Source organism: Pleurodeles waltl, chromosome 5, assembly GCF_031143425.1.
Source record: "Pleurodeles waltl isolate 20211129_DDA chromosome 5, aPleWal1.hap1.20221129, whole genome shotgun sequence".
NCBI classification, from domain to species: domain Eukaryota; kingdom Metazoa; phylum Chordata; class Amphibia; order Caudata; family Salamandridae; genus Pleurodeles; species Pleurodeles waltl.
The window spans coordinates 86,473,676-86,617,854 of NC_090444.1; the positions used below are offsets into that span (position 1 = coordinate 86,473,676).

Sequence of the window (144,179 nt, forward strand, 5' to 3'; positions counted from 1 at the left end):
ATGAAAGGCTACCTTCACAGGGGCCAAAAATCGAATCATCTGTTTTCTGCTCCAGCTGAAGCAGTTTTCACTGTGTTCCTACCAATGCCTCACAGAAAACATGCTCAGAGCCCTGGACTTGAACTTTGGGAGACCCCATGGGAAACAGTTTGGAAACTAAAGCTGCAGCATTCAGCAGTGCACTAGCACCTTTGTAAAAGTCTTGGGTGGTCATTACAACCTCGGCGGTCTTTTTACAAGACCGCCGAGGGACCGCCGTGCGGAAGACCGCCAGGGGTGGCGGTTTGCCGCTCGGCCTATTATGACCGTTGGCAGCTCTCCGTCCTTTTATGGACGGAGAGCCGCCAACAGCCATACTGGCGGGAGGCGGGGAAGTGGAGGTTGCTCCACCTCCACCGCCACGCCAACAGAACACCGCCCAGCAAATCACGTCCTGTGATTCGCCGTGGCGGTGTTCTGTTGGCGGTGTGGTGTCGGCGGAGCGGCCCCCATGGCTCCCGTCCCCTCCCGGAGGATCGACGGAACAGGTAAGTTGATCGTCCGTTAGGGGAGGGGGTGGGGGGGTGTTGTGTGTTGTGTGGGTGCATGGGGGTGTGGGTCTGTGTATGTAGAGGGGGTGTGTGAGTGCGTGTATGCTTGTGGGGGCGTTGCGTGTTTTTTTTTGGGAATGAGTGCGTGTATGTCTGTGGGTATGTCTGTATGGATGTGTGCGTGTATGTATGTGGGTGTGCGTGTCTGACTGTGTGTGTGGATGTAGGCATGTATGTCGGCGTGTGTGCGTGTATGTGTGTAGGTGGTGCCTGCGTGCGTGTCGTGTGGGTATGGGTGATGTGATGTTGGGGGTCGGGGTGGGGAGGGGGACCCTGCCACCTTTGGGGGGTGGCAGGGGTGGTGGGGGGTGTAGGGGAGGGAGTCGGGGTGGGGTGCGGGGGAGACCCCTATCAGTGCCAGGGAAGGAATTCCCTGGCACTGATAGTGCTTACCGCCATGGATTTCATGGCGGTTCAAACCGCAGGAAATCCATGGCGGTAAGCCGGGTCAAAATACCGCCGGCGGTATAGTGACGGCCGCCAGGCTGGAGACCCAGGTCTCCAGCCTGGCGGGCGGAACGGAGAACCGGCGGATGACCATGGCGGTAACCGCCATGGTCATAATACAAAAAAAAAGACCGCCAGCCTGTTGGCGGTCTTACCGCTGCTTCTCCGCCTTCTGCCAGGGTCATAATGACCCCCCTGGTCTCTTGCTAACCTGGTGGAAGACTTCCCTTTACCTACCCCTTAGCTGCACCATTGTACCTGGGGGTAGTGTTACTGATTCACTGCTGATGGAGGTTCCAGGTCTGCTGCCTGATCAACCAGATCACAGAAGCTTTAGTACCTAACCGTAACCCTTCCCCCAATATCCTTCCAAATAGTGGTACCATTGTCCCTTTGTATTCAAGCCTATTTCAGCAACACTAGTGGCATTAATTCCTGCATTGTGTGTACACATGTGGGCTAAAAATTAAGGGCCTGATTACGGTTGCGGTGGTGGTCAGACTGCCGCCAAGTGAGTGGTCTGACTGCCACATTACAACCGCGGCTATAGTGTCGCAGCTGGACCGCCAGCACCGCCAGATTTTGTTGTTCCGATGCTCTAGCGGTGCTGGTGGTCCTAATCCGCGAGGGCAGCGCTTCTCCACCGGCAATTACATGATGGTAACCCCGCCATGAAAAAGGCTGGTGGAGATGGGGTGCAGGGTGTCCCAGGGGGGCCTCTGCACTGCCCGTGCACTTGGCATCGGCATTGCAGGGGCCTTCCTGGCCAGCCCCGTCCCAGTGTTCACTCTCTGCTATACAGAGAGTGAACACTGTGGCGGGTGCTGCTGCACCCGGCGCTCTACAGCACTGCTGCCGGCTCAATTATGAGCCAGAGACAGTGCTGTAGGCCATTTCCTGCTAGGCCAGTGAGCAGAAACTGTGTTTCGTAATGGCCCCAGCAGACAGGCTGCCACACTGGTGGTAACCTGCCTGTCGGGACTGCGGCGGACAGGCTTTTCCATCCGCCGAAGTCGAAATGCGACCCTAAATGTGGAAGTGGAAACCCCTAGCCCCATCCACCACCAATCCGCCATATCACACTACCATCATTCTACTTGCTCCATAATACATGTGAAATGGATGCATAAAAACAGGCAAAGAAAAACAATTATTTGTGTATGTATTATTTAAATATTTTGTAGAGCCCTGGATTCTGAGCGGAAGACACTTCGCAGCACTATTGTGTTTACAAAAATTCAGTTCTCCTTGCTTTTTCCTTCCTAGTGAGGTGATAGCTGCAAAAAGATCTGAGCGAGGGCATTACGGTCTCCTCTGCACTGTACTTTTGGGGCTCTGTACCTTGTTGGAGATGATGGAGATCCAGTTGTGTTGGGAATGGAGGGCTATATGGAGATACTCGTCTTCAGATTTTATTTTAAAGACTGTGGACTTTCAGTGGTCCAGGCATGGAGCCTTCTCTGCATACTGGGGGATCACTGTTGAAGATCTGGTACCATGCTCCCCCTACCAAGTCCTGGTTGGGTGTTGACCTTTAGGGCAGGCAGCAACAAGACATAGGTACGTCCACAAAGAACCTAAAGAAAGAGGGTTCACTGACAGAATAGCATGACACAAAAATATCGAGACAAAAATATAGAACCCAAAAATATCGAAAAAATAGGCAAACATATTGTGATTTAAAATATATATATATATAGTTAAAATAGTAAACAATTAATATATCAACTAACAGTAATTTAGTGTACATTAAAAATATTTAAATAATAAAAAATAGATACAAATATATTTATTTAAACAAACACACATACACATATATATGTATATGTGTATGCTTATTTACACATAATTTAAAACTACTAATAAAATAATATTTTTGAATTATTTTTTTATTTTACAGTTTTATATTTTACAATTTTTTTCAATTGGGAAAACAGATCATGGTCTTGGCAACGTCCAGGATCAGGTGAGTGCTATTTTTGTACTTACAGTGGTTCACTATTTGTAAGTCAATGAGGGCAGCGGAGCACACTTTCGGATGACTGCGGGAGTGTTAGTTCTAAAGGTGAAGTGCTAAGATTGTGAGGAATCGACTGGCCTTACATAGAGTGGTTGATATTGTGAGCATAAAGTGGCAACAGCGAGACAGTCAAAACTGTGAGAAGCAGCAGAAAAGTTGTTCTTAAATCCTACCTCCCAGGATGGGGTCGCCCCCACTCAAACACATGAAGTGGGAAGTACTCTCACTAGCACCAAAAGGCAACCAAGGGATTTGTTGTGGAAGTATTCCAAACGTAAGCAATCTAAATGGTGGAAGTCAGTTACATTGCAAAAGTATATTGATTGCAGCAGGGTCCCTAGGGGGCTGAGAATATTTGTGATTCCAACATCTATGAACCCAGACATGATTGAGGAATGGGCTACAAACAATCATCAATGCAGTGTCAATATGTTAAAAATTTGAATAACATATGCATGGAAGGAACGTGAAAATCTACTTGCTGAGATTGACAAAATTGTGAATCAACTTAAAGATAAATGTACAAAGGAGGAATTCGATAAGGAGATGAATAAGATTGACAATAAAATTGATAAAGCAGAAGAGGAGTTGAAAGTGCAACATGAGTTTGTGAGGGATCAGATTGATTATGAAAGAGGCCGGATTATGACTTTTGGTAAGAAATATGATCAGATTGGAGACAATCAATCTAACACAAGCGAACGGACAATGGAAAGTCGTAATCCTGAAAAAGGACGAGCCAATAAACGAGGCCATTTGTAAGGAGATAATGACTGTTATGAGAGATGATAAAATAATAGCAGTGAAAGCGATGCTTCAATACAGTCTGATGCTGGAGAAGCAAAAAACAGAATTTTAAAGAAATGTAGGCCCTCATTATGAACACAGCAGTCCGTACTGCGCCGCCGGCGGTAAAAACCGCCAACAGAGGAGGGGTCCGGACCACCAATTAATGAACCAAACAAAACACAGGCATCCAGAAAACCACCCACCATCAGTAGAGGAGTCCCGACGACGACGGCAGAGTCAGCCCACAGGCCAACGGAAAGGCCCAACCCGCCCATCAAATAATGAACCACTAGTCCGCTGCCAGTTCCGGGGCGGGAACCACCGCCACGCAAAGCCAGGCGGAAATGAACCAAATCCAATGAAACACTCACCGGAGGCCCTCACAACGCGCCAAAGCAGACATGGATAGAGAGCTGCAGATCATTCCAGCCCTGGTCCTTGCCATATACCTCCACGACCGAGACCGCCGACGAAGACGACAACAGTAAGTACCGCAACCTACAAAACAAGGGAGGAAAGGCACAGTTACATATCCACCCACTCCACCCACCCTGCAACGCCCCCACAACCCTTCACAGCAGCACAACCCATACACCCCACAGCAAGAGGTACTTACCTGACACAAGGCAAATCCAACTTGACCATAGTACATACAAATGCCCCACACCCATAAACAATTAAACGAAAGACCAGGGTTCAACAGTGTGCCGCCCAAACACAGGCCACACAGAAAATTTGTATTAAAGCTCACAGAGCCAACTACTTCAAACAGGGCCAATGGCCAGTCCGTAGCGCTACAAGTGCCATGGGCCGCAACGGACCCAACCTGACTCCCTAAAGTGCACGGACTTCTACCTAATGGGGCAACAAAGGGGCATCCAGGCACCTCACGGGACGGGGGCAGGGGGTGGTGGGAGTAGGGATTTGCAACGGGAGTGGGTCTTGGACTTTCGTTTGGAAGGTGGAGGGGGTGTGGGTTTGTCCTTTAAGGTGGGGCGGGGGTGTTTTGAGCGGGTGGAGCCAGATGGACTTGGCTCTGCCTGGGCCTTTTTTCCTCTGGGGAAGGGGCACAGGAATGTGAAGGGCGGACAGAAGTGGGCTATGAAGTGGAAGTAGTGGAAAGGGCAAGGAGGTGAACACGCTTAGGGACAAGACGGGGTGGGCCAGTGGGTTGGAAGAGGTCAGCACAGGAGAGGAAAAGTTTCTTCAGAGCAATTGGGGTGGTCCTGGATGAGGGCGTGGGAGTGGAGGCAGAGGCAGTGGATGTATGTGTTGTAGGGGTGCGTGTAGTGGGTGCAGGTGACTGGACAGTATGCTGTGGTGTGGTGGATGTGTGATGAGTGGGTGTCTTGGTGCGTTTGTGTGTTTTTGGAGGAGGGGTGGACACAGTGGGAGAAGACAGGCAGCTAGTGTGGATGTATGTTGTGTGGGTGTCTGCAAGTCTGGTGAGTGTGCTGCATGTGTCAACTACAGTAGTTGTGGTGAGTCCAGGTGTGGTGTAAGGGGTGCATCTATGGCTGTCTGCTATTGTGGTGAGTGCAGTAAGAGGAGCAGCAACAGTGACTGAAGGTGCAGTGCATGAGGGTGTGGATGTAGAGGGGACAGACAGGGAGGCGGAAGAGGTGGGCACACTGGGGGAAGTGGATGTTGTGTGTGCATGTGTCTGTTGGCTGTGTGAATGCTTGTAGTGGGAGGTGTGGTGCTTGTGTTTAGAAGTGCGCTTCTTGTGTGTTGATGTGCTTGACTGCATGTCTGAATGTGTGCTTTAGACGGGTGAAGGGAGTGGGGTGCTGGAAGGGGTAGGGGAGGTTGGTGGGGGGACGGAATGGCCAGGGAAACTGGCTGCCGTCCAAGAGGAGACCAGTGCCTAAAAAGATCTCTGTAGGGCAGACACGGCACCGTGAATGCCATCCAGATAGGCATTTGTCTGCTGCACCTCTGATGCTAGCCCCTGGATGGCATTGACAATGGTTGTCTGCCCTACAGAGATGGTTCTCAGGAGGTCAATAGCCTCCTCTGTGAGGGCAGCAGGGCTGACTGGGGCAGGGGAGGAGGTGCCCTGGGCGAGGAGATGCCCACCTTTCTGGGTCAACGGGCACAGGCAACTCGGTGGGGAGCAGAAGGGAGGGTGGTGATGGAATTGGGGGTGGCGGAAGATGTCACTGTAGTGGTGTGGCCACTAGGGTCCGCCACCGCCGGGGAGCCCCCATCGGAGGAGGTCTCGGAGTCACTACTTCCAGTGGCAGTTGCCTCCCCCGTGGTACTCCCCTTGCCCTCCCACCCACTGGTCCCCTTGCCGTCGGATGTCTCTGCCTCATGGGATCCGTGGGCCACTGCTTCCCCACTTGCCGGTCCCTCAGCTCCCTCACCAGATGTTGCTGCTGTACCAAACCAACACAAGAGAACAGGGATGGGGAGACAAAACAGGAGAGACACTTGTAAATAGTTGCATGGAGGTACATAGTGGCCATACATACACCAACCCAGAAGACACACCCAACAGGCAGCACAATTTACTATGCCCATGGCCATGCCCCTGACCACAATACTGCTCTACCCCCATCCCCTGGACTACCTAAGGATGCGACATGTGGGAGACCTCACAGAGACACCCCTACACCCTTTGGGGACCATCATGTACATGGACACCAGTCAGAGTCCCTGCCTCTAAGCAGCATTAACCCTAATGCACACACAGACATCCTTCCAGACTGAAGTGTGTGACATGAGTACTCACCCCCTTGTGACTGCTGTGCAGCCTTCAAGTACCCATCCAGGTCTGGGTACGCCACCGCCAGGATACATTGCATGAGGGGGGGCAGTGCCTGGCAGGCACCCCTTCCACGTTAGGAGGACTTCCCCAGTGTCCTCAAAGCCAACATGGTGGCAGCCTTGTTGGTAGTATTGATGGGTCCATCTTTTCTTACATTAGTTCATATTGCCTCTTAGCAATGTGTGGTGGCTGATTGAGTGGGATGGTTGCTGTGCAGATTGTTGCTGAGTTACTTCTTGAAGGGGGCCTTGTTCTTTGCTGGGGTTCCAGTGCTATATATTGGCCTGAGGGTCTGTTTGGGCGCCTGCTGTTGATCTTGAGGGGATGACATGGTAGGCCCTTGGGTTTCCTGTGACGGAAGTTCCTGGGATGTTTCTGCTGATGGTGTAATTTCATGGTGGGTGTCCGGTGCTGTAGTGGAGGCCTCCTGTCCTGTGTGGGTCTCAGACTGGGTTTGTACCAGCTGCAGCAGTGCTCCTGCTATGCTGGCCATTGTGGTGTTGTGCTGTTTCCACTGCTCCATGGCCTGTTGGTGGTGTTCCTGCTGCATCCTCTGACTGTGCTCCAGGATGGCCACTATCTGTGCCAACCTGTCATGAGTATGCTGGTAGGCCCCCAATACCTCAAATATCACGTCCTGGGCTGCTCCATCCATCCTGTGGCCTCCCCCCTGGCCCACTGACACCCTTGCACTTGCCCTAGCCCCCTGTGCCCCCTGCACAGGTCTAGCAGTACCACTTATACTGGGGCCCTCGCCTTCTTTCATGTTGGGAGTGGGAGACTGTGGCCTCTGTACCTGTGTTCCACCAGTCTGTGGCCTGGATACACTGGTGTGGGGACGCTTGGCCTGGGCTGCTGGTCTTGACTGGGTGGTAGGGGTGACAGTGGTTTCCTGGGTGGGGCTCCTGCATGGTGACAGTTCAGGACTGTGTGAGGGGCCTACCTACTCATCAGTGTCCAAGGATCCTTCACAAGTGTCCTGTGAGGTGCCTCTGTCTCCCTGGGGGGAACTGGCACTCCTTGTCCCGTCCATTACGGTGGCATGGGTGGTGGTGCCTGTTGGGGGGCATAGACGTGTGTTACAGATGCATGAATGTTGTATCGCAGTTTTAATTAAATATATATATATATATTGTTCTATATAAATAAGTTTATCCTAATAGGAGTTTAATATTTACACCGATAGAAGTAGTATGTTCCACCTCCCCTTCCCCTTAGAATGGTAGAGTCTGACAGTTATTGGGCTGGAGTTGACAGTAGAACGTTGAGGAGCTAGAAGAGCAGCTGTGTGGAGAACTGTTGCTGAGGCAGTAGAGATGAAAGAATAAAGACTGAAGTAAAAGGAATTTGATTGAAGTGTCTTTATATCACTGGCGACGAGTTACGTGCGGAAGGGGGCACTCTCATCTCTACCCCTTTTGGATAACCCTTCAGCAACTTTAATTATCTTAAGGTACTGTTATTACTTTAAAGAATACTCTAGCTGAACATAAGCGTGCCATTTCGCCTTAGCGCTTCCTGTGCCTTACTTTAACTTTCGGAACCAGGACACTATTTACTCCAATTCAATCCATTTTTCAAATTTCTCACGTCAGCACACAGACTTAAACTGGTTCTATTTATATCTTCGATCTGAACACTTAACCTTTCTGACCTTTCCTGCGCTGACAGAGAACACTGAAATAACAAAGTGAAAACGTTTTTAGGAAAGAAATGGAAGCATTGAAATTCAATCCAGCTTTTAACCAGTATTTCATCTAAGCGTTGACACAAAACAAGAAAAGTATTCCAGGCTGTAATTTTTCAAGTGGCATTTTACAGAGGAAAGAAAATATAAAAATAATAAGCACATGCAGTGCGGTAAAGTGCAATGATCGTGTGTCTTCATGTAAGCAGCATTCTGTTCCTGGCAGCACAACAATATGATTAAATTAAAGGCTGTTTTCCTGTTGCCTTAAAGATTTTAGAACTGGCATTTAAGACGGAATTAATTACATTACAAGCTGCATTTCGAACCAGAAAGGAAAACAAATACAGACCAATATGGTAATGTGGAAGGCGCGGTAAACTGCGGAACGAGTATCCTCACATTTCTGTTGCTGGCAGTGCACCAAAACATTTACCTGAAACCCAGAAATCTGAAGTGCATTCAAAGAAAATCTGACTGGAACTTCGTTTTCAAGCGCTCACAATCACGAACCTGTAATGAAACGCTGACAGGCACAGTTCTCTTCATTTTTGAGGTGCATGGTGGGAAGTGTGTTGCTTGAGCTCTTTCCTCTAATTTTGCTACAAAACCTACTCTTTACATTTTGGTTGTTCTCTACTGTTATTTCAATAATTTCTATGTGTATTTAATTATTGATAAGGGGATTTAATGAATCTGTACTGATGATAACTGCATAACTGTTACTTCAATAATATTTTATAGTGTATTTAGTTAGTGTTAAGGTGAATTGCATTTGACTTACCCTATTTACCTGGGAATCTGTACTCATGATGGCTGCTGCAGGTATGTCCCAACCTGTTCCGTTTTTAAATGAGGTTGGAGAACCTAGTTCTCCATGGAAAGAATGGTTCAAAATATTTGAATCATATTTAATTGCCATTGGGGGTGACAGATTTAATCCAGTTAGAAAACAGCATATTTTATTACACAATTTAGGAACACATGGTAGGAAAATTTACGAATCCTTGCCTGAACCTAATATTCCAGAAGATCAGGTGCGGGATGAATATGTCACCACATACATGAAATTAGAAAAACAATTTGGAGACAGAATAAATGTTGTTTTAGAACGTCATAAATTTTTTTCTCGCAATCAAAGTAAGCAAGAAAGTATAACCAACTATATTGCTGCTTTGAGAGGATTAAGTACTTTATGCAATTTTGGGGAGCTTAATGATTCACTCATTCGAGATCAATTAGTTCGTTGCACCAGTAATATAAAAATTCAAGAGAAGCTATTACAAAAGCAACCTGACTTACATGAAGCAATTGAAATTGCTAAATCCATTGAGCATACTGCTATATGCTTACAGGAAATTAGATGTCCATCTGCTCCAGATCAGGTCACAGAAATCAAAGGTAACATAGAAGAAGACAACATTCTCAAAATTAGAGGCGTAGATAAAATACCTCAAAAAAACAAGATTGTAAATCCTAATCTAAAATGTTTTCGTTGCGGAAGCAGCAACCATTTAGCGAATTCAACTGGTTGCCAAGCAAGAACAGCCATTTGTAGGAAATGTAACAAAAAAGGGCATTTTGCTAGAGTGTGTAGGGATATGTCAAGACCAGAAAGACCATATGATGGCAAGAATATAGAAGGAAATCATCAAGAAGTTAAAAAAATTATATTACAGGTGAATGATAAAGAAGTAATTCCTTTTCAGTATCCAGAATGTGAAATTTTCATTGATGGCAACCCGGTTAAGGTCTTTGCTGACTCATGTTCCCCTTTTACGATTATTAATGCTGTGAACCTTGACAAAATTGATGATGGAATTGTGACCAGCTTAACGGAACCAGATATTAACCCCAAAGGTTACAACCAGGACCCTATTCCTCTTAAAGGAATGTTCAGAGCACTTATTTCATTCAAGGGTCGATCCACTGTGGGGAAGGTTTATGTTGTAAAAGAGGGATCGAGTCTTTTGGGCTGGCAGCATCAGAAGGAGTTGGGGATTAAGTTGGATCCAAACAATCCAGAACAAGTTTTGATCATTGACAAACCCAACTCAAAAGAACACATTTTTCAGGAATTCCCAGAAGTTTTTAGTGGAAAATTGGGTTTATTAGCAGGATTTCAGCACAAAATCAAGTTGAAACCCCAATCAAAGCCTACCGTACACAAAACCAGACCGATACCCCATTTACTGAAACAGGCGCTCAAGGAGGAACTTGACAGAATGCAATCTCAAGGCATAATTCAACCTATTGACAGCTCTGAATGGTTATCCCCCATTGTGATTGCTAGGAAAAGTAATTCAAAAGACATCAGGGTATGTATTGATTTAAGAGACCTGAATAGGAATATTTGGGTAGAAAGACACCCTCTTCCTATAATCCATGAGATTTTAAGTACCATGGGAGATGCAGTATGTTTCTCGGTGCTGGATCTTTCCAGTGCATATCATCAAGTAGAACTTCACCCAGATTCTAAGTGGCTTACGGCATTTACCACCCCTATGGGTTCCTTTATGTTCAATAGGATGCCGTTCGGGCTGGCGTCGGCTGCTGCAGTGTTTCAGAAAATCATGCAGCATATTTTAGGAGACACTCCTAAAACTTTGTGTTTCCAGGACGACATTTTAATTTATGGGGCGACAGTTGAGGAACACAACACAAACCTGAGGAGGGTTCTGAATATACTGAAAACAGCAAGCTTAACGTTAAAGAAGGAAAAATGCCAGATTGGTGTGAGTTCTGTAGATTATCTAGGGTATACAATATCGAGAGATGGTTTTAAACCTAAAACTTCCCTGGTAGAGGCAGTTAAAAAAGCAAAGGCGCCCAAAAATAAGGATGAACTCAAGTCATTTCTGGGTCTCACTGAATATATGGCCAAATATGTCAAAAACTTCTCAGATACATCATATGATCTCAGAGAGTTACTTAAGAGTCACATACCTTATAAATGGAGGGAATGTCATGATTATGCATTTGAAAAGATTAAACAGGCCATTTTATCAGCACCATATCTTTGTAATTTTAATCATGAAAGGAAAACTATTCTCACCACAGATGCCAGTAAATTGGGTTTGGGGGCTACACTATCACAAGTCATTGATGGCAAAGAGAGGATTGTGGCTTTTGCATCAAGGGCTCTAAGCCAAGCTGAATCCAATTACTCAGTCATTGAAAGAGAGGCTCTGGCATGTTTCTGGGCTGTTAAACATTTTAAATTTTTTCTTTGGGGTACACAATTTACCATACGCACAGACCACAAACCGTTAGTTTATGTATTCTCCACTAAGGGAGTTTACAACAGCACTCCAAGGATTGCGAGGTGGACCTTGGGCCTTGAAAGCTTCTGTTTCAAGGTTGAGTACCTCCCTGGCAATAGAAATTTGGCTGCGGATTTTCTATCTAGAGTTCCGTTGGATGTAGTAGAAGACTTTGATACTCCAGAATATCCTATATTGGTAGTTTCTACATCTTCTATCAATGAAGATGAATGGAATTCAGCATGTCAAAAAGATGAATCTCTATCCTTGCTAAAACTGAGAGCCAAGGAAGGATGGCCTGAATCCAGGAAGGATCTGGATGAAGTTATTAAAAGCTACTGGGAGGTGAGATATGAAATAAATGAAATAGGAAATTGTGTATTTAGGAATGATAAAATAATACCTCCTGCAAGTTTAAGACACAAAATCATTAGGCTGGCTCATGAGGGCCATCTGGGCAGAAGCCTAACAAAATCACGTATTAGGGAACGGTACTGGTTCCCTAATATGGACTCCATGACTGAAACAGAAGTCAAAGATTGCACCATATGTGCACGCAGTGATAAAACGAAATTGATTCGCAAAACCCCAATTTCTCCTGTGTCCATACCTGACAAACCTTGGTCCAAACTGGCATTAGATATCATTGGGCCAATCAACATGACAGGAGTAGTCAAACGCTTTGCCTTAGTATTAATTGACTACCACTCGCATTGGATAAATGCAAAATTAGTTAACCAAATCACAACTGAATCGGTGATAAATTTCCTCAAGGATGTGTTTGCTGTTGAGGGCATACCAGCTACCCTTATTACTGATAATGGGGTTCAGTTGACTTCTTTAGCAATGAAAGACTTCCTTGCATCTCTCAGTATAAATCACCTCACTACAGCTTTGTATTGCCCAAGGGCAAATGGTCTGATTGAGAGAACCAATCGTATGATCAAGGAATGCATACAGTTAGCTAGTGTTAATCATTTGAGTGTGGAAAATGCTATCAGAGACATGTTATGGGCATACCATACAACTCCAAATTTAATCACTAAAGTTTCCCCCTTTTCTGCGCTAAAAGGCAGAAAACCAAGCACAAAATTCTTTCCCTCATGGTTAGGTGGAGGAGAGAAGAGTGAACCTGCAACCCCTCATATCAAACTTAAATTATCTCTGCACCAAGATAAATACAGAAGAATGTATGATAAGAAACATGGTACGAAACAACAACAGTGGGTGGTAGGGGACAGAGTGTATGTTAAAAATCCATTGAAGGGAATGAGGTCAAATGTGAGAGACACCAAGTTTATGGGCCCATTCAATATTGCCAAAGTAAAAAGAAATGTAGTTGTATTAGAGAATGGACAGTGTTGGAGCATGGATAGGATCGTCAAACAGCCACCGGGTGTAGAAAAGACTGAAAGCAATCCTGAGGAAGCGGAAGGAAGTCAGGAAGTTCCACAGAATCGCAATGAAGGAGGTTATGAGAAAAGAACATATAGCCGACGAATTAAACCTCCTGTTTGGCATAAAGATTACGAGATTACTACTTGAGTATAATGAACTGTAATTAATGATAGCAGATGACTGTACTATTTCTAGTTTTGTTAGAAGGGAAGATGTGTTGTATCGCAGTTTTAATTAAATATATATATATATATTGTTCTATATAAATAAGTTTATCCTAATAGGAGTTTAATATTTACACCGATAGAAGTAGTATGTTCCACCTCCCCTTCCCCTTAGAATGGTAGAGTCTGACAGTTATTGGGCTGGAGTTGACAGTAGAACGTTGAGGAGCTAGAAGAGCAGCTGTGTGGAGAACTGTTGCTGAGGCAGTAGAGATGAAAGAATAAAGACTGAAGTAAAAGGAATTTGATTGAAGTGTCTTTATATCAATGAACATTTGGGGTGAAAAGGACTGGGCTATTTTGTGCTTGGGTTACTTTCAGTGGCCTTACAGGGTGCCTTTGTGAGGTTTACACTGCATTTTGCTTCGACTGCGGGGTTGCATTGTGGTGGGGGGTGTAGATCCATTGTGGGTACTTGCAGGGGTAGGTGGCTGTGCACAGGGGGAGGGATTTGGGCCTGTTAGTGCTTTTGTGGTCATGCGGGGGTGGATTTAGTGGCTGTTGCCTGGGTGGGGTGTTGGTCCTGGAGAGTGTGGGTGGGGTGGGGTGGTGCATGCATTACAGGTATGGTGTATATGTGGTAAATGTTGATGACTTACCCGAGTCCATTCCTCCAGTGAGTCCAGTGAGTCCCTCAAGGTGCAGGATGGCCAGTACCTTTTCCTCCCAGTCTGTGTATTCTGGCAGTGTTGGTGGCGGTCCTCCCCCAGTCTTCTGGACTGCAATGTGGTGTCTTGATGCCATGCCCCTGACCTTACCCCGCAGGTCGTTCCATCTCTCCCAGATGTCGTCCCTGGTGTGTGGATGGTGTCCCACTGCATTGACCCTGTTCACAATGGTCTGCCATAGCTCCATCTTCCTTGCGATGGGTGTGTGCTTCACCTTGGCCCTGAATATTTGTGGCTCCACCTTCAGGATCTCGTCCACCATGGTCCTTAACTCCCTTTCTGTGAAGCGTGGATGTTTGGGGGGTGACATGGTGAGTGTGGTGAGTGGTGTCGGGGCTGGGAACGCAGTGAGGGTGCTCTTCTGTGGGTCAGTGTGCGTCTCGTGTATGGTGGCGTTCGGTGTCTGCCTCTGGTGCTCTCCGTCTTCTTGGCCTGGTTTCATTGCAAAGGATTGTGGAGTATCTCTAGGGGTGTTTTATAGGGTTATGGATGTGTGTCAGGTGTGTGGGTTGCATGCTTATCCAATGTGTGCACTTCTTGCTGTTCAGTCCACTTGCTGCCCGTGGCGGTCGGCACCGCCAATGGTCGTCTGGCCTCCACTGTCCACCAAGGTGATTTGTGGATCATTATTTGGAGGGCGGGATGTGGGTGTGCTCGGCGGTGGCGGGTGGGGAGGTCCGGGATTCCCACAGACAGGGTCATGGCGGGGAGTGGTGGTCTGGTGATTTTTGGCAGGGTCGGACTTTTCGTTCATTATATGGCATGTTTCCATTCACTGCCAACGGCGGCCTTCTGTTCACCGCCGCCACGGCGGTGTTTCCTGCCGTGTTCATAACGACCGCCTTAATCCCATGGCTCAAGGAAGGCTAGCAATACAGCCAGGAAGAGAAAATCCTGGGGGTTGTGGAGGAAAAGGCGCCTACAGAAGAGGCGGAAGAAAGGATGATGGAAGAAGCCCAGATGGTGTACAAACAAGGGGCCAAGACAGTATCAAAATGAAAGGCAAACTAACAATTGCCAATCTCTGAGACATCTGTCTCACCGAGTCTGAGACTGAGGTATTATCCTTAGTGTTAAAACTGGGGTTTTTGGTTGGCAGTCAGGTTACCCTCCGTCCAAGCAAGGACCTCACTCTAGTCAGGGTAAAAGAGAATCACCCTCTGTAGGAGTAAGAGATAGTGTGCACAGAGTCCAAGGGTTCCCCTTAGAGGTAAGATAGTGGCAAAATTAGTTAATTCTAATGCTCTATTTTGAGGTAGTGTGGTCGAGCAGTAGGCTTATCAGAGGGTAGTGTTAAGCATTTGTTGTACACACACAGGCAATAAATGAGGAACACACACTCAAAGACTTACTCCAGGCCAATGGGTTTTTATATTGAAAAATATATTTTCTTAGTTTATTTTAAGAACCACAGGTTCAAGATTTACATTAAACACTTTAAATGTAAGGTACTTCCCTTAGATACTTTAGGAACTTTGAATAAAAGAAATATCATATACAGTCTTTGTAAAAATGGCAATAAGCTATTTTCAAAGTGGACACAGTGCAAAAATCAACAGTTCCTGGGGGAGGTAAGTAGAGGTTAGATTAGGAGGTACGTAAAATCCTTACAAGTCTCAGTTCTGGGGCATAGACAGCCCACCGTTGGGGGTTCAAGGCAACCCCAAAGTTACCACAGCAGCAGCTCAGGGCCGGTCAGGTGCAGAGGTCAAAGAGGTGCCCAAAACACATAGGTGCCTATGGAGAACAGGGGTGCTCCGGTTCCAGTCTGCCAGCAGGTAAGTACCTGCATTCTCGGGGGCAGACTAGGGAGGTTTTGTAGAGCACTGGAGGGGGGTACAAGTAGGCACACAAAATACACGCTCAGCGGCACAGGGGCGGCCGGGTGCAGTGCGGAAAACAGGTGTCGAGTTTCAGGTAGGAAACAATGAAGGGGCCCGGGGGTCACTCTAGCGGTGCAGGCAGGCACAGGGGGGGCTTCTCGGGACAGCCACCACCTGGGCAAGGCAGTGGGTCACCTGGGGGTCACTCCTACACTGAGGTTTGGTTCCTTCAGGTCCTCGGGGCTGCGGGTGCAGTGTTGGTTCCAGGCGTCAGGTCCCTTGTTACAGGTAGTCGCTGTCAGGGGGAGCCTCTGGATTCTCTTTGCAGGCGTCGCTGTGGAGGCTCAGGGGGGTCATCTCTGGTTACTCACGGGCTCGCAGTTGCAGGGGAGTCCTCCCTGAGGTGTTTGTTCTCTGGATCTCGAGCCGGGAATGTCGGGTGCAGAGTGTGAAGTCTCACACTTCCAGAGGGAAACGTGCAGTCTTTGAAAGTTGCTTCTTTGTTGCAAAGAAGTAGCTGGTTTTGAACAGGGCCGCTGCTCAGGGGAGTTTCTTGGTCCTTTAGTCCAGGGCAGTCCTCTGAGGCTTCAGAGGTCGCTGGTCCCTGTCGGATGCGTCGCTGGAGCAGGTTTTTGAAGTTGGGAGACAGGCCGGTAGGCCTGGGGCCAAAGCAGTTGTCGTCTTCCTCCTTCTCTGCAGACTTGTAGGTCAGCAGTCCTTCTTGTTTCTTCAGCTTGCAGGAATCTGATTTCCTGGGATCTGGGGAGCCCCTAAATACTGAATTTAGGGGGGTGTTTAGGTCTGGGAGGGCAGTAGCCAATGGCTACTGTCCTTGAGGGGGGCTATACCCTCTTTGTGCCTCCTCCCTGTGGGGAGGGGGGCACATCCCTAATCCTATTGGGGGAATCCTCCAAACTCAAGGTGGAGGATTTCTCAAGGCAGGGGCCACCTCAGGTCACGACACCTTAGGGGCTGTCCTGACTGGTGGGTGACTCCTCCTTGTTTTTCTCATTATCTCCTACAACCTTGCCGCCAAACGTGGGGGCAGTGGCCAAAGGGGCGGACATCTCCACTAGCTGGGATGCCCTGGGGTGCGGTAACAAAAGGGGTGAGCCTTTGAGGCTCACCGCCAGGTGTTATTGTTCCTGCAGGGGAAGGTGAGAAGCACTTCCACCCAGTACAGGCTTTGTTTCTTGCCACAGAGTGACAAAGGCACTCTCTCCATGTGGCCAGCAACATGTCTGGTGTGTGGCAGGCTGGCAGAAACTGGTCAGCCTAAGCTAGAAGTCCAATTGGTATTCAGGGGGCATCTCTAAGATGCCCTCTGGGTGTATGTTACATTAAATTGCACACTGGCATCAGTGTGCATTTATTGTTCTGAGAGGTTTGATACCAAACTTCCCAGTTTTCAATGTAGCCATTATGGAACTGTGGAGTTCGTGTTTGACAAACTCCCAGACCATATACTTTTATGGCTACCCTGCACTTACAATGTCTAAGGTTTTGCTTAGACACTGTAGGGGCATAGTGCTCATGCACATATGCCTTCACCTGTGGTATAGTGCACCCTGCCTTAGGGCTGTAAGGCCTGCTAGAGGGTTGACTTACCTATGCCAAAGGCAGTGTGAGGCTGGCATGGAACTCTGAGGGGAGTGCCATGTCGACTTAGTCATTTTCTCCCCACCAGCACACACCAGCTGTGAGGCAGTGTACATGTGCTGAGTGAGGGGTCCCTAGGGTGGCAAAAATGAAACCGCACATGCGAGTGTGGATCAAAAAGGGCTTGCAATGCGTCGATTTCACCCACGAGTGAGACCTTGTGTTGTTTCTCCTTTCGTCGGGTCAGGCACATCGTTTCTTCTCTCCGCAGGACAGTGATGCCTCAATCCAGTCAGCACTCTCAGGTCCGGGCAGGCCTTGCGTTGTTTTTACACGTCCAACGGTGGTTCCATCGGAAATCCGGCCGCACGATGATCCGAAAACCACACAGTGTGGGTTGCGATCTCACCAGCCTACGTCAGAGATACTGGGCGTCATTTCTCCAGCCCCGGGCATCGATCTTTGGGTCGCGTTGCAGGCGAGCGTTGATTTTCAGCTGCAGAGCTGGCGGTGCGGCGATTTTTCAGCCGCAGATCGGAGTCACGTCTATCTTTTCCCTGCTCTGCATTCTGTGCGTGGATTTCTTTCTCTTAGGCTCCTTTCAGGGTCCCAGGAACTGGATGGGCAACACTTGGCAGAGTAGGAGTCTCTGCAGAGACTCCAGGTGCTGGCAGAGAGAAGTCTTTGCTGTCCCTGAGACTTCAAACAACAGGAGACAAGCTCTAAATCAAGCCCTTGGAGATCTTAACAAGATGGAAGTCGCACAAAGTCCAGTCTTTGCCCTCTTACTCTGGCAGAAGCAGCAACTGCAGGATAGCTCCACAAAGCAAAGGCAGGGCAGCTCTTCTCCAGGCAGAGGTTCCTCTTGGTTTCCAGAAGTGTTCTACAGTCTGTGGTTTTGGGTGCCCTTCTTATACCCATTTTCTCCTTTGAAGTAGGCCTACTTCAAAGCAAAGTCTCTCTTGATTGTGAAATCCTGCCTTGCCCAGGCCAGGCCCCAGACACTCACCAGGGGGTTGGAGACTGCATTGTGTGAGGGCAGGCACAGCCCTTTCAGGTGTGAGTGACCACTCCTCCCCTCCCTCCTAGCACAGATGGCTCATCAGGAAATGCAGACAACACCCCAGCTCCCTTTGTGTCACTGTCTAGTGTGAGGTGCAACCAGCCCAACTGTCAAACTGACCCAGACAGAGAATCCACAAACATCACAGAAATGGTAATAGCAAGAAAATGCTTACTTTCTAAAACTGGCATTTTCAAACACACAGTCTTAAAATCAACTTTACTTAAAGATGTATTTTTAAATTGTGAGCTCAGAGACCCCAAACTCCACATGTCTATCCGCTCCCAAATGGAATCTACACTTTAATCATATTTAAAGGTAGCCCCCATGTTAACCTCTGAGAGGGACAGGCCTTGCAACAGTAAAAAACTAATTTAGCAGTATTTCACTGTCATGACATATAAAACAATTTACTATATGTCCTACCTTAACCACACACTGCACCCTGCCCTTGGGGCTACCTAGGGCCTACCTTATGGGTGTTTTACATGCAAGAAAAGGGAAGGTTTAGGCCTGGCAAGTGGGTACACTTGCCAAGTCGAATTTACATTTTAAAACTGTACACACAGACACTGCAGTGGCAGGTCTGAGTCATGTTTACAGAGCTACTAAGGTGGGAGGCACAACCAGTGCTACGGGCCCACTAGTAGCATTTGGTTTACAGGCCCTGGGCACCTCTAGTGCACTCTACTAGGGATTTAATAGTAAATCAAATATGCCAATCATGGATGAACCAATTACATACACATTTTGTAAAGGGGCACTTGCACTTTAGCACTGGGTAGCAGTGGTAAAGTGCCCAGAGTAAAAAAAACAGCAAAATCAGAGTCCAACATACATCAAAAACCTGGGAAACAGAGGCAAAAAGTTAAGGGAGACCATGCCAAGGATGAAAAGTCTAACATTTAGGAATATCTTTTTATCCCCACCACTTATTTTATTTATATCTAAAGCAGGATTGACTTTTTTTTTACTTTATCAGGATTCTTAGGCTGATGAAGTGGTTTGCCAGAAAACCTAGCACTATGCAGGAACTTAATGTGATCAGACCATCTAATTGATCAATTAGTGATGTCGAATTACTGCATACTTTGTGTGAGTTGGACAAAAATGTGACCGAGAACCTGATCTTTTTCTTAATTTATTAGATACAAATCGTGATATTGACCTCAGCTGTACGAGTGGCTTTAAGCCTGAATCTGTGTTTCTTCCACCTGTTGTTAACAATGCACTTAATGTGTTTGAAACAGGTGTAATCAAAGAAATGAGTAAATTAAGACATAGAGGTTTTTATGCGCTGGGATAATCATGAACCACACCACAGAGAAGCTATCAGATCACTACAAAGTACTAAGGAGATTGTGATAAGCAAATCTGATAAGGGAGGGAATGTTTACTTTTAGATATGTATCTGAATGAAGGTCTGGGACAGCTGAACGATGATACCAGCTATGAGATTTCTAATGAGTGCTATGACACAAGCAAATAGTAAATATCTTGAGCTATTGGAATGGGAAGAATATCATTTTTTGAGGATGGAATTTCCCAGGATACCAGCTGTGTATTTTTTTTAACCTAAATTACACAAAAATTCTATAAATTCTACCCCCACACCTCCCCCCCTCGTGGACTGATTGTCTCGTCCAGAGGGAGTTTACTGAAGAAAACATCTAAGTATGTAGATTTTTTTTGCAACCTTGTGTGGAAACACTCCCCTCATATATTAGATATACAAATGATTTTTTACATCTGATTAATGACATCACTTGGGCCAATGATTTGTTACCTATGACTCTGGATGTCAATAGCCTATATACATGTATACCACCTGAACTAGGAATTCAAGCCATTAGGCATTTCCTTAGAGCACGATCTCAGTCATAAATGGTGCATACAGAGATGCTTCTGTAAATTAGCTCTGTTTGCCTTACCAACAATTTCTTTATTTTCAGCAAAGTGATATATCGTCAGGCCCAGGGAAATGTGATGGGCTCTTGTTTCACCCCCTGCTCTGTGGGTCTTTACCTTGGCTGGTGGGAGGAACATGTGATCAGGAACATTGATCTGTGTGAGGAACACATGGTCCTCTGGGTCAAATATATTGACAACTTATTTTTCATCTGGAAATGAGATATTGAATCTGCATTTATCAATATATTCAATGATAATTAAATGAATTTGAAAGTTACCTGTTAGACTGATTCAAAGTGATTGAATTTCTTTATGGTAAAGTTTACATTGAAAATGGCAAACTTGAAAGTTTGCTTTACAGAAGGGAAACTGCTGGAAACAGCTTGCTGCATGCTAAAAGTAACCACTTGGAAAACTTGATACAGAGCATCACGTTTGGAGAATTATTGAGAGCCCGGCATAATTGTAGCTCAGATATCGCTTACCTAAAAGAAGCAGAAATAATGACAAGGAGGTTTCTAGAAAGGGGGTACACTAAATCTATCATTGATAAGGCTCTATTTAAGGTTATCCAAGTTAAAAGACAAGATTTGTTGATACCTAAGAGGAAATCAACAGATGGGAGGGAATCAATCAGGTTCAGTACCACTTCTCATAGTAAAACTGGGGAGATGAGAAAGATCTTTCAAAAGTTCTGACCTGTATTGAAAACTGATGAGACCTTTGCCAGGAATTTAGATGACTACCTGTAGGAAAGTACCATCTTGCCTGGCATGTTACCCCCATATTTCACTGTATATATGTTGCTTTAGTCTATGTGTCACTGGGACCCTGCCAGGCAGGGCCCCAGTGCTCATAAGTATGTGCCATGTATGTGTTCCCTGTGTGATGACTAACTGTCTCACTGAGGCTCTGCTAACCAGAACCTCAGTGTTTATGCTCTCTCTGCTTTCCAAATTTGTCACTAACAGGCTAGTGACCAATTTCACCAATTCACATTGGCATACTGGAACACCCTTATAATTCCCTAGTATATGGTACTGAGGTACCCAGGGTATTGGGGTTCCAGGAGATCCCTATGGGCTGCAGCATTTCTTCATAGGAAGATCTGACAATTCTTACACAGGCCTGCCAGTGCAGCCTGAGTGAAATAACGTCCACATTATTTCACAGCCATTTACCACTGCACATAAATAACTTATAAGTCACCTATATGTCTAACCTTCACCTGGTGAAGGTTGGATGCAAAGTTACTTAATGTGTGGGCACCCTGGCACTAGCCAAGGTGCCCCCACATCGTTCAGGGCAAATTCCCCGGACTTTGTGAGTGCGGGGGCACCATTACACGCGTGCGCTGTACATAGGTCTCTACCTATGTACAGCGTCACAATGGTAACTCCGAACATGGCCATGTAATATGTCTAAGATCATGGAATTGTCACCCCAATGCCATCCTGGCATTGGGGGGACAATTCCATGATCCCCCGGGTCTCTAGCACAGAACCCGGGTACTGCCAAACTGCCTTTCCGGGGTTTTCACTGCAGCTGCTGCCAACCCCTCGACAGGTTTCCGCCCTCCTGGGGTCCAGCCAGGCCTGGCCCAGGAAGGCAGAACAAAGAACTTCCTCTGAGAGAGGGTGTTACACCCTCTCCCTTTGGAAATAGGTGTCAGGGCTGGGGAGGAGTAGCCTCTCCCAGCCTCTGGAAATGCTTTGATGGGCACAGATGGTGCCCATCTCTGAATAAGCCAGTCTACACCGGTTCAGGGATCCCCCAGCCCTGCTCTGGCGCGAAACTGGACAAAGGAAAGGGGAGTGACCACTCCCCTGACCTGCACCTCCCAGGGGAGGTGCCCAGAGCTCCTCCAGCGTGCCCCAGACCTCTGCCATCTTGGATTCAGAGGTGTGCTGGCACACTGGACTGCTCTGAGTGGCCAGGGCCAGCAGGTGACGTCAGAGACTCTTTCTGATAGGCTCTTACCTCTCTTAGTAGCCAATCCTCCTTCCTAAGTAGCCAAACCTCCTTTTCTGGCTATTTAGGGTATCTGCTTTTGGGGATTCTTCAGATACCGAATGCAAGAGCTCACCAGAGTTCCTCTGCATCTCCCTCTTCACCTTCTGCCAAAGGATCGACCGCTGACTGCTCAGAACGCCTGCAAAACCGCAACAAAGTAGCAAAGATGACTACTGCAACCTTGTATCGCTTCATCCTGCCAGCTTTCTCGACTGTTTCCTGGTGGTGCATGCTCTGGGGGTAGCCTGCCTCCTTTCTACACCAGGAGCTCTGAAGAAATCTCCTGTGGGTCGACAGAATCTTCCCCCTGCAACCGCAGGCAACAAAAGACTGCATCACCGGTCCTCTGGGTCCCCTCTCAGCATGACGAGCGTGGTCCCTGGAACTCATCAACTCTGTCCAAGTGACTCCCACAGTCCAGTGACTCTTCAGTCCAAGCTTGGTGGAAGTAAGTCCTTGCCTCCCCACACTAGACTGCATTGCTGGGTACCGCGTGATTGGCAGCTGCTCCGGCTCCTGTGCACTCTTCCAGGATTTCCTTCGTGCACAGCCAAGCCTGGGTCCCCAACACTCTAACCTGCATTGCACGACCTTCTGAGTTGTCCTCTGGCATCGTGGGACTCCCTTTTGTGACTTCGGGTGGACTCCAGTTCACTCCTCTTCTAAGTGCCTGTTCCGGTACTTCTGCAGGTGCTGCCTGCTTCTGTGAGGGCTCCCTGACTTGCTGGGCGCCCCCTCTGTCTCCTCATCCAAGTGGCGACATCCTGGTCCCTACTGGGCCACAGCAGCATCCAAAAACCCTAACCGCGACCCTTGCAGCTAGCAAGGCTTGTTTGCGGTCTTTCTGCGTGGGAACACCTCTGCAAGCTTCTCCACGACGTGGGACATCCATCCTCCAAAGGGGAAGTTCCCAGTCCTCTTCGTTCTTGCAGAACACCAAGCTTCTTCCATCCGGTGGCAGCTCCTTGCACCCTCAACTGGCATTTCCTGGGCTCCTGCCCACTCTCGACACTGTCGCGACTCTTGGACTTGGTCCCCTAGTCTTACAGGCACTCAGGTCCGGAAATCCACTGTTGCTGGTGTTGGTTTTCCTTGCAGAATCCCCCTATCATGACTTCTGTGCTCTCTGGGGGTTGTAGGTGCACATTACACCTACCTTACAGGGTCTTGGGGTGGGCTATTTTTCTAACCCTCACTGTTTTCTTACAGTCCCAGCGACCCTCTACAAGCTCACATAGGTTTGGGGTCTATTCGTGGTTCGCATTCCACTTTTGGAGTATATGGTTTGTGTTGCCCCTATACCTATGTGCTCCTATTGCAATCTATTGTAACTTTACACTGCTTGCATTACTTCCTTTTGCTATTACTGCATATTTTTGGTATTGTGTACATATATCTTGTGTATATTTGCTATCCTCATACTGAGGGTACTCACTGAGATACTTTTGGCATATTGTCATAAAAATAAAGTACCTTTATTTTTAGTATATCTGTGTATTGTGTTTTCTTATGATATTGTGCATATGACACCAGTGGTATAGTAGAAGCTTTACATGTCTCCTAGTTCAGCCTAAGCTGCTTTTCCATGGCTACCTTTTATCAGCCTAAGCTGCTAGAAACAACTCTTTTACACTAATAAGAGATAACTGGACCTGGCACAAGGTGTAACTACCTCTGGTACCCACTACAAGCCAGGCCAGCCTCCTACACTACCCACGATTTACTTTTAGGAGGAGTGCCTTCTTGAAGGAATTTTTAAGTCATTGCCTGATACCTCAACCAGAGATGAGTAACCCTATCCTGTGGGAAATATAAGGCATGTAAACACAGTGAAAACAGTGAAAACTGTAGATCAGTCAGGTTTCCCACACTCTCTAAGCTATATGTCATTAGGAAACACCTATACTGTAATTTGGACTACAGTCTGCCGGCCAAGTAATACATTTTACATAGGTAGCACTATCCATGTGGCAAAAAAGAGAGTGATGGAACATATGAAGGGCAATTTTGCACAATGATAAGGCTTATCTTGTAGCAAGGCACTTTAAAATGTTCCATGAGCAAAAAGTCAATTTGCTGAAATTTGCAGTATTGGATAGAATTCCAGTCAAGGAAAGAGGAGGAAATAGAGTTTTGGAATTGAGGAGTGTTGAGTCGAAAATGATTATTGGCTTAAATATCTTATATCCCATTGGCCTCAATAAGGACGAGGAGTTGGCAGTACCTGTAGGAGATTGAGTTAAATGAATTTGGGGTGGCTAGATATGAGGAATTGCAGTGTATTACTGTTTAGTATGATTAGTGTGCTATATAGTTCGCCATTTTCTCTTAATGCTTGTACATACCCATTATGTGATTTTTATTTGTTTTCAACTTATAAGTGTGGTGGCACAAATGTTTCTATATTAATTGCACAGTTAAATAATTAACACTTAAATAATTAATAATCTATCAAAAGTTAATAATTAATACATTATTATTTAATAAGCTACCCACCCTATACCCCTACTAGCCCAACAACCTGCGCCTAAAATACAACTAAATAAATAGCATTTACACACTTTATAATAAAATAAATAATTAATATTAAGTAAAAAACATATAAATTAGTTATACTTTATTTACTTCCCAACCTGTACCACTACAAACCTCACAACCCGCTATAAGTTACTATTTTATAATAAAGTAAAAATATACATAAATTAAAATTACAAACTGTGTTTAAAAGCATTAACAACAAGTACACAAGCAAAATAAAACCTATAGAATTAAAATATCATTTAAACATATAAAGAAACTTAAAAAAACAATATTTCTTACCTTAAAACAATATTTCCATCAACAATATTTTTGCTTGATATTTTTGTGTCACAATATTAAAAACTAGATATTTTTGCAACTCAATATTTTTGATTCGATATTTTGTCCGAATACCAACTAGGAGTTTTGGAAGCCTAGTCTTTAGTCATCTTTATGGAGAGTGGAAGGCAGGGTTAGTCTATTGACATAGAACCACAGAGTCTAAACTGCTCTGCCCTTGGTAATGCTCTTCATGCCTCTATGTCACACTGGTCATTTGCCCAGGGTAGACGCAGATTGAAAGAGGTAGGGGGTCTCTTGCTAATGGCCCTAGACGGTTTCATGTAAGTTTTGATGCCCTCAAAAGGATTTCCTCAAGTACCTCTACTAAAGAGAGTGAGGCACAAACCTCCGGTGTGCATGCTCATGGGGCTATAAAAAGAGTTTTGTCCTAAACTGTTAAGCCTCCAGGTCGAGGTTGAAACATGTTTGTTGTCTGGGACATTGCTCACGAGGAACTCAACACTTCCGTCAACCATGCTCAGTCATGGGGTGAGAACATCTGACCCACATCACAGGTTGTGCCCAATACAGTAGCCCCTAAGGAGATGGGGAGCTACCTCTACCCTTTAACATTCATTCCACTTAAGGGGCCTGGGTGACAAAAGGGGCTTTACTAGCAAGGGAATTTTTGGGGCTCAACACCCCTCTCCCATAGTCTGTACATACCTGGTGCGAATGATCCTTCGGCTCCTCTAGTAAGTGTCTGCCATTCTTGACGCATCCATCCAGGGAGTAGAAAAGACTAGATCACAAAGTAAGTTTTTATTGGGAAGGAGTGGATATAAATTAAACGGGTTGAAGCCACAAAAGGAGAAATGGAATTAAGAATTTATGAATCTGCCACTTTAAATGTCTTGTCAGAACACAACACCAAAACATTTGTAATTCTTGTTCTTATTTTTAATGATTCACTAGTGACACCAATTAATGATTTTTATCCAAATTAAAACAAAGCTAATTATTGTGGTCAGGCTTAGGCAGGTGATTCTGAAGAGAGAAACAGTAAAGAGTCCTTGACGGGAGAATAACTGTACAGGAAGAAGGATGAGGGTGTTTGACCAGTCGTTCCCACGGTCTGTCTTTCAGGTTACTGACATGGTCTGTGCAGTCTCTCCAAGTGACCTGTGGAGTGAAAAAGTAGAACAACAACATCACTTAAACTGGTGAATCATTACCTGCCCATTCAATAAAGTGTGGAAGATGGTCCTATTGCAATTAATCTGATTTGATACGAAGGAATGGGAAAAACTGTGAGCGCTATGTCAAGATCTATATCAAAACCAGATTCTGCATGAGGTCTGTGAATACAGCCCAGGCTCAGCTATTGCATGAACACTTCTCATTTTGCTGTGATGTCCCCGTGACAGACATGATGTCTACGCTCTCTTTTCTTAATCTCTCTGATGCTTTCAACAGCATAGACCATAAAGTCAAAAGGAACAACCACAGCTTCTGGCCGGTTGGTTAAAAGTGGCTTTCCATTCACAGAGAGGTAACCACTCTCAAGCAGGATCTTTTCACTTTCCACTGCCCTCTAAAGAGGTTCCCCATCATGTTTGCCCATTCACTCTTATAGTCCACAATTTCCTCCAGTCTCTATTCATTCTTAGGTGAAGAACCCTGGCTACACTCTCACTTCATGGGCCTCTGGATCTCATATCTACAGCCAACGAGTATTAAAGCATTAAAGTCTGACTGGCCAATAATTAATAACGATGACAACAATAATTTGCTTATTATATAGTACTTCATACATCACTTTTGCTGGTTTCAAACACTGTACATTTCAAGGTGCTCAATAATTGGTCCACCATATTACGATTTCCATAGGATATAATGGAATTGTAATACTGTGGATGGGATATCCGCTACATTTGTGATGGAGAATTCCCCCGCCAAGATCTAAACCAGGCCCTAAGATGAGCTCCTCTGGTTGGCTCCTAGATGCAGGACTGAAATGATTCTGCTCTTCTTTTACAATCTGTTCTTTTCAACCAGCTCTACTCGTAACCAGAACCCAGAAGAACATCTTGTGGTGCTATTTAATCCTATTTTCACCATTGCGCAATAAATTGAGAGGTACATCTATATTGTACAACTGCTCCTACTATCTGACATGCGCTCCGTTGCATAACACTTTCACTGATCCAGTAGCAGTTTTTAGCAGAATAATGAAATTCTGCATCAGCGCTGTTATCCTGTTGTACTTTGGAATTCAAGCATATCTTTCTCTCATTTGTTATTTATAACACACGAGCGAGCCATACGTTTGACTGTTGTACAGTGCACATACACATGCAGAGAAAGACATGAAATATTGATGTAAGTCTTACTGTCATACGTATACATAGGCAGTCAAACTCACTGGCTCCTGGAAATAACAAATCTCAATGTACCCAGTCACTAAAGTACCCCAGTGACCCCAGGCAGTAATGTTCATTAATGGCCCAAGGCGGTGATGTGCATAACTGGGCCGAGACAATAATGATCATCAGTGGACCCAAGACTCAATGAACATCAATGGCCCAGAGCAGTAATGACACTCATTGGCCATAAGTATTAATGCTCAATAATGGTTCTAGCAACTAAAGATCGGCAATAGCACTGGGCTGCAAAGATCACGAATGACCCACTACATTTATGATCCTTAATATTAGTAGCATAGCTGTAGAGCACACAGCTACCCGTACGCGTCCCAGCACTAAGTACACAGCTGAAAGGCCAAGCATAGTTGTGAAGAGCATTCAAAACAACCAGGTTTTCAACTGTTTACGGAAAATTAACTGGGAATCAGTAGCCCGGATAAAAAGGGTAGGGAATTCCAGAGTTGCCTTGTTGACTCTAGGCAATAATAGGCCTTAGTGGCCCCAGGCAGTGATAAACCTCAATGGTGCTACACAGTAATGTATCTAATGGTCCTAGACAGTAATATTCATCAGTGGCCCCAGGCAGTATTGTGCATCAATGGAATATGGCGGTAATGATCATCAGTGGCCCCAGGCAGTATTGTGCATCAATGGAATATGGCGGTAATGATCATCAGTGGCCCCAGGCAGTATTGTGCATCAATGGAATATGGCAGTAATGATCATCAGTGGCCCCAGGCAGTATTGTGCATCAAAGGAATATGGCAGAAATGATTATCAGTGGACCCAAGATATACAATCATCAAGGGCCAAAAGTAGTAATGAACCTTAATGACCACAAGCGTTAACGATCATTCTTTTTTCCAGGCACTAATGAACATAAATTACACTAGGCAGCAATGATCACCAACAGTTCCAGGTAATAATAAGCCTCAATGGTCCCAGGCAGCAGTGGCAACCAATGGCCCAATAAAGCAGTAGAGCGTCATATTTTAGGAGACTGTAAATGGAGCCCGTCTGACTATTGTACAAATTAGTCTTGGCCTGGCAACACAAGTAACCTGCAAAGTGATACACAATTGACTGAGAGCTCTGGCTTGCTTTAGCACAGCAGTGCACTAGCTCAGCATGTGGGACTGCTGGACGGGTGGTACCATGGGGCAGCTCCTATGGCCTCCCACCCCACGGTCAATGGTTGAAGTTTTGTTTGGGTAGGCCTGGCGCTTGTCGGGTTGGACATGAGACAAAGGGGTTGTCATTAGTGAGCCCCTACAAGGTAACAATCCATTGGTCCTGACCATGACGTCAGGACCAGTAAATAAAGGAGGGGAACGTTCCGCCAGGAGGTTCAGTTTGGACTACCATTAATTACGTGTCTGGTGTCCATTTGTATCTAGCTCTGCTGTGACCTGCACCTGTGCGCGCCGCGCTGTCTGGCAAGAGCGGGGTTACACCCCATACCAGGTACCACTCACTGCTTGTGTGTGTTCAGGGCTAGCAGTAGGGAGCAGTGACAGCTGGGAGCCCACAAACAGCCACCAGCTGGTGTCAGAGTGCGCATGTGCCAGACAGTCACTGTATCTCTCTCCGACAGTGTGCCCGAGAAGACGTGGCGGAGGCAGGGTGCTCCACTTCTACAGTGCCATGATGCTCACTGGGGTACCACTCTGTCTGCAGCCCTGGGGTGGGGGTCCATTCCTAGTGGTGGTTTAGATCAACTGATTTGTCTTAAGGTGATCACCCCTCTGTAATAGACCCCGGTAGTAAAGATGGAATACGTATGGCTGACAATCAAAATAGCCAATGGTTGATGATGTGGGGATGATCAATCTGTGACTGACATTTACTGTAACCAATGGCCATCTCAGTGTAGATAGCTTCATTTTACGACGTGTGGTGCAAACACCATTAAGTAAAACATCAATACAAAATCATGCTAAAGAGAAACCTTACTCTGCAACACAGAAGAGAATGGGATGAATCTTAAGATGGTCACCATTGATTAGTGAGTATTAAAAGTGTCGGACTAGGGCATAGAATAGTTCTAGGCATCAACAAAGAAGTGTCCCCACACTAAAAAAAGGGCCCCCATTGGTAGATGGCGCTGCTCTGTAAGATATCCTCTTTATGGCCTTTTTGGGGTGGGAGAACACACGTTCCAGGCTGCTGTTGGCATAGTTTACAATATTGGGGAACTACATGAGTGAACTGTATTATGTTCCCAAAAATAGAACAACATATTCTTGTTCTTCTAATCACACGTTGTGCCCAGGGGCATAGCTTTGGTGGTGGAGGGGGAGGAGTTGGGGGACACGTAGTGCCCAGGAGCGTAACTTCACGGGGATTCGCACCCCTCAGGTAATTACATTTTTGGCTCAGTATTTGGTTCTGGGGCCCTGAGTCGCGTTTGTTATGTCTGTGTCAGATTTTCTTGTCATCTTGATTTCACTAAGAGGTTTTACCTTGCCCATTTTTTGGATCAGGGGCGCAAATATATTTAGGCCCAGATTTACAAGGACGTTGCACGTGGGTCACTTTTCTGAAGAATCCCAGACACCATTGACAAAATCATGAAAATGTTGATTTGAACGAATTTGTAAGAAAAAGTAATCCAATTACTTTGCGTCAGGTAGGCATTTCATGGATGGTGCAGGGTGTTCCCATGTATCTACCCATGGGTTTTGACTCAAAACCATATTTACTAAGAGTTGTAGGCATGAGTTTGTGACAATAAGGAGCATCTCCCTGAGGCTGGCGTAATGAGGGAAATTATCTTTATTAATTCTTGTTATTTCCTCTTTGCATGTGTACTGCATCCCATAGCACACATACAGACAGGGAGAAGCCTCCTAGGATAGCTTTTGTGCAGGAAGATGCCCCTTCCTGTACAACTATCCTGACCATAACGCAGACACCCTTGCCGCATGGCACAAGGATGCCTCTGTTGGTCTTAGGCAGCTCAAAGTGCACCAGTGCAGGGACAGACCACATACACCATTTATTTGATGATATGGCACAGTTCTGCTGTCTTCAGGTGACATAGGCAACTTTGCTTGCTGCTCTGTGTTGCACCATTACTTTGTAAATAGGCCCTTTATTGACCAGTTCAACAAAAAAGTAGCAATCTGCACCCACAGAAATACTCCTTGAATAGATGTAAATTTACTTCTTTCTAGAACATTGGAACATTGGCAGTAGTAGTTTTTATAAAGCAGCGCCAGTCCCAGGTTCCCAGTCATACTACTAGCAATCAAACACCCAAAAGGTGATGGGATGAATGCCTGCAAACAGTCTATCCACTGGCAATATCTCGGTTAGGATTGCTACCATTGTTTTCACCTACTGTCCCACTCTAGACAAATCACCTGATTTAGGATTTAGCAGTCGGAATAAAGGAGAAATACAAGGCAGCGCAATTCGCTGTTTTGTGTTCCTCTGCACACCATATTCTACACTGCTGCTAAATTTCACATACATGCATATGCCACACCACAGTAACTACTTAACTATATGCTATCCCACTCTACGCCTCTCCGCTCTATGCCTCTACACTATACAAGACTCCAATCTAAGCCACTCCACTCTATGCTCTTACACTGTACGTAAGGCCACTGTACACCACTCCAGTCTATGACACTCCACTGTACGCCACTCCACTGGACGCTACTCCATCATGTGCTATTTCACTCTACACCATTCTACTGTACCCCGCTCCACTTTACTTCATACCACTGTATGCCGCTCTACTTTACAACACTCCACTCTACATTCCAAAGTATGCCACTACACTGTACACTACTCCACACCACACCAGTGTATGGCACTCCACTCTACACCACTTCTTTTACGCTATTCGATTGGACCCCAGTCCACTGTACAGCATTCCACTGTATGCTGTAACACTGTTACACTCTACCCTATGCCACTGTATGCCACTACAGTCTTCATCACTCCATTACATGCCACTCCACGCTACTTCACTATACACTATTACACGCCACTCCACTGTACAACACTCCACGCCACTCCACTCTATGCTATTACACTGTACAAAGCTCCACTGTACACCAATCCACTCTAGTCTTTTACACTGTATGCAGCTCCACTATATGCCTACTCAGCGTACGTCACTTCATTGTATGCTACTCCGCTATACGCTAGTCCAGTATATGTTTTTCACTCTATGCTATTCCACCGCATGTCACTCCACTTTATGCTGCTCCACTCTACACCACTCCAGTGCATGCACTCCACTCTACTCCACTCCATTGAACCCTATCCCATTGAACTCCACTCCACTGTATGCCATTCCACTGTATGCTATTACACTCTGTCATTTCACTTCACGGTACACCACCGCACTGTACGCTACTCCACTATACGCTATTCCAGTCCACACCACTCTACTGTACAGCACTCCACGCTATGCTATTCCACTGTATGCCACTCCACTATACGCAACTCTACTCTACGCCACTCCAGTGTACACCACTCCACTCCACGGCACTCCATTCTACGCTAGTCCATGGGATGGCACTCCACTATATGCTGTTTCACTTTACCCCACTCCACTGTACACTACTTCAGTCTACACACTACACTGCATGCCACTCCACTTTATTCTACTCCCACATAGGGATTTTAAACAGGACTACAGTCCGAACCGCTGGACGGAATTACACCAAATTTGGCAGAAAACTAGCTTTTCGTTCTGAAAATGTTTTTTTGTGATCTGGTGTAAACGCATTCAGTAGTTTTAGAGCTACTAAAGGAAAATGAAAAAGAAATATAGATGTCTAGGGATGCGGAGGCTCCACGGATCCCAGAGATCTCGTGCTGATCTGACTGGCTGGCAACACTTGAACCAGGAAGTGTTGGCAGACATTTTGGGACTCTGCTTCAGAGGTGTGGAGTTGGGTGGTTATAGGGGATTGGCCGGAGGGCCTGGCGGTGGTGGGTGGATTAAATTAATTAAAATTATTTAACGTTAAAAGTACCGTAGAAGTTCACTGGAAAAACAAAGGTTACAGGGACGTTATAGTTAGGAAATAGAATTTTAAAAAACATCGAAATTCACTTAAAAACCAAACGTTATAAGTACATTACAGTTAGGCTCACATTTCAAACTTACAAAACCATGGAAATTCAGTAGGTATAGTTAGCGTTATTTCAAGTAACTATAACTCGTACCCTAAGGTAACTATAACTCGCTCCTTTGCCATGCACTGCTAATTACCCCATATATTACATCACTCATGGCATGTTCTATGGCATGATTGAAATTATCACCTCAACATCTGCAATAAAATTATGGATGAGAAAACTGCGTTTGACAGGGATCATGCACAGGCAGCAGTCGGATCGATTACTCCCTCCTTCAGTCAGTTGTCTATTACCCTTCCAACTTCCTTATGGATTGAAAGGGGTACATTGTGTACTTTCTGTTTGACTGCATGGTGGCCCTCTAGTTTGATGAAATGTTGAAATCACTTCAGCTAGCCCACGTTTTCTGCAAATACAGCCTGACATTCCTGTAGGATACTATCAATGTTGATTTGGCAGAGACTGAACGCATAGGGTGCCTTGTATGGATTGATAAACATAGATTCTTCTTACAGGCCATCCCTAGATGTTGCCTATTCAGTTAATGATGTATACATTGGCTACCACTGTTCTTTATTCAGTTAGTTTGTCTTCATCTAGACCTTCAAGGTTAATTTTATATGCTCCATAGACGCCGGATGCGATACAGGTGGGCCTTTCCTGGCAAATAGTTGTACTCTTCCTAAGAAATCATCACAATTTGTTAACTGGTACCCACCAATGCAGTGATACTTTAATGATGTACTTGCATGGAAAATTTAGGACGGTCACTGGACTTGCATTTAGCAAGGATGGCTACAATCAGAACCAGGCCTTCCATGTGTTCGTCAAGGTCGGTTTCATCATCGCCTTGCTTATTTTTGGCGTGCACTTGCAGCATTCTTTCCTAAACACAGAGCAATATATATAAGATGCTACATAGCTGCTAGATCTGAAACTGAGCCATTCATTGTGACTGGAGACGTCCTGCTTGAATTTAGGGACACTCATTCTACCCCTGGGTATTAAATTGTCATGTCTGGATGGTGTATTGGTTCCACAAGATTCGCCTTAGTAGAATGCTCCTCTGACTTTTGAGCATTTTTGCACCCTTATGAGAATGTTTGCTGTTTGCTGTTTTTAATGGTGCTGCTGACTTTCTCAAGCCTTGGCTTCTTGTGTATAATTCTTAGTCGCTCTAGGTATTATAGAAAGAATGTTCTTTGTGATTATTTGAATTGTGTGGTAATAGCTATGAAAGACGTAGGAGTTTTGAGTGAGCCTAGATATTATCAAGACTAGGACCAATAGTGGCTCTGGATTTTAGTGAGACTAATTCTGCAGTATTATTGAATAAATAGAACAAGAGCACACCGTACGCTCACAATCCAAAAATGCCCATTTTCTCCAATCCTATGTAAAATAAGCAGCATCTAAAAGTTATAAAATAATGTCAAAGAATATGCCATACTTAATTAAATTCCATGAGGCAATAAGTATGGTCTGATGAGATTCATGTTGTAGGAATGTCTTTATGTGATATAACAATTATGAAGAGGGTGAAACTGTCTGAAAGGCCAGAATGCCATCACTCAAAGTGAAGCTAACCCACTGCAGAAGTGGGCTGAACCTTTGCCAAATAGTGGGTGCTCTACAGGGTGGAAGAAAACAGTGAATGACACAATGACCAGTGGATGATGAGGACTAGCTAGATGCCACTATAGGCAAGTATAATATAAATGTAATTTTAGTAAAATCAAAAGGTCTTGGCTGACTCGAGACCTACAAATCACAGGGAAAACAATGGACCCAAATTGCCATTTGGTGTTTATCCGTCCAGCACTTTCTCTGTAGCCTTATTTTGAATTTCACTTTTTGAATTAGAATGGAAAAGTGCTCTTTGATATGCCCTCTAGGTCTCTCCCCCTGTCAAACAATTTTTTATATTTTCCATGATTGATTAAAAGAGTGCTCAATTGACAATATTTGTCCAGCTTGGTTAAATGTTGTCTTTGTTATTAGCAAAACAGGAGACTTTTTTCTGTGAACCAACCACCAGAACAATAACTACAGAGAACCTATAACCACCTCTGTAATATACATTTTAGCAGGCCGTGCCAATGGATTCTTTATAAAGAATTGTAAATATTGTAACTCATACATACCATGAGAACAGGAGCTATATTTGAGTTATGCTGCTGGCTGTAAGAGTCTGCAAAGAAATAACACCAGGCATGTAAGGGAGTGACTCATAAGGAAAGGACAAGGAGCCTAAAACTTTGACATCACATTAAACACATTTTTACATGGTCATACATTCAGGGGCATATTTATACTCTGTTTGCACCGAATTAGTGTCATTTTTTTTTACTCTAATTCGGTGCAAAACTAACTCCATATTTATACTTTGGTGCTAGACCCCTCTAGCGCCAAATTTATGGAGTTAAAGTCATTTTTTGAAAGTGGAGACCTACCTTGCCTTAATGAGATGCAAGGTAGGCGTTCCTGTGCAAAAAATGACTCTATGGCTTTAATGCCATATTTAGGGGCATATCTATACTCTGCGGCATATTTATACTCTGTTTGCACTGAATTAGCGTCATTTTTTTGACTCTAATTCGGTGCAAATCTAACTCCATATTTATACTTTGGCGTTAGACCCGTCTAGCACCAAGGCCCTGATTTATACTTTTTTTGCACCACATTAACGTCATTTTTTTATGCAAAAGTGGCGCAAACTTACAAAATATTGGCCCTTATTTATACTTTTTGCTGCAAAACTGCGCTAACTCAGTTTTGCACCAAAAAGTTTAGCACCGGCTTGCACCATTTCTGTGCACCAGCCGGGCACCATATTTATGGAATGGTGCAAGCCGGTGCAAAGGGTAGGCTAGAATAAAAAAAAAAGACTTTAGTCGGGTGGGGCTGGCAGTATAGAAGAAGAGGGTTTAGCACCAAAAAATGACTTTAGGCAGGTTAGAGTAAAAAAAAATGACTCTAACCAGATTACCGTCATTGTATGGTGCTAAACCTACCATGCCACATGACTCCTGCCTTAGAAAAGGCAGGAGTCATGCCCACCACCCCAATGGCCAGCACAGAGGACATGGGTCCCCTGGGCATGGCCATTGCACCCTGTGCCATGTATGGGGGCCCATTTCAGGGCCCCCTATGGCACTTTCAAAAATAAAATGCAATCTTACCTGTACTTACCTGGGATGGGGTCCCCCATCCTCCGCAGTCCCTCTGGTGTGGGTGCCCCTGGGCCTTGGGAGGGCAACTGTGGGCTTATTCCATGGTGCTCCACCATGGAAATAGGCCCACAGGTCCCTTAACACCTGCCCTGACCCAGGCTTTAAAAAATGGGGCAAAGCAAGCTTTGCCCCATTTTTTTACCCCTCCTCCCTCCCACCATTTTTGCATGGGAGTATCATAGAGTTATTTTTTGCAAGGGAACGCCTACCTTGCATCTCATTAAGGCAAGGTAGGTTTCCACTTCGAAAAAATGACTTTAACTCCATAAATTTGGCGCTAGACGGGTCTAGTACCAAAGTTTAAATATGGAGTTAGTTTTGCATTGAATTAGAGTAAAAAAAAAATGACGCTATAGCATCACACTAGCAGTAGCAGAAATTATTTAACAAAGGACAGGATTATATACACACTAGTAAAAATCTGTCTGCTTGCTCTGTGACTGACATATGTTCATAACATTCCTGGTTCCTTCACATGGCGCTCGGAGTGATGTGTAATGTATACTCTTGATGCCTGCTTAGAAGGCCTCAGTCCAAAAGCAGGTATTGTGCACACATACATTCAGAATTCATTCCACACCTGTGTATCCTTTATATCCTTTTTAGGGAAAGTGCGCTGCATGTGTAATATGGCCCCTGGGTTGCAAAGTTAGTCTATACCACTTCTCTTGGGAATATGGCCAGGTAAAAACAAGAGAATGCCTTAGTCACTGCGTCTGTGTAACATTACAGAAGCAATAGCACAGGGAAAAGTGTTTTGGAGGAATGTGGTGATTGTTTGTCACCTAGAAGGTGGTGCAGGTTTAGTGTGCCTGACGTGGTATGCTATGGGAGGGTCCCTCGAAGGTATAAGGCACCCTTCAAAGATACATCCAGACACTTCTTCTGGGGGGCAGTCACTCTAGCAGGCTGCCTTCAGTAGACACAATGAAAGTGTTCCACTTTTTGTGGCGCACTTTTAGTCCGCCTCCTAATACGGTGCAGGCGAAGAGGCAAAGTGATTCCCTCATTTGCATGGGGCCACACCCCTATGCAAATGAGGGAATGGCCTTTCATGATATCGCTGGTGCTACATGTGTCAGCGCTGTCAGCATCACAGAAGGGGCTGCACAACCGTCTGCAGCCCCATCTGTAATACCAAAGTGCCCTGGGGGCGCACAAAATCACTGGATATACCCGTTCAACCCCCCCGGGGTACTTGTGTAATACGGCTGCATAATGTAAGGACTGAATGCACCCCAGGGCACTAGCAACTACTACAACCATTTTTTTTTTTTTTTATTATACAAAAGTGATGTTCTACTGAGCCACTACAGGCCAAGGAATGGTGAAACTGATTCAGACTTACCGAGACGCTCTGCGGTGAGTAGCCAAAGAACTTCTTGAGAAGATTGATGACCTGCGGTTCAACAGGCAGCTGTTAAGATAACATCTCAACACACGTAATAACATGATAAATGTAGATGGTGTCCATATCAAGGCATGATTAAACAGTGGGTCAAAAGAATAGGTTAATAAATTATATTTATTCAATTACTGTACAATAGGAAGGTATTGCGGGCTGGAAGCAGCCTATTAAATATAGGGAGTAAATACCTACATTACGTATGCTAGCACTCTACCACCCATAACTTTCCTGTTTATATGCTTCAGGAATTATTCCATAGAAGGATCTCACATTGATAAATAGATTTGTTCTATGCTAATGTTGAGGTGCATTTGGGTGTATGTGGTGGATTAAATGACCTCTTTAATGTGGACTTGCGAGAATAGTGTTCTGTAGTACAACTTGATGAACATTCCCCATAACCTTCCTATGAAACACTAATTTCATCATCACCAGCACCCTTAAGAACAATACATGTAAGTATATGTATCTATGTGGTATGTATATAAGGCAAACCTATCCAAAAGGCAGCGTAGTGCTGTACATGATCAAAGACAAGCATAAAGTCAACAAGTAGGGGAGAGGAAACTGGGTTGTGGACACACACAAACCCACTATAGCATCACACTAGAAGTAGCAGAAATTATTTAACAAAGGACAGGATTATATACACACTAGTAAAAATCTGTCTGCTTGCTCTGTGACTGACATATGTTCATAACATTCCTGGTTCCTTCACATGGCGCTTGGAGTGATGTCTAATTTATACTCTTGATGCCTGCTTAGAAGGCCTCAGTCCAAAAGCATGTATTGTGCACACATACATTCAGAATTCATTCCACACCTGTATATCCTTTTTATCCTTTTCATCTACACCCGCGTCCTTCTCCTGCCCTCACAAGCTCAACACAGCCTCAGCCAGACTAAACAATCCAACACCACCTTCAGATTCAGGATCTTCTCCATCCTGGAACCCCATTGCTGGAGCACCCCCACTTCATCGGAGACCGGTCCAGCAAGCTCACAATCTCTGGTGGCTCTCGATACACCCTGAGCCAGGACACAATCAGGTCAGAGACCAGGAAGTGTAAAAATGAAACTACAGGGCAGCAGGCATTTTCAGTCTACGAAACCAGAATCTGGAACACCATCCCCGTATCCACCACGACCACCTCAAATCTGCTCCAACTTACAACTTAGGAACAGCACATCACAATGCAGAAACAGGTCACTTCTGCTCCCAGAAACCAGATACCTTTCCAATCACTTGTTGACTTTTATGCTTGGCTTTGTCCCTGTTCAGCACTAAGCTGCCTTTTAACTATGGTCGATCTATGTCAATAACATACATACCAGCCAACACACAAGGGGCCTCCTTTACTAATTTTTGGTGCAGGGCAGTGCCGCAAGCCTTTTTGCTGCACTGCAGTGCATCAACACTATAGGGTAGGAATGCGTCGTCGTCTATGAGGTACAGCGTGTTCCCGTCCTTGTCCCCTGTGCTGGTGCATAAATTGCTGCGTAAGGCAAACGCAGGCACCCTTACACCACGGTGTAAGGGTGCCTGCATTGCAGTGATGATTGGTTATGTGCAGGAAGGCACGCCTTCCTGCACATAAACAATCATTAATGGTGTTTTCCAATTACTATGGGGGTCATTCCTACTTTGGCGGGCGGCGGGCGCCGCCCGCCAAGCGGGAACCACCACTTGGCCGCTCCGCGGTCAAAAGACCGCGGAGGCCATTCAGACTTTCCCGAGGGAGCGCCCGCCGGCCCAGCGGGAAAGGCCCTGCAACATTGAAGCCGGCTCCGGATGGAGCCGGCGGTGTTGCAGGGGTGCGACGTGTGCAGTTGCACCCGTCGCGATTTTCACTGTCTGCTATGCAGACAGTGAAAATCATGCTGGGGCCCTGTTAGGGGACCCCTGCACTGCCTATGCCAGTGGCATGGGCAGTGCAGGGGCCCCCAGGGGCCCCACGACACCCGTTCCCGCCATCCTGTTTCTGGCGGTGAAAACCGCCAGAAACAGGCTGGCGGGAATGGAGGATTCTCCCAGCCGGGGGTAATCCGGCGGGAAACCGCCGGACCCGGCTGGGCGACCGCGGCTGTAACCGCCAGCCTGTTGGCGGTGCTTCCGGCGACCTCCACCCTGGCGGTCATAGACCGCCAGGGTTGGAATGAGGGCCTATGTGTGCTGTAGAATGCAGCACAGATAAGAGAGGAAAAATTGGGAGACTTTGGGGGTTATTACAACTTTGGAGGAGGTGTTAATCCGTCCCAAAAGTGACGGTAAAGTGACAGATATACCACCAGCCGTATTACGAGTCCATTATATCCTATGGAACTCGTAATACGGCTGGTGGTATATCCGTCACTTTACCGTCACTTTTGGGACGGATTAACACCTCCTCCAAAGTTGTAATAACCCCCATAATGTTATTTCTCTTCCTTGTGCCACTTTAATGCCACCCCTGAGGTGACATAGGAATCTGGCGCAGTCCCAGACTTATAAATCTGAGAATGCGTCATATTCCATAGGTGTTACGTGGTAACACCCATGGAGTGCCCCTTTCATGCAGTGTTATTCATGAGACGGGTCCATATTTACAAGGCCATGAAAAGCCATGCAAGGTGGCTTTGCGTGGCCTTGTAAATATGGGCCGGTACGCTGCACCACTGAAGCGTAAAAAAAGAATTACGCTCCCGAGGCTCAGTGTGCTGCTAGGGCCTCATTAATGAGGCCCTAGGTGCCTTCTGAGGGACCTCAAGATCCAAACCATCTAAATCGAGAAACTTCTGACATCACTCAAAACATCATCTAACCTGAATGGCCCAGGAAGATGATAATATGGTCTGTTCCTCTCCCTCTTCTCCTCAGGGGGACGTTAAGGAGCAGAATAGCTAATAGTACACTGGAGTAGACTATCTGTGCACAATAACACATTCATTCAAGTGCAGATTTTAGGTCAAATTTGTTTAATGAGTAAACTATCCCAGCTTAACTCTTCCTCCCAAAGAAAGCACAGCATTGCACAAGGTAATTGTTTTATAAGTAATGCAGTGGAAGCCAAAGACAAATTGTCTTTTATTAAGCTGAGAAGAAAGGTCGAATGCCATGTTAGTCCTGTTTAAAAGGACAAATGTCCCAAATGTTGATATCCTTATAGTCCTCTCACCATCTTTAAGTTGTTTTAGCATCGACTTATAAAAGACTTAGGGTCAGATTTAGCGCCACTTTTTTTGTGTTGCTTAGCGGCCCCCAAACGGCACCATGTGTGCACTGTATTTAATATAGCCAGCACCATGGCGGTAGTTAGGGAACTAGTGTCCGAATTATTTATGCTAGTTTGGTGCTTTGCAGGATTAGCATCAAACGTTTTGACGCTAACCCTGCAAAGCACCCAGAGGCCCATTGAAACCAATAGGAGCCTCCTTTTAACGCCTGCTCTGAGCAGGCATTAAGGCCCTGATTTATACTTTTTTGCTCCACATTTGCGTCATTTTTTTACACAAAAGAGGCGTAAACTTACAAAAAACAATTGTATTTTGTACGTTTACACTGCTTTTGCGTAAAAAAACAACGCAAATGCGGCACAAAAAAGTATAAATCAAGACGTAAAAGTGCAGAAAAAAATAACACAAAGAAATCTCTTAGATTTCTTTGCGCCATTTTTTCAGCCCCCCCCCACGGGGAATGCCCCCTTTCCATACAGATGCCTGGTGCAGGCAAAATGTAGCACAAAAGGTTACAAAGTTCCACAGCAATTTTGGCCTAGTTGGGCCACATTAGCGCAAAAACAATGACAGTAATGTGGCGCAAGGACCTGCGAGGGACTGTTAAATCTGCCCCACAGGCCCTGTTTACAAGGTCAGGTCCCAATTCTAATCAGTGTGCAAACAGAATATAGGGGGAAAGGCCCTGACAAAGTTAAAACATAGGGAGTTTCTTGTGTTAAATATCAAAACTAAAGGTTAGGTCTTATCTTCTTTTTTATGTTTGATCATTTTATTTAAAGTTTAAGAACACACAATTAAAGTAGCAACATCAATTAATAAATAATGATCAATTTAAGTACTTCCTAATAAGTGGTTTCTCATAAAAAAAGATTCATCATCTGCATCGTTTTCAATTTGAAAACATAGAATAGGAAGAACTTACAATAGCTCGTAAATACCTCACCTTGGCTTAATGGTATTTAGCAGGTATGGTACATACCTCACCTTACTCAGAACAACCTGTAATCAGGACATAAGCCTGTGAATTACTACATGATGATAGCAGTAACTGCTGAATTATTGCCAATGATCTCTGTTCTAGGGTATGTGTGTTTTTAATTAACTCTATTTTTGAGTTATATAGCACATATGTATTGCATTTCGCACATTTGTTTTTATAGATAATTTCTACTTGAAACAAAGGAATACCCTGAGATTGACACCTCTTAAGAGACAGTCTGAAAGTAAAATGAGAAGGTGGTGTATGGCATTGATTCTCAAGGTAAAGTCCCTCTTCAGATCACAAACCAAAATCGTTTTGTAGTTGAATAGCAGAGCATGTTTTGAGATCTGTAACATCAAGTTTGCATTTGGACCATTCAAAGGGGAGAGACATGTTATGTACCTGTCAGTGACAGACATGCATTTAACATACAAGCTCTCTAGTCTAAAAGCCTTAAATCCCAGCTGCCGCCTGGTGAATTAAACTGTGTTTATAACAAGTTACAAACATAGCAAATGAAGATGTTGGAATGCCTTTGTAAACTGATCCAACTTCTAGATGGATTAAGGCTAAGGTATCTCTTCAACGGATGCCAATAGGGAGCGCCTTGTAACTTCTGAATGAAACTGTCTCAAAGCTCCAGCCAGGTGGCATCTGATATCCTTGATAGTGAGTAGATTTAGAAATGCACAACTGCTTTGAAATGAATGTCCAAAGACCCAGTTCTGCAAATTGACGTTATTTAAAAAGATTTGGAGGGATATTTACGTACATCGGATTTGGATTCAATCCGTAGTGCGCAGGGATTTAAAATAATATGCCTTCATGTTTACATTTTAACAGCCCTGATGAAGGTCCATGTGGGAACGAAACATGTTGGCTGGGGCGATTCCTGTCTTTAAACATTTTGTTATCAAGCGTAAAAATATTCAATAACTGGACGAACACAGATTCAGCGTGATTTGTGAACTTCCTTAGTATCTTGTTTGGGCTTACACTCTCCCTCCCTTGTGCTTATCCTATAGCTTCCTGTGTATACCATGGACCTCGTCCTGAGAACATTATTCGGACTGGCGAGTGGAAATGTTACTCAGTGCAGCCTATTTCTCCTTGATTGATGGGTGCCATTCTTTTCACTCTCTTTAGTATTTGTGGTATTGTGAGCTTTATACTATGATTCTTTTACAACACTACCCTTCTAGCGTCCCTTTTCACCAGTTCAAATCCTTTTTTCCCCTATTTTCCATATGACCCTTTGGCTTGGTGCTATATAGATTCCAGTCCTGAAGATTTAAGGGCACATCGGAAGCTGTGGGTGAGCAGCAGTATTAGTCACTAAGGGCTATGTGTACAAATTTAAAGAAGAAAATTAGTTACTTACCTGTAACTGCAGTTCTCCAGTATTGGTATCTTTCATAGATTCACATGCTTGAATCATCCCCGTCGTCGAGGTGGGAGCCTCACAGTAAATTTAAATACATAAAGCAGTAAGTCAGTAAAAGTAAAACCAGTAGGCTCATTTTACAGTCTATCCACTTTGTTTTGTGAAAAGACCCAAACTTCCGTATCAACCAATCAGGATTCAGCCCCTCCCAAACACTCCCAACAGAGGCTGAATTCCCTCAGATTTTCTAGTAGGAGTGTGAAGTTTAATATCTGTATAATAGGGGAGCCTCTGAGGGGAGGTGGGTGGGTCGCATGTGAATCTATGAAAGATACCAATACTGGAGAACTGCAGTTACAGGTAAGTAACTAATTTTCTTCTCCAGTATTGGATCTTTCATAGATTCACATGCTTGAATCAGAATAATGAGCAGTAATGTCTTCTTAATTAGTAAATTACATTGACTGTAATTTTATCGTAACTTTATAAGTGATGTGACTCACATTAGTTCAGCTTTATACATCCACGTAAATATCTATATATAAACACATATATATATATATATATATACATATATATATGTATATATATATCCATAGATATCTGAATAGAAGAGCAATAAAAGCTGTGTGGCAGAAAGTCCTGACACAATCTGTTTTGTTATTATTTTGAAGTCTACGACAAGTTAACGCAATATAATAAGCGAATAATCTGAAGCACATAATTAGAGTAAAACACACTGTGATATAAAATTAGATATTAACGAGACTAAGAACCAATATCAAACATACCTCGAGTGTGGTGGTGGGATGTGTAAGAGGCTCACCTTAACGAAATAGATGCCTCAGCACTGCCTGTCCCACTGCTGTATCGACGTTGTTAGTTTCCTCGAGACAGTAATGCCTCGTAAATGTATGCTGGCTGGACCATGTTGCTGCTCTACAGATGCTATGTAGTGGTACACCTGCAAAGAGTGCAGCTGAAGTGGCTACCAATCTTGTAGAGTGGGCTCTCACCTTGGTGTGGAGCGGTTTTCCTGCTTTTGAATGGCAGAATTGAATTGCCAGGCCAATCCATCTTGCTATGGTCTGTTAGGACACCGCGTGCCCCTTTCTTGTTCCGCCAAATGCTACAAATAATTGATCAGACTGGCGGATGGCTTGAGTTTTCTGTAGATAGAACTTTAAACATCTTTTAATATCAAGGGAATGTAATGTTTTTTCGGCTACTGTTCGTGGATTTGGAAAAAAGGTTTTTAAGATGACTGGTTCATTCAAGTGAAACGTTGAGGGAACTTTCGGGATGAATTTAGGATTTGTTCGCAGGATCACACCTGAGTTTGTGAATTGGAGGAAAGGCTGTTTGACAATGAAAGCCTGAATGTCGCTGACTCTTTTGGCTGAAGTAAGAGCTAGCAGTAATGCTGTTTTCCATGAAATGAATTTTAGATCAGCTTTGTGGATCGGCTCAAAAGGAGCTTTCATGAGCTGCATCAACACAACATTCAGGGACCATAGTGGTGGAGGCTTTCTAACTGGCGGGAAGACCCGAAAAAGGCCCTTCATGAATTGCTTGACATTTCTTGTGGAACACAATGAGACTCTGTCTGGTGATCTGCGGTATCTGGAGATTGCCGCCAGATGTACCCGAATGGAGGAATATGCAAGTCCTGATTTTGCCAGGAGCATGAGATATGGAAGTATCTGTTCCGGAGTAGAGGACAAAGGATGTATATCTTCTGCTGCACACCATATACAAAAACGTTTCCATTTAAGTTTATAGGTTTTGTTGGTAGTGTCAGCTCTAGCTTTTGCCAAGATGTCTCTACACTCCGGGGAAATGTTGAGATTCAAGTATTCATTGTATTCAGGAGCCAAGCCGACAAATGAAGAGACGACGGATCTGGGTGTCTGACTTGTCCCTGGTGCATCGTTAAAAGAGTCGGACTCTGTCTGAGTCGTAGATGTGGCTGTTCGGAGAGCATGAGGAGCTCTGTGTACCAGACTTGTCTGGGCCATCTGGGAGCTATGAGCAGAAGGCGACACCCCTCCGACTTCAGTTTGTTGATGACTCTCGGAATGAGCGGGATCGGAGGAAAAGCGTAGGCATAAACTCCGGACCATCTCATCGAAAACGCATTCCCCCACAAATCTTTTTGGGGAAGCCAACTTGCGTAGAACTGGCATTTCTTGTTCTCGAGAGTGGCAAATAGGTCTAGGTTCGGTTTGCCCCATAATAGAAAAAGGTTGTTGAGAGTTTTTTGGTCTAGCTCCCACTCGTGATAAGGAATCACTGTCCTGCTCAGGGTGTCTGCTAGAACATTGGTTTGCCCTGGCACATGCACCGCTTTGAGTGAAATATTGTGCTTGATGGCCCATGTCCAAATTTGCTGTGCTAGCTGCGAGAGTTGTAGGGATCTCGTGCCTCCTTGCTTGTTTAGATAAAACATGCTGGTTGTGTTGTCTGTCCTGATTAAGACGCTTGAATTTTGTATCTTTGGCAAGAAAGCTTTTAGAGCTAAGTGTACTGCCTTGAGTTCTAGATAATTGATGTGGAGCTGACTCTTTCGCATTCCAGGTTCCGCTGATTTGCAGGTCCTGGCAGTGTGCACCCCATCCTTCGAGAGAGGCATCCGTTGTTACTATGTAACTTGGTGTTTGAAGAAGAAATGACAGTCCGTTTCACAAATTGGTTAGAGTCGCCCACCACCTCATGGTGTTCTTCATTAGAGGCGTTATGCGAATCTTGTCTTCGAAGGAACCGTTGACCTGGGTCCATTGTATGTCCAATTGCTCTTGCAGGGGTCGCATATGGAGCCTGCAATCTGGGACTAGCGGAATGCATGATGATATCATCCCGAGCAATGATTTGTAGATGTGGACTGAAACAAACTTTTTTCTGGAGAGCCTGTCTGCCAAGGAGGTTAACTTTTGTTTCCTCTCGTGAGATGGGTACGCTTTGTTGTGGACTGTGTCTAGTATTGCTCCCAAGAAACTTAATACCTGTTTGGGGTGGAGCTGAGATTTCTGGTAGTTGACTACAAACCCCAGGCTGTGTAACAATTGAAGGCAATAGGAGATATGACTTGTTACTTGCGACTTTGAGGGTGCCTTTATAAGCCAGTCGTCCAGGTAAGGGAAGACCTGGATACCTGACTGGCGGAGATGTGCTGCCACCGGAGCCAACATTTTTGTGAAGACTCTGGGGGCTGATTTGAGACCGAATGGGAGAACCCGGAATTGGAGGTGCATACTTCCCACTCTGAACCTTAGGAATTTGCGATGGTTGCGATATATGGGGATATGAAAATAAGCATCCTTGAGGTCTAGGGATGCCATCCGATCTCCGGTATTTAACAGACGCAGGACATCTTGCAGTGTTACCATCCTGAACGACTGTTTATTTAGAAACTTGTTTAGTGCTCTCAAGTCCAGGATGGGGCACCAGTCTCCTGAGGGTTTCTTTACAAGGAAAAAACGGGAGTAGAATCCTCTGTTCTTTTGAGATAAAGGGACTGGTTCTACTGCTCCTTTTCTCAGCATTACTCTTACTTCCCTGAGGAGTTGGTTCAACCTCGGAGGCGGTGGGCCCGATGGAGGAACAATTGGTGGTGTTTGTGTGAATTCCAGAGTATGACCTCTGGCCACTACATCGAGTACCCATCTGTCCGATGTTATAGCCTTCCATTGGGGGAAATAGAAAGTGATGCGACCTCCGACCCTCGATGTTGGTTGGTGGGGAAGCGTTGAGATGATCGGCGGGTCATTGCTTTCTGCCTGTATCTCTTCCTCAGGCAGGTCCTCCTCCTCTAGCTGGATGTTTGTAAGCTGCGGCCGGTGGTACTAATGTCGTGATCCTGTGGAGGAAGACTGATATTGGGATCTGTATTGTTGGTATCCACCTCGAAAGGAGTAATTACCTCTACCCCTTGCTCCACGAAAAGGTTGTTTTTTATATTGCAGGGTACCTAGGGATTTTGCCGTACCGGTATCCGTCTTGATAGCCTGCAACATGTCGTCGACATGTTTACCAAACAAACTTTCTCCATCAAAAGGCATGTCGAGAACACGACTCTGGACTTCTGGTCTGAATGAAGTAGCCTTAAGCCATCCTTGCCTGCGCAGGACTGCTGCGCCAGCTAATTGTCTGAAGCCAGTGAGAGAAATGTCTATTGCGCTGTCTATAATCTCCGCGGAGACCCTTTCTCCCTCCTGCAAGACCTTTTTTGCTTCCACCTTGACGTCTTCTGGCAGTAGATCTAAAAAGGCAGACATGTCTGCCCATATCTGGCGATCGTACCTTCCCAGGATGGCGAGGGAGTTAGCCGCCTTAACTGTGACTGCTGCAACAGAGGAGAATTTCTTGCCGATATTGTCTAATCTCCTTCCTTCCTTGTCTCGGGGAGACGCTATAGGTGTGGAGGGGTTTTTGGAACGTCGCTGAGCTGCCTGTGATATAACAGAGTCAGGTTTCGGCTGTGAGACTAGACAGGCCGGAGAATCATCTGGGGCCTTGTACTTTTTCTCTAGTCTTGGCATTTGTGAAGGCACTGTTGCCGGATTTTTCATTGCCTTCAAACCCTCCTGCCATAAGAAATCTACAATGGGTATGGCTCTTACAGATCTCTTTGATGGCTCTTTGAAGTCGTACAAAAAACATTCGGTTTCATGAGAAACAATTGCGAGGCCAAAACGTTTTGCCGCTCTCTCTATTAAATTATGGAAACCTCCTATGTCCTCTGGAGGAGAATCTACCGGACCTGCTGGCGGTGGAGATGGTGTGGGGACGAGATAATCATCCCATTCACTAGCCGCCGAATCTCTTAGCTCACCCTCTTCCCTTTCGTTGTCTGACGAGGGGTGAGCTTCCTGAGTTTGGCTAGTTACCGGTATGCTAGCCTGTGGTGTTTCCGAAAGATTAGTAGTCTGAGTTTGCTGAGGTGTCTGGTAGCTCTCAGGTCTAGGTGGCGTGGACTGAGTTGATGGTGGAAACCTTTTATAGTAGTCATTCAACATATATTGTAGATCTGCTACTAGTGTGCTAGGCATAGCGAGGGGCGATGGTTGTTCTGCCTGTGGATAAGATGTTGAGGCATAACTAGGCTGGTAATGCTGATCCTCCTCCTCATCAAACTCTTGGCATTTGACATTGAGTTGGGACGGGCTACTAGCTGCCCCAAACATTCCGTTGTTTTGAGAGTATGCATCATCGTCATCATCATCTACAAGATGTTGTGGTGGATATGGCAACACTTTACTTGGTGAGGTATGCATTGGCAGAATATTAGACGCCTTGTCCCCCATGTTAATAGGTGAAAGGGGTAAGAATCTGGTGGAGTCATCCTGATGATATGAGGAATGGTGTGGCAAAGTATCCAGGTAGGTGGATGGCTTATACACTGTTAGTGCTGTGGACGATATGATCGTCGACGGTTCCCTCGTCGACGGTTCCCTCGTCGACGGATCTCTCGTCGACGGATCTCTCGTCGGCGAGGACTCCCTCGCCGACGACTCCCTCGTCGACGGTTCCGTCATTGACGGCGTCTTCGCTAACGGGTCCTTCGTCGACGGGTCCTTCGTCGATGGTCCCTTCGTCGACGGGCCCTTTATAGACGACGGTCGTTTCGCCGACGTATCTTCTGTAGGTGCCGTCGTCGCCAGTGCCTTTTTAAACCTCATTGAGAGGTGCTTCGTAGATGGGAGTGCCCTGGTTGATTGGTGAACCTAGGAGGCCTCCGCCGTCGACGATGTGGTTGCTGACGAAGCTTTCTTAAACATTTTTGCCGTAATTATCGTCGTCGACAATAACGGCGACGACGACGTCATAATCATCGGTGAGACCGGTGATGTGAACGTCGATGATACTGTAGTAGCTGTTACCGTCGACACCGTCGTCGACAAGGTGGTCGTCGACGGTTGTTTTTTCACTGAAGAGACTTTTTCTGGCTCTTTTTGGGGTGACAGAGACAGGGATGCCTTTTTTTAGGTGCTTTTTCGATGCAAAGGCGTAGTAGGTTCTGAATGAACCTTTTTTGGCAAATGTTTCAATGTCTCTGAGTGGGAAACATCCTTTCTTGCCTCAGTAGAGACTTGTTTTGTCTTTTTGGGAACCTTCCTTGGTGGTTCATCAGACCCTCTACTTCTCTCACCTGTTCTTTTCTGAGGGTGAGAAGTCTGTGATGACGCTTCGCTGTCGTCTGAGGAAAGATGTTCTATGGCTTTCTGTTTTTGCAGCCATAAGAGAAGTCTACCCTCACGGTCTTTGAGGGTTTTTTCACTAAAGGTGCGACAGATTTTGCAGTCTCTCACCTTGTGGTCTGGATGGAGGCAGTAGATACACTTCTTGTGGGGGTCATCAACATGCAGTCTCTTCTTCCCACAATTGTCACAGTCTCTGAACAGACCTTTCTTTGTCTTTTCAGACATGGTAAAGCTGTGGAGCTAGTTTCCTGAGAGAAAACAATCTTCAGTCAGAAATAAGGAAAAAACTGAGCAGAGCTCAGGGAGACTCCCTTCACACGACGTGCGGTAGAAAATCTGAGGGAATTCAGCCTCTGTTGGGAGTGGTTGGGAGGGGCTGAATCCTGATTGGTTGATACGGAAGTTTGGGTCTTTTCACAAAACAAAGTGGATAGACTGTAAAATATCCTATGAGGCCAACTGGGGCCTACTGGTTTTACTTTTACTGACTTACTGCTTTATGTATTTAAATTTACCGTGAGGCTCCCACCTCGACGACGGGGATGATTCAAGAATGTGAATCTATGAAAGATCCAATACTGGAGAATAGCGATTACCTAATTGCAATTTTTTGTGAGCTGCAATCAGGAAATCGCTGTTCCTAATGTATGAAACTCATTGTATTTAATTACGGTTTCCTACTGGGTTGCAAATCGACCTACCTCATGACTGTTAATGAGTTAGGTTGCAGTTTGCAACCCACTAGGAATTGCAGCCATCACAGTGGATGGTGGCCTGCTGGGGTAAGCAAACAACCATGTCTACGATTGCTTTTTAATAAAGCAATCTTTTTTTTTAATGCAGTCTGTTTTCCTTAAAGAAAAATGGAATGAGTTGCAAAAATAATGAAATATTTAAATTTCATTTTTTATGAGAAGGTAGTGGTCCCTTGGACATGCCACTGCATGCCCCTTGGACCACTACCTTCTCTTAAAAAATGTTTGTTTCAACATTCACAAATGGTTACAATCACCGCTGAGATGTCAGTATAAAAATAAATGTTTTGCAACCGTAATTTGGTCGCAAAACATTTATTCATACATATCACTGAAATTCGGTATCTGGAAGGGACGCCCTAAACACGCCCCTTCCAAATAATAAGTTGAGGGTTGGGCAGTTTGTGTCTGAGCTCTCAATTTAATACAGTTCATCTTCTCAGTGTTTAGTGGTCCCGAGCTGGAATGCTCCGAGCAACTACAAGTTTTACTATGCCTCCAGGCCTAGAGTCATCCAGTTGTAAACTCCAGACCTGCTAATTTGGGCCCAGAGACCCCGGGCCTGACTGCTAGGGATGTGGCAGTACATATGTCACCCACATTCTGCAGCATGGGAAGAACAGAAAAGCAGAACAATTCTTCCCAGTAGCAACTAAACCCGCTCTGCCCTCTTGCCACCCTCGACCACCTGCACCACATTTGAGCGAAAATGTCATTGCGTGCAAATTCAATACTGTTATGTTCCTCAAAAGGGCAAAAATAAGCAAAATTATACCCAATATTTCTTGATCCTCACACTATTCCCCATTCCAGGGGAAATAACCTGTAATCCCTGGACAAAATACTGTCCAGAATGAGATTACAGCTCTTCAGTATCCCCACATCTATATACAGGGAACCTGTAATGAGGCTCTTGAGTTGCAGCATATACAGAGTTCTCATTGAGCACTTCAAGTGCTATGAACCTCTGAGCCATCTGAAAGTCTAGAGTAACTTGTTTCAGCATTTTAGGGTCACCAGTTTGCCCCAGGGGTAGAGAAAACAGCATTTCCACTCCCAGTCTTTCATTTATCAGATCAGGTGTATCCTGGGAGTTGTAGTCTTGCTTCACTTCAATTGATTCAACTGGAGAAAGGCACCTTTTAACTACTAGATAGCTGAGTGTATGCCATATGTGGAGTGACTTGGAATCATCACCTTACTTTACCTTGATGCACTTTGTATCTGACAACATCCTTTAATAGAACACCCACTGAATGTGGGTGACTGAGTCAGTCCCACACCTACTGGAAGCTGTCGGGCTGACTTTGTCAGCGAACTAGCAACATCTCACCCAAATCTAGAAAGTAAAGTTGATCTGTGGCAGCCTAGAGAAATGACACTGAGTCCGCAGGGAAGACATGGTGGACAGATCATAACTGATTATCTCAGTTACACAAAGTCTCACACATGTTGAGGATGAAAAAGAGATGCAAGATACGTTTCAATGTATTTATTAAAGCAAATGCATCCGATTATAAAAAGCATGAGTTGTGTTTCAGATGAAACATAATACAGTCATGATTGTGACCATTACGGTAAAAAAAATGAACAGTTCCACCATCCTGATCTAACCAATTGCATTGATTAGGGGATAGAACAAGGCAGGCCTGTTTTCATTGGTGAAGGCTGCCATTTTCACGTTGTCACACTCTCTGAGCTACGTTTTCAGAGTGCTGAGGTGACAGTGGTAAAACACTGAGGAATTGTTCTTTCTGGTACCAAAGGTAGATCGTTTAGGAAGGATCTTGGAAAAAAGTCACCTGAAATTGGACTGTGGCTGGATTAATAATGGAAGTCCTGCTGAGAAAAGATTTCCCTCTTATGAATTGTTCAAAAAAATCTGTGTAAATTATTATGATTCCATTCAATCTGCACAGGACTGTAGGAGGTTATCCTATCCACTTCAAGATGGCCTCCAAGGTCCTCTGAGGTTCTACTTGGCAGTTGGCTTCTATACATGCAGGCTTATTTGACTCCCTTTGTACAGGCCAGCTGAGGTTTCTTCACTTTACATTGAATGGGAATCTACTCTTAACTTCAGTGCAAAACCCTAGTCCCAGTGATTGAGTCTCAAGCTGCATGTCATTGCCAACAATTTTGTGTGCCAGACTAATCTTTTATTCTTGGATCTTCATAGTGGCCATATACGTGAATTTGTTTATTTTTCTTTCAGTGGCTTTTTTGCTATATTTTGAATAATGTTGCTCTGCCTCTTTGAATGTGGTTGAGCTTTTATCATATGAAATTTGGCATCTTTATTAAACCCTCTTTAGAACTGGCCAGTGTCATAAGCTGCCTATTAAAGGCCAGCTCTGCCAGGCAACTCTTAGAGGAAATATGCTGGTAAGATCACCTTATGTAAATAGTGTTTCCGCATGGTCACAGTATTAACCTAGACAATTTAACTTTCCCTCCCAGAATGGGAATAGCGTGAAATTCGGTCTAAAACTGCACGAAATCCTGCTTTCTACACTGATTTCCATAAACACATTCCTCCAGGTAGTTCCAGAAGCAACTTGCACAAGGAAAATCTCTGGTATTTGTACTCAGCATAGAACCTGAGATCGAGCAAGAGCAAAGTCTGTGCCAGATTTCAGATTTACTGCGGAACTCAGAGTGACTCCAAATGTCTTTGACTTTCCTCTGAAGTTCTCACTACAAGAAACTCACAAAAACATTAGCAGTGGTACAATAAGTGGACTCCTGTACATACTCTCACATGCTTTTGTGAATTAAAATCAAAACTTCCAACTCCCTATCAATGAAAGAGGTTAAAAGATACATTCCCTCCTATTTGTACTAATAAATGATTATTACCTGAACATTATCTTTTAGACCCTTTGTGATCAATTCACAAATGCCTTCATTGTCAAATAAGAGAGGACTGAAGGAGAACTGTAAAATCATTTTGTGAAAATGCCTCAGTGCCAATCTCAAATCCAGGGGAGTAGCTTAGTCAGTATGATTGGGGGGGGAGGGGGAGGTGAGCTTCAGATTTCCCAACAGTCATGCTGGCACATCATGTTAAAATAAATTATACGACAAGCAGGGCACACAAGAGGGGCTTGAGGAGCAGTGGAAAGGAGAGAGGAATGCGGATAGGTAGGGGTAGTAAGTAAGAGAAGCACAATGGCCCTCATTACAACCCTGGCAGTCAAAGACCGCCAGGGCTGTTCTGACGATTGCACCGCCAACAGGCTGGCGGTGCAATCCTGCGGTAGCACCGCCGGGACCGGTGGTTTTCCACCACGTTGGTCCCGGCTGTTGTAATCCCCCAGGGCAGCGCTGCTTGCAGCGCTGCCCAGGGGATTACGAGTCCCCCTCCCGCGAGCCTTTTCATGGCGGTAGGAACCCCCATGAAAAGGCTGGAGGAAAGGGGAGTCGCTGGGCCCCCTGCCACAGCCCCATGGAGCTTTTCACTGTCTGCATTGAAGACAGTGAAAAGCGCGACGGGTGCAACTGCACCTGTCGCACCGCCGCAACACCGCCGGCTCCATTTGGAGCCAGCTCCCATGTTGCGGCCCAGCGGAGATCTCGTAATGGCCACCGCGGGAGTGCAGCCGTTTTGGCAGCCGCATGGCGGTTACAAATCGGCGGGCCGCCTGCCAATGTTGTAATGAGGGACAATATTTTTTTAAATAATCAACATTTTGAGGAGGACTTTCAAAACAAAGGTGAGAATTTGTGTGCATTTGTCAGTGTGTATATGCAAAAATCTCAGGTGAAATCTGACAGACACCTCACCATACCCGACTGAAAGCACCTGTACCTAATTATTAATCAGGGAATACATTTAACACCCCATACACTCCCCGAAGCTACGCCCCTGCTCAATCCTCTTGAAATTCATGCTTTCCTTCATTGTTTGTCTGCTGTTCCTCTGCGAGGTGGTTCCATGCAGCCACCTCCTTGTTTGAGGTAGACCCTCTGTCCTAACATTATCCCAGAAATGGTTCCTAGTCCTGCAGTGGCCCAATTCTTGCATATGTACAATGGCTGTGTATCTCTGATGTATGACTGCCTCTAGGACAACCTCTCCTCCTCCGAGCCTCCATATGCAAAGGATGTTACCAATGCCCTTCCATCTCTGTAACAGGGATCCTGGAAGAACCATCTACTGGTTTTCCCCAAAAGTTTACACAATTGTTTCTCCCTTTTTTCTCCTTTAATCCTCCTTCTTGGGCCTGGTCTCAAGTGTGAACTTATCTGAGTACTAACCAGAACAGACGAGACTCGGTCGCAGTACATACCTTTTTGTCCAGCAAACATCCAAAAAGCAACATGAAGAATCCCTGTGAAAACAAAGATAAATACTTCAGGAATCAAACACTGCATGGGCAACAGTTAGAACTCAGGGTACATCCATAAAGTAGCATGGGGTGTTTCTGAATGGTAACATCTCCATGAAAGTCATGGAGCCCTTCTGTGCTCGTGTCTCACCTACCCGCAGTCACGCAGAGTGATCCTGGGTGAGGCTGTAGAATCCTGTGAGTCGTACCACAAGTAGTGCAGACTGCACTAGTAAGAGGCTCCTACATTTCACACAGGGCCAGTGCCCCACCTCTCCTGGCAGATCTCCAGGAGTCTGCAACCGTTCTAAGGCCATGTATTATAATTGAAGTGGAGCATGGATCTGAAATCTTATAGGCAGGGCCACTGGAATAATGGGGCCACGGCAATTTTCATATAATTATAGATTTGCCGCATTTGCCACATGATCCATCATCTGCTGCAATTAAAAAAAAGTTTCTAGCTCAAATGGTTCAAAAGTTATTACAAATCCAGTAACATGTGTTGCTGCACAGTGGAAGGGCGTTTGCAAAGCTGGACTGGCCATCTTTCTCTTGCTGATTGTTATAGTTTTTGGTATTAAACTGGTAATAACTAGGTGCAACTAATGCCCAAACAGTGTTACCAAGTTTAAAAATTATGAAATAATGAAGTAATACTATTACAAAATGTGCCACATTTTGCTGCATAATTTCCTTTTTCTTGGTGCATAATTTAATCAACCCTGCCACATTATTCGGCCCTCTACTGCCCATAACTTCAGTGGCCCTGCTGAGAGGGAATGAAATATTAATGTCACTTCTTGTAGACTAACATTAGCTGTGGATCAATTAAAAATCCACCATGGAATAGAATGAAGGAGTTTGGGGAAGATGGCATACATTTTTAGATGCTGTTCTTCTTCTTCTTTTTTCTAATTCTTACTCTTATCCTTACTATTAGCAGTAATCTTGATAATATTTTAAGTAATACTAGGAGGAATGACTGTTGTTCACTTTTTATATCAAGCAAACATTTTCGAGGTCAGAAGCTGTCTGTGTGGAATCAAACAAAAGTATATACATCATAAATATATTTATTTTTATGCCAAAATGCCACTTGCCTAAATGACATATTTTATAAATTAATATAGCACCTTTATATAGAGTGCTGTGCACAACTTAAGAATATGTACAAACAAGAACATGAAATTCAAACTTCGTAGAGACTTCATAAGGAGAAGTCCATTATTAGGGCTTTTCTACAAATATCTGGAGTACTATGCTGCCCTCTTGTGTGCTACCAAGTGCAGTTCTCCTGGCAGAACTGAGGAGCTGCGTAAGGTTTGTGCTGCAGCTCTATGTGCACCTCTGCTGGGTAATGCACATGACACCAGTCTCTCCAGCGTCATCCTCTGCAGTTTCACAAGTGGAGCGTCAACCAGAGCCCAATTTGAGCTGGTACTCAGCACTGGCACTTAATTGTCAACACTGGCACCAATAACTATCTGCCACATGGTGGAGCTGCTTTATTTAGAGATGAGCTCAACAACAATTTAAAACACATAAAAAATGACTAATAACTGCACAAAAGTCATTCTTACAGCTTTCAGGGCATGGAATATTCTGAATTGTCACATTAGTAGGAGTGAGATAGTAGTCGTGCTGGTACGGGCAATGGGTGGTGCAAGCTCAAGGCGAGGGACCTGCCACTTTTTTTCAAATACAAATAAGGCACTGCATTACCCTGTCACACCTGTGGCAAGCTGGGGTAACATAACTACACATAAGGCGCCATTACGACTTGTTGGAGGAGATGTCAGGTATGCATGTGTGGGGGGGCAGAGCTAAATAGACTGCACAAGAAAGCGAGATCAAGTGTATGTGTGTTTCAGAGAGAGGTAAAATGCCTGTTTAGTTGCTGGTAATTTTCATTACTCTGAGTCCCTGTCTTCCTCTTCACATTCCTGAGTTTTGACCTGCCTCTTTCTGTTGTTTCACTGATTTCTACCTATGCTTTATTATTTCAGGAAGTCCTTTCCAGGAAGTGATGTATCTGTACTCATGACTCATGGGCTTGGGGGCCATCTTGGATTGGGAAGGAAAAGTCAAGTTTGGTGATAAGTGTTAGAAATGGGGTCTCTGGTTGGCAGTCAGCTTACACCCTGTCCAAGCAAGGACCCTCACTCTAGTCAGGTTAAAGGAGAATCACCCTCAGTTAACTCCCAGTCACCCCCTTGGTAGTTTGACACGAGCAGGCAGGCTTAACTTCAGAAGCAATGTGTAAAGTATTTGTACCAAAAGACGCAGTAATACAGTGAAACACTACAAAACGGACACCACACGAGTTTAGAATAATAGGTAATATTTATCTGAATCAAACGAGACCAAAACGACAAAAATTCAACATACACAAGTCAAGATATGAATTTTTAAAAGAATAAGGCCCTCATTACAACCCTGGCGGTAAATCCCGCTTTCCGTTATCCAGAAGACCGCCAACATACCGTTGGGGCAGTGAAATTCCGCTACAGGTATTACGACCCACAGCTCGGAATCCGCCACAATACAGACACCCACACAAGTCCGCCACACCAAAATTCAGTGAGAAACTGGCGATAGCAAAACCTACACTGTCACGCCAACAGAAATACGCCCACAGTATCACGACCCACGGATCAATGCGCGGTCTTACAACCGCAGTAATCCATTGGCGGTACACACCACCACGCCCAAAATACACACACACTAACAAAACACAACCACACTGGACAAATCAAAATACCCACACCTGAGACACATACACACACCACACCCACACACCCAATCCAATATAAAACACAAACCCACATCACCCACAAACCCTCACAAGCAAAATTTTGAAAGAAGGAAAGAGAGAGAGACTACCTAACACAACACCACCATCCACAGACAAACCACACCATCACTCATACAACATCCACGCACCTCAAACAACACACACCAACACATCCCCTCACACATCACAACAGACACCACCTCACACATCACCCACACCACATCATGGCACCTCAAAGACACCCCAGGTTCTCTGAGGAGGAGCTCAGGGTCATGGTGGAGGAAATCCTCTGGGTAGAGCGACAGCTATCCGGATCACAGGTGCAGCAGACATCCATTGCAAGGAAGATGGAGCTATGGCGCAGAATTGTCGACAGGGTCAACGCAGTGAGACAGCATCCAAGAACACGGGATGACATCAGGAAGAGGTGGAACAACCTATGGGGGAAGGTACGTTCTGTGGTATCCAGACCCAGATTGCTGTACAGAGGACTGGCGGTGGACCCCCACCTTCTCCCCCACAACTAACAACATGGGAGGAGCAAGTCTTGGCGATTATGCATCCTGAGGGCCTCACAGGAGTAGCGGGAGGAATGGACTCTGGTAAGGCAAATCTTTACTACTTTATCCCCCCCACCCCACCTGCATGCCATCACATACTCCCACCCTCACACCCATCACCCCAACAACCCACAGATACCCCACCAACACAACCCACACATCCCAAAACCAAGCCCTGCATATAACACCAATGCATGGACACCCATCACCAAAGCATGTCCAGTAGAGAGACTCACTCATGCCCCAAAATCACCAATCACACAAGGGCCAAGCCAATAATGCAAGCACAGGAGTAGTGGGCAACTCACCCATTGCACAAGATGGCACACAGAGATACAATAACTATGCATTTACACCCCTACAGGACCCCTCCCCAACGTCACGGGACAGGAGGTGCCAGACTTATCCAGCCCCGCCCCCCTCCCACAGTAGAGGTCCACAGTGATGACAGCAGCTCTGCACGCCTGGATCAAGATGACCAGCCCTGGCCATCAGGGACCTCGGGACAGTCGGTTCCCCTGCCACTGTCACAAACCACCACTGAACCTCCCCCTCAGGAAACACCGCCAGAGCACCCACCCAGCGGGCCCATCCCTCTGTCCCCAGGACACGTCAATCAGCACTGTGTTCACCACTACAGGGAACCCAGGCAACCCCACTAACACAGAACGATCAGGGACCTGGGGGCAGTGGCAGTGGGCACACGGGTCAGGGGACAGAGGTGCAGGATAACAGGGAAGCTGGGAGGACTGCTGTACGACAGGGGGAAGACAGGCCCAAGGAACCAACACTCCACGAGGCACTCTCAAACATAATGGGAGCTTACCACCATTCCCAGGAGACCATGGGCACGGTACTGGCCAAGTTTCAGGAGACCCAGCGGCTCCAGGAGGAACACTACCTGGGGATCAGGGAGGACTCGAAGTCCATCAACACCACCCTGGTCACCATTGCAGGGGTGCTGGCAGACCTTCTCAACACCAGGAGGGACACAGTGGCACACCAACGGGCCCCTGACACTAGCCTGGACGATGAACAGCCCTCCACCTCCGCCGGCGCTAGTCGACAGGAGGCACTGCCACAGGAACAACAGGCCACAAGCACCCCTCCCCCTGCAGATGGAGAACCACCCCGCAAACGGTCCCTGAGATCCAGGAACAAGACAAAGAACATTGCCAAGACCCCCGCCAGGAAATAAGACCCCCCTGAATGTCACCCTTCTGTCCCACTTTGACATCCTGTCCACCTTAAACTGCCATTGCTCCACTTCCTATGCCCCATTGGACAATGCACCTGTGAAACAAATAGACTGGACTCTGCCATGGACATTCCTCCACCATCACCCCAGGCCATTTTACAACCCCCTCCACTTATTTGCACAGAAATAATAACACTTGAATCACAAAACAATCTGGAGTCAGTCTGTGCTTTCACAAATGTATAATTGCAAAATATCAGAAAGATAGCAATGTCAATGTACATGTTCACATACCAATGTAACACAGCTGTAGGCCAACAGTAAACATAGCAGAGGGCACAAAGTGGGACCCAGATCTGTGAAATGGAAAGGCAAAGTAACAAGCCAGGGTCCATACACTGAGTGAAGAAAATGACAGACTTATGCTAGCTCCAACAATAGTATGAGATGTGGGAAGCAGTTACATCTTCTTACCTGTGTTTCACTGGAAGTATTGCATGATGATGTTGTTTCGGTTGTCAACATCTTCTTCTTCTGCCTCCTCTCCTTCACTGTCCACAGGCTCCACAGCTGCCACAAGACTACCATCTGGCCCATCCTCCTGCAGAAAAGGCACCTGGCGTCGCAAAGCCAGATTGTGCAGCATACAGCAGGCCACGATTATCTGGCACACCTTCTTCGGTGAGTAGTATAGGGAGCCACCTGTCAGATGGAGGCACTGGAATCTGGCCTTCAGGAGGCCGAAGGTGCGTTCTATAATCCTCCTAGTTCGCCCATGTGCCTCGTTGTAGCGTTCCTCTGCCCTTGTCCTGGGATTACTCACTGGGGTCAGTAGCCATGACAGGTTGGGGTAACCAGAGTCACCTGCAAATGTCGAGTGACAACTGTTAGACACACACTAACCCTTAGGGACAACCCCATACCCAGACACCTAGGTCAACTGTGTTGGGACCTTGGCCTCACCTATTAGACACACACAGTCCCTCAGGAGTTGCCCCATCACATAAGGGATGCTGCTATTCCTCATGATGTAAGCGTCATGCACAGAGCCAGGATACTTGGCATTCACATGGGAGATGTACTGGTCTGCCAAACACACCATCTGCACATTCATCGAATGGTAGCTTTTCCGGTTTCTGTACACCTGTTCATTCCTGCGGGGGGAAGGAGGGGGGCAAATGCCACATGTGTACCATCAATGGCACCAATGATGTTGGGGATATGTCCCAGGGCATAAAAGTCACCTTTCACTTTGGGCAAATCCTCCACCTGAGGGAAAATGATGTAGCTGCGCATGTGTTTCAGCAGGGCAGACAACACTCTGGACAACACGTTAGAGAACATTGGCTGGGACATCCCTGATGCCATGGCCACTGTTGTTTGAAAAGACCCACTGGCCAGGAAAGGGAGTACAGGCAGAACCTGCACTAGAGGGGGGATTCCTGTGGGATGGCGGATAGCTGAAATCAGGTCTGGCTCCAACTGGGCACACAGTTCATGGATTGTTGCACGATCAAGTCTGTATGTGATTATGATGTGTCTCTCTTCCATGGTCAACAGGTCCACCAGGGGTCTGTACACTGGAGGATGCCGCCATCTCATCACCTGCCCTAGCAGACATGCCCTATGGAGGAGAACAGCGAGCAGAGGGTCATACAACACTGAGGTATCACAATGTGTTATTTGCTGAAACATTGGAAATTCGCTATGTGCCTGTATCTGTCTGTATTCCCGGCCTAGATAGGTGTGACGCAGTTTTTATCCATCCCGTGTGGCCCCCTGAAATGGCGGCTGCCTGACCTGCAAGGTGGGACAAGGGGAAATGAGGTAACTGCGCTGGCGTTGTACACCCTCGCGATGGGCGATCGAAGACGGCGGCGCAATTCAGCAGTGGTTAACATTGGGCCCTATGGGTCCCAGGAGCCAATGACGATACACCGGCGGTGACAGTATGCACCGCTGCGGATGTGACCGCCATTTTCTATCAGTGCCCTCACTTGATACCTGAGCTTCAACAGGAGAGGACCTACACTGCAAGTGCTGCTGTGACCTGAGTCTGGAAGCGACAATGGCTCGAGTGACTGGGGAAAGGGCCCCTGCCTTCACCTCGGAGGAGTTGGAGAAACTAGTGGAGGGGGTCCTCCCCCAGTACACGCAACTGTACGTTCCTCCAGACAAACAGGTGAGTACACTGTGAGCATGCTGCGTGGGCAATGCCTGTTTTGAGTGGTGTGGATGGAAGATACATGGGGGGGGGGGGCTGAGGCCTGCATGTGCGGATGGTGAGTGTATGTGCGTCAGGGCATGGGTGGGAACTGCTGGGCAATGAGTATGACGGTCCGGACGGGTGAGTAATTTCCTTTCCCCCTGTACCTTTCCTCTAAGTCAGCGCCCACCAGAAGAAGGCTATTTGGCGTGCCATCGCCAAGGACATCCCGACCCTGGGGGTCTACCACAGACGGAGCACCCACTGCCGTAAAAGATGGGAGGACCTGCGCCGTTGGAGTAAGAAGACGGCGGAGGCCCTCCCGTCGCACCATGACCCCCCTGATGTTCCAGATCCTGGCGGTGGCCTATCCGGAGTTGGATGGGTGCTTGAGGGCATCACAGCAGCCACAAGGGGGTGAGTACACTCTCCTTCAGATGACTCTCCGCGTATTACGAGGTGTCTGGGTGGGGGAGGTGGTCAGTGGGTTCCCCTAGGTCAGGGCGAACTTGGTAGACAGGTCCCTTGTTAGGCAGGCGCTGTGGCACCCCAACCCCACTAGTGGTAATAGCCATCTTCATCTAGTCAGGCTCCTGTGACTTCCAGGTGTGCAGCAATTGGGCTTAGGCTTAGTACCCCATGGGCATGTGAATTTGCTAGGAACTGTTGGGGCATTGGGTAGTGCAGAGGGCTGCTCCCTGTGTGTTGTGTCCGCCAACGGTAGTGGTGTTGCATGCACTGAACATGTTTTTCTTCTGTCTCCCCCCCTTTTGTTTTGTCTCCCTGTTCTTGTGTGCAATAGCATCATCTGGCGGAGGAGCAGTGGCACCGGAGCAGGAGGGAGCTGCAACCCACTTAGCCCTGGAGGATGAAGCAACGGAGTCTGAAGCCACCAGTGGGACGGAGGGCGAGGGGAGCTCCACGACGGGGAGAGGAGCAGACACCAGCGACAACGACTCCTCCTCTGATGGGAGCTCCCTTGCGGTGGCGGGCACCTCTGTGCCCACTGCATCAACAGGTACAGCCGCCACCCCCCCTACAAGCACCGCCCTCCCAGCAGCCCCTCAGCGCGTGTCCCGTGCCCGCTCAACCAGGAGGGTGGGCATCTCCTTCGCCCCAGGCACCTCAGGCCCTGCCCCAGTCAGCCCTGCTGCCCTCAGTGAGGAGGCTATTGACCTCCTGAGATCCCTCACTGTTGGGCAATCTACCATTTTGAATGCCATCCAGGGTGTTGAGAGGCAATTGCAACAGACAAATGCATACCTGGAGGGCATTCATTCTGGGCAGGCGGCCCAACAGAGAGCATTTCAGGCTCTGGCCTCAGCACTGATGGCAGCCATTGTCCCTGTGTCCAGCCTCCCCCCTCCAACATCCTCTACCCCAACCCAATCCCCTGTACCTCAGCCTATCGAAGCACACCATCAGACCAGCATACACACTCATCAACACACAAGAGTGGACATGGCAAACATAAGCACCACACATCCCACAAGCACTCACACAAGCACCATCCCCATGCAGACACAGCAACATCCACTGCCTCCACTGTGTCCCCCTCCTCCACGTCTCCCTCCTCCCTCCCTGTCTCGTCTACACTCATACCTGCATGCACTACATCCTCAGCCACTACCTCCATCACCAGCACGCCCATCACCACACACCGCTCACGTGCAATCACCACCCCCACTACCATGCACACATCTCCAGTGTCCTCTCCCAGTGTGTCTGTGAGCCCTCCTCCCAAAGTACACAAACGCAAGCACACACCCACCCAACAGCCATCCACCTCACAACAGCCTCCGGCCCATGCACCTTCATCCAAATACAGCAAATGTACACCTCCTACAACCACTACCTCTTCCTCCACTCCCAAACCCTCTCCATCTTCCCTTCCCAGTGTGTCTAAAAAACATTTCCTGGCAAACCTTGACCTCTTCCCTTCACCTCCCCCCGTCCTTCCCCTAGGGCCAGGCTTTCCAGGTCCCAGCCCAGCACCTCAGCCACCAAATCCCCAGGCACAGTGGTGCCAGCAACTACGGGCTCAGCGAGTGCGCCACCCATCAGGGCTGCCAGTGTGCCACATGGCGAGGGCAAGGACATTCCGCCACCTGCCAAGGTGAAGAAGGTGCCCACATCCCGGAGGAAGAAGCTGCACCTCCCAGCCACCAAGGGCTCCGCCAAATCAAAAGGGGACAGTGGCAAGACACCTGCGGCACCATCAAAGGTGGGGAAGGGACAAAGGCAGAAGAGCAGGTCAGGACAGTGCATGGTGGCAGCGACTGAGGGACTAGTGTCACCCCTTCTGTCCATGACTACACCTACCTGTACGGCGGAGAACACTGCAACCTGCCCCACCACCTGCACCGCCACATGCACCGCCACCATCACTGCCACATGCACAGCCACCTACACCGCCACTGGTACGTCTGCAGCCTCAGCAACAGTCCCCAGCATCATCCCCAGTGGGCAGCTGTCCGAGGCTGCAGGAGACGTCCTGCTATGTCCCTCAACAGGTGCTGACCCAAGCACTACCGCCAGCACCGCTGCCACAGACACCGCCACAAGCACCGCCACCAGCACTGCAACTTGCTCAGACAGCGGCACCAACGCTGACATGCCTACCATCCCCAGTGGTCAGTCGTCTGAGGTTGGAGGAGACTTCCTGGACCCTGGGCAGCTTCCATGAGGCATGCCTTCCATCACTGTTTGCACCTGCACGTGGAAGGCGAAGCCGCAGCAGTGTGGGGTATGTCTCTGCCTGCATGGCATAGCATGCTACTTGTTCCTAGGCAATCTTGTGGCACACACACCCAGGTGAGGGAATGGGACCGGCCACACTGCATGTGGAGCACTCTGGGCACCAGGCCCCCTCCAGAACCAGTGGAGATTGACATCCACTACCTCAGTCCTTGGCAGGATGAAGCATTCTGGGCACCAGGCCCCCTCCAGAACCAGTGGAGATTGACATCCACTACCTCAGTCCTTGGCAGGATGAAGCACTCTGGGCACAAGGCCCCCTCCAGAACCAGTGGAGATTGACATCCACTACCTCAGTCCTTGGCAGGATGAAGCACTCTGGGCACAAGTCCCCCTCCAGAACCAGTGGAGACTGTTATCCACTTGAGAGACTGTGGCTTTGCACTCTCCAGGATACAGCAGTGGTCAAACCAGCCACTGAAAAGACTTGTGAGACTGTGGCTTTGCACTCCCCAGGATACAGCAGTGGTCAAACCAGCCACTGTAAAGACTTGTGAGACAGTGGCTTTGCTCTCTCCAGGATACAGCAGTGGGCAAACCACCCACTGTAAAGACTTGTGAGACTGTGGCTTTGCTCTCCCCAGGATACAGAAATGGGCATGGAGCCCCGTCGTGCAGCAGTGGCGTTGTGCGTTCATCTGGCTGAGGTTTCTCCCCTTCCCTTCCCCCTGAGGTGCCTGTTTAATTTTGATCTGATGCCCCTGCAGTGTTCTCTCTGTTTCGAGTCAGGTATCTTGTGTGGGCTTGGCCCATGCATTTTGGGACCAGTGGTCCACGGACAATGATTGGTACACTATCCTGACTTGTGTAGTTGGTGTACATATTTGTATATACTGAATTTTTTACTTTCACTATCTGATTTTTCATGATTACAATCTTTACAATCATTTAATTGTGACCTTGCGTTCTTCCAGGGGGTGACGGGGTGTAAATGTGATGTTGTTGCATGTATTTGGGTGTATGTTGTTGTGGGTGAGGGTGGGGGTGGGGGTATTGCGTGTTGTGTGTTGCGTGTGTGTTTCACTCTCTTTCCCCCCCCCCCCCTACCTTGTGTTGTAGGTGCAGTACTCACCGTGGTCGTCGTCAGCATCTGTCCTGCTCCTGATAGAGCAGGAGGAAGACCAGCATAGGCAGTACGTGTAGTTCGGGCTCCATGGCGTCCAGGTTCCCCGTTGGGTATCGAGAGGTGAGTGGTTTCCCTTCTGTGTACTGTTTCCGCCGTGCTTTTGATAGCGTTGGTTCCGCCCCAGAAAAGGTGGCGGATAGGCCTGTTGTGATAGGGTGGGCGGTACATTGTGTTCCGCCTGTCTGTTGGCGGTGACTGCCGCGGTGTTTGTTTCTACTGCCCTGGCGGTCGGAGTGTTAAAGTGGCTGTCTATGTTGGCGGTTTCCGCCATGGTCGTGATTCCTTTTTTTTCCCGCCGGTCTGTTGGCGGTAGGGTTGTAATGAGGGCCTAAGAGTCTTAACCCTTAGAAAACAGTGAGAAATGCTGTTGTTACACAAAGTAAAAAATAAAGCCGCACGGGCGAGCATGCGTTTGAAAAGGGAAGCAATGCGTCGATTCCTTACTCGCAAGTGAGGCCATGCGTCGTTTCCTTCTCCGGTCGGGGCGGTGATGCATAATTTTTCTCCCCCGCAAGAGAGCGATGCATCAATTTCCGGACAGGGCACCTCGGATCTGCGAAGATTCGGGTTGACTTTGACGCCCAGGGAGGATGCTTGGAAAATCCTATTGCACGGTGTTAGAAAACCGCGCTACGTGGGGTTTGCGTCATTATCAGCCTCCGTAAGCAGGTGTTGCGCGTCGTTTCTCCAGCCGTGATGCGCTGATCTCCCAGCAGCGATGCAGGTGGAGCGTCGATTTCAGCTGCACAGCCGGTGGCGCATCGTTTATCAGCCGATTGAGGAAGGTGCGTCGAAAGTTTCCCTGCATGCGTTCTGTGTGTGGATTTTCAATTCTTGTCTGCCAACTTCACCTCTCAAGGGACCAGGGACTGGACAGGGCACCACTTGGCAGGGCAGGAGTCTCAGCAGAGAGTCCAGTTGCTGGCAGGAGAAGTCTTTGATGGCCCTGAGACTTCAACAACAGGAGGCAAGCTCAGTTCAAGCCCATGGAGATTCTTCTCAAGCAGGAATGCACAACAAAGACCCAGTTTTTGTCCCCTTTCACAGGCAGAAGCAGCAACTTCACGATAGCCCAGTCACAGGCAGGGGCAGCACTTCTCCTCAGTTCTTTTCCTTGGCAAAGGTTCCTCTTGAATCCAGAAATGATCTAATTTTCAGGGGTTTCGGGTCCACTACTTATACCCCTTTCTGCCTTTGAAGTAGGCAAACTTCTCTTGTTTGTAAGATTCTGCCTTGCCCAGGCCAGGGGGTTGGTGACTGCATTGTGTGAGGGCAAGCACAGCCCTTTCAGGTGTGAGTGACCACTCCTCCTCTCCCCCTCAGCACAGATGGCTCATCAGGATATGCAGGCTACACACCAGCTCCCTTTGTGCCACTGTCTAGAGGAGAGGTGCAAACAGCCTAACCGTCAAACTGACCCAGACAGGGAATCCACAAACAGTCAGAGTCACAGAATGGTTTAAGCAAGAAAATGCCTACTTTCTAAAAGTGGCATTTTCAAACACACAACCTAAATACAACCGTTACCAAAAGAAGTATTTTTAAATTGTGAGTTCAGAGACCCTAAACTCCATATTTCTATCTGCTCCCAAAGGGAATCTACACTTTTATAATATTTAAAGGGAGCCCCCGTGTTAACCTATGAGAGAGATAGGCCTTGCACAGTGAAAACCGAATTTGGCAGTATTTCACTGTTAGGACATATAAAACACATTAGTATATGTCCTACCTTAAACATACACTGCACCCTGCCCATGGCCCACCTATGGCCTACCTTAGGGGTGCCTTACATGTAGAAAAGGGGAAGGTTGAGGCCTGGCAAGTGGGTACACTTGCCAAGTCGAATTGGCAGTTTAAAACTGAACACACAGACACTGCAGTGGCAGGTCTGAGCCGTGTTCACAGGGATACTCATGTGGGTGGTACAACCAGTGCTGCAGGCCCACTAGTAGCACTTGATTTACAGGCCCTGGGAACCTCTAGTGCACTGTACAAGGGACTTACTAGTAAATCAAATATGGCAGTCATGGAAAAGCCAATTACATATACATTTTAAGTAGGAGCACTTGCACTTTAGCACTGGATAGCAGTGGTAAAGTGCTCAGAGTATCACAAACAGCAAAAACAGAGTCCAGCACACATCAACAACCTGGGAAACAGAGGCAAAAAGTTAGGGGAGACCACGCCAAGGATGCCAAGTCTAACAATAAGGTTCTGCATTAATGAGATAAACTCATACATAAGGACTGTGAGAGGAAGACGGATGAGGCGGTACTGTGTGCATGAGCGACTGTGTGCATGTGGGAGAGATTTTCTGTATGACAGGAACAGTTTGTGCGTGGGTGAAGGTATGTCACAGTAAGTGTGCAAGTGTGTGTACGTTACTGATGGAAATTATGTTTGTCTGTTACATTTGAAACCAAGTTAAGACAACTGAGAGGTCACAAAATGTAACTGTGAGGTGTTTGATAGCATCCTAACTGAATTCAAAAAATAAATAATACAAAGAAAAAATAGAAACTGTAAAAGAAACACACCAGACTATAGTAAATAACGAAAAGACATATTTGCAAAAGAACTCCGATAATATAAAATTAAAAAAATACAAGCTGACCGCGGGTTAGTTCCAAAAACAGCTCCCTCCCCACTGATGCTGAATCCCCATAGACTGAAACTCTAGATGCAGCTGCTACCAGAACACCTCCCAGATATACATCCATCTATCAGATGTGCTGGATGCCACAACAAAGCAAGGAGGAAGAAATGGAACAGAACATCAGGCCTCAAACAGTGCCAATGACATGGTCCAAAAGGAGGGGACAGGATGACAACACAAACACAGAAGAGTCTCTAGTGATTAATTTATATGTGGAACTAAAGGTCATTAATAAGGGTCTTCAGCATTGTCTAATCTACACACAGGACCAAGCGGCAAGTGAATTTGATGTCAAATTGAAACACTTCTTTGAGGGCATGTCATTAGCCCCTGCACCGCTAAGACCATTAAAACATATAGCTCTAAACATACAATACATTGAAGCTAGGGGCTGGAATCAGTGACATGCATTTTACTACTTCTGATTTACAGCCTGATTTAGATCTCGGCGGAGGGGTTATTTCATCACAAACGCGATGGATATCCCATCTGACGTATTACGATCCCCATAGGCTATAAGGGATTCATATTATGGCAGACGGGATATCTGCCATATTTGTGACAGAGTATTCCTCTCCACCAGGATCTAAATCAGGCCCTTAGCGTCACTAGTGTATAAACATAGTCAAATATACCTAGTACATGCCCGTACTGCAATACTCTTTCTACATTCTCCTGATAAAATACTCCTAGTTCATTCTCTCAGTATATTCTTTCTACTATATAATAAAGTATATACTCCTAGGGGTATAGTCCTTCTACATACATCTAGTAGATATGTCTTGTGTAACTGTCATACAACATACAGACTACATACTGTATGAAACTGGGTTATTGGTTGAGGGGGTGGAAATCCCACTCATGCAACAACCACAATCCTTACCAGGGTGAACCACAAAAGTCACTAAATTAACCTGTGGCTAACCCTCTGGTAGCTTGGCACAGAAGCAGTCAGGCTTAACTTAGGGACACTGCGTTAAGTGTTTTTGCAGCACACAAACAGCAATAAAGTAAAAAAAAAGCAACACACGAAAACCCCTAATCCACTTTAGAAAGCTGGAGTACAAACAGAATTATGGATTTTTTAAGTTTTAAGTGAAATATAGCTCCTAAAAGATTAAGGCCCTCATTCGGACCTTGGCGGGCGGCGGAGGCCGCCCGCCAAAGTCCCGCCGTCAGGTTACCGTTCCGCGGTCGAAAGACCGCGGCGGTAATTCTGACTTTCCCGCTGGGCTGGCGGGCGGCCGCCTTCAGGCCGCCCGCCAGCCCAGCGGGAAAGAGGCTTCCACGATGAAGCCGGCTCGGAATCGAGCCGGCAGAGTGGAAGCTGTGCGACGGGTGCAGTTGCACCCGTCGCGTATTTCACTGTCTGCGCAGCAGACAGTGAAATACATTTAGGGGCCCTCTTACGGGGGCCCCTGCAGTGCCCATGCCAGTGGCATGGGCACTGCAGGGGCCCCCAGGGGCCCCGCGACCCCCCCTACCGCCATCCGGTTCCAGGCGGGAGAACCGCCGGGAACTGGATGGCGGTAGGGGGGGTCGGAATCCCCTCGGCGGCGCAGCTAGCTGCGCCGCCTTGGAGGATTCCAATGGGCGGCGGTACACTGGCGGGAGCCCGCCAGTGTTGCCGGTCCGACCGCGGCTTTACCGCCGCGGTCGGAATGCCCATTGGAGCACCGCCGGCCTGTCGGCGGTGCTCCCGCAGTCCTCCAACCCGGCGGTCATGGACCGCCAGGGTTGGAATGACCACCTAAAACTCCTACCTAGGGCATTCTAATCAGGCAAAACCAGGACCAAGTCAAAAGTTACGGCTCACAGCAATAAAGTGTAGTTCACATACAAAAGATGGATTGGACCCGGACTTGGCTTACTCTTGAACTTAAAAGAAATTTAGAATAAAGGTCCTGAAAAGGTACATTTCAGCAGGGTAAGGCAGCTGGAAGTGTCCACGGAACAGACGTCTTCATCAGGGAGCCGCTGGGTGAAGTTGCGGTGAAGATTTCTATGTTCAGACTTTGTCACTTTGTTGGAAGTAAAAAATCTCCAGCAGGTTGAAGATGCAGACTGGAGGTGGCGAGGGCTCCATGAGGCTGGATACCATTGGTCTGAGGTCCCACTGAGCATTTGCTGGGGGTCAGGACGCACTCTATGCAGAGGCCAGGTGCAGGGTTCAAGGTCTCTGAAGCTTGTTATGTCCCTGTAGCTCACACAGGAAGCCAGCCAACTAACCCTTGGAGTCAGTCTAGTAGTCCTGGGATCAAGCAGTAAGGCAGGACTCAAACAGCAGGGCAGTTCACTAAGGGTACAAGGCAAGCTTCAAGCAGCAAAGCAGACTTCTGGTAAGAGCAGGGCAATCATCTGAGGTAAAAAGCAGGCTTCGAGCAGCAGGGTAGTTCTCTGAAATACAAGGCATTCCTTCTAGGTGTCCTCCACAGGTCTAAGAGTGAACTGAAGAGTTGCCCAGGGGATCCAATATTTATACTTTGTGTCAGCCTTATAGACTACCTTTATATCTTGTTCTGGAAGTTCCCTTCTTTCGCCTGTCCAGACTCCAAGTGGTCTAAGGAGGCAAAAGGCAGGTGTCAAGTCCTTTGTGAGAGTGATGGAGGCAGCCTTTTGAAATGTAAGTGGGACAGGGAACAGCTCTGCCTCTTTCATACTGGCTGGCCAGCCCATCCTGCAAACACCTAGTGCCCCTTTGTCTCTCTGCCTGTGAAGAATACACAAAGGCCAACTGCCAATTATTTACAGTCATGTGACCCAGGACACAGGCTGCAAGCAAAAAATAGTTAGGACAAGAAAATGCCAACTTTCTAAAAGTGGCCTTTTCAGAACTGTGATTTAAAATCTGACTTTGCCATTAAAGAGGATTTTAAAATTACAATTATTTTTTTAGACCAATCATGATATTTCTACCTGTTACCAACCAAAAGTTAGAACGTATTAAATGTAATAATTTAATCATATGTCATGCAATGGAAGGGGATGGCCTCACGGTAGTGAAACCGCATTTGCAAGTTTTTAGTACTATGACATGTAAAACTTAAAAACACATGTCCCACTTTTTAAATACAATGCACACTGCCCTGTGAGCTGTTTAGAGCATACTTAAATAATTATGTGTATTTAAAAGTAAGGTTTAGGCCTGGCAAAAGATTTATTGCCAGGTCGAATTGGCAATTTAAAACTGCCCACATACTGCAGTAGCCGGTCTGAGACATGTTTAAAGGACTACCTTAGTGGGTGGCAAAATCAGTGCTGCAGGCCCACTACTAACCTTTAATTTACATGCCCTGGGTACCAATAGAATCACTTCACTAGGGACTTATAAGTAAATTAAAGATGCCAATTTGGTGTAAGTAAATTTTAGCATGTTGAAAAGAGAGAGCACAAGCCCTTCAGCACTGGTTAGCAGTGGTAAGGTGCACAGAGTCCTACAGGCCAACAAAAACAAATTTCAGCAAAGAGGAGGGGCAAGGGCAAAATGTTTTGAGGCAGACCACACCAAAGACTGTCAGATCTAACACATACTTTCTCCAAAAATAATACTGCTGCCACATTCTCCTAAGGTATATTTCTACTGCATACTCATAGCAAATATTCTTAGTGTGACAGTTCTACTACATAATCCTAGTAAACGGAATCATGTACGTTTCATGCTCCTACCACGTTGTTCCAGTACATTCAAATTAGTATAATCCTGCGTTATTAGTACAATACAGTTCCTACATTCTACTCAAAGTCTACACTCCTAGTGTAATACTCATGGTACAATACTCCTGGTGTATATTTCTGTCACTGTTCCCGTCTCTCTTGTGGACTTTTGTAGAAGACCTCATTCCCCCAGTCGTCAAACATAACACTTGCAGATCTAATGAGAGCTTGTTGTGGTCCTTTCCACTATTGCCACAGACACTAAGCTCCACCTATTCAATGGGCTGGACCTGGAATTGCTCCAAATGTACTAAATGCTTGTAGAAATGGTTATGGTGAAGAAGAGCATATGTGAATCAATTAAAAATAGGAATACTTACTGAGAACAATGAAAACCTTTAACCCTTGAATTGTTGATCACCCCAACTAGGTTTTGTTGCTATGTCTGACTCAGATATTGACTTCAGGTTGGGTGAACATGATTGGCCAATAACAATCCTAGACATATCCACTTTATTTGGTAAATCCCTTTATTCCAGTTCTTTAAAAAAATAAAATGTGCCTTGTTATATCATTCCTTCTGTGCTGAGTTCCATCTAAAAATTAGTAACTGTGCTCTGACAACTGAGGAAACGCCACACCCACATTATAACACGACTGGGAAACATACACTGTCTATTTGCCAGTCATAAATAACATCCAAAATCCAAAGAAAACAAACTTTCCCATGAGTCCCACATTTCTTTTTAAATACAAGTTAAGCACTGCATCAATAGGGGTACGAATACAGCATGTTTTGGGGATAGACCGCTCATATCCAAAGGGATAGGAACAGACTCCCAGCACAACACGAATAGAATAATCATTATAACTTCAAAAAGGTGCTAGTATTCAAAGAAGCTTACTAAAGCCGCAACTCTAGTGTTCACTCATTTAGATAAGAGAGATCTCTGAACACTCATTCTCTCTCCGTTGCCTTTTCTTTTTTACCATCTACCTGTACTTAGAAAATCCCATCTCTACTGCTCCCAAACCACCACGTAGAACTAGTCTTAGACCTGGTAATAGCTTGATGGACAACTGTAACATAAAGTACACTGGTCTATTTGGAATATTCCCACATAGACTTCAAAAGGTTCGAAATCCAGCTGCTGGGCTGAGCCTTAATTTCTGAGGATGGGAATACATCATGCTAGACCTAAGCACCATCCATAAGCTTCCATTGGAGACTAGGATCAAATCCAAAACCCTTGGCACAAGCCACATTGTAATAGGAGGACCAAGCTGCTCCCAAAAACTGATTAACCCGAGAACTTAGAGCAGCACATTGGCACTCAATCATACTTAAAACATTTATACGATTGAAGCACAAAGGCAAAGCAGTAGAACACTGGTCAACCAACCTGAACTGAGGATGAATGATAAAACTACAGGGGTCACTGTCAATGACCCAAACAAATAATACTGCTCATTGAAGCTACCCCACATCTGACAACATTCAACAGGCAGGGACTGACAAAGGTCACTATGAATACCCACCTCCTATTCTGTCTGGATTGTAATTGGCAGAGAAAGTCAAGTTTGACCACGGTTCTAATAACCAAACCCTAACTAAGCCCACACCTATTTGCCTCATCCCACTCTCCCAAGGTGATGTTCACAATTAACAGGCCTTTACCAGAACTCATGCCGTGTAATCCTTCAAATGAGTTTACCAACAATACGAAATATTTCTTGTGTAACTGGTACTTCAAAGTAACCTGTGGGTGACAAATCAGTGCATTACAAAAAATAAACAGTACAATTATTTCCACCCGTATCAAGCAACTGGTCAAACGTACATTAATTCTATCCACCAATCCAACAACCAATGAGTCCACCAACCAGTGAATGACTCAAGCAACCAATAAATTCATGGGTGATTAAAGTTGCAGTTAAATACCTGAAGAGGGTTTAGTAGAACAAATAAGTAGTTCAACACAAGAGAGTTTCCATCGACGAGTAATGGAATTCCAATTGCCCAAGTCAATCCGAACTGTGGTGTGCAAAAGACAACAGCTTTGACCAGCTTCTTCACCACCTCCTCATCCTCCAATGGACCATCTGAAACTGACGGCCTCATAAGTGTTCGAATCACAACCGCAAGTCCAAGAAAGTTACCAAGAAGAATTATTATTGTTGGGACTGTGAAGGCGTAAGCGGCACCAGAAGAACTTTCCAACCAACACACGTCCTTCTTCCGGTAACGGTTCAGAGGGTAGAAATGGAAGTAGGTGATGCAAGCAATGATGACAGGGCAAGCGTACCCCAGTATCACTGCAAGAGCTGTAAACTCTCGCTTTGTGACATGGTGAAATACAAAAACCAGCCGGCTCACCAAGAAGAGCGTTTGGACCAGAGTCCAGAAGAGGAAGGCAAGGAGAGAAACATGTGCGCAGAAGGTTAGCACAAAGCAGACTTCCTCGTGATCTCTGATGTGGATAATACCTCCTGCAAGGAAAGAGATATTACTCAAGAGCAGGCAAAGAGAAATGTTCAGGATGATTACGTGTCGGTAGCAAGCCGTAACATGAGTAATGCCCTGAATGAGAGCTGTCTGCAGCGTAATGCACAGTGATAGGGATGCCATGGAGATTCCAAGACCAACATTAGTTATATAACTCAGGATGGCTTCATTCTTACTGTCGATCAGTGACTCTGATGCTGACATTAGGATGGCATAAGAGGTGAGGTGGCCGCAAATGCAACGTGTGACTCCACTGGTGACCTCTGTCCAGCACCCTTCTGAAGACCACATCTCCAAGGTAGTGTTCCAGAAGACGCATCGGGCACTTTCATCGCACAATCTGCTCTTGCACATAAATGTCATATTAACATTAGCTATATTGTTCCTTTTATAATTCACAAGCATTATATTAGTCATAATCTCACTGGAGATGGCATACCCATTTACAAGTGCACTAGCGTCCTCCATATTACCCGGAAAACCAATTCCCAAAGTTTTGAAAATCACTGATGTGAAATGAATTTTGCAGTTGAAAGAGGAAAGATTCCCATCCGCTTGACCTGGATATGATACATTGACCCATGTTGTGAACTCCACAATGCTGCTATTACTGTATTGGCTGCAAGGGCTGGATGCGCTGTGAAGTTCAATATTTGTATATGTTTTATTAATGATCTCATCGCTGCCTCCCAATCCAGTCAACAGATATTCCATGGAAGTCAGAAGCTGACTGCCCAACCGGCTATATCCTGTCGTTGCTGCTATCCATATGTTTTTATTCAGAAGTTTGTCCGCAATCGCGATGACATCCTGCAAGTGAAAGAAAGAAGATATCAACACACGTACTAGAACTTTTTTAGATTTTATGCACCCAGCATTTTAATTTGTCAATATCATGTGTTTCTTTGCTTTATTCTTAAACATTTGAGAATTGGTTTAAACCTGTTGGTCACAGGCTCTGATCTGAAAACATATTAGATCAATGTAACCCTGAAATCTTGAGTCTGTCACATCAAACATCATGACCATTGCCCTCACAGAAATTTGATGGACCTATTTTGTTGGACCTTTTGGATCTGGCAATTGTGGCAATGATGTACGTATTGGTTGAGCACAGCCTACTCACAGCTAGGACACTCCCCTAGATGTTTTCTTTCTTAAACCTCACGTAGTCAAAGAGAGTAAGGGATGGGTTTTAAAAATTGATGATAGTGGAAAATCATATGATAGTAGACGAAGTGCTAAACCTGAAGTAAAACCTGTCAGTGGAATTTACTTCACTACGCTATCTTTAGGGTGGATGGAAATTCCCACCCTCCAGCAACTGCTGCATTTCTCTAAGTCCTTTCCAGGGGGCTCTTTTGTCACCAGGGTCCGGCTCGGCTTCTTCTTCTTTTCAGTAGTAAGGCACCTTTCTCTTTCTTTCCTCGCGAATATGAAGTTTGCTAAATAGAAACACAAGTCTAGAAGCTGACACATGGCAATCAGGCAAAGACCCAAATCAGTCAATTTTAGGTACTCTCAAAGCCCAACAAAGTTGCTGTGCTCATGATGCAATGTCACATCTGGAACATCACCAATAAGGGTACATGGCCAAAAAGCACACACATTATTATAGCACTGTACAAGAGCATTTGCACATCACCATGAGCACCTCTATCTACGCAGATGAATATTGTTCATGTCCTCGTGTTCAAAAATCACATGAGATACCAGCAGGAAACTGGTCTACAGATTAAAAAGTCTCCCACAAGACATTTTCTGCTCAAATTAGTCGACCACGAGGGGTTAATTATGGGAAATTGCACACCCACCAAGATCTTGCAAAATTCCAATAATGCAATATTTGTTTTCTGAAGTCCATAAACTGTGCGGATGTTAAAAAATATCACCTATGCCTGACCTTAGCACTATGGACAGGCAAGAATGGCTGCTCTAACCAAGAGTCTCCCCTGTGATTCACTGCAGTAGCTTCACCTGTAGGCCAGAACAGGTCTTTGATCCCTGAATCTATTGCTGGCATACCTTACATGCATACACAGGGCTGAGGTAACCATTATCATTTAATATTGTTAGTATAGTTCTAAAGCATACAATACCTTAAATAAAGGGCATCTTGGTGCTAAAACCCATCACAAAGGACTGCACCAAAGCTATCCACAGAAAGTAAAACTAACATAAACCAAAACAACCAAGCAACACAAGCTTCCCTAAAGCAATGTAAGTGGGGCAGAACATCTTAAACCACACGTACAATAGCAACAGAAAAGGTATAACAAGAGTAAAGAAAAGCAACCAGGTTTTCGGGCTTTCTTAAACACCAAATGGATACAATTAAGATGTAATTCAACTGACAAACATTTGCAAAGCTTGGTGACCAAGTGAGGAAACGATCATCCTCGAGCCCTAAGTTTGTAAATTTTAGGCAACACCAAGTAACACAAAGAGGCAAAGGTAACATTGCGAGTCGGAGGTTGCAAAGAGTTGAGTCTGTGAATGAAACTGGAACTTTTAGCATGAATTGCATTTTTAAAGGTTCACAGACTCCTAAATGGTACCTCCTGTATTTTATATTTTTCTACACTGTAACCCTATTTTACTGATACGTAAATAAATATAGGTTTTCTATTGTTAATTCCACATGTTAATACCTTGACGATATGTGTACCGCATAGGTGCATATATGTGGCGTTAAGTATAGAAAAGCTAGATTACTTGCCTGTCGATTTTTTAATGTATTAATATTTTGTTCCGCTGATATTGTGGGTTTGGTGTTCAGGATGCACACCGTCCCTGTGGTCATGGAGGCGAGTATAATCTAAACAGGGTGATAAGGGCCTTTTTTAGGGTCGAGCCTGCGTTGAAGGGATCGGAGCCCTGTCAACGTCACGTCAGTGTTTTTTATTGGTTGGTGGGCTTGCCTAATAAAATCTGCTTGCTTTCATTAGTCGAAGGCACGCATACGTCATGCCTTTTCTGGTGGCTAGCCCTCCTAGAGCGCAGCGACCAAGTACAGAAAACATGTGAGGCTCGCTGTTTTCCATCGGGCTCGTGGACTTCTTTTTCTCTAATTTACGAGTGCGATCTCGCTTGGCAGAAGTTAAGCGCTTGACATAGTTAATTTCACTTTTTCGGGTTATGTACATAAATGCACTTTTGCCCGATAGGTGAAAAGTCGGGTTAGGAGTTTACAACGCAATCAGCTCTAACATGAGCAAACGCGAGACCCGTTGCATTGTAAATGCTTGTTACTTTCTATAGTTTCTGCCCTCAAGCTCTCATCTATCCACTTGGCAGCAAGCGGGAGGCTCTTGAGGGGCTAACCGTGGGAGGTGTCTCACACACACACGCACACACACAACAGACACACCTATAAATATGAAGACCGGCCATTGACCATAATGAAGTGTGTATTTATGATTCTAACTCCATGAGGACTTTGATAGTAGGGAAGGTTAAAAAGCAGACCAAGGCAAATATCACTGTACTTTTAGTTTTTTGAGGCACTTGCTCGAAACTACCTAAACGCACTAAGGGGACCGCTCCTCCTAACGCGCCGGTCCTCACTAGGATAGTGTTTGTCTAGAACTGACAGTGTTTACCCATTCTATGAGGACCAAAGCGGCCCAACACACACACACACACTTAGTAAATGATGTACTTGTGTACCGGTTTTGGAAAGGAGGTTTATTAGATAAAAGGGGTGGAACGAAGGTAGACTCTGAATAAACATGATTTCTATGCACCCCCGTGATGTGTGCCAGTGTCTTACCAGAGATGCGTTGACGCTGAGGGGTTGGTTCGACTGGACCACACCGAGGGAAATGTTCCCCAGAACTTCCAGGATCTTCCGGGCGTAGCTCGGAGGGATGGGGTCTGACCTGTTGGCTGTGGATCCTGCAAGGCTCTGCAGCGCTCCAGGCACTCTGTCAGAGGAGATGGGCTTTCCCACAGAAGGAAGCAGAGATTAAAGCACCTTCTGCTCGTGTACCACACATCACACACACAATCTGTCTCATGTCCTTAACAGCTAAGCAGTGTAGCAGCCTTGATGCTGCACGGTTTTTCCCATTTCACACTTGCAGTAAAACCACTAGTTGATACAATTATAATAACAATTCTGATACTTTTTCATAAGAATTCAACAAAGCTGAATCCGGGCTGGGGTTGGTTATGGTTTGGTTTGCACAGCAATGCCCCTTCATTCACTGTTTGAACAGAAAGTTCTATGGAAAGCCGGTTCATATATGGTGTAGGCTGGACATATCGACAAACCGGTCCCAAGTACCAACGGGACAGAAGATAATTACAACAATAACGTGTGATAAAATATCTAAAGGTAAGTTTCTATGCATTTTCTATAACTAGTTCCACGCACTTCTTTGATGATACATTTATCTTCAAGCTACGCAGATGTGGAATTAAAACAGTAAATGCTCATCCCCTCCGTGCGCCTACCTTTTCATATATCGCTCTTCGATACTGTTGTAATGATCACCTATCTCATCGATGTTCAGCATTCAATAGCCCATCTTTGGATATGATGCAATGTGGATAGATACAGGACTACAACAACATCCACCTCATGTGGCTTTCTGACCCACCCTCAACCTTCCACAGAAGTACCTGGGAAAACTCCAGCAGCAAAGCCTCCAGCATTGCGTCCTGGACTGACGAGCTGGATCCAGGTAGAGTAGATACTGTAGGAACACACACACATACATGATGTATCACATACAGCCATAGACAAGTGTCGGCAACTCCTATTGTGTCTGATGGCATCAAAGGCAAAAATAATAACTTGTAAAGTTTGTAAAACTCGACTTGTGGATTTCATGGCACCAGAGTCCTCTGGGTTGTAATAATTTGAGATGACTTTTTGTAATCATTCTGTAATAATCATGTTCTGTATAACACACCGCCATTCTATACAAATTACACACTATTGCTATTTCCTTTGCATATACTTAATATACATTTATGTGCATGCACATACTGAACTCTCCATCAGTTTTGTCCCACTCACAAACAGCGTCTTGGTATTTAGACCAACTTAAATGCTACTTTCCTGTTTTTGCTTTCCTAAAAGTACCCAAAACATCATAAGATATACAAAACATCCTCCTCACTCTAGAGTGATTATCTATGAGGCCATGTGCAATATTATTGCAATAGTTCTCTCTCTAATAATAAACACTATATTGCAGGCATTATGGTTCATTCTTCTTTTATTACATTACACTAACTGATAACATTAGTGTACAAAATTTAGGAGTTGTTTAGAGGTATGCATTACATTGGCCACCGCCTTCATGTGAGATCTATCCCAAACTGGAGCAGTGATGCTGGAACAATTTTCAGAATGGGGGGTGTGGCCATCGATTTTACATTACTGAAGTCACAGGGATTGTGACAAAACTGAGCACCATACAAACAATAAGTATAGCAAAACAGCCACGCCCATTCAGCAGGAGAGAGGTAAGGGTGTGGTATGTAGCCAGTGGTACGATTTGGATCACACTGTTGCAAATATATTACTAATGCATGGTGCACAATTTGCACTGACATACAGTTTTACTGATAAAACTGCATAGCACACAAAAACGATAATGTGAGAAAATCGGGTTTCAGTAAATATTTATCATTTGCATATCATCAAGTAAAGTGTTGATTTGTTGTGATCCTATTATGCTGATATATTTTGAAATATTTGTACAGTTCATCTACAGGTATTTAAACGTGTGTTAGAAAAAAAGCTTACATCCTAGAGCCTTCCTTTCACGCCGCCTGTACCCAAGCAAGATTCTCAGCTAGTTTACTTTATAACATTCTCTCACTCTGCCATCACCTAAAGAAGGATGAACACCATTGTCCATGTTAAAAGAATAAGCACCAATTTGTCAGAAGAAATAGCCTCACTTTTGACCTCAGTCTTTGAAAACACAGCAAATGTAACAAGATGAAAATAAAATTTAAAGGCATCTTTATTGCTCAGGTATCTTCTGAACTTCAGCATGAGTTTTTAGGGGTACGGCAGCAGCCCGCCCCCCACAACTCTACTTCTAGCACTATGAACTGGAAGGAATTTCTGTGGAAAATCACCAAGAGTCAGACAGCTTGAAGGAGGTCCAGCATTGAATGCAAAAATACAATCTCAATCTCACAGTCGAGAATGCATAATTTCTACGCCTAAATTCAGTTGACACCTCACCTCCTCTTTATATCTGATCCAAACAACCAGGACCATCTCCCACATCTGTTCAAAAGACATGCAGCAAATGTGTATAGTTGATAGTGTCCTCTCCCTCCCTCCCTCCCCAAGTCAGTGTAGCTCCCAAGAATGTGTTCTACCTCCTGCAGCAGATGCCAAGGGTACTTCCCCGATTGCTGCTGTCTCACGGAATCTGACAGTGGTGATCTGCAGACACCAGAGAAGACTATTGCAACACCATCAGCCCAGGGCTTCTGAAAAAGAAGTGTCTCGCCTGACCTCACTGATCCAAAATGTCACATTCACATGACTCAAGAGAACTAGTCACAAAGTAATTTTATGGTGAATAAAGAGGTACTTCTCTAGTATTCTTGTAGTACTCTTTAATGTACTGTTAAATGCCTTTGATAATTAGTCCCAAACCTTATAAAATGAGATTAAAAAGGGAATATTCAAGGAACATTCTTGTGCCTATGTCCTCTTTTGCTATTTTACTGATAGGGAGTTGGACATTTTTGGGTCAATTTCCAAAGATATGTAAGACTATGTACACTAGTACTCCTGTATTGGCACTTTCCATACACATAAAGGCCTTTGTGAATTGGCTTATAACATGCACTTAGGTAGTCAAGTGCAACCAGATGACAGAGGTTGGCACTTAGGGGGTTATTCTAACTTTGGAGGAGTGTTAATCCGTCCCAAAAGTGACGGTAAAGTGACGGATATACCACCAGCCGTATTACGAGTTCCATAGGATATAATGGACTCGTAATACGGCTGGTGGTAAATCCGTCACTTTTCCGTCACTTTTGGGACGGATTAACACCTCCTCCAAAGTTAGAATAACCCCCTTAATGCTTTTTGCCATTATTTCTATTTTTCAACTTTAAAAATTAATTACCCTGGTGTCCCTTATTGGAGTTTTGTTGTTTTGGCATCATATTATTGATTAAATCTTGGGTTGTGTTTTGACTTTATTACTGTTTTAGTACTGCAAAATACTTTACTCATTGCCTCTAAATCCAGCCTGTCTGCTTGGTGCCACAGCTACCAGAGGGTTGAAGTCAGGTTTTTTTTAGTGGCTTTAACCTGACATGGGTTGTGGTTATTCCTTGAGGTGGGTACTCACACCACTAATGAACACCCCAATTTCTTCCTACAGCACAAAACTACTCTCTGAAGATTAGGCATAACGATGGTTTATAGTCAGAATGAACAGGCCAATCATCACACAACATTAAAATATTGGAAATAAATGTCTGTAAAAATTGAGTTTCCAGACTAATGCTGCTAAATTATATTTGTTGCCAGATTGAGGTCAAAAGATCCTGAGCCTCTTCAAGGGGGACCCCTAGTGGCACCAGCATGAATAGACCCCACACTATAGTTTCAAAATGGACAACCAGAAAAAATCTAGGAATGAATTCACATGCTGTCATGCTCTCCAACAGGTTTTAACTTTAAAACATTTTTGTTTAGCTTGCCTTATTCCATCTTTATGAGCATTGGCTTATAGGAGTCAACTGGTAACTCAATGGGAAATAAAGCCTGGATCAATGAGACTCTGACTGACACTTACGTGGGTATTTTCTATGAATCACATTTGTCTCTTTTAACTAAACTTCTAGCTGAATCCAGTGGTTTCTGCATCAGAGACAAGTGCCCTAAGGGGATCCTGCCGGAGAAGGCACAGGCCCACAGATCTAAATGAATCAAAATGGGTTGGTGAAGCTTACAAGATATTTTATCAGCGATTGTTGTTGTAGCTGTTGTTGTTGTAGCTGTTGTTGTTGCTGCCATTGGTGTTGTTGCTATTGTTGGCTCCACACCTGAAAAAAGATAAACAGTGAAGCATATATGTATACGTGGAAAGTATGATGCCGGAACATTGATACATTTTGAGTAAAACGTTTTGCAATAGTTACATATTTCTACTTCAGTGTTTGAAAGGGTTGTTTGTAGTCATGAAGTGCAAAAAAAAGAAATATATATTATGTGGCTTGTGGGACCTCACAGTTAATGTTTAGGATATCTCTTGCATCCTTAGCAATATGTTTTATCATCAGCATTAACATTTAATAGCATCTTCTATCCATTCGATGCATGCATTATCTGTGCACCGGGTTCATACCCATTTGGGATTTCTGTTGTTTGGTTGGTTAGGGTTGTTTATCTGTGTATGTTAGGGTAGCATGGATGTGATTACTAGACTTTGTTAAAGACTTCTTTATTGATGTTTGTGCCAGTTAATGTGGAAGCAAAATTAGGGACTGATTTAGATCTCAGCGGAGGGGAATAATCAGCCATATATGTGACAGATATCCCGTCCACCGAGTTATGATCCCATGATACGCTACGAGGATCGTAATACGGCAGACGGGATATCTGTCACATTTGTGATGGACTATTCTCTCTGCCGAGATCTAAATTAGGTCCTTAGTCTGATGTAGATAAAGATCTTTGTAGCATGTTATGCATAGGCGTGAGTCCTGTTTTCCTTGAACCTCGTGGTGTGTTGCCTATTGTCCGGCTTCTGCAGATTGATTTCCAAGCCGGCATAAGAAACCAGATATATATGATATTGTGAGCTATATATGTTTAAACTACCTCTATCTGAACTGATCTGAGATGTATGTTGGTGAGGTGTGGTAGAGTACTGTGAGTTGGTAGAACCTTGTCAACCATGTGGAATTGGTGCTGAGTTGTTGCACACAAGGGTTTTAGGGTGCTGTCTAGGGAGCTCTATTTGAGAAAGGAAAACTCTGGGAAATGCAGTGGCTGTAATTGGCATCATAAATTACATACCAGTTTTAATTTTAAACTTTGAAAAATCCCCTTCTCTTGACTGTGTAGCTATGTGGGTTGAGAGTCTGGGCTACCATGATTATTGAATGAACATGCTTCGAACAAAAATAAAAATTGTTACATGACTAAATTGGCTACCTCCAACTGAATGGATAACCAAAAGGGATTAAAAAAACAAACAATTCAACAAGAGAACCTTGACCACTAGCAAAAACACATTACTTTTCCTCGTATAAGACTTAAAAAATTCAAATCAGGGATAAGACACTGAAAACCAACACATTTCCCAAAAGTTAAAACTTTGGCAAACACTAAATAGACTGGATTGACCATATTATTCATATGGTGCTCACTCTAGTGAAGGAGCTCTGGTTTTACTGTGTTGTGAGGGATTAGATAAAGGATTCTGTTTAAAACAGACAGAACACACATTGCGAGTCCTACCTGTAGGAAAGGATGATTGTGCAAAAACTGTAGGTCCCACTGAGAATTGTGCACACTAAGGCAGGAAGTGTTTGAAAACTAAAAGCATGTGTATACTGTTGTACATTGTTGGTTTTTATTTTTGAAAATGTTTTTTGGCGATAAATATACCCTTGTAATGTTGAGATAAGACAAAATACAAATTGTGAATAAAGAAGTGGTTGTAAGTGAATAGGAAATAGCATGCACGTCAGAACACATGCACATTATTGAATCAAACAATTAGTATGAGTGAAGTATATCTGGCAAGAGAGGGATGTTAGGCTGAGGATGGACATTAAAAAAGTTTTCCTGTAGTATTCCACCCTCCAGATGCTACTTTAAATAGACAGTTTCCTCTCAATAAAATTTCAAACTAAAAACAAAATAGATAAATAAAAGTGATTTTTGGATTGCATCTATTAGAGAGAAATTTAAATATAGTTTGGGTTACATGTAGCTACGCTGTCAGGAGAAAGGACTTTTTTCAGAGTCTGAAATTAACATACTCTTGTAATTCCTGATGCTGGTGATATCGCACTTTCTCCAACCCTTTTTCTCCTCCCCCAGGAAGTGGGTCACAGTGACCAGAGAACACCCCTCCATTGAGCTCTTTATCTGAATGTGTTGGACCTGATGTCTTGGCATGGTTTCCTCCAGCTTTTTGCCTTAAACCCTCCTGTTTTGTTTTTGCTGGCTTCATGATTCTGCATGCTTTAACACTGATCTGATAATCAGTGCTAAAGGGCTTGTTCTCTTTCCCTAGACCATGGTAACATTGGCTTAAGCCCAATTGTCACATGGAATTAACTTGTATGTCCTTAGTAAAGTGGTGCTACATGTACTCAGGGTCTGTAAATTAAATACTACCAGTGCGTCTGCAGCAATGATTGTGCCATCAACTTAAATAAACCTTTAAACATGTCTGAGGCCAGCCATTGCAGCCTGTGTGTGCCATTTTAAATTGCCATTTCGATCTGACAAAATATGCCTTTCGTCAGGCTTAAACTTTCCTTTTTAATACATATAATTCACCCCTTGGGTAGGCCTTAACAGCCCGTTGGGCAGGACACTGTGTATTTAAAAGTTGGACTTCTACTTTTGACTGTTACATTTCCTGGCAGTCAACAACTCTTACACTTGTTTTTCACTACTGCAAGTACTACCTCTCCTATAGAATAACATTGGGTTACCTTTTTACATTTAGTAAGTGATAACTTTCCTGGTTCACCACCGACCTCCGGACCTCCAAACAGACTTGCCGAAAACTCGAGAAGAAGTGGTGCCAAGAACAGACACCGGCCACCCACACAGCCCTCAAGAACGCCATCCGCAAGCACCACCAGCTCATACGGACCACCAAGAGATCCTCCTTCAAGGAACAAATCAACAACAACGCACACAACAGCAAAGAACTCTTCAACATCGTGAAGGAACTCTCCACCCCCAGCTCCAGCATTAACGACATCCCACCTTCGGAAGACCTCTGCGACTCCCTTGCCACCTTCTTTCACCGCAAGATCGAAGACATCCATGAGAGCTTCAACACCAAGAACCCACCGGCAGTCGCCAACACCTCAGACTCACCACCCCCAAGCCACACCAACCTCCTGCTCTCCTGGACCCATGTCAGAGATGATGACACCACCAAAGTCATGAACACCATTCACTCCGGTTCACCATCTGACCCCTGCCCGCACCACATCTTCAAATAGGCGAGCTCCATCATTGCACCCCAACTCCGGATGATCATCAATGGCTCCTTCGAGACCGCCACCTTCCCAGAAAGCTGGAAGCACGCCGAGATTAACGCCTTACTCAAGGAACCCAAGGTGGAACCAAAGGACCTCAAAAACTACCAGCCCATCTCCCTGCTCCCGTTCGTGGCGAAGGTCATCGAGAAGATCCTCAACAGGCAACTGACCCACCACCTTGAGGAAAATAACACCCTGGACCCGTCCCAATCCGGTTTTCGCAGCCACCACAGCAACGAGACCGCCCTCATCGCTGCCACCGACAACATCAGGACCCTCCTGGACAAAGGAGAACCAGCAGCCCTCATCCTCCTTGAACTCCCGGCCACCTTTGACACCGTCTGCAACCACACCCTGTGCACACGCCTCCACGAAACAGGGATCCGAGACAAAGCCCTGGACTGGATCATATCCTTCCTCACCGGCAGGATCCAGAGAGTCCGCCTCCCTCCTTTCCGATCTGAAGCCACCAAGACCATCTATGGCGTACCACAAGGCTCTTCCCTCAGCCCGACCCTCTTCAACATCTACGTGGCACCACTCGCCAACATCATCCGATCCCACAACCTCAACATCGTCTCATAGGCAGACGACACCCAGCTGATCCTCTCCCTCACCAAGGACCCCGCCACTGCCAAAACCAACCTCCACGAAGGTATGAAGGCCGTCGCCAACTGGATGGAGAATAGTCACCTAAAACTGAACTTGGACAAGACAGAGGTCCTCATCCTCGGCCCCACCCCCTCCGCCTGGGACGCCTCCTGGTGGCCGACCACACTGGGAGCCGCACTTACACCCACCAACCATGCACGTAACCTGGGTTTCATCCTTGACTCATCGCTCTCCATGACCCAACAAGTCAACGCCGTCTCATCCTCCTGCTTCAACACCCTCCTCATGCTCCGCAAGATCTGCAGGTGGATCCCTACCGAAACTAGAAGGAGGGTCACCCAGGCCCTCGTCAGCAGCAGACTGGACTATGGCAACGCTTTCTACGCAGGAACCACGGGCAATCTCCAGAAAAGACTGCAACAAATACAGAACGCCTCTGCACGCCTCATCTTCGACATCCCCTGCCGCAGCCACATCACAGCCCACCTGAGAGACCTACACTGGCTCCCCACCAACAAAAGGATCACATTCAAACTCCTCACCCACGCCCACAAAGCACTCCACAACGCCGGACCAGCATACCTCAATGATCGACTCACCTTCTACACCCCGAACCGTCAGCTTCGGTCTGCTGACCTCGCCCTCACCACTGTCCCACTCATCCACAGGACAACAACCGGTGGCAGATCATTCTCCTACCTCGCTGACAAGACCTGGAACACCCTCCCCATCCACTTACGACAGGCCTACTGACCTTCAGGAGACACCTCAAGACCTGGCTATTCGAGCAGTAGCAGTTCCCTACCCCCCCAACCACCCCCAAGCGCCTTGAGACCCTCACGGGTGAGTAGCGCGCTTTACAAATGTACTGATTGATTGATTGATTGGAAGCAGGTAGGAGAGTTGAGTTGGTAATATAAAACACTCTTTAATGGTGATGTCAGATTTTGAGCCACAATTCTAAAAATTTAACTTTTAGAAAGTTGGCATTTTCTTGTCCAAACCATTTGGTTGACCCTCTGACCCATCTCTTCCGAACACATCTGGACATGTGTAGGACTCAAAAGAGGGACTGCTGTGTTGCTCTGCTGCAAGAAGGACTCTAGACGTCTGCCCTGCTGCCTGTATCGTGGGTTACATGACTATCTTAGTTGGTAGTTGTTTTTTGTGGTTTTCTATCAGACAATTAGACAAGGGGGGAATGGGAGCTGGCAGGATGAGCCATCTGTGACTTGATAGGAGGGTGGCAATGTCACCTACCATACTTGCAGATCACCAAGTCTCTGCATCAGCCCTCTCAAAAGAGTTTCACACTAGTCTTTTCTGCCCCCAGACATGCTTGGGCTAGGTCAGGGAGGCAGGAATTTTCAGGCACCTCTAGAAACCTCTCCCACTTCAAAGTGGGCACAACCTATATCTAGTAGACCCTCTGACTCATCTCTTCAGAACACATCTGGACATGTGTATGACTCAAAAGAAGGACTGCTGTGCGGCTCTGCTGCAAGAAGGACTCTAGTCTTCTGCCTGCTGCCCCGCCGCCTGAGTGAGAAGGACTGCCACTGCACAATGCATCCTAGACGCAGGAACTCACATCACATTACCGCAGCTCATAAGAATTGCTGGTGTACAAAACCTTATTGACACAGGACCTCACAATGTTACGCAACCTGGATTTAAGGTACTTTGTTCAGTGGGCCTAACTTGGTCCCTGTAATTGGCCCAGACTCCATTGAGGTCAGCCTAAACTTGTGACTTTTCCCGGTCCGGCAATTTGTGTATTTAAGCACTATTTTTACCACAACATTGAAATTGCACAGCTCTGGTTCTATTGATTGAATTTTTTTAATTTGTGTTCAAATAATAGATCACATATGGACGGTCATTGCTGTAGCGGAAAGATCCTGTTGTTGTCGCGAGCTAGCAGGCTGGAGCTTCGCAGTGGTGCTCCACGCAAGTGGTTGATCCTGTAGAGCGAAAAGTCGGGTGGACAGCACTTCGGTGGGTTGGCTGTGTGAGTGACAAGGTTTCTGCATCAACAAGCCCGTTCGCAGTCATGAAGAGCCCAAAAACTTCAATTAGAGCTCTCTGAGACCACACCAAGGGTCAATGACGTGAGAGGCACTACTTGGGGGTCCGAGGCTTGATCCAGCTAGATTGGGGTGCTTGTGCAGCTGGTTGTGAGCCTGTTTTGTCCCCGTTCAGTGAAAAACAAATTTCAGAGTTTTTCACTACCTGGACATGCAAAACTCATCCTCGACCCAGGATCCCACAGCTCCTCGGGACTACCCACTGCACAACGTATTTTCGATGCAGGCTCTCACATTGCAGCTGGGAGCTCTTTGGAACTGCCACTGCGCAATGCATCCTTGACGCGGGAACTCGCATCACATTACCGCAGCTCATAAGTATCGTCGGTGCGCAAAACATTATTGACACAGCACCTCACAATTTTACACAACCTGGATTTAAGGTACTTTGTTCAGCGAGCCTAATGTGTTCCCTGTAACGGGCCCACACTCCATTGCGGTCAGTCTGAAGTTGTGACTTTGTCCCGGTCCGGGAATTTGTGTATTTAAACACTATTTTCACCACAACATTGAAATTGCACAGCTCTGGTTCTATCGATTGAATTTATGTCATTTGTGTTCAAATAATGGATTACATTTTACTCTATTTTTCTAAGTTGGTGCAGGATTGTTCTTCTGTGGCGTTTTCTCGTTCTTACTCTTTGAAGTTTTGCATAAATACATCGCACATTCCCTCAATGTTTAGCCTGACTGCTTCTGTTCCAAGATATCAGAGGGTAATTTGGGGTTTGCTTATGTTTCAGCCTGACAAGGATTGTAGATGCTATTGGAATAGCGTTTCACTCCCTTCAAGCAGTAATCCATTTCATACAGACTTAGGGCCTGATTCTGATTCTGGCGGGCGGCGGAGGCCGCCCGCCAGAATTCCGCTCTCCAAAATACTGCGCCGCGGTCAAAAGACCGCGGCGGGTATTTCAAGTTTTCCCCTGGGCTGGCGGGCGGCCGCCAAAAAGCCGCCCGCCAGCCCAGGGGAAAACGACCTTCCCACGAGGATGCCGGCTCGTAATCGAGCCGGCGGAGTGGGAAGGTGCGACGGGTGCATTTGCACCCGTCGCGTATTTCACTGTCTGCCAAGCAGACAGTGAAATACTTGTAGGGGCCCTCTTACGGGGGCCCCTGCAGTGCCCATGCCAGTGGCATGGGCACTGCAGGGGCCCCCAGGGGCCCCGCAACCCCCCCTACCGCCATCCGGTTCCCGGCGGGCGGACTGCCGGGAACTGGATGGCGGTAGGGGGGGTCGGAATCCCCTCGGCGGCGCAGCTAGCTGCGCCGCCTTGGAGGATTCATTAGGGCAGCGGTACACTGGCGGGAGACCGCCAGTGTTGCCGGTCTGACCGCGGCTTTACCGCCGCGGTCAGAATGCCCTGCGGGGCACCGCCGGCCTGTCGGCGGTGCTCCCGCCGACCCTGGCCCCGGCGGTCTAAGACCGCCGGGGTCAGAATCACCCCCTTATTCTGTAACCACTGAGGACATGGGTGGGTTTTCTCTTGCAAGTCATTGCAACTTCGCACCCAGCACTTACCTGCCTGTAGCAATCAATGCACAAGATACCTGCGGCACGTTGCCTCAACTGCATGAGATCAATAGGGTGGTGATGCAGGAGTAAGTACAGAACAAGAACTGTTCAAAAGAGTGCTGTGTTTTTCTCTCAGACAGAAAATAATAGAGGTCAACATTGTATTTTCTACATGGTGATCAGTACCACACGTTTTATCAATTTAATTGTCCACAAATAATCTGCTCATTCAGTGACCCTTACATGGGTTTGAACCTGTGACTTGCTGATACCAGAGACCATAACTTTCAGTGCGTGAAACAGTTACCACAATAATGAAGCATCAATGTGTAAGTAACTTAAGACTCCCTTTTCTTCCCTTCAGAGTGGATTTGGGTGTTTTTGTAGCAGAATCTCACAGCCCAGGTGAGCTAAAACATGCAAGGTTAGCTTTTCAGCAATTCCCTCCTCCAGCCCTGACTGTGAGGAATGGGGAATAAACCAGAGTACATAGAGAATGCTGTCACTGTGTCAGAGGTGTGGATGCCATTTGTGATGGGGTGATAAGCCTGTGTACATGATCCTTTGGGCTTCTGGCAGGGGGGGGGTAACAGCAAGTTTCTGCAGAGGCAGCATCGCGACTCCATAGAAGAACATGGCAAAGTCTATTGTTAAGTGTGCACATTGAAAGGTGGATAGGTGGGTGTACTAAACGTGTCCCTGGACCAGAATCATCTGTGGGTGGAATCAGATGTGAGTGTCTGAGGAAGAAGGAAGCCTCCTGGGCATGGGTACCTGACCTGGGGTGCCCGCAAACCCAGGGGGTTCGAGATGGCATTTCAGGGGGTGCGACAATGAGGGTAAGTATCTACTGTAAGAATAATAAGAATCCGGCAAGAACAGGCACATCCACTTCTACAATGAATCCATATTCCCACAATTTGCCAAACATGTCATATAATGAAAAGATGAAGGAAGATCCTATTGATCTGTGGACAAACTGAGCTCTTGAAAAGCAGTTTGAAAGCAAGATTTTGGATGAGTTTTGGTGTTAAGCACTGGATATGTTCCCAAGACTTTGTGGAAAAGCACTCCGTATCCTCATTCCCTTTGCAATGATATACTTGTGTGAATCTGGATTCAGTTCTCTTTTGTCACTCAAGACAAAATCTAGGAATCCCCTGAATCCACAGGCAGACCTGCGGATCGCAATCAGCATGAAAGTTCCACGTTTTGACAAAATCATGAATAAGAAGCAGGAACAAAGAAGTAATGGAATTTTATGTTGACAAATGAGGATTGATTTTACTTTTTACAATAGTTTCTAATTGCTCAATTTATATTTGCATTTTATGCTCAGAATTAAAAGCTTATTTTTTTAGTTCAATTTGTTCACCTGCAGTACTGTATGTGTTTCAATCTGTGGTTCAAAAAAATACAAATTTGACAATACATTTTCAAATGTGATATTACTTTTGTAGGATGTGCAAACATTAATCAAACATTTCCTAGCGGTGTGGGGGCATAGAAATGGTTGGGGACCCCTGCTCGAGGGACTCTAGGTGTGCTGCACACTCCAGTTTGTGCTGCTTGAATTCTGGAGGACTGTGACTGGGAAGTGTTCTTTAAGGGTGGATACTCGATGCATTGGGAAGCTTAATAGTAGAAGATATGGACATCAAACCCATCCAGAACCACAGGTGAATATCCCCCTGCGTTGGCTTGGCCTGCCACTATTCTAGATCCCAAGTTCTCAAGCTCCTTTGAGATCATGGCGCCTTGGGTTCTGGATAAAAAGCAAGTGGGTGTGCACAAACGATCATCCCCATAGGACCGCCAAACTTGCAGATGAGTCTGGGCATCGGGCATTTAAATTTCAAGTCCATGGTGGCTGAAGGTCTCAGGTACTGAGCACATGCCACTTGTAGGACATTATTTAATCTTATATTGTGCCTGGCCTTAATCAAGGAGTCAATAGAACAACAGTACCCTTGCTCCCTCCAGCCTAAGAGTGCATGAAGGTAATGTCAGGCACAAAAAGTAAGCAAGGCTAAGAGAGCCATGTTTACTTTCTGTAGCTCCTGCTCCTTGCCCTCCTGCTAGCACCTGAGTGTAAACTAAGATACTGTTAATGGATTAGGGACAACTAGTTAACGTTGTGACATCTTCAATGGTAAAACAATGTGTGATGTCACTTCTGCAGCTCTTGGCATGTAACGATGCCCATAGTGTTGGTCCACTGGGGGCAGATGATGCAAGACTAGCTTACTGAAGTTATCCCAGCCCCCAAGCGCTATGCCACCAACAGACTGGGAACCTTACAAGATGGCAGAGATGAGACTTTGGGGGTCATTCTGACCCTGGCGGTCGTTGACCGCCAGGGTCAACGACCACGGGAGCACCGCCAACAGGCTGGCGGTGCTCCCAAGGGCATTCTGACCGCGGCGGTTCAGCCACGGCCAGAAAGGGAAAAGCGGCGGTCTCCCGCCGGTTTTCCGCTGCCCTACAGAATCCCCCAGCATTCTGACACCCCCTACCGCCATCCTGTTCCTGGCATGGGCACTGCAGGGGCCCCCGTAAGAGGGCCCCACGTAGTATTTCAGTGTCTGCAAAGCAGACACTGAAATACGCGACGGGTGCAACTGCACCCGTCGCACCTTCCCACTACGCCGGCTCAATTCTGAGCCGGCGTCCTCGTGGGAAGGTTGATTTGCCCTGGGCTGGCGGGCGGCCTTTTGGCGGCCGCCCGCCAGCCCAGGGCAAATCCCAAAATACCCTCAGCGGTCTTGCGACCGCAGAGCGGTATTTTGTTGGGGGGAATCTGGCGGGCGGCCTCCGCCGCCCGCCAGACTCAGAATCACCCCCTTTGTTACCTGATCTATCAGGGATGGTTGTTATTGCTGTTGCTGCTGTTGTTGTTGTCAGTGTCACTTCTGCAGCTCCTGTTGTTGTTGGTTCCATAACTAAAACGCAATTAGTTGGTTACTCATTCATTTATAATGGAATTTATAATGCACGAATAAAGATATATTTTGATGAATTGTTTTCTGCATTCACTGATTTATTTTCTAACCAAAAATCTGATTTATATCAGTTATTTTAAGAACCATTAACATTAAAAGATACAGTTCAAATACCACTCAGTTTAGCCATTACAGATAAGGAGTAAATGAAGGTACCAGAATGTAAAGCTTCAGTTTACCGGGAATCTAACAAAATAGCAACAGGCTAGAAGCAAAGGTTGACTGATGAGTACATAGCACCCATTGCTTACATGCATTATCTCCAAAGGATCCTTAAGAAGGAGGAAATTCCATGTGTAGATTCTATTCCAGAAATCATATAATTTTCAGTTTCCCATTGTATGACATTTTGTTACTGTTTGAGGGAGGTGAAACCCTACCCAAGCAGCAACCATAATCCTTCTCTGGTTGAGGCACAAGCAACCCCCAGATTAACCTGTCCTCAACCCTCTCGTAGCTTGAAACAGAGCAGTCAAGCTTAACTTTGAGGTTATGTGTGAAGTATTTATGGAGCACTTCAAACAGTAATAAAGTGAAAACACAACACAAGGAAAGTCCCACAGCAATTTAGAAACACTGAGCAAAATGTCATAAGCAAAACAAGACCGAAACTAGAAAAATGCAATCAGTAGAACTGGAGATATGCAATTAAAAAAATGTCTGTGAAAACAGCCCCAAAAAACACCAAAGCTCCAGTCGCGGCTATGTGGTCATGGAAGACTGGGAATAAGCCACAAGTTCAGGAAGACCGCTGTTGGACTTTTGCTTATGCAGGGTCATCCCAAGTCTTTTTTTATTTTTTTATTTATTTTTTAAGGACACGCAGCGGGTTACATGTTTACAATAATAAAAAAAAAAAAAAAACAAACAGAGAAAAAAGAGAAAAGAAAGAAGCGTAAATACATCAATATTGTCGTACAGATGAAGCAAGCATTCTAAGCAAGAGTCAATGATAATAGTTTCTACTCTTAGGGATCTCATAAATTTACTTATTTAGTCGGCACATTCTCGGGGCCCAAGAGCCATACGGAGAAAGGTGCCCAAACTCTAGTGAATCTTTTACAGGCCGCTGCTCCTTTTAGTTCATACAGGCTATTCTCCAGGTGATACATAGATAAGAGTTGTGAAAACCATTGATTGAGCCATGGGGGATCAACATCACGCCACAGAGATGCTATGCAGTTGCGAAATACTGACATTGCTATAAACAGAAAGTATCTATCTCGACTATTGCAGACTGAATGATCAACTCCCAGTAAAACCATTTGAGGTGTCAGATAGATAGTCTTTTTCAAGATTTTCTTCAATATATCGGATATCCCGGTAATCAAACTTCCCAGTTTTACACATTGAAAGAACATATGACAGAGATCTGCTTTCGGGCAACCACATCGTGGACACATAATTCCCGCCGTTTTGCCCCAGCTCGCAATCTTAGCAGGTGTATAATATAGATTGTACAATACCATAAAATGCTGAGCTTGCGGGCCAGCAGACACTAAAACAGTCCGTGCCATTTCCATAGACTCACAAACCTCTGTCTCTTTAGCTCCAACCCATGCTTCCCATTTTTTAACCAGTGACGCCAGGTCATCTTGTATAGCATTTAAAAGCAATGGATACAGGTTTTTAATACCGCAACTAGTGGGGTGTCGTGAGACTTCCATTAGCTTAATCTTATCCGTGTGCCAACCTTGGGTCATACTAGTTAGTAAAAAGGCTCTAATCTGTAAAAATTTAAAAAAGTCTGTTTTTTCCAACGCAAATTCCTCACTCAGTTCCTCAAATGATTTGAGGTGGCTGCCAGAGTGAAACAAGTCCCCGACTTTGTGAATACCCCGATTACTCCACCTTTGTAGTCCACAAGGGAGTGTAGTAGCAGATTCGTCCTATACCTATCTTACGCTTAACCTGAGGGGTCATCCCCAGTCTTTTTGCCTCCTGCCTCCTATTTTTTTCTGACCTGTTGCTGTTGGCTTTTCAACTCTGAGCACTTTACCACTGCTAACCAGTGCTAAAGTGCATATGCTCTCCGTGTAAATTGTATATAATTGGTTTATCCATGACTGGCATATTTGATTTACTAGTAAGTCCCTAGTAAGGTGCACTAGAGGTACCATGGCCTGTAAATCAAATGCTACTAGTGGGCCTGCAGCACTGGTTGTGCCACCCACACAAGTAACCCTGTAATCATGTCTCAGACCTGCCACTGCAGTGTCTGTGTGTGTATTTTTACACTGTAAATTCGACTTGGCAGGTGTACCCACTTGCCAGGCCTAAACCTTCCCTTTTCTTACATGTAAGGCACCCCTAAGGTAGGCCCTAGGTAGCCCCAAGGGCAGGGTGCAGTGTATGGATAAGGTAGGACATATAGTAATGTGGTTTATATGTCCTGACAGTGAAATACTGCCAACTTCGTTTTTCACTGTTGCAAGGCCTGTCTCTCTCATAGGATAATATGGGGGCTACCTTTAAATATGATTAAAGCGTAGATTCCCCTAGAGAGTAGATGGACATGTGGAGTTTGGGGTCCCTGAACTCACAATTTAAAAAAACATCTTTTAGTAAAGTTGATTTTGAGATTGTGCGTTTGAAAATGCCACTTTTAGAAAGTGAGAATTTTCTTGCTTAAACCATTCTGTGACACTGCCTTGTTTGTGGATTCCCTGTCTGGGTCAGTTTGACAGTTGGGTTGTTTTTCATTTCACACTAGACAGTGACACAAAGGGAGCTGGGGTGTAACCTGCATTTCCTGATTAGCCATCTCTGCTAGGAGGGAGAGGTTGAGTGGTCACTCTCCTCTGAAAGGACTGTGCCTGCCTCTGACAATGCAGACTCCAACCCCCTGGTGTGTGTCTGAGGCCTTGCCTAGGCAAGGCAGGATTTCACAAGTAGGTGTGAGTCCCCTTTGAAGAAAGGTGACTTCAAAGACTAAAATGGGTATAAGAAGGGCACCCAAATCTACAGACTTTAGAAACACTTCTGGAACCAAGAGGAACCTCTGCCTGGAGAAGAGCTGATAGCTGAGGAAGAAGTGCGACCCTGCCTGTGACTGTGCTTTGTGGAGCTTTCCTGCAGTGCTGCTTCTGCCAGAGTAAGAGGGCAAAGACTGGACTTTGTGTGCCTTCCATCTTGTGAAGAAATATCCATGGGCTTGAGTTAGAGCTTGCCTCCTGTTGTTTGAAGTCTCAGGGACAGCAAAGACTTCTCTCTGCCAGCACCTGGAGTCTCTGGAGAAACTCCTGCTCTGACAACTGGTGCCCTATCCAGTCCCTGGGCCCTTGAAAGGTAAGCTGGTGGAAATCGACTTCGGACGACTCCGCCACTGCTGGATCCGGTGACGCCGCCTGCACCCGACGCCGTAACCTTCGCTGGAACGCGACGCTCTTCGCCGGCCCGACTCCGCTGCAGCCCCGCTGAAGTCCGCGGCTCCGTGGAAGTCGCCGCACCACGTCGTGACCGACGCTGCTCGAAGTGCACGGATTCAGCGTTTTGCACAGTGCGCGAACCCCGACTTCGCGCATCGGCTTGTTTTCACTCTTCACCAAAGGTACTGTACTTGGGGGTCTACAGGACTCCGTGTCCGGCGCCGCTGGTGTCGGCTTGTTGGGAACGACTCCGTCACGACGCCGTGTTAACATCTCATCGAAGCATTTTTGTTTCTAAGCGCTATTTTTTTAGTTTAATCTTTAAAAATTCATAACTTGACTTGTGTATGTTGGATTTTTGTCGTTTGGGTCTTGTTTTGTTTAGATAAATATTTCCTATTTTTCTAAACTGGTGTTGTGTCATTTTGTAGTGTTTTCCTTAAGTTACTGTGTGTGTTGGTACAAATACTTTACACCTAGCACTCTGAAGTTAAGCCTACTGCTCTGCCAAGCTACCAAGGGGGTAAGCAGGGGTTAGCTGAGGGTGATTCTCTTTTACCCTGACTAGAGTGAGGGTCCTTGCTTGAACAGGGGGTAACCTGACTGTCAACCAAAGACCCCATTTCTAACATTGGTGATCAGCGGTTGGGATTTGGACTTGTATTTGTACTTGACATACAGTGATTAAGTGAACACTACTGTTTGAGCTCAGACCACTACGTGACCACATACTACTTGTCTTGTGATTCTGCTTTTTGTTCTCTGATGTCCTCCTGGAAGTATTGCTAATATTTTTGGACTTTGGTTTTTGGTTGTGAAGCCTTTGCAGAATGTAAGTCAATTTCTGGCACCTATTTATGTATAAAAAGTGGCAGCTTAAAGCATTCTGCATGGAAAGGGGACTGGCTGTGAACAAGAAATCCAGGAGGGAGGATCTTGAGTCAGCCCTGTTTCAGTATGAATTGAAACTTTGTCAGGCAACACCACCAAATGAGTCTGAGGAGGATAACTACTCTGAGGAGGAGGGCAGTGGCCCTGAGGAGGGAACAGAAAGAGATAATTGGCTCCTAGCTCGAATCCGGAGTCTGGAAGAGCTAGATGCAGAGCTTGAGAGGGCTGAGGAGAAGAGAGCCTTAGTCCTGGAAAAAGAAAGGATTACAGCTCAAGAGCTGAGCTGTGAAGAGCTGAAGATGGAGGCCATGAGGGCTGAGCCCAGTTCAGTTGGTGGCAGCAAAAATCTTGTATCCAGTACTGCTGAAGAAGTGCACATGCCCAGAGATGTGGTGCCCTACTTGAAGGAGGGAGTTAACACACGCCAGGAGGTTCAGGGGTATGAGGTAGCTCCAGTGATGCACAGGGTCCCTGAGGTGGATTGGGGAACTGGCATGGGGAGTCATATTCCTACTGGTGGGAGGGACACTCTACTGACTCTAGGTGAGAGTGACAGGGAGAGGGGTTCCCCTAAGGTAGAAGTCCTGGTTATGGAGTGTGAAGACATCCCAGAAGAGTGTGGGTTGAGTGTCAGGGACAGTCAGGTACTGTCTCACCAGTCTCAGGAGGTTGATGTGGGGTGATTTTCCAAAGCAGAGTCACTGGATGGTTGGGTGAAGGGTACTTTGGTTAATTCATGTAAGGGGCTGAGTGATGTAATTGCTGGAGAGCATATGTCTAGTCCTTATTTTCCAGAACTACGCCAACACCAGGTGGAGTGTGAGTTCTCTGACCCCAGGGAGCTTACAATGGAGGCAGACCTCTTGGTGAGTACCAGAGAGTCTGAAGAGGCATTTGGGGGGCTCCTGAGAGGAGTGGTCTAGGTATTTCCCAACCAGGTGAGGTAGGGAAGGATTGTAGTGTCCCAGGTAGGTCCCAGTGTAGTGGGATGGGTGAGGGACCCCATGTCCAGTCTCTGAGGAGAGGGAATGGGGATGGGCTGAGGTCCAATGTGCCCGAGATCCGGTCCCAGGTCCTGGAGGGTTCCATGAGGGAACACCAGGAGGGGAGCCTAGCCTGTACCATAGGGCCATCTGTTGAGGGAGATCTCACAGTGTCAGGAGAACTTGGGCGGGCTGCTGTAGCCAGCGTCCCACCAGTTCTGGTGTCTGACAGTACCACTCCTAGTGAGGGGGTGCAGAAGTCCAGACAGAGGGTTGAGAGGGGGTTGTGGACCCCAGTGGAGAACCTGGAGGGTCAGGGGTCAGCTCTGAGAGCGGAGCCCCCCAGGAATGACCTTGGTGAGACCATTTCTGGGTTGGGGGGAATCCAGACTCTGTCAGATGGGCAGAGGTCAGGAGACCTGCGCCAGCCCGACTCTTGTGTGGCCCTTGGGGACAGTGTGTCCCTTGAGGGGGGTAAGTGTGCCCCCCTGGAAGTCCTGGTGTGCCAGGCAGTGGTTCAACCGCAGGGTGGTGACTCTGGGTTGAATGATCAGGTTCAGGAGGTAAACTCTGACCTGGTGGGGGGTAAGTGTGCTCCCAAGGACGCCCTGGTGCGCCAGGCAGTGGTTCAACCGCAGGGTGGTGTCCCTGGGTTGGATGACCAGGTTCAGAGGGTAAACTCTGACCTGGTGGGGGGTAGGTATGCCCCCCAGGAATTCCTGGGTTGCCAGGCAGTGGTCCAGTCTGTGGGTACAGACCCTGGACTGGAGGATCAGGTGCAGGGGATAAACCCTGACCTGAAGGGGGGGACGGTTTGCCCAATCACCCCCCCTGGTGTGATTTCAAGGGGTACTCTCCCTGAGGGGTGGGTGCAGAACCCTGAGAGTAGGGGAAGGGGAGAGAAAGACTCACCCCTGACCCCAGAGCAATCTAAGGGTACAGACCCTGGATAAGAAGGCCAGGTTCAGGGTGTCCCCCCTAACCTTGAGGAAGGGGCTACTGCTAACAGTGCCCCTACCATGTTGTATTCTGGGGGGCCACTCCTAGTTGGGTGGTTCAGGACCCCAGAAGAGAGGGCAGGGGGAGGGAAGCCTCACCCCTGGCCCTGGTCCAACCTGAAGGTACAGACCCCAGGTTGGAAGATCAGTTGCAGGTTAACATCCCTGCACTGGTGGAAGAATTGTGCAGGACTGCTTCTACAAGCACCCTGACAATTTTTTAGTCTGGGGGTGCTGCTCCTGGAGGGAGGGTACAGAGCCCCAGAGGGGAGGACCAGGGTCAGGTTATCTTCTCTGACCTGGTGGATGGGAGAGTGGTCAAAGGGTGTCAGGCACCTGGGGCTACTGCCCCCCACTCTCTGCAGTCACAGTACTTGGAGAGGCCTGAGGTCGGGCTCTCATCCCTGACAGTTGTCTGGGGCCACTGTGGCTTGCTGTCCTGGTGGACAGAGTTGCCCCTGGGGGGGGACGGGGGACGAGAGTCACACCCCGGGGGTGGAGTGGGCAACACCACTGTGTTGGCCCTGGTGGTACTATCTGCCCATTGCAATACATCTGTGAGCAAAGTAAAGTTAGGTGCTGCACAGATGGTGTCTGCAGATGTGGAGAAGGGTTCCCCATGGGTTAGCTTAGTGGGCCCTGAGAGTATGGACAGAGGGATCCAACTGGAGTCAGGAAGGCGTAGAACAGGAACATGCCCCTGCTGTTGTGGGCCTGGGTCCTTGTTCTATCGCCCCAATCAGGGAAGTACATCAAGGTATTGATTGTACTCCCCTGGCTTTAGGCTGGTAGGGGGTCGTGTTGGACTTTTGCTTATGTAGGGTCATCCCCAGTCTTTTTGCCTCCTGCCTCCTATTTTTTTCTGACCTGTTGCTGTTGGCTTTTCAACTCTGAGCACTTTACCACTGCTAACCAGTGCTAAAGTGCATATGCTCTCCGTGTAAATGGTATATAATTGGTTTATCCATGACTGGCATATTTGATTTACTAGTAAGTCCCTAGTAAGGTGCACTAGAGGTACCAGGGCCTGTAAATCAAATGCTACTAGTGGGCCTGCAGCACTGGTTGTGCCACCCACATAAGTAGCTCTGTAATCATGTCTCAGACCTGCCACTGCAGTGTCTGTGTGTGTATTTTTACACTGTAAATTCGACTTGGCAAGTGTACCCACTTGCCAGGCCTAAACCTTCCCTTTTCTTACATGTAAGGCACTCCTAAGGTAGGCCCAAGGTAGCCCCAAGGGCAGGGTGCAGTGTATGGATAAGGTAGGACATATAGTAATGTGGTTTATATGTCCTGACAGTGAAATACTGCCAACTTCGTTTTTCACTGTTGCAAGGCCTGTCTCTCTCATAGGATAATATGGGGGCTACCTTTAAATATGATTAAAGCGTAGATTCCCCTAGAGAGTAGATGGACATGTGGAGTTTGGGGTCCCTGAACTCACAATTTAAAAATACATCTTTTAGTAAAGTTGATTTTGAGATTGTGCGTTTGAAAATGCCACTTTTAGAAAGTGAGCATTTTCTTGCTTAAACCATTCTGTGACTCTGCCTTGTTTGTGGATTCCCTGTCTGGGTCAGTTTGACAGTTGGGTTGTTTTTCATTTCACACTAGACAGTGACACAAAGGGAGCTGGGGTGTAACCTGCATTTCCTGATTAGCCATCTCTGCTAGGAGGGAGGGGTGGAGTGGTCACTCTCCTCTGAAAGGACTGTGCCTGCCTCTGACAATGCAGACTCCAACCCCCTGGTGTGTGTCTGAGGCCTTGCCTGGGCAAGGCAGGATTTCACAAGTAGGTGTGAGTCCCCTTTGAAGAAAGGTGACTTCAAAGACTAAAATGGGTATAAGAAGGGCACCCAAATCTACAGACTTTAGAAACACTTCTGGAACCAAGAGGAACCTCTGCCTGGAGAAGAGCTGATAGCTGAGGAAGAAGTGCTGCCCTGCCTGTGACTGTGCTTTGTGGAGCTTTCCTGCAGTGCTGCTTCTGCCAGAGTAAGAGGGCAAAGACTGGACTTTGTGTGCCTTCCATCTTGTGAAGAAATATCAAAGGGCTTGAGTTAGAGCTTGCCTCCTGTTGTTTGAAGTCTCAGGGACAGCAAAGACTTCTCTCTGCCAGCACCTGGAGTCTCTGGAGAGACTCCTGCTCTGACAAGTGGTGCCCTATCCAGTCCCTGGGCCCTTGAAAGGAAAGCTGGTGGAAATCGACTTCGGACGACTCCGGACCGACGCCACTGCTGGATCCGGTGACGCCGCCTGCACCCGACGCCGTAACCTTCGCTGGAACGCGACGCTCTTCGCAGGCCGTACTCCGCTGCAGCCCCGCTGAAGTCCGTGACTCCGTGGAAGTCGCCGCACCACGTCGTGACCGACGCCGCTCGAAGTGCACGGATTCAACGTTTTGCACAGTGCCGCGATCCCCGACTTCGCGCATCGGCTTGTTTTCACTCTTCACCAAAGGTACTGTACTTGGGGGTCTACAGGACTCCGTGTCCGGCGCCGCTGGTGTCGGCTTGTTGGGAACGACTCCGTCACGACGCCGTGTTAACATCTCATCGAAGCATTTTTGTTTCTAAGCGCTATTTTTTTAGTTTAATCTTTAGAAATTCATAACTTGACTTGTGTATGTTGGATTTTTGTTGTTTTGGTCTTGTTTTGTTTAGATAAATATTTCCTATTTTTCTAAACTGGTGTTGTGCCATTTTGTAGTGTTTTCCTTAAGTTACTGTGTGTGTGTTGGTACAAATACTTTACACCTAGCACTCTGAAGTTAAGCCTACTGCTCTGCCAAGCTACCAAGTGGGTAAGCAGGGGTTAGCTGAGGGTGATTCTCTTTTACCCTGACTAGAGTGAGGGTCCTTGCTTGAACAGGGGGTAACCTGACTGTCAACCAAAGACCCCATTTCTAACAACCGCGATGGAGCTTGGGTAGGATACAGGAATCAGTTAGTACAGCGGAAAAGTTACCTTCTCAGTCCAGTGCAAAGAGTCTTTTTCACGGTGGAGGAGTCCATGAGGAGCAGAAAAGCATTGCAGACATTTGACTATGTAGCACAAAGAGAAAGCCTGGCTTCACAGACGGTTGTTGGTGTAGCAGGAAGATCCTGTTGTCGTCATGAGCTAGCAGGCCGGTGCCACAGGGGTGTTCCCCTCAAGAGGTCGAAGCTGTAGGGTAAAGAACTGGGTGGACGGCACTTCAGGTTGGTGGGCTGTGCGAGTGACAAGGTTTCTGCATCAACAGGCCCGTTTGCGGTCATGAAGAGCCCAAAAACTTTCATTCAAGCTCTCTGAGAGCACACCAAAGGTCAAGGACCTGAGGGGCACTACTTGGGGGTCCGAGGCTTGCTCGAGGTAGATCAGGGTGCTGGTGCAGGGGGTTGTGAGGTTGGCATGTCCCCACGGCAATAAAAAACGAATTTGAGAGTTTTTCACTACCAGGACATACAAAACTTAAAAGTACATGTCCTACTTTTAAAATACACTGCACCTTGTGCTCTGGGCTGTCCTCTGCCTACCCCAGGCGTGACTTACGTGGATGAAAAAATGAAGGTTTGGAACTGGCAAAATGTTTGTAGTCTTCCAATCTGCAGATTTTACTGGAGATAGAATTTCAAAATAAAAGTGAGTTTTGGATTGCATTTATTAGACAGACATTTAAATATAGCTTTGGTTATATGTAGCTCCATTGTCAGGAAAAATGACTTTTTTCAGAGTCTGAAATTCACATACTCTTGCAATTCATGATGCTGGTGATATTGTCTTTTCCCCTAAAGTTTTGAGTGAACAAATATTTTCTTTTTTCTTGCGTGCGGTACACAATTGTGAATTGCAGCACAAATCTGCCATCTTCACTGGATCTGCAAACTAAAAAAAAAGATGAACTGCAAGCGGTCCATGTACCTCTGCAGAATTACCATTTCATGTCAGCTTGGGCAGTTCGGTAACACACTTTCTCAATTCACTTTTCTCCTCCCTCAGGAAGAAGTGAGTCACAATGACCAGAGAAGACTCCTCCATTCACTTCTGTATCCAAATTTGCTAGACGTGACTTCCTTGGCATGGTTTTTCCCCTAGGTTCTTGCCTTCAATCCTCCTATTTTTGCTGAGTTTATTTTTGTTGGCTACAGGGCTCTGCGCACTTTAACAATGTTAAGCAGTGCTAAAGTCCTTCTGATGTCTCCCTATGCCATGGTAACATTGGCTTATTCCCAATTGTCGCATTGAATTAACTTGTAAGTCCCTAGTAAAGTGGTTCTAAATTTACCCAGGGTCTGTAAATTAAATCCTACTAGTGGGCCTGCAGCGCTGGTTGTGCCATCCACCTTAGTAACCCTATAAACACGTCTGAGGCTAGCCATTGCAGCCTGCGTGTGCCGTTTCAAACTGCCATTTCAATCTGACAAAACAACCCTTTTGCCAAGTGTAAGCTCTCCCTTTTGACACATATAATTCACCCCAAGTGTAGGCCTTAACAGCCCATAGGGCAGAACTCAGTGTGTTTAAAAATGTGGACTTGTACTTTTGACTGTTACATATCCTGGTAGTGAAAAACTATTACATTTGTTTTTCACTACTGCAAGTCCTACCTCTCCCATGGGATAACATTTAAGTTACATACTTACATTTAATAAGTGATAACTTTCCACTGGGAGCAGGTAGGAAAGTCAAGTTTGGTCTCTAAAGAATTGTTATTTAATAAACCTCTTAAATGGTGAAGTCAGATTTTAAGCCACAATTCTGAAAATGCCACTTTTAGAAAGTAGGCGTTTTCTTATACAAACCATTTGGTGTCTGCAGCTTGGTCCTGGTCGCATGACTAGGTGTAGCTGGCAGTTGGTCTATGAGTGTTGCTCTAAGAGAATGAGACAAAGGGGGAATGGGTGTCAGCAGGATGAGCCATCTCTTACTTGGGGTGGCGCTGTCACCTACCATATTTGCAAAAAGAACAGTTGATTGACAGAATGTAGACCAAATCAAACATTCTCCCCCAGTCACAGATCTGGGTTTAATCCATCAGTTTTTTCACTCACCATGCCATTCCAGTTTGGACCCAGCCATATGCAAATCAGTCTTGACCCTGTTCCCCATGGGAACAGTCCAGCCCGAACTGCCAGGCCAGGTCCTCTCTGGACCAGAAACAAGCAACGTGGGACCGGTTTCGGGGTATCACCCCTCTTCAGCCAGGCTAGCTTGAATCTGGTGGCATAGTGAGCACGGGACCTACGTCTGGGCATACCCTTCCCACTTGGGGTGACAAATGCAAAAAAGAACAGTTGCTGGACGGAATGTAGACCAAATCAAACATTCTCCCCCAGTCACAGATCTGGGTTTAATCCATCTGTTTTTTTGCTCACCATGCCATTCAAGTTTGCACCCAGCCATATGCAAATCAGTCTTGACCGTGTTCCCCATGGAAACAGTCTAGCCCGAACTGCCAGGCCAGGTTCTCTCTTGACCAGAAACAAGCATCCTGGGACCCGTTTCGGGGTATCACCCCTCTTCAGCCAGGCTAGCTTGAATCTGGTGGCATAGTGAGCACAGGACCCATGTCTGGGCATACCCTTCCCACTTGGGGTGACAAATGCAAAAAGAACAGTTGATGGACGGAATGTAGACCAAATCAAACATTCTCCCCCAGTCACAGATCTGGGTTTAATCCATCCGTTTTTTTGCTCACCATGCCATTCCAGTTTGGACCCAGCCATATGCAAATCAGTCTTGACCCTGTTCCCCATGGGAACAGTCCAGCCCGAACTGCCAGGCCAGATCCTCTCTGGACCAGAAACAAGCATCCTGGGACCGGTTTCGGGTTATCACCCCTCTTCAGCCAGGCTAGCTTGAATCTGGTGGCATAGTGGGCACAGAACCCACATCTGGGCATACCCTTTCCACTTGGGGTGACAAATGCAAAAAGAACAGTTGATGGACGGAATGTAGACCAAATCAAACATTCTTCCCCAGTCACAGATCTGGGTTTAATCCATCAGTTTTTTTGCTCACCATGCCATTACAGTTTGGACCCAGCCATATGCAAATCAGTCTTGACCCTGTTCCCCATGGGAACAGTCCAGCCCGAACTGCCAGGCCAGGTCCTTTCTGAACCAGAAACAAGCATCCTGGGACCGGTTTTGGGGTATCACCCCTCTTCAGCCAGGCTAGCTTGAATCTGGTGGCATAGTGAGCACGGGACCCACGTCTAGGCATACCCTTCCCACTTGGGGTGACAAATGCAAAAAGAACAGTTGATGGACGGAATGTAGACCAAATCAAACATTCTCCCCCAGTCACAGATCTGGGTTTAATCCATCAGTTGTTTTGCTCACCATGCCATTCCAGTTTGGACCCAGCCATATGCAAATCAGTCTTGACCCTGTTCCTCATGGAAACAGTCCAGCCCGAACTGCCAGGCCAGGTCCTCTGATATTAGTCCCAGGATGCTTGTTTCTGGTCCAGGGAGGACCTGGCCTTGCAGTTCGGGCTGGACTGTTCCCATGAGGAACAGGGTCAAGACTGATTTGCATATGGCTGGGTCTAAACTAGGGTGACATGGTGAGCAAAAGAGCGATGGATTAAACCCAGATCTGTGACTGGGGGTGAATGTTTGATTGGTTCCGCATTCCGTCCATCAATTGTGTTTTGCTTTGCACCTACCATATTTGCACATCACCATTTGCCTCAGTCCACTCAAAAGAGTTTCACACTAGTGTTTTGTGCCCCCAGACAAGCTGGGGCTCGGTCAGGGAAGCAGGAAATTCCAGACACCTCTAGAGGCGAAGGACTCTTGAAACTTGTCCCACTTCAAAGTGGACACAAGGTATAACTAGTGGAAACTCAGACCCATCTCTTCAGAACACAACTGGACATGTGTATGACTCAAAAGAAAGACTGCTGTGCTGCCCTGCTGCAAGAAGTACTCTAGTCTTCTGCCCCGCTGCCTTTGAGAAAGACTGGACCTGCATCTTGCCACCAGGGCCACCAGAGTGACCTACGGGCTAGTTGACTGGCCTTCTGATCAGAGCCACAGGAACAGAAAAGGCTACAACCACCCCAAAATCTACACCTGGACTCTGCCTACTGTGAGTCGTAACACCCACGTAAGGACACCCTGGTCCTGGAGCCGTATATGTGGGCCTGAAAGTGCTTTGCCTGCCCAACTGTGGTCCTAGCAAAACCGACGCAGTGTGACGCATTACATCAAAGCCCTGCATTGGAATCACAACTGTGTGACTCAACCTCAACACAGGATCCAACATCTCCTTGGGGCTACACACTGCACAATGCATCTTCGAGGCAGGAGCTCACATCGCAGCTGGGAGCTTTTCGGAACTGTCACTGCGCAATGCATCTTTGACACAGGAACTCGCATCACATTACCGCAGCTCATAAGTATTACCGGTGTGCAAAACATTATTGATGGAGGACCTCACAATGTTTTGCAACCTGGATTTTAGGTATTTTGTTCAGCTGGTCTAACTGGGTCCTTGTAACCGGACCACACTCCATTGCGGTCAGCCTAAACTTGTGACTCTGTCCCAGTCCAGCAATTTGTGTATTTAAACACTATTTTTACCACCACATTGAAATTGCACAGCTCTGGTTCCATTGATCAACATTGTATTTTCTCCATGGTGGTCAGTACCACACGTTTTGTCAATTTAATGGTCCACAAATAAGGTCCTTATTCAGTGACCCTTAGACGAGTTCAAACTTGTGACCATTACTTTCACTGGTTGAAACAGTTACCACAATAATAAAGCATCAATATGCAATTAACTTAAGACCCCCTTTTCTCGCCTTCAGGATGAGTATGGGCCTTTTGTAGCAGAATGGCACAGAGCAGGTGAGCTAAAAAATGCCAGTTTAGCTTTTCAGAAATTGCCTCCTACCCTGATTGTGAGGAATGGGGAGTAAACCGGAGTACTTAGAGACTGCTTTCACTGTGTCATAGGAGTGGATGCCATTTTTGATGGGGTGATAAGCCTGTGTCCATGATCATTTGGGCTGCTGGCAGGGGGCAGGGTAACTGCAAGTTTCTGCAGAAGCAGCATCAAGACTGTCCCTAAACCAGAATCACCTGTGGGTGGAATCAGATGTGAGAGTCTTTGAGAAAAAGAAAGCCTCTAGGGCATGAGTACCAAACCTGGGGCGCCCGTAAACCCCAGGGGGTGCGAGATGGCATTTCAGGGGGTGCAACAAAGAGGGAAAGTATGTACTGTAAGGATAATAGGAATCCGGCGAGAACATGTGCAGGTACATTTCTAATTAATCTATTCCTACAATTTGCCAAAAATGTCACATGATGAAGAGCTGAAGGAAGATCTCATTGATGTGCGGAGAAATCAAGCTCTTGTTCAGCACTGGATATCTTGTTTGGTAATTGAACTGTATCTTTTAATGTTAATGGTTCTTAAAATAACTGAGATAACACAAACAATCACCATCATAGGACCTCCAAACTTGTAGTTGAGGCTGGGCATCAGGCATTTAAATATGAAGTCCATGGTGGCTGAAGGAAATTATTGAATCTTATGTTGTGCCTAGCCTTAATCAAGGAGTCAGTAGAAGAACAGTGCCTCTGCTCCCGCCAGCCTCTGAGTAGATGAAGGTAAAGGCATGCACAAAAGGTAAGCAAGGCTAAGAGAGCCATGTTTACTTTCTGTAGCTTCTGCTCCTTGCCCTCCCACTAGCAGCTGAGTGTAAACTAAGATCCTGTTACTAGGTTATGGACAACTAGTTACCGCTGTGACATCATCAAGGGTAAAACAATGTGTGATGTCCCTTCTGCAGCCCTTGGCATTGTTGTGTAGCCATTTTAGTTATAGCTCCATGCACGTTATTGTAGCATGCTAGGCCTGCCGCGATGCACTTTAACCTAGATATATTTTATTCAGCTTCATTTATTATTTTAATAATAATAGCCACTTTCGTGGTCTTGTTTTATTTTCTCTATCTAACTGTTTTTGCCCAGGCCAGCACTCTGTTCTCAAACTAGACATTCTTGCTCACTCTGTGCTTCTTCAAAGGCTGCAGTAAAATAGGTTGCTTGTGAACGTGTTATAAAGTTTTGTCTCTGACATTCATAGAAAACACACATCCTTACGTAGGGACATTTTCTCAGAACATCATCTGTCTTATTATAAAAACACTTCCCTGTCCCTTACACGTTAGAGGGAGATTTTAGCCAGAGAACCACGACTATATGCTGATTTCTGAACGCTTTGCTACAGCTGCTTATGCAGACTTCAGGCCTTTGCTCAGGTATGGGGGATGATGTCTTCCCAGGGGAACCTGAAGGGCAGAATTACAGCTTAACACGCTGTGCTCCATTATAGCCTAGGTAGGAATTAGTCTATTGACTCTAGTGACACTATGGTAGTGTTATTTCTATGCTTTACTCTCCTTGCCACTATTTTAATTTTGTCATGATGTATCGGCCTGGATATTGCAGCTCATGCTTTGCTAGCTAAGATGCAGTCACTTCATTAAAATCTTATTGAAACATATACTGCCTCTGTTTGTCATTGTGTATTTGAGACCAATGTAACTGAGAGAAACGGATGAGACCTGAGTAACCATGGTTTCCCTGCGAAATCAATTATGTCATGCGCTCGGCTGCCCAATCATCCTTGCCCTTGGGTAGAGATGAGGCAGTGCTAGTTAGCAGGAGCAAAACCCGGATTAGGGCAACATGTATCACCTGTAGTGGGTCAGACTCAGTCTCCCACACCGCAGGCGATTCTGCTGCTCAAAGTCCACTAGTCTCATTAGAATAATGAGAGCCTACGCGACATGGCGCCGCCAACGTTTGTTCAGGCTCTAATTTTTGGGTCCTCCTGAGCATCTCTGTCTCACTATATACAAAGACACCTCAGTACTATATACGGAGATGTCCGTGGTATTGAGGATTTCCTCCTCAGCTAAGTAGGGCACCCTATCTGATGCTGGAGGTTGTTCAAGCTTGAACCCTAAAAAGGAAAATCCCCGTTTGGTGTGCTTATCTCTGAACAAATTTACCATCTAATATGGCGAATCCACAACAGGTAGCAATTGCAGTCAATATGAGACAACCACTGACTGCACTTTTATTGGCAAATGGCTTAACGACCCAGGGTTCCAGTCACATCTGTGGTGGACGCACATGCAGCTTATAGAACAGAACCTTTTTATTCTTGGGTCACATTTCCAGCAGTTGATGGGAACACAAACACATTTCATCACTATACACTTGTAAATGTACTTGGACAATACAGAGCATATGCATATTTAGAAATACCTTTATCTTATCAAGAACATAATAATTGGCTTCATGGTGCCCTACCCCACACAATTTGACCAGTTAGGTTAGGTCCTCTAAGCCTTTATTGGACACTTATACACCTCACCCTGCAGTAGCAAACGTAGCAGTAGCTGAAGTCTGTTGCTTATATACTGAGCTGATGGCAATGTATAGACGATTAGTACAGTTTGTAATGTAAACATTGAATACAAACCCAGCATGTGCTGCTCCAGCTCAACCACATGCAGTGACGCCAGGTATTAACCCTGCAACTGCACATTCAATTATGGGTAAAGTACCCGCCAAACGAGAAGAAATTCCGTTTTGGCTTGCTCAAAAAATACATGTGCTGGAAGCAGTATTTCCCCATACGGGACCTCAGGATAAACATAGAATTCTAACCATGTGCTTGCCATTTGGGATGGTCCCCACAGTAGATATGTAATACATGAGGCATGGTATTTGCCGCGCTCTACACCACCGCACACGGTACACTGACACTTGCCGGAAGTGTTGAAACAAATTCAAGATGAATACGGGGCTGCCCCGGCCCTAGACTTGGGGATGCAATTAATGGGCAACTTTGCCACAGTCTTCTCAATTATTTTGAGTAACCTTAAAGGGGAAGCGATCGCACCAGCAGTGTACATGCGGCTCCGGGATGTTCCTCAACAGGATCAGGAACGTGAGTTGCCAAAGATTATCGCTGAGACCTATTCTAGTATTGGTCGAGATAGTCTAGGGGCCAGACCAACTAAACCACAATTTCAGGGAAAATCTAATAAAAAAAATTCCGAGCAAGCTCCTGAGGGTAACAAGAAACACTGGGAAAAAAAACAACAAACTCCTAAAAAAGAAAGGGGAGAATCTCCGCGTACGGAGACCCCACAGAATAGATATAGGGCCTGATTCTAACCTTGGCGGACGGCGGAGGCCGTCCGCCAAGGTTCCGCCGCCAAATGACCGCACCGCGGTCACAAGACCGCGGCGGCCATTCTAACATTTCCTCTGGGCCGGCGGGCGCTCTCCAAAAGAGCGCCCGCCGGCCCAGAGGAAATGTCCCTGCAACGAGGACGCCGGCTCAGAATTGAGCCGGCATAGTTGCAGGGGTGCGACGGGTGCAGTTGCACCCATCGCGTATTTCAGTGTCTGCATGGCAGACACTGAAATACTTTGCGGGGCCCTCTTACGGGGCCCCCAGGGGCCCCGCGGCACCCCCTACCGCCATCCTGTTCCTGGCGGGAGACCCGCCAGGAACAGGATGGCGGTAGGGGGTGTCAGAATCCCCATGGCTGCGGAGCGCGCTCCGCAGCCATGGAGGATTCCCCCGAGCAGCGGAAAGTCGCCGACTTTCCGCTTCTGACCGCGGCTGAACCGCCGCGGTCAGAATGCTCGTGGGAGCACCGCCAGCCTGTTGGTGGTGCTCCCGTGGTCGGTGGTGCCGCCAGGGTCAGAATGACCCCCTTAATCTCTGAAATAGAGATAATATAAAAACGCCTGATAGATATAAATATACTGATACATGCCAATCTCGTTCCTTTCAGCACTCATCGGAAAAACGCAGTGAGAGAGGTTGGCAGTCAGAGCGAATAACAGAGTACGTGAAACCGAGACAGGAATCACAACGCTCAACAGAGGTTTCTGTTAAAAAGGAAGAGAAACCTCCCCAACAAAAACACCAATTTAAAAAGAAAAAGGTGGCAGCAGTTGCAGTTTGACATGCCACTCAAGAAGAGGGTCCTCTTGAAGAACAGGAAGTGGGCACTAGCGCTGCTAGACAGTGCGGCAGAGGTCACAATAGTTCGTCGAAGTTTTCTAGAGCATCTGGAGGTGAAAGCAACTGATGACTTTCTACAAGTAGAAACTGCGGACATGCGTGTCTCCATGCCTGATAGGGTGTATAAAGTAACAATATAGTTAGAAGGAGACACTGAACGCACAATAAATGCAATTTTTTGGGATCGTGTGGTAAACATATATGATGTTTTGTTGGCCGAACAAGATTGGCCACCTGATTTTGTCCGTACCTGCCCATATGGGGAAGATGTTATTAAACCTTCTTTCTCGCCCCTTGTTCCGGAGGAACTCGCTGAATCCCACGCCATCGATTGGGCATTGGTGCAGGCACCTGTGTTATATCACAACCACGTAGGATGAGACAAAGATCCCCCCTACCATGTTATTCCTATTAAAAATCGACCCCAACCTCAGTATCCAATAAAACATGGTGCAAAAGCACCCGTAAGAGAGATTCCCACACAACTGGAGTACCAGGGCGTAATTGAACCCTGCGTCTCCCCAATGAATAATCCTTTATTCCCAGTAGCTAAACCGGACCATTCATACAGAATAATCTTAGACTACAGACACCTAAACAGTAATACACGCACATATGCTATACAAAACTCACATAGCACAGCACTAATGAAAAACAAAGTGCGCAAAAAATACAAAACAAAACAGGACATTTCCAATGGTTTCTTATGCCAGAATATAGCGCCTGAGAGTAGAGTCTTAACAAGCTTCAGCGCACTAGGCTCCCAGACAAAATTCTGTTGTTTACCCCAGGGGTACAAGAACAGTCCAGGACTGTTCGCAGCTCGTGTGACTGCAATTTTGCACAACATTCACCCTGAAACATTGTCCTATGTAGATGATATCTATCTCACGGATGATGAATTGCTACAACATTTAAGATGGTTAGCCCGCATTGTTGTGGGATTTGCTGAATTTGGTTACAAATTCAACTTAAAAAAAACAAAAATAGCCTTCCTCAGCGTCCTGTTTCTGGCATATGAGCTGTTGAGTGAAGGAAAGAGCCTAGCGCCACAATTCTTAGAAAAATGCGCACAATTACAATATCCAAATACGATTAAAAAACTCCAATCTCTATTGGGTTTCCTAAATTTTGGCAGAGCTTACATTCGAGATTATGCAACATGCATAAAACCTTTATATGACTTAATACGTCCTGACTTTTCAAGTAAAGTTTGGACAGTCGAACACACAGGCATTCTCAGAGAACTGCAGACAGACATGCTTGCAGCACAACATCTACACACAAGGGACAATAAAACACACTTGGTCATCAGAGTAATTGCTGGTGCCATTGGTTTCACCTATGTAACTTTTAATGAGGGTGAGACCGTGCGATTGCATACAAATCACACTTGTATTCAGCAGCAGAACAACGCTTTGCTCCCACTGAGAAAATTCTCACTGCTGTTCAGATGGCTGTCATTAATGAAAGACCTCTAGCCCAGGGCAAACTCATTATTGTCATTTCTCCCGTTCCAGCCCTTGAGGCTATCACAAAAGCCATCTTTCCTAACGCTAAAGCATTACATCCACGTTGGATACAATGGGCCACATCTTTGAAAGCCACTGATGTAGATGACATTTTTGACTCAAAATTACAAACTCAAGAATTTTTGCAATATGAACTAGAATACCCAGTTGCAGCAAACACATTGCCTATTGAACAATAACAAAGAGCCAAGTACACCAATGGCTCTGCACAACCTGCAATTGGCACAAAGCATCAATACTCCGCTGCTTGCGCAATTGTAAGTGGCTACATGGAGGATAATACATTTTGTCCCCAACATACATTCATGCAAACCCTACGGGATTGCACAGCACAACTAGCAGAGCTAAAAGCTCTGGTGATGGCACTGGAACATACGGATCCTGCACAACTAATGCTGATTGTTTGTGATTCGTACTATTGTGTCTAGTCAGTCAATGAATACCTGTATTACTGGCGCCAGAATGGGTTCAGAGATTCTAAGGGCAACACCATTAAACACAGACTTCTGTGGGGGAAAGTTGTGGATCTTAAGGAAATGCTACCAAATGTCCATGTTGTACATACACTTGGACATCAGCGCATTGGAATACACGTCGCTGGGTGATACACTGGCTGATAAAGCCGCAAAGTCAGCAGTAGCTACGGCCACTGTTGCTGCAGTAACCCGCTTAAGTGCGAAACCGGACGAAGACATATGGGCTGCTGTGAAAGCTACTGCTGATGGTACGCCCTATCCAAAAGCATTTCCTGCTAAATATTCCAACCGAATGGGGGGTTGCCTAAACGCTGAGGTTAAGATACCAGGCGTAGGGGTGCGAGATATTCCCAACAAAGATATAAGACCAGAGTTATTTAAAGAAGCGCATGAGGGGGGTAGCATCTGCCCATGCTGGTGTGGCGGCTACAATATCATTGCTACAAGCCCGTTATTGGTGGCCAGGCCTATACAAAGAGGCCGAGCAGTATGTCCTTTGTTGTGACATCTGCCAACCAATTGAAGTTTCCACTGCTAAACGCCCACCACAGACACCCCACCTAATTTCCAACAAACCTTTACAGTGTGTGTACTTGGACCATTGCGGTCCCCTAACACTGGACAGCGCATACAAATACATCTTGGTCGCTGTTGACTCCTGCTCCAGATTTCTATGGGTGTGGCCACAACACTCGGCTGACGCTCGGACTGTTATTAAAGATTTGCGAGTCTTTATCAATACATATGCATTTGCGGCTTTCCACTCGGACCAGGGCCCTGCTTTTACCTCAATGGCATTCAGGGACGCCATGGCTTCGTTGGAGAGAGCACTTAACAATCTGCCTAGAAGGTCCCTGGGGGGTCGTACTTCATATGAGTGCCTGTTCGGAAATTGAATGTATGTTCCAGATCTTCATGGTCCTGGCGTGGAGGCGGCAGAAACACCCTTTGACATAAATGAATGTGTCACTGTCTTACAGGAATTGCAACAGTTCTGTGACAACAACACTTCTGCCAGTGATGCCTCCACAGGAATTATGGATGTACCTTTAATGCCTACAGGCTAGATTCCTAAAGTTGGGGATCTAGTACGTGAAAAGGTTGCTGTGAAAAGGGAATTTGGTCCTTCTTATCGTGCACCAGTCCCAGTCTTGGGAATACACGGTACCAGAACTGTCATTCTACCACCGTTGGCAGGTGCCAAAGAAAATCGTTTCGCCTCCATCAACAATGTCAAACTACACCATGTGGCGGATCCTGCACAGCTGACTAAAAGGAACAGCCAGTAGTTCCCGAATCCCTCTCACTACTGGTCAAGAAGTTCCTCTACAAGTTGTAAGCAGCAACACTGACACCTCTCCGAGCTTGGGGAGGGTGGGAAGTGATCTTGCATTAGTTGCACTGACATCAAACAATATAGAAATAACTGATCGATTTGACACAACTTCAACACAGACGGATGGTGCTATTTATTCTGTGCCACCGCGGGAAACACCACCTACTAACACGGCTCCAGTTTTTGCACGAACTGCTTCTGGATACTTTGCCGACATCAACAATGACGTTTCTGACTCATTCGCCTCTTCGACACCTGAACTGTCAAAAACACGTAAGCTGATAAACTGGCTTAAAGCAACTTACTTTATTCTTCCAGGGAACTATCTGTAGCTTTCCTTGACTGTACTGGCTTTCCTACTTTGGATTGGGTTTGTTCTAACATTCTTTTTATTAACACATGGTCATTTTCTTCCTGAAAAATCAACAGTCCAATTGGTGGATATGGTCATAAAACCACATTCTTCTTCTCACACCATTTCCGCTATTCCAATTCCTGATGGGATTGTTTGGGATAAAGTAACATTCGATATATAAGGCCCTACAGAGGTCATTCAAATACCGTAGGTGTTTAAACTTTCTCAGAACAATATATTAATACCCAGAGTTGTTTCTGATGATTGGGATGTGAAAACAGTTGATTCGATGATGACTGAATTGCAGTATTATACTTTATTTGAAAACCAAGATGTTTATCAATCTAAAGAGAATTATGGTGATATGTTTTGCTATAATTATTATGGGCACCATTTCATCCACGGAGCAAGTACCCCAAAGACTGTTTATAATTACACACAATGGGAACATTGTCCGACTCCACCACAAGGGAGTTCCAAAACATATTTTGAAAAGTTTACGTATTTTTCTGGGCACGATGTTAAAAATGCTGAGTCGTATTATTTTAAATTGCCACCTACACTAAATGTACGCATACTGTTGACAAATACGAAATTCATGTATTCAGATTCCTTTGTTTCCCGGTTGACTATAGAGGGCTATGAATATTGGCTGAAGTAGACTGACTTAAAAAGTGTGGGGGGAACTAGAAATTGGCAAATATGGGGGAAAGAAGCTTTATTTCGAGCATGCCTGATACATGTTCAAATTATATTTTTAAATGAAACTGTACAACAAACAAGTTGTTTAGGCTTAGCAAAGATTAAGGCTGTTGGTTCTGGTTTCATTCACACCTTCTCCTCTATATTCGGTTTAATACCATCAGTCATCCACTCAATATTCTCAAGTATTTAACGGGGATTTCCAATAACTTTGGCTATAATAGGTAGCATTTTGCTATTGCTACTTTTTCTGCGCAATGGCTGTCTGCCGCAACAAGAAGGAATGAAAGCGCTCCCACCAGCGCAGCTGTGTCGTGAACACATGATGCAGTACTTTGGAGCAACACTACTGGAGGAATTGGAGTGTGACTGGTCTCTGTCATTCAAACCGGTTTTGCACTGTGTGCAGCATGTGTTTCAGTGCCTCTGGTGCTCATTCAAACATGCACTGAGAATTTGTCTTTCTACGCAGCGCCTGCTTTCATTGGACGCTGATCTGTTGATGTTCTCGATGAGGGTTCATTACCGGACATGCGCTTTGAGGGTGCGTTTGCTATGGGAAACTGCTTATGAGTTGCCCTTCCTGGAGGATGCAGCTCTGAACTCATTACTGGGCATACCACGGAATTCTGCTGTCTTGGTTGAAGTTCAGGCTATGGAATACGAATGCTTCTAGGTCCTTCTTGGTGATCCATTTCCAACTTTAACACCTGCTGAAGTGGATGATTTCCTGCCTTCAATTTCCCGGATTCTATTGGCAACTTCCTAAATAACTCTGACTCTTGAAATTTGGCCTTTCTTACGCCACAAGTTAACATTTTGAAATTGTCCTTTTATATATGCTCAAGTGTCCTTTTGAACGGGTGTCGTGGGGCCCCTGGGGGCCCCTGCAGTGCCCATGCCAATGGCATGGGCACTGCAGGGGCCCCCTAACAGGGCCCCACATTGCTTTTCAGTGTCTGCTTAGCAGACACTGAAAAGCGCGACGGGTGCCACAGCACCCGTCGCACACCTTCCACTCCGCCGGCTCCATTCGGAGCCGGCATCCTCGTGGAAGGCGCTTTCCCGCTGGGCCGGCGGGCGATCTTTTGCAGATCGCCCGCCGGCCCAGCGGGAAAGTTGAAATGCCCCCCGCGGTCTTCTGACCGCGGGGCGGTGTTTGGGCGGTTTCCGCCCGGCGGGCGGCGTCCGCCGCCCGTCCGGGTCGGAATGAGGCCCTCAGTCTCCCACACCACAGGCGATTCTGCTGCTCAAATCCAGTGGTCTCATTAGAATAATGAGAGCCCACGCGACAACATAGACTGCTGTCACTGAGTCAGAGGTGTGGATGCATTTTTGATAGGGTGATAAGCCTGTGTACATGATCCTTTGGCCTTCTGGCAGGGGGTAGGGTAACTGCAAGTTTCTGCAGAGGCAGCATCGAGACTCCATAGAAGAAGTGGGCAATGTCTATTGTTAAGTGTGCACATTGCAAGGTGGATAGATGAGTGTGCCAAAAGTGTCCCTGGACCAGAATCATCTGTAGGTGGAATCAGATGTGAGAGTGTCTGAGGAAGAAAGAAGTCTCTAGGGTATGGGCTAACAAACCTGGGGCCCCTGTAACCCCAGGGGGTGTCAGGATGGCATTTCAGGGGGTGCGACAAGAGGAAAAGTGTGTACTGTAAGGATAATAGGAATCTGGCGAGAACAGGCGCAGGTACATTTCTAATGAATCCATATTCCTACAATTTGCCTAAAATGTCATACGATGAAGTGCTGAAGGAAGATCTCATTGATGTGAGGACAAATCGAGCTCTTAAAATGCAATTTGAAAGCAAGACTTTGGATGAGTTTTGGTGTTCAGCACTGGATATGTTCCCAAGGCTTGGTGAAAAAGCACTCTGGGGGTCATTCCCGCCCGCCAGCCCAGCGGGAAACCCCTTCCCACGAGGAAGCCGGCTCCGAAAGTTGCACCCGTCGCGAATTTCAGTGTCTGCTGAGCAGACACTGAAATTCTTTGTGGGGCCCTCTTAGCATGGGCACTGCAGGGGCCCCCAGGGGCCCCACGACACCCCATACCGCCATCCTGTTCCTGGCGGGCGACCGGCGGGAGACCGCCGGTTTTCCTGTTCTGACCGCGGCCAAACTGCAGCGGTCAGAATGCCCTGCAGGGCACCGCCAGCCTGTTGGCGGTGCTCCCGCCGACCCTGGCCCCGGCGGTGACCCCCTCTGTGTCTTCATTCCATTTGCAATGACAACTTGTGTGACTCTAAATTTGAACCCTTTTGTCACTCAAGACAAAATCTAGGAATCGCCTAGACCTACAGGCAGGCCTGCAGATCGAAATAAGCCAGAAAGTTCCACGTTTTGACAAAATCATGAATGAGAAGCAGGAACAAGTAAGGCACTGAAATTTATGTTCAGAATTGGGATTGATTTTACTGTCTGTAATGTTTTCTGAATTGTTCAATTTATATTGTTTTTTTAATGCAGTGAGTTAAAAGCTTATTTTATTGAGTTCAATTTGTTCACCTGCAGTACTGTATGTGGTTCAACCTGTGGTTCGGAAAAAAGATATTTGACTATTCATCTTCAAATGTGATATTACTTTTGTAGGAGGTGTGAACATTAATCAAACATTTCCTAGGAGTGTGGGACATAGAAACTGTTGGGAACCCCTGCTCTAGGGACTCCAGGTGTGCTGCACACTCCAGTTTGTGCACCCGGAATTCTGGAGGACTGTGACTGGCAAGTGTCCCTCAAGGGTGGAGGCTGTATGTAGTGGGAAGTCTAATAGTAGAAGACATGGACATCAAACCCATCCTGAACCACATGTGAAGATTCCCCTGGGGTGGCCTGGCACGATTCTGAATCCCAAATTGTTCAGCTCCATTGAGAGCATGGCACCTTGGAATTAGGATAAAACACTACTGGGCATGCCCGAACGATCACCCCCATAGGACCGCCAAACCTGTAGATGAGTCTGGGCATCGGACATTTAAATATCAAGTCCATGGTGGCTGAAGGCCTCAGGTACTGAGCGCATGCCAGATGTAGGAAACTATTGAATCTTATGTTGTGCCTGGCCGTAATCAAAGAGTCAGTAGGAGATCAGTGCCCCTGCTCCCTCCAGCCTCAGAGTGCATGAAGGTAATGTCAGGCAGAAAAAGGAAGCAAGGCAAAGAGAGCCATGTTTACTTTCTGTAGCTTCTCTTCCTTGCCCTCCCACTAGCAGCTCAGTGTAAACTAAGATACTGTTACTAGGTTATGGACAACTGGTTAACACTGTGATATCATCCAGGGTAAAACAATGTGTGATGTTAATTCTGAAGCCCTCGGCATGTTTCGATGCCCATAGTGTTGGTCCACTAGATTAGCAGGACTTCCTTACTTAAGTTATCCCAGCTCCAACCCGCTATGCCACAAACAGACTGGTGATCTGACAAGCTGGCAGAGATCAGATTTTGTTACCTGATCTATCAGGGATGGTTGTTATTGCTGTTGCTGCTGCTCTTGTTGTTGTCAGTGTCGCTTCTGCAGCTCCTGTTGTTGTTGGTCCCATAACTAGAACAAAGGTAGTTGGTTACTCATTCATTTGTAATGGAATTTATAATGCGTGAATAATGATACATTTAGCTGAATTTTTTTCTACATTCACTGATTTATTTTCTAACAAATAAATTCAATTTATCTCAGTTATTTCAAGAACCATTAACATTAAAAGCTACAGTTCAATTACCATACATTTTAGCCAATACTAAAATACGGAGTAAATAAAGGTACCAGAATGTACAGCTTGAGTTTACGAGGAACCTAACAAAATAGCAGCAGACTAGAAGCAAAGGCTAAATGATGAGTACATAGCACCCATTGCTTACATGCATTACCTCTATAGGATCCTTAAGAAGGAGGAAATTCCCCTGTAGGTTCTACTCCAGAGATCATATAATTTTCAGTTTCCCACTGTAAGAAGTTTTGTTACTGTATGAGGGGGGTGAAAGGCTACTCAAACAGCAACCACAATCCTTGTCGGAATGAGACTCAAGCAAACTCCAAATTGACCTGTACTCAACCCTCTTGTAGCTTGAAACAGAACAGTCAAGCATAACTTTGAGACAATGTGTGAAGTATTTATGAGCACTTCAAACAGTGATAATGTGAAAAACCAACACAATAAAAATCCCACACCAAGTTAGACACACAGAGCCAAATTTGATATGCAAATCAAGTCCAAAACTGCAAAAAATGCAATCAGTAGAACTGGAGATATGCAATTTAAAAAATGTAAGTGAAAATAGCCCCAAAAAACACCAAAGCTCCAATCGCAGCTTTGTGGTCATGGAAGACTGGGAATAAGCCATAAGTTCAGGAAGACTTTGATGGAGCTCTGGTGGGATACAGGGACCAGGTTAGTGCAGTGGAAAAGTTACCTTCTCACTCCAGAGCAAAGAGTATTTTTCACGGTGGAGGAGTCCATGAGGAGCAAAAAAGCATCACAGATGTTTATCTATGTAGCACGAAGAGAAAGCCTGGCTTTACGGTCGGTCGTTGCTGTAGCAGGAAGATCTTGTTGTCGCTATGAGCTAGCAGCAGTGGTGCTCCCTGCAAGAGGTCGATGCTGTAGGGCAGAGTCGGGTGGACAGCCCTTCGGGTTGGTGGGCTGTGCAAATGACAAGGTTTCACCATGAACAGGCCTGATCACTGTCATGAAGAGCCCAAAATCTTCAATTTGAGCTCTCTGAAACCACACCAACGGTCAAGGACCTGAGGGGCACTACTTGGGGATCCGAGGCTTACTCCAGCTAGATCGGGGTGAAGGTGCAAGTGGTTGTGAGCTTGGTATGTCCCCATGGCAATGAAAAACGAATTTGAGAGTTTTTCACTACCAGAACATGCAAAACTTAAAAGTACCCGTCCTACTTTTTAAATACACTGCACCTTGCCCTCTATGCTGTCCATGGCCTACCCTAAGGATGACTTACATGGATGAAAAAAGAAAGGTTTGAGCCTGGCAAAATATTGTAGTCTTCCACCCTACGGATTCTACTTCAGGTAGAATTGCAAAATAAAAGTGCGTTTTGGATTGCATTTATTATACTAAAATGTAAATATAGTTTTGGTTATAAGTAGCTCCATTGCCAGGAAAAAAGGACTTTTTTCAGAGTCTGAAATTAACATACTCTTGTAATTCATGATGCTGGTGATATTGTCTTTTCCCCTAACATTTCGAGTGAATAAATATTTTCTTTTTTCTTGTCTGCGGTGCACACTTGTGAATCGCAGCACAAATCTGCCATTTTCACTGGATCCACAAACTTAAAAAAAAAGATGAACTGCAAGCGGTCCCTGAACCGCTGCACAATTACTATTTCATGTCAGCTTGGGCAGGTTGGTAACGCACTTTCCCAATCCACTTTTCTCCACCACCAGGAAGAAGTGGGTCACAATGACCAGAGAAGGCTCCACCATTTACTTCTGTATCCCTATTTGTTTGACCTGGCATCCCTGGCATGGGTTTGCCCCAGGTGTTTGCTGTCAATCCTCCTGTTTTTGCTGACTTTGTTTTTGCTGGTTATAGGACTCTGCGCACTTTAACACAGCTAACCAGTGCTAAAGTGCTTGTGCTGTCTCCCTACACCATAGTAACATTGGCTTATGCCCAATTGTCACATTGAATTAACTTGTAAGTCCCTAGTAAAGCGGTTCTACATGCACCCAGGGACTTTAAATTAAATGCTACTAGTGGGCCACAACTGATTGTGCCATCCACTTAAGTAACCCTTGAAACATACCTGAGGCCAGCCACTACAGCCTGTCTGTGCCGTTTTAAACTGCCATTTCGATCTGACAAAATAAGCCTTTGCCAGGCCTAAACTTTCCTTTTTAATATTTATATGTCACCCCTAGGGTAGGCCTTAACAGCCCATAGGGCACGATGCAGTGTATTTGAAAAGTTGGACTTTTACTTTTGACGGTTACATATCCTCATAGTGAAAAACTCTTACATTTCTTTTTCACTACTGGAAGTCCTACCTCTCCCATGGGATAACATTGGGTTACCTCTTTACATTTAATAAGTGATAACTTTGCATTGGAAGCAGGTAGGGAAGTTGCGATTGCTCTCTAAAGAATTGTTATTAAAAAACTTCTTTAATGGTGAAGTCAGATCTTAAGCCACAATTCTGAAAATGCCACTTTTAGAAAGTTGGCATTTTCTTATCGCAACCATTTGGTGTCTGGAGCCTGTATCCTGGTCACATGACTAGGTGTAGCTGGCAGTTTGTCCTCATATATTGCTCCCAGACAGTGAGACAACGGAGGAATGGGTGTTGGCAGGATGAGCCATCTCTCACTTGATAGGGGGGCAGCGCTGTCACCCACCGTACTTGCACACCACCAAGACTCTGCCTCAACCTACTCAAAAAAGTTTCACACCAGTCTTTTGTGCCCCCAGACAAGCTGGGGCTAGGTCAGGGAGGCAGGAAATTCAAGACACCTCTAGAGGCGGAGGACTCTAGAAACATACTCCACCTCAAAGTGGGCAGAAGGTATAACCATTAGATCCTCAGACCCATCTCTTCAGAACACATCTGGGCATGTGTATGACTCAAAAGATGGACTGCTGTGCGGCTCTGCTGCAAGAAGGACTCTAGTCGTCTGCCCTGCTGCCCCGCTGCTTGAATGAGAAAGACTGGACCTGTATCTTGACACCAGGGCCATCAGAGTGACTCCAAGGGCTAGTTGACTGGCCTTCCAATCAGAGCCTCAGGAACAGAAAAGGCTTCAACCACCCCGAAATCTGCTCCTGGTCTCTGCCTACTGTGTCTTCTAACACCCAAATAAGGATACCCTGGTCCTGGAGTCTTGTACGTGGGCCTGAAGTGCTCTGCCTGCCAAACTGTGGTCCTAGCAAAATCAACGCAGTGTGATGCATTACATCAAAACCCTGCATTGGAACATCAACTGTGTGACTCAACCTCAACACAGCATCCCACAGCTCCTGGGGACTACTCACCGCAAGACGCATCTTTGACCTAGGAGGACACATTGCAGCTGGGAGCTGTTTGGAACTGCCACTGCGCAATGCATCCTTCACGCAGGAACTCACATCACAGTACCGGAGTTCATCAGAATCGCCGGTGCGCAAAACATTATTGACGAAGGACCTCACAATGTTACGCAACCTGGACTTAAGGTACTTTGTTCAGCGGGCCTAACTTGGTCCCTGTAACTGACCCACACTTCATTGCGATCAGCCTAAACTTCTGACTTTGTGTATTTAAGCACTATTTTCACCACAAATTGAAATTTCACAGCTCTGGTTCTACTGATTGAATTTTTGTTCAAATAATTCATTACATTTTACTTGATTTTTCTAAGTTGTTTCGGGATTGTTCTTCTGTGGCACTTTCTCGTTATTACTGTTTGAAGTGTTCCATAAATACATTACACATTGCATCAAGGTTTAGCCTGACTGCTTTTGTGCCAGGCTATCAGAAGGTTAAGCACAGGTTAATTTGGGGTTTGCTTATGTTTCACCCTGACAAGGATTATGGATGCTACTTGAGTAGGGGTTTCACCCCCCTCAAGCAGTAATCCATTTCTTACAGACTTATTCTGTAACCACTGAGGACTTGGATGGGTTTCCTCTTGCAAGACATTGCAACTTCACCCATAGGGCCTCATTACAACATTGGCCAAGCTGTAACTGCTGTGCGGCCACCAATGCGGCCACACTCCCGCGGTGCCCATTTGGACATCCCCGCTGGGCCGGCGGGCGGAAACCAAGTTTCCGCCCGCCGGCCCAGCGGGGATGTGGGCCGCAACATGGGAGCCGGCTCCAAATGGAGCCGGCGGTGTTGCGACTGTGCGACGGGTGCAGTTGCACCCATCGCGCTTTTCACTGTCTGCGCTGCAGACAGTGAAAAGCAGCATGGGGCCCTGTCAGGGGGCCCCTGCACTGCCCATGCCATTGGCATGGGCAGTGCAGGGGCCCCCAGGGGCCCCATGACTCCCCGTACCGCCAGCCTTTTCCTGGCGGTTCAGACCGCCAGAAAAAGGCTGGCGGTCGGGGAGTCGTAATCCCCTGGGCAGCGCTGCCCTGGCGGATTACATCCGCCGGGGCCAGCCCCGGCGGTGAGGCACCGCCAGCCTGTTGGCGGTGCTCCCGTCGTTTTGGCCCTGCGGTTGTAATACCGCCAGGGTCATAATGACCACCATAGTCCTTCCGGGGTCACTAAATGCCTGCCTGTAGCAATCACTGCACAAGATACCTGTGGCATGTTGCCTCAACCGCATGAGATCAATAGGGTAGTGATGCAGGAGCAAGAACAGAACAAGAATTGTTCAAAAGAGTGTCTGTGTTTTTCTCTCAGACAGATAATAAAACAGATCAACATTGTATTTTCTACATGGTGGTCAGTACCACACGTTTTGCCAATTTAATGGCCCACAAATAATATGTTCATTCAGTGACCCTTAGATGGGTTTGAACCTGTGACTTGCTGATACCAGAGACCATTTCTTTCACTGCGTGAAACAGTTACCACAATAATGAAGCATCGATGTGCAAGTAACTTAAGACCCCCTTTTCTCACCTTCAGAGTGGATGTGGGCATTTTTGTAGCAGAATCTCACAGCGCAGGTGAACTAAAACATGCAAGGTTAGCTTTTCATCAATTCTCTCCTCCACCCTGACTGTGAGGAATGGGGAATAAACCAGGGTACACAGAGACTGCGGCCACTGGGTCAGAGGTGTGGATGCCATTTGTGATAGAGTGATAAGCCTATGTACATGCTCCTTTGGGCTGCTGGCAGGGGGTAGGGTAACTACAAGTTTCTGCAGAGGCAGTATCGAGACTCCATAGAAGAACATGGCAAAGTCTACTGTTAAGTGTGCACATTGAACGGTGGATAGATGGGTGTGCCAAAAGTGTCCCTGGACCAGAATCATCGGTGGGTGGAATCAGATGTGAGAGTGTCTGAGGAAGAAGGAAGCCTCTAGGGCATGAGTACCCAACCTGGGGCATCCGTAACGGCATTTCAGGGGGTGCGACAAAGAGGAAAAGTATGTACTGTAAGGATAATAGGAATCCAGCGAGAACAGGCGCAGGTACATTTCTAATGAATCCATATTCCTACAATTTGCCAAAAATGTCATAAGATAAAGAGCTGAAGGAAGATCTTATTGATGTGCGGAGAAATCGAACTTTTAAATGCAATTTGAAAGCAAGACTTTGGATGAGTTTTGGTGTTCAGCACTGGATATGTTCCCAAGGCTTGGTGAAAAAGCAGTCCGTATCCTCATTCCGTTTGCAACGACATACTTGTGTGACTGAATTTGTTCCCTTTTGTCAATCAAGACAAAATCTAGGAATCGCCTAAATCGACAAGCAGACCTGCTGATTGCAATCAGCAAGAAAGTTCCACGATTTGACAAAATCATGAATCAGAAGCATTAACAAATCAGGCATTGAATTTTATGTTCAGAATTGAGTTTATATTAGTGTTTAGAATGTTTTCTAATTACTCAGTTTATAATTGCCTTTTATGAACTGAGTTAAAAGCTTATCTTATTGAGTTCAATTTGCTCACCTGCACTAATGTATGTGGTTCAATCTGTTGTTCAAAGAATAAGGATTTGACTATTCATCTTCAAATGTGATATTACTTTTGTAAGAGGTGTGAACATTTATCAAACATTTCCTAGGGGTGCGGGGCATTGAAACTGTTGGGAACCCCTGCTCTAGGGACTCCAGGTGTGCTGCACACTCCAGTTTGTACACCTGGAGTCCCTCAACGGTGTAGATTGAATGCAGTGAAGCCTAAACGTTGGCGACATGGACATCAAACCCATCCTAAACCACATGTGAAGATTCCCCTGGGGTGGTCTGGCTTGTCATGATTCTGAATCCCAAGTTGTTCAGCTCCATTGAGAGCATGGTGCCTTGGAATCTGGATGAAAAGCAAGTGGGCATGCCCGAACGATCACTACCATAGGACCGCTAAACTTGTAGTTGAGGTTAGGTATCGGACATTTAAATATCAAGTCCATGGTGGCTGAAGGGCTCAGGTACTGAGCTCATGCCACTTGTAGGAAACCATTGCACCTTAGTCAGTAGGAGAACACTGCCCCTGCTCCCACCAGCCTCTGAGTACATGAAGATAACAGCAGGCAGAAAAAGTAAGCAAGGCTTAGAGAGTCATATTTACTTTCTGTAGCTCCTGCTCCTTGCTCTGCCACTAGCAACTCAGCGTAAACTAAGCTACTGTTAATGCGTTAGGTACAACTGGTTAACGCTGTGACATCATCAAGGTCAAAACAATGTCTGATGTCACTTCTGCAGCCCTTGGCATGTATGGATGCCCATAGTGTTGGTCCACGGGGGGCAGGTGATGCAAGATTAGCTCACTGAGGTTATCCCAACCCCCACATGCTATGCCACAAACAGACTGGGAACCTTACAAGCTTCCAGAGATCAGATTTGGTTACCTGATCTATCAGGGATGGTTGTTGTCAGTTTCGCTTCTGCAGCTCCTGTTGTTGTTGGACCCATAACTAGAACAAAGGTAGTTGGTTACTCATTTATTTGTAATGGATTTTATAATGAATGAATAATGATACATTTTGTTGATTTTTTTCTGCATTCAATGGTTTGTTTTCTAACAAATAAATCTGATTTATCTCATTTATTTTAAGAACCATTAACATTAAACATTAAAAGATATAATTCAAATACCATATGGTTTAGCTATTACAGATAAGGAGTAAATAAAGGTACCAGAATGTAAAGCTTCGGTTTACAACAAACCTAACAAAATAGCAGCAGACTAGAAGTAAAGGCTAAATGATGAGTAGAGAGCACCCATTGCTTACATGCATCACCTCCATAGCATCCTTAACCCCTTCCCCACCGTGGACGTAATGGTTACGTCCGTGGCTGCGGCGCTGAGGCGCCACGGACGTAACCATTACGATCAGGTACCGGCCCTCGGGGCAAGAGCTCCCCACGAGGGCCGAGGAGCAGGGCTGGAGGGGGAATCGCTTCCTCTTCCACCTTCGACCCCACCCCCAGTGACGTCGGATGACATCAGCACGCAATCGTGTGCTGACCTCATCAGAAGTCACCTCCCACCGCGCTGGAAGCATGCTTCCAGCACGATGCGGAAGAGAAATGCTTAGCATTTCTCTTCCACTCGGGAGGAGGGGGCCGGCAGAGGCATGAAAGGAAAGGAAAGGCCTTTCCTTTCATGTCTCTGCAAGCATTTCTGCAGCCTGATCGCGATGCGATTGGGCAGCAGAAATGCCCACTAGAAACCAGGGAATTTTTTCGGATGATACTGACATATAAGGGAGGCGGACCCTTGGGCAAGGGCCGCTCCCAAGGGGGCCAAATAATTTTTAGGCCATTTCTGCCACCTAGACACCAGGGATAATTTTTTTTAATTATTTTTTTTGTGTGGGGAGCGACCCCTTAGGCAAAGGCGGCTTCCCAGGGGGACAAATTATTTTTAGGCCATTTCTGCACCCCCTGGGGGCACATCGGCCTAATATAATTAGACCAATCTGCTCCCGGGGGAGCAGAAATCCCCTAGACACCAGGGATAATTTTTTTGTTTGTTTTTTAGATGTGGGGAGTGACCCCTTAGGCAAGGGTCGCTCCCCAGGGGATCAAATTATTTTTAGGCCATTTCTGCCCCCAAGGGTGGCAGAAACCACTAGACACCAGAGATTTTTTTTTTTTTTACATCAATTTCACGCAAGGGGAGCGACCCCTTAGGCAAGGTTCGGTCCCCTGGGGGGAACATTTATTTTAGGCAATTTCTGCTCCCTTTGGGGGCAGATCGGCCTATTTGTATTAGGCCGATCTGCCCCTAAGGGGGGCACAAACCACTAGACACAGGGTATTTTATTTTTTGCGTCAATTTCACGCAAGGGGAGCGACCCCTTAGGCAAGGGTCGCTACCCTGAGAGTGGGGGCAAATTTATTATAGCCATTTCTGCTCCCCTTGGGAGCAGAACGGCCTATTTCTATTAGGCCGATCTGCCCCCAGGGGGCAGAAACCACTTAGGCACCAGGGATTGGTGTGTGTGTATGCGTGTGTTTTGTTTGGGGGTGCAGCCCCTTGGGCAAGGGTCGTTCCCCATGTGGGCACATTAATGTTGGCCATAATCGGCCTATTTTTGGAAGGCCCATCTGCCCCCAAGGTGGGCAGTAAGCCCACCAGAGACCTGGGAAGAATTTTTTTTCAAAATAAGAGGGTGGGGGTATGGCCATACCCCCACCCAAATCAATGGGGCCAAAGTTGTTCTGCCCACCAGTGGGCAGATAGGTCAATTACCCCCGATCCACATCTCGGGGGGCGCAGAAAGTATACTAGATGCCAGGGAATTAAAAAAAAAAAATTGTGGGGTGGTGGCTACCAATCAGTATGGGCCTGGTTATGCCCCCACCCCAACTGAAGGGGTTAACAGTCTTTCAGCTCTCCCTCCACACACTAAAACATCTTATCCCACCGAAAGCAAGAGGACATTTGATTATTTTGGGTTTCGGTTTTACATTTGGGCCATGAGAGCTTGGCAAACTCTCAAAATCGTCCTAATTGGAATGGTGAGGGCTGCACTTTTTGGACTTTGGGACGCTGCCATGTAGAAACATGTGGAAATGTGATGTGTCCATGTTGCGTTTCCTGTCGAGAGCATTAGGCCTGCTCACGCAAGTGAGGTACCATTCTTATCGGGAGACTTCAGGGAACACAGAATAGCCAATCAAGTGTTATTGCCCCTTGTCTTTCTCTACATTTTTTCCTTCCAAATGCAAGATGGTGTTTAAAAAAGACATCTATTTGAGAAATGGCCTGTAATTCACATGCTAGTATGGGCACCCCGGAATTCAGGGATGTGCAAATAACCACTGCTCCTCAACACCTTATCTTGTGCCCATTTTGGAATTACAAAGGTTTTCTTGCAAACCTTTTTTTCACTCTTTATATTTCAGCAAATGAATTGCTGCATACCCAGTATAGAATGAAAACCTATTGCAAGGTGCAGCTCATTTATTGGCTCAGGGTACCTAGGGTTCTTGATGAACCTACAAGCCCTATATATCCCCGCCACCAGAAGAGTCCAGCAGACGTAACTGTATATTGCTTTAAAAAATCTGACATAGCAGGAAAATGTTCGAGAGTAAAACGTGGAGAAAAATAGCAGTTTTTTTACCTCAATTTCAATATTTTTTTATTTCAGCTGTTATTTTCTGTAGGAGGACCTTGTAGGATCTACACAAATTACCCCTTGCTGAATTCAGAATGTTATCTACTTTTCAGAAATGTTTAGCTCTCTGGGATCCACCATTGGTTTCACACCCATTTCTGTCACTAACTGGAAGGAGGCCAAAAGCACAAAAAATAGTAAAAATGGGGTGTGTCGCAGTAAAATGCCACAATTGTGTTGAAAAATGGGGATTTACGATTCAAGTCTACCTGTTCCTGAAAGCTGGGAAGATGGTGATTTTAGCACCGCAAACCCTTTGTTGATGGCATTTTCAGGGAAAAAAAACACAAGCATTCTTCTGAAGCCCTTTTTTTCCATCTGTTTGAAAAAAAAAATCTTTTTGCTGTATTTTGGCTAATTTCTTGGTCTTCTTCAGGGGAACCCACAAAGTCTGGGTATCTCTGGAATCCCTAGGATATTGGAAAAAAAGGATGCAAATTTGGCGTGGGTAGCTTATGTGGACTAAACGTTATGAGGGCCTAAGCGCGAACTACCCCAAACAGCCAAAAAAAGGCCTGGCAGCTGAGGGGGAAAAGGCCTGGCAGTGAAGGGGTTAAAAAGGAGGACATTCCATGTGTAGATTCCACTCCAGAAATCATATAATTTTCAGTTTCCCATTGTAAGAAATGTTGTTACTCTTTAAGGGAGGTGAAACCCTACCCAAACAGCAACCATAATCCTTCTCAGGGTGAGTCACAAGCAAACCCCAAATTAACCTGTACTTAACCCTCTCGTAGCTTGAAACAGAGCAGTCAAGCTTAACTTTGAGGCAATGTGTGAAGTATTTATGGAACACTTCAAACAGTAATAAAGTGAAAACACATCACAAGGAAAATCCCACAGCAGTTTAGAAACACTGTGCAAAGTTTCATAGGTAAAACAAGACCGAAACTACAAAAATGCTATTACTAGAACTGGAGTTATGCAATTTAAAAAATGTCAATGAAAATAGCCCCAAAAAACACCAAAGCTCCACTCGCAGCTATGTGGTCATGGAAGACTGGGAATAAGTCACAAGTTCAGGAAGACCGCAATGGAGCTTGGGTGGGATACAGGAACTAGTTAGTCCAGGGGAAAAGTTACCTTCTGAGTCCAGTGCAAAGAATCTTTTTCACGGTGGAGGGGTCCATGAGGAGCAGAAAAGCAGTGCAGACGTTTGTCTATGTAGCACGAAGAGAAAGCCTGGCTTCACAGACGGTCATTGCTGTAGTGGGAAGATCCTGTTGTCGTCATGAGCTAGCAGGCTGGTGCCACAGGGGTGCTCCCCACAAGAGGTAGATGCTGTAGGGCAAAGAGTCGGGAGGACGGCACTTTGGGTCGGTGGGCTGTGCGAGTGATAAGGTTTCAGCATCAACAGGCCCGTTCTCGCTCATTAAGTGCCCAAAAACTTCAATTCGAGCTCTCTGAGATCACGCCAAGGATCACGGACCTGAGGGGCACTATTTGGGGGTCCGAGGCTTGCTCGATCTAAATCGGGGTGTTGGTGCAGGGGGCTGTGAGGTTGGCATGTCCCCACAGCAATGAAAAACGAATTTGAGAGTTTTTCACTACCAGGTTTTCACTACCAGGACATGCAAAACTCAAAATTGCATGTCCTACTTTTTATATACACTGCACCTTACCCTATGGCCTGTACACGGCCTACCCTAGGGGTGACTTACGTGGATGAAAAAATGAAGGTTTGGGACTGGCAAAATGTTTGTAGTCTACCACCCTGCTGATTCTACTGCAGCTAGAAATTCAAAATAAAAGTAAGTTTTGGATTGCATTTATTAGACAGACATTTATATATAGCTTTGGTTATATGTAGCTCCACTGTCAGGAACAAATGACTTTTTTCCCAGTCTGAAATTAACACTCTTGTAATTCATAATGCTGGTGATATTGGTGGTCATTTCGACCCTGGCGGTCCGAGACCGCCAGGGCTAATAGGACGGAAGCACCACCAACAGGCTGGCGGTGCTTCCAGCCCTATTACGACCGCGGCAGAGGCGCCGCGGTCGCACCGGCGGGGCCGGAGGTTTCCCGCCGTTTTAGCCCCGGCGGTGATAATCCGCCAATGCAGCGCTGCAAGCAGCACTGCCCTGGGGATTATCACACCCCTACCGCCAGCCTGTTTCTGGCGGTTTGCACCGCCAGGAAGAGACTGGCGGTAAGGGGTGTCCTGGGGCCCCTGCACTGCCCATGCCAGTGGCATGGGCAGTGCAGGGGCCCCCTTACAGGGCCCCGGCCAGCTTTTCACTGTCTGCATAGCAGACATTGAAAAGCGCGACGGGTGCAACTGCACCCGTCGCATGGCCGCAACACCGCCGGCTCCATTAGGAGCCGGCTATGTTGCGGCCTCATCCCCGCTGGGCCGCGCGAGTGCGGCCGCATTGGCAGCCGCACGGCGGTTACCGCCTGGCAGGCGGCGGTAGCCGCCCGCCAAGGTCGTAATGACCCCCATTGTCTTTTCCCCTAACATTTTGAGTGACAACATTTTTTGTTTTTTCTTCGCTCTGGTACACACTTGTGAATCGCAGCACAAATCTGCCATTTTCACTGGACCCACAAACTAAAAAAAAAAGGTGAACTGGAAGCAGTCCATGAACCACTGCAGAATTACCATTTCATGTAAGCTTGGGCAGTTTGGTAACACACTTTCTCAATCCACTTTCTCCTCTCCCAGGAAGACGTGGGTCACAATGACCAGAGAAGGCTTCTCCATTCAATTCTGTATCAAAATTTGTTTGACCTGACATGCTTGGCATGCTTTTTCTCCTAGGTTTTTGCCTTAAATCCTCCTGGTTTTGTTTGTTTTTGCTGGCTATAGGACTCACTTGTAACCAGTGCTAAAGTGCTTGTTCTTTCTCCCTAGACCATGGTAACATTTCCTTATGCCCAATTGTCTCATTGAATTAACTTGTAAGTCCCTAGTAAAGTGGTTCTAAATGTACCCAGGGTCGGTAAATTAAATTCTGCTTGTGGGCCTGCAGTGCTGGTTGTGCCAATCACTTAAGTAACCCTTTAAACACATCTGAGGACAGCCATTGCAGCCTGTGTGTGCCGCTTTAAACTGCCATTTCGATTTGACAAAACAACCCTCTTGCCAGGTGTAAGCTTTCCTTTTTGATACATATGTTACCCCTAGGGTAGGACTCAACCTACCATAGGCCAGGATGCAGTGTATTTCAAATGTTTGACTTGTACCTTTGACTGTTAACTATCCTGGTAGTAAAAAACTCTTACATTTCTTTTTCACTACTGCAAGTCCTACCTCTCCCATGGGATAACATTTGTGTTACATCTTTACATTTAATAAGTGATAACTTTCCATTTGGAGCAGGTAGGAAAGTCAAGTTTGGTCTCTAAAGAATTGTTATTTAACAACCTCTTTAATGGTGAAGTGAGAATTTAAGCCACAATTCTGAAAATGCCACTTTTAGAAAATTGGCATTTTCTTATCCCAACCATTTGGTGTCTGCAGCCTGTATCCTGGTTACATGACTAAGTGTAGTTGGCAGTTAGTCTTTGTGGATTGCTCCCAGACAATGAGACAAAGGGGGAATGGGTGTTGGCTGGATGAGTCATCTCTGACTTGATAGGAGGAGGCGCTGTCACCTACCATACTTGCACATCACCAAGTCTCTGCCTCAGCCCAATCAAAAGAGTTTCACATTAGCCTTTTGTGCCCCCAGATAAGCTGGGGCTAGGTCATTTAGGCAGGAAATTCCAGAAACCTGCAGAAGCGCAGGACTCTAGAAACGTATATCACTTCAAAGTGGGCACAAAGTATAACTAGTGGAAACTCACACCCATCTCTTCAGGACACATCTGGACATGTATATGACTCAAAAGAAGGACTGCTGTGCTGCTCTGCTGTAAGAAGGTCTCTAGTCTTCTGCCCCGCTGCCTGAGTGAGAAGGACTGGACCTGTATCTTGAAACCAGGGCCACCAGAGTTACTCCAAGTGCTAGCTGACTGGCCTTCTGATGAGAGCCTCAGCAACAGAAAAGGCTACAACCACCCCAAAACCTGCACCTGGACTCTGTCTACTGTGAGTCCTAACGCCGACATAAGGATACCCTGGCCCTGGAACCTTGTACGTGGGCCTGAAGGTGCTCTGCCTGCCCAACTGTGGTACTAGCAAAACTGACACAGAGTGACGCGTCACCTCAAAGCTCTGCATCACAACCACAATGTGTGATGCAACCTCGACAAAGGATCCCGTAGGTCTTTAGAACTGCCCACTGCATGACACATACTCGACACAGGAACTTGCATCACAGCGCACAGCTCTTCAAAACTACCACTGCACAACACTTCCTTGATGCAGGACCTCACATCAAATTACCACAACTCATAAGTATCACCTGTGCACAACACATCATTGGTGCACCTCACAATGATACGCAACCTGGATTTAAGGTACTTTGTTCAGGGGGCCTAACTTGGTCACTGTATCTGGCCCTCACTCCATTGCAGTCAGCGTACACTTTGCACTGAGCATTGTGTATTTAAGCACTATTTTTACCACAACATTGAAATTGCACATCCCTGGTTCTATTGATTGGATTTTTGTTCAAATAATTGATTACATTTTACTCTATTTTTCTAAATTGTTGCAGGATTTTTCTTCTGTGGTGTTTTCTGATTATTACTGATTGAAGTGTTGCATAAATACATTACACATTGCCTCAAGGCGTAGATTGACTGCTTTTGTGCAAGCTATCAGAGGGTTAAGCACAGGTTAAATTGGAGTTTGCTTATGTTTCACCCTGACAAGGATTGTGCGTGCTGCTTAAGTTGTGTTTCACCCCCTCAACCAGTAATCAATTTCTTACAGACTTAATCTATAACCACTGGGGACTTGGGAGGGTTTCCTCTTGCAAGACATTGAAACTTGGCCTCCAGCCATTTCAGGGTCACTACCTGCCTGCAGCAATCACTGCACAAGATACCTGCGGCACGTTGCCTCAACCGCATGAGATCAATAGGGTAGTGAAGCAGGAGTAAGTACAGAACAAGAATTGTTCAAAAAAGTGCCTGTGTTTTTCTCTAAGACAGATATTAAAACAGATCAACTTTGCATTTTCTACATGGTGGTCAGTACCACAAGTTTTGTCAATTTAATGGCCCACAAATAATCTGCTCATTCAATGACCCTTAGATGGATTCAATATACTTGTGTGACTCTGAATTTGCTCCCATTTGTCAATAAAGACAAAATCTAGGAATCGCCTAAATCCACAAGCAGACCTGAATATCGCAATCAGCAAGAGAGTTCCACGTTTTGACAAAATCATGAATGAGAAGCAGGAACAAATAAGGCAATGAATTTTATGTTCAGAATTGGGATTGATTTTACTGGTTATAATGTTTTCTAATTGCTTCATGTATATTTGCCTTTTATGCTCTGAGTTAAAAGTGTATCTTATTGACTTCAATGTGTTCCCCCGCAGTACTTTATGTGGTTCAATATGAGATTCAAAAAATAAAAATTGGCTTTTCATCTTCAAATGTGATATTACTTTCGTAAGAGGTGCGAATATTAATCAAACATTTCCTAGATGTGCGGGCAGTAAAAGTGTTGGGGCTCCTGGAGTTATGGAGGATTGTGACTGGGAAGTGTCCCTCAAAGGTGTGGACTGAATGCAGTGGGAAGCCTAACAGTAGGAGACATGGACAGCAAACCCATCCTGAACCACATGTGAAGATTCCCCTGGGGTGGCCTGGCTTGTCATGATTCAGAATCCCAAGTTGTTTAGCTCCACTGAGAGCATGGAGCCTTGGGTTCTGGATAAAAAGCAAGTGGGCATGCACGAAAGTTCACCATTATAGGACCTCCATACTTGTAATTAAGGTTGTGCACCAGGCATTTAAATATCAAGTCCATGGTGGTTGAAGGCCTCAGGTACTGAGTCGTAGGAAACTATTGCACCTTAGGTTGTGTCTGGCCTTAATCAAGGAGTCAGTAGCAGAACAGTGCCCTTGCTCCCTCCAGCATCTGAGTACATGTAGGTAACAACAGGCAGAAAAAGTAAGCGAGGCTTAGAGAGCCATGTTTACTTTCTGTAGCTCCTTGCCCTCCCAGGAGTAGCTCAGTGTAAACTACAATACTGTTATTGGGTTAGGGACATGAAGTCCGATTGGGAGCACACTGCCTAGCATTCCAGTCGAGTTCGCCCCTTGCATCCTGGTACATGCAGTTTGAACAATTAACGCTTCCTTGAAAAAATCTGTAGTATTTCACTAAAGTTAGTGCAGACAGTACTGTTCATCTCTAGACACGTGTTTCTGGGTTAGTGCCCTTCATCAGTAGAGACCAAGGAAGCGTTAATTGTTCAAACTGCATGTACCAGGATACAAGGGGTGAACTCGACTGGAATGCTAGGAAGTGTGCTCCCAATCGGACTTCATATTGGGTTAGGGACAACTGGTTAATGCTGTGACATCATCAAGGGTAAAACAGTGTGTGATGTCACTTCTGCAGCCCTTGGCATGTATTGATGCCCACAGTGTTGGTCCACTGGGGGCAGGTGATGGAAGTTATCCCAGCCCTCACCCGATATGCCACAAACAGACTAGGAACCTTACAAGCTGGCAGAGATCAGATTTTGTTACCTGATCTATCAGGGATGGTTGTTATTGCTGTTGCTGCTCTTGTTGTTGTCAGTGTCGCTTCTGCAGCTCCTGTTGTTGTTGGTCCCAGAACTAGAACAAAGGTAGTTGGTTACTCATTCATTTGTAATGGAATTTATAATGCATGAACAATGATACATTTTGCTGATTTTCTTTTCTGCATTCACTGATTTATTTTCTAACAAATAAATCTGATTCATCTCAGTTACGTTAAGAACCATTAACATTAAAAGATACAGTTCAATTACCACACAGTTTAGCCATTACACACAAGGAGTAAATAAAGGTATCAGAATGTACAGCTTCAGTTCACCAGGAACCTAACAAAATAGCAGCAGACTAGAAGCAAAGGCTAACTGATGAGTACATAGCACGCATTGCTTACATGCATTACCTCCATAGCATCCTTAAAAAGGAGGACATTTCATGTGTAGATTCTACTACAGAAATCATGTAATTTTCAGTTTCCCAGTGTTAGAAATGTTGTTACTCTTTAAGGGAGGTTTAACCCAACCCAAGCAGCAACCACAATCCTTGCCAAGGTGAGGCACAAGCAAAACCCAAATTGACCTGTACTCAACATTCTCCCAGCCTGAAACAGAGCAATCAAGCTTAACTTTGAGGCAATGTGTGAAGTATTTATGGAGTACTTCAAACAGTAATAAAGTGAAAAAAACCACAACAAAAATCCCACAGACATTTAGAAACATAGAGCAGAATTCCATAAGTAAATCAAGACCAAAACTACAAAAATGCAATCAATAGAAATGGGGATATACAATTTAAAAAATGTCAGTGAAAATAGCCCCAAAAAATACCAAAGCTTCACTCGCGGCTATGTGGTCAAGCAAGAATGGGAATAAGTCACAAGTTCAGGAAGACTGCAATGGAGCTTGGGTGGGATACAGGGTCCAGGTTAGTCCAGTGGAAAAGTTGCCTTCTCAGTCCAGTGCAGAGTCTTTTTCACCATGGAGGAGTCCATGAGAAGCAAAAAAGCATCACAGACGTTTGTCTATGAAGCACGAAGAGAAAGCCTGGCTTCACGGACGGTCGTTGCTGTAGCAGAAAGATCCTGTTGTCGTCATGAGCTAGCAGGCTGGTGCCACAGTGGTGCTCCCCACGAGAGGTCGATGCTGTAGGGCAAAGACTTGGATGGACAGCCCTTCGAGTTGCGGGGCTATGCAAGTGACAAAGTTTCAGCATCAACAGGCCCGTTCGCTGTCATGAAGAGCGAAAAACTTCAATTTGAACTCTCTGAAACCACACCAAGGGTCAAGGACCTGAGGGGCAGTACTTGGGGATCCGAGGCTTGCTCCAGCTGGGTCGGGGTGCTGGTGCAAGTGGTTGTGAGCTTGGTATGTCCCCCTGGCAATGAAAAACGAATTTGAGAGTTTTTCACTACCAGAACATGCAAAACTTAAAAATACATATCCTACTTTTTAAATACACTGCACCTTGCGCTCAGGGCTGTCCTCGGCCTACCCCAGGCGTGACTTACGTGGATGAAAAGAGAAAGGTTTGAGACTGGCAAAATGTTTGTAGTCTTCCACCCTACGGATTCTACTTCAGGTAGAATTGCAAAATAAAAGTGCGTTTTGGATTGCATTTATTAGACTGAAATGTAAATATAGTTTTGGTTATATGTAGCTCCTTTGTCAGGAAAAAAGGACTTTTTTCAGAGTCTGAAATTCACATACTCTTGTAATTCATGATGTTGGTGATAATGTCTTTTCCCCTAACATTTTGAGTGAAGAAATATTTTCTTTTTTCTTGTCTGCGGTGCACACATGTGAATCGCAGCACAATTCTGCCATTTTCACTGGATCTGCAAACTAAAAAAAAAGGCGAACTGTAAGCGGTCCATGAACCGCTGCAGAATTACCTTTTCATGTCAGCTTGGGCAGGTTGGTAACACTTTTCTCCTCCCCCAGGAAGGAGTGGTTCACAATGACCAGAGAAGACTCCTCCATTGACTTCTGTATCCAAATTCGTTTGACCTGACATCCTTGGCATGGTTTCCCTGAGGTTTTTTCCTTCAATCCTCCTGACTTTGTTTTTGCTGGCTATAGGGCTCTGCGCACTTTAACACTGTTAACCAGTGCTAAAGTGCTTGTGCTCTTTCCCTACATCATGGTGACATTGGCTTATGCCCAACTGCTGCATTGAATTAACTTGTAGGTCCCTAGTAAAGAGGTTGTACATGTACCCAGGGCCTTTAAATTAAATGCTAAGGTGGGCCAGCACTTGTTGTGCCATCCACTTAAGTAACCCTTTACACACGTCTGAGGCCAGCCATTGCAGCCTGTGTGTGCCGCTTTAAACTGCCATTTCGATCTGACAAAAATAAACTTTTTGCCAGGCCTAAACTTTCCTTTTTAATATATATATAAGTCACTCCTAGGGTAGGCCTTAACAGCCCGTAGGGAGGGACGCAGTGTACTTAAAAAGTTGGATTTGTACTTTTGACTGTTACATATCCTCGTAGTGAAAAACTCTTACATTTGTTTCTCACTACTTCAAGTCCTACCTCTCCCATGGGATACCATTGGGTTACATCATTACATTTAATGAGTGATAACTTTCCATTGGGAGCAGGTAGGAAAGTCAAGTTTGGTCTCTAAAGAACATGTGACGCAACCTTGACATAGGATCCCACAGCTCCTTGGGACTGCCCACTGCACGACTCATCCTTGATGCAGGAGCTCACATCTCAGCCCACAGCTCTTCGGAATGCCACTGCGTAACGTATCCTTGACGCAGGAACTTGCATCACATTAATGCAGCTCATAACTATCACCGATGCCAAACACATTATAGATGCAGGACCTCACAATTCTACGCAACCTGGATTTAAGGTACTTTGTTCAGAGGGCCTAGCTTGGTCCCTGTATCCGACCACACTCCATTGTGGTCGGTCTAAACTTGAGAATTTGTTCCAGTCCGGCGCTTTCTGCATTTAAGCACTATTTTTACCACAACATTGAAATTGCACATCCCAGGTTCTATTGATTAAATTTTTGTCGTTTTTGTTAAAATAATTTACTACATTTTACTCTATTTTTCTAAATTGCTGCAGGATTTCTCTTCTGTGGTGTTTTCTCGTTATTACTGTTTGACGTGTTGCATAAATACATTACACATTGCCTCAAGGTTTAGCCTGACTGCTTGTGTGCCAAGCTAAAAGAGGGTTAGGCACTGGTTAATTTGGGCTTTGCTTATGTTTCACCCTGGCAAGGATAGTTGTTGCTGCTTGAGTTATGTTTCACCCCATCTACCAGTAATCTATTTCTTACAGACATATTCTGTAGCCACTGGGGATCTGGGTGGGTTTCCTTTTGCAAGACATTGCACCTTAGCCTCCAGCAATTTTAGGGTCACTACATACCTGCAGCAGCACATAGCCTGCTGTCACTGTGTCAGAGGTGTGGATGCCATTTTTGATAGGGTGATAAGCCTGTTTACAAGATCCTTTGGGCTGCTGGCAGGGGGTAATGTAACTGCAAGTTTCTGCAGGGGCAGCATCGAGACTCATAGAAGAAGTGGGCTAAGTGGATAGATGGGTGTGCCAAAAGTGTCTCTGGATCAGAATCATCTGTGGGTGGAATCAGATGTGAGAGTGTTTGAGAAAAAGGAAGCCTTTAGGGCATGGGTACCCAACCTGGGGTACCCGTAACCCCAGGGGGAGGGAGATGGCATTTCAGGGGGTGCGACAAAGAGGGAAAGTATAGACTGTAAGGATAATAGGAATTTGGCGAGAACAGGCGCAGGTATGTCTAGAATGAATCCATATTCCTACAATTTGTCCAAAATTTCATACGATGAAGAGCTGAAAGAAGATCTCATTGATGTGCAGACAAATCGAGCTCTTAAAATGTGATTTGAAAGCAAGTCTTTAGATGAGTTTTGGTGTTCAGCACTGGATATGTTCCCAAGACTTGGTCAAAAAGCACTTGGGGGGTCATTCTGACCTTGGCGGTCCATGACCGCCATGGCGGAGTGCGGCGGTAGCACCGCCAACAGGCTGGCGGTGCTTCATGGGCGATTCTAAAGGGACTGCACCCGTCGCACCCCTTCAACTCCGCTGGCTCCATTCCGAGCCGGCTACATTGTTGAAGGGGCTGTCCCGCTGGGCCGGGCGGCGGTCTTCTGGCGGTCGGCCGCCGGCCGCGCGGGAAAGCCGGAATGGCCGCCGCGGTCTTTTGACCACAGTGCGTTCTTTCGGCGGGAACCGCTTGGCGGTCAGAATGACCGCCTTGGTGTCCTCGTTCCATTTGCAATGACATACTTGTGTGACTCTGAATTTGACCCCTTTTGTCAATCAAGACAAAATCTAGGCATCACCTCAACCCACAAGCAGACCTGCAGATCGAAATCAGCAAGAAACTTCCACGTTTTGACAAAATCTGAATGAGAAGCAGGAACAAGTAAGGCACTGACATTTATGTTCAGAATTGGGATTGATTTTACTGTTGTTCAGTTTATATTGTTTTTTTATGCAGTGAGTTAAAAGCTTATTTTATTGAGTTCAATTTGTTCACCCACAGTACTGTATGTGGTCCACTCTGTGGTTCAAAAAATAGAAATTTGACTATTCATCTTCAAATTTGATATTACTTTTGTAGGGGGTGTGAACATTAATTAACCATTTCCAGGGGAGCGGGACATAGACACTGTTGGGAACCCCTGCTCTAGGGACTCTAGGTGTGCTGCACACTCCAGTGTCTGCACCTGGAGTTCTGGAGGACTGTGACTGGCAAGTGTCCCTCAAGGGTGGAGATTGCATGCAGTGGGAAGCCTAATAGTAGATGACATGGACATTGAACCCATTATGAACCACATGTGACGATTCCCCTGGGGAGGCCTGACATGATTCTGAATCCCAAATTGTTCAGCTCCTTTGAGAGCATGGCACCTTTAGTTCTGGATAAAATGAAAATGGGTTGCCCGAACGATCACCACCATAGGACCTCTAAACTTGTAGGTGAGTTTGAGCATCGGCCATTTAAATATCAAGTCCATGGTGGCTGAAGGCCTCAGGTACTCAGCGCATGCCAGATGGAAGAAACTATTGAACCTTAGGTTGTGCCTGGCCTTAATCAAGGAGTCACTAGGATAACAGTGTCCCTTGTCGCACCATAGCCTGCCGCGACATGAGCGGAGCGATCGGCTTGGGGCGTGGCTGGAGCCGCTGTTCATGTTCTTGGCGGCCGGGCGTGCCGCGCCCCTTCTGTTTTGTATTTTCTCGCACAAGGGCCCAAAGTGGGCCTGAGGCCTCGGCGAGTTCTGGGCACGGCTCGCCCTTGAAATTAGGAGTGGGCACCCCCTCCCCCTGACCCCTCATTTAGCTGGTGCAGCCTGTTCCTTTCTTCTTTTTCTCTTCTCTTCTTTGTCCTTTTCTTCTTTCTTTCCTATTTTTTTACACTAAGAAGCCATGCTCTTCTTTATCCCAGCATGCCTTGCTTCTACCCTTTTTTCCTTTCCTGCTTTAGGACCCTTTTCCAAAATGGCGCCTTTCTCTATATTCTCCTATGGTCCTTTCCCAATCCAACATGGTGTCTTTTTTCTTCCTGTCGGTCATTTCCTGTTTTAGAGTATATAAGGAGTGTGATTCTTGTTCTTCTTGCTCTGCAACACTTCCTTTGGTGGAGATCATCATTCTGGTTGTTTTTTCTCCAGCTTTTTTCCTCGCCTGTACCAGTTTCTTCCAGTATGTGTTTTCTTGTTGGAAGACTTACTCTTTTGCTTATTTTTTGTTCCAGGAAGTTCCAGCCATAGAGGTTTTTCCTTTGCGTTTTTTTTCTCTCTAGGACTCCTTCTGGAGGGCACGGACTGCCTTTGGCGTTCCATCGTCAGCAGCACCATGGCTACCAGAAAGGGCTGCCCTTACCTTGGTCAAGGCGGAACCTACAAGGATCGAGACCACTCTGCAGTTCCAGTTGGCCAGAGTCATAAACAACGAGTAGCCCATGACAGATTGCAGCGCCAAAAGAACCAGACTTCATTGAGCAGTATGGAGAATACCTCAACGGCTGCTGCAGAACCCAACCAGTCGCTCCTCTTAACCATTCAACAGAAAGCCCAGGAAATGCAACAACTACAAAATGAAAATGCAGCTTTACGACAAGCCTTGGTTTCCCGAACAACAGATGTTCCCACTGTCTCTGCTATACGGTACGTTTTTCAGGAGATCTAAATAAGCTATGAGAATTCCTTGATGCTCTGACCATCTATTTTGCATTCCGACCAACTCAATTTGCGCAAAATAAAACGAAAGTGGGATATTTAATCAGTGCCCTGTCTGGTCCTGCCTTGGCCTGGGCGACTCCGTTAATAGCCTCCAATAACCCTGTGCTGTCTGACTATTCAGCTTTTGTCGCTGCATTTAAACAAATGTTTGAACGCCCGGGATTGGAGTCATCAGCGCAGGAAGCTTTATGTGGTATTCAGCAAGGTACCCAAGATGTTCTCCATAATATAACGCGTTTTCGACAACTGGAAGCAGAGACGACATGGGTAGAACGTACTCTTGTGACTCTGTTTCGTAGAGGTCTTCGAGAAGAGCTAAAAGATTAACTATTACATTCAGCTAGAGTGGAAGATTTACGAGGCTTGATGGATTTAGCCCTCTCCATAGAGTATCGTCTACAGGAACGCTGTCTAGAAAAGAGAAAGAATAGTGGACCTTCTCATGCAGGGAACCCACATACCATCGTCCATCATTCCGAAGAGTCTCGACCTGAATTGAGAGAAGCAACAGAAGGGGAACTAATGCAAATAGACACTGCTCGTGGCCTTCTCACTGCTAGTGGGTGCGAAAATAGACGGAAAAAAGGATTATGGTGGTCATTATGAACATGGCAGGAAACACCGCTCTGCTGGTGGTAGCGGAAACTACCGCCAACAGGCTGGAGGGCAAGACCCCCAAATAATGAAGCACATGAGAAACAAGTAGTGGACTAGCCACACACCGCAAGCCATAGGCCGAAGGAAAGGCACCACCCACCAACCAAATAATAATGAACAACAAGTACCGCAACCTAGTACACATGGGAAGAAAAGGCACAGTTACACAACCAACCCCACCTACCCTGCAACACAACCCCAACCCCTCACACCATCCCACATCATACACACCAGAACAAGATGTACTTACCCGACACAAGGCAACAAAGACCTGCACCAAAGTACACATATGTGCACACCACACACTCCCAAGGAAACGATGAACAATCTCACCATATTGTGTCAACAGCACCACTGGGCACTCAAACTTTAATAAAATATAAACAAAAGGAATGTCAGAATAAGGCCAATGGCCAGTCCATTCAGAATACCCTGAAGGGCCCAAATAGGCCGGACTTGACTCCCACATGTGCACAGGGTACTCCACTGTAAAGGGACATTAATAGGGCAGCCAGGGACCTCAGGGAAGAGGGGCAGGGGGTGGCGGGTGGGGACTTACACCTGGAAGGGGGTGGTTTGGGCTTACGTTTGGGAGGTGGAGGGGGTTTGGGCTTGCCCTTGGAAGGTGGGGGAGTGGGCTTGGACCAGGGGTGGCAGAGGGACCTGGGGCAAAACAGGGGTTCTTCCTCTCTGGAGAAGGGGCACGGGAATACGAAGGGCGGACAGGGGCGGACTTGGACGAGGAAGGAGTGGACTGGGCAAGGACATGTGCATGGTTAGGGACGAGAAGGGTGGGCCAGTGGGTTCAAACCCGTCAACACGGGAGAGGAAAAGTTTCTTAGGGGCAGTTGGGGTGGATATGGAGGAAGGTGTGGGAGTGGAGGTAGAGGGAGTGCTTGTACCAGGTGTAGGTGTGCTGGATGTGGATGATGTGCCTGTACAGTATGCTGATGTGTGGTGGATGTGTGTTGAGTGGGTGTCTGTGAAATTTTGAGTGTCTTGGGAGGAGGGGGGGTGGACACAGTGGGACAAGACAGGCTGCCAGTGTACATGGATGTTGTCTGGGTGTCTGCAGGTCTGGTGGGTGTGCTGCATGTGTCAGTCAATGTAGGTGTGGTGAGTGCAGGCATGGTGTCTGGAGTGGATGACTGGATGTCAGATGTTGTGGTGACTGCAAGAATGGGGCCAGCAGCAGTGACCAAGGGTGCAGTGCTTGTGGGTGTGCATGCTGAGGTAACAGACAGGTAGGCGGGAGAGATTGACACACTGGGGGAAGTGGATGTAGTTATGTGTGCCTTTGTATGTTGGGTGTGTGTATGCCTGTGGTGGGAAGTGTGGTGCTTGAGTTTGTCTGAGTGCTTCTTGTGTGTTGAGGTGTGTGCATGGCTGTCTGAACATGTGCTTGGGATGGGTGAAGGGGGTTGGGTGCTGGAAGAGGTAGAGGTGGTTGGTGGTGGGACGGAAACCCTAGGGACACTTGCTGCCATCAAAGAAGCGGGCAGAGCCTGAAAAGATCTCTGTAGGCCAGAAATGGCACAGTGAATGACTTCCAGATACACATTGCATTGCTGCATTTGGGATGCTAGCCGTTGGATGGCATTCACGATGGTTGTCTGCCCTACAGAGATGGTCCTCAGGAGGTCAATAGCCTCCTCCGTGAGGGCAGCAGGCCTGACTGGGGCAGGGGATGAGGGGCCTGGGGCGAAGGAGACGCTCACCCCCCTCGGTGAACGGGCACGGGCAGCTAGGTGAGGAGCAACTGGGAAGGCGGAGATGGCATGGGGGTGGCGGAAGATGACAAAGAGTGGATTGGCCCACTAGGGTCCGCCACCACCAGGGAGCTGCCATCAGAGGAGGTTACAGAGTCGCTACCGCCAGTGGTGGTTGCCTCCCCCGTGGTACTCCCCTCGCCCTCCAACCCACTGGTCCCCTTGGGCTCTGCCAACTCTGCCTCCTTGGAACCATGGGCCGCTGCATCCCCACTCACCTGTGGCACTGCTCCCTCACCAGATGATGCTGATGTACACAAAGAACACAAGAGCACAGGGGTGGGGAGACAAAACATTAGAAAAATCTGTAAATACCAGAATGAATGTACATTCTTGGTTCACACACAACCACATCCAGCACATGCACCTACACGCAGCACCTACAACAATAGTCATGACTATGCCCCTAACTAGTTGGCACTACTCCAGCATACAACACATTTCCCACATGAAACATGGACCTGAGGAACTGTGTGGACTACACACATGGGGGACCAGGCCCAGCCAATACAGCCCAGCCTAGTCCATGGGCCCACAAAGCATCCAAGAGTATAGAAAGGTCAACCCCCATGGGCCTATTTGGACCGTCAACACCTGCCCACACCATTTCTGTGTCTATGGGAGGCAGGACATCAGGAACACACCTGTCAGAGTGTCTGGGACTAGACAGCACATATACCACAGCACCCAAACATATCCATCAAAGTAGTATTAAACAGTGTTGGTATTCACCCCCTTGTGGCTGCTGTGCTGCCTCTAAGCGTCCATCCAAATCTGGATAGGCCACCACCAGAATGCGGTCCATTAGGGGGGGTCAGGGCCCAACGGGCACCCCTTCCTCATTGGGTGGCCTTCCCCAGCTGGGCCTCGCAGGTCTTCCTAGCCCAGCGCCTCAGTCCCCTATGGGACAGAAACATCAC

At 46.2% G+C, this 144,179-nt stretch overlaps 1 protein-coding gene across 1 annotated transcript; it reads right to left on the minus strand.

Moving 5' to 3' along the window:
- Window positions 1-26,469: 26,469 nt before the first annotated feature.
- LOC138296993 (adhesion G-protein coupled receptor F3-like) lies at window positions 26,470-78,088 on the minus strand. The gene is made up of 6 exons (XM_069236510.1): window positions 78,027-78,088; window positions 77,341-77,494; window positions 73,005-74,378; window positions 37,181-37,249; window positions 33,345-33,485; window positions 26,470-26,664 (listed from the first exon to the last, which is right to left on the minus strand). Exons 1-6 carry the CDS (start codon window positions 78,086-78,088, stop codon window positions 26,470-26,472), a joined length of 1,995 nt encoding a protein of 664 aa, XP_069092611.1.
- Between the last annotated feature and the right edge of the window lie 66,091 nt (window positions 78,089-144,179).

Coding starts and splice junctions, on each gene's coding strand:
- LOC138296993 (XM_069236510.1), bottom strand. CDS start 78,088: ATGCTGAACATCGATGAGATAGGTGATCATTACAACAGTATCGAAGAG. Junction 77,495..78,026: donor GAAGAGCGATATATGAAAAG/GTAGGCGCACGG, acceptor CTCCTCTGACAG/AGTGCCTGGAGCGCTGCAGA. Junction 26,665..33,344: donor GTCCTAAATTTTCCATGCAA/GTACATCATTAA, acceptor GAACCTCTTTAG/AGGGCAGTGGAAAGTGAAAA.